This window comes from Chlamydotis macqueenii, chromosome 5 (genome assembly GCF_036417535.1).
Source record: "Chlamydotis macqueenii isolate bChlMac1 chromosome 5, bChlMac1.mat, whole genome shotgun sequence".
NCBI lineage: Eukaryota > Metazoa > Chordata > Aves > Otidiformes > Otididae > Chlamydotis > Chlamydotis macqueenii.
This window is the reverse complement of record NC_141560.1, coordinates 10,924,145-11,062,597: the sequence shown is the minus strand read 5'-3', so window position 1 is coordinate 11,062,597 and position 138,453 is coordinate 10,924,145. Positions and strand designations below refer to the sequence as shown.

The window sequence follows — 138,453 nt, the reverse complement described above, 5'->3', positions numbered from 1 at the left end:
CATTGCTGTGGCTCCCCAGCTTCCAGTGGGAAGTCATGGCAAAGTACGATCTACACCAGGACTGAAGTCCCTCCTCATTGTTTGCAATACCCTTTTCCTAATGGTTTTTAGGGCTCCTAGTGCTGGAGTTGGAACTTCTCCTTAATATCGAGCTCTTGATGCAGAGGCTGATGGATGTCCCAGGACACATCCGCTTGACAGGTCACGTACCATCTCTGCAACACAAGGATTGTTTTTCACCTTTTTTTTTTTTTACAACTGCTGATGCACAGGTAATTGTACCCCCTGATCCAGTGTCAAGTGTGCAAAGCCCTGAGGTCTCCTTATTCTACACTGATTATTAAAAGAACTGACACGTTTAACAACGAAATCGAAAATTTGAAGTAGAAAACGGAAAATTTACGCTGTTATTTACTGCTAGCTGTTGTACTACCCTATACAGACAAAGCTTGACTTGAAAAATTCTCCCGGAGAGGGAAAAAGGACATTAATTTCTATAATGTAATTTAGACAGTTAACTGCTGGAATGAACAAGATGTTAAATCAGAACAAGGAAAATGGTGAAGTGTGGTATTACAGGCTAAATTAGTGTGTAACCTCTGTCGTGCTCAGGGATTATGAACTGTCTGTTTAGATAGAGCATATGAGATAAAATTCTGGGCTTAATCAAAATTTTGTGCATACAATGGTGGCATTTTCCAATACAATGTGACTTCTTAGCTTCACACGAAGCTGTTGTCTGTATTTTAATTTCTACCACGTCTTTATTAATCTAACAACTGAATGGCAAACCCCCAATCTTTCTTGGTTGTTGTTGGTTGGGAAAACATCCCACCTCGTCTTATTTCTCTATAAATCACTTGATGTTATTTAGGCAATAATCTCAAAAGGCTTCCTATTTAGGAGGAAGCATTAGGCCATCTCTCAAGGCATTTATTACTGCAAACCAAGTTACTATCAAGCTATTATTATGCTCACATGTGACATGTAGTGGGCTGCTGTATTGACAAATGGACCAACTAAAGTAAATAAGAAGTTGCCCCATCGGTGTTTGCTATGAACATACAGAAGCTGATTTCCCAGGGTGGGACAAAATCCACTTGCACGGGATTTTTTTCTGTTCACCAGGGCCAAGAATGTGACAGGTACTTTACAGGACATGTCAAACTACACGTCTTTGCTTAAGAAACTTCCAACCTAATTTTAGGTGAGCAATAAGAGGGCTGGAGCACCTTTCCTATGAGGACAGGCTGAGAGAGTTGGGGCTGTTCAGCCTGAGGAAGAGGAGGCTCCAGGGAGACCTTATAGTGGCCTTCCAGTACCTAAAGGGGGCCTACAGGAAAGATGGGAGAAACTCTTTAGCAGGGCCTGCTGTGATAGGACAAGGGGTAATGGTTTTAAAATAGGAGGTAGATTCAGATTAGAGAGGTGGTGGATGCCCTGGAAAAACTCAAGGCCAGGCTGGATGAGTGTCTGAGCAACCTGGTCTGGTTGGAGATGTCCCTGCTCCTTGCAGGGCGGGTTGTCATGGATAACCTTTAAAGGTCCCTTCCAACCCAAACCATTTTATGATTCTATAATGTGCAAGAATAGCAAATCAGTAGGGAAATTATGAGGAAGGTAAGAACGATAAGCAGAGAACAGGTAGGCTTCATGTCCAGGCTTAGTTTGCATGCTGGATTTATTTTAAGTTTAGAATTGTCAGATAAAATATGTTGTAGTCCAGGGACCAGTACTTTGGGCTGTCTCATGCCCTTCCACAATATTACCTGTGGAATAAAGTATTGGCAGGAAGGTATTGGGACCTTTTGCCAAAGGGTTTGGGGGATATAGATGGAGAATAATGAGAGCACCTCCCAGTCATTTTTCACAACACCTTTTTTTTCCAAGTAGAACCTCCTTGAAATATAATCTTCCTCTTGTTACAGAGCATTCATGTTCTTCCATGTTCTGCCATGCAAACATCACACCCTTTTATGTCCTCCCACAAGCTTACCCTTCATCTTCTCTTCCTCCCAGGCCAGCTCTTTGTCTCATACAATCACCCCTGGCATTATGTCTCCTTTTGTGCTGCCTTCTTTGTTTGACACTATCAGCTGATTAGTATTTGCTTTCCCCTTCCAAGAAAACTCTGCCTGCCGTATGAGGTGCTGGAGCCACTACGTTACAGTGTGCTGCTCCTCCAGGTTTCAGCAGTGTTTGTGCAGAGAGCTCTCGGCATGTAGTGCGAGGAGTCCACGCTGGCGGGTAGCATAGTCCTTTTCATTGGGTTTGTGCCCCTGGCTTGCAAACACACGGGGGACATACCTGCTGCTTGCTTAACAGAGCCATTTATTGTACTGTGCTCCCTTAAAAACCAGGCACAGAACTACTATAAGTCATACATATGCAACTGAAAAGAGTAGGTTATAAATGATACCTAGTTTAACCATCAATAGAAATTAAGAACTAATTACTATTTCTTCTAACACAACAATTTTTTTTCCCGCTATACAATTTCAGAACCAATTCTATTATTTTCATGCTTCAATCACCTTCCGTACCATCACAGATTAATGAATACCTGGTTTTCCCTTGTATCGTGCTATCTGTCCACTTCTACGGTTAGGCACCTCTACTCTTCGACCTTTTAAAGCCTTCAGCCTATTCTGTGAGACTCTACCTAGCCAAGGGAAGTAGCAGGATTTAGCTTTCCTACTTTTATAATTGGGTGAGAAACAGACCTTATATAATAATTACATAAATAAATTAATGTACATTTGCCCAGTGCTCTCTAACATGTAAGTTACTTTAAAAGAACATTTTTCATACCAGTGATCTAAGGGAATGTATACATTGACTATGTGGATCCCTTTAAGCCAACGAAGTTCACCCCTTACATACCCCTTATGAAGAAGCATGAGACCTGTACTCTCTTTTATTATAGTCTTCCCTGAAAAACAAACAAACAAACAAACTTAAACCACCAACACTTATTAAAAAATACTCCAGTCCCAATGATTCATCCTGCCTAAACCCCAAACAGGGTCTTGTACCTCAGTTCCCTGTGGCTGCCGCAGGCAATTCCCCGCTCAGGGCCCAGAGTGCTTCATCAGGGGCCATCAGCCACGCGTGTGTCAGCCTGGACCAGAACAGTGATGGGATCCCTGCAGATTACAGATCTCACCAGTGCAGGAGTGGGTTCTGACTGGTTTGGCCGGAAAGGGCTTTTGCACCCAGTTAGTATGGACAGTCAGGTTATTACTTAGCTGAGTGGTAGTGTGGGGATATGGGTGTGTGTTTGTCAGGGGCAGGTGAGAGCCGGCAGTAGAGTTTGTGAGGGATTATGTAGAGACTACAGCTAGTGCGATCACGCTGTGCGTGCTGTGTACATCACTGGCAGAAGCGGGAGGCCTCGGACACTGCGTCATAAAACAAATTACTCTTCTCACAGCGTGTAAAGAGCTGCCTTGCTTCCACAGACTTCTGCTGATGCTAAGGACAGAGGTGCCCTTTAAATTAACCCACAAATAGTGCACCCTCCTCTATCCAAGGCAAGTGAATACCCTTTTGGGAGAAAGAGAAGGTCCAGAAAACCCTTACGGATTGGGCTGAATGGAAGAAGACACAAAATTTACTTCTGGGTTTGAGTCAGAGGGTAGAGCAGAAGAGCAGGAGCTGGTTTTACCAATGTGAACTGAAACACCTCCAGCCTAGATCCAGGGAGCTTCCTCAGCATGAGGTTTGCATAGGCTCCTAGAGCAACCTGTCTGCTCCCACTTCTGCTGCACGCACCGCGTTCACACGAGCTGCGCTGGAACAGCTGCGGCAGGGCCACAAGGGCTTCTCCCTCCCCTGCTGCTCTGTGACACCTGTACAGGCATCTCCTCCAGGACCAGCTTGAGTCTCCTGTGTATTTTTAAAGGGCCAAAGATCACAGGATCTGGAGCGCCAAAATTCATACACAGCACTTAGACAGTTCTTTAAACATTCAAAGCACTATATAAACATTAGTGAAGCCTCATAAGATGAGGCAGGTAAGCATTATCTCTCCCTCTCAAGGTGTGGTGAAGTGACTTGGCTGAGGCCGTAGGCTGAGTCACTGGCAGAGCAGGGTTTACCATCCACAGCTTTTTGAAATGGTGTCTCCTGGGCTGGCTGGCAACAGTGGCGTGCGGTCAGGCAACGCAGGCAGCCTGGCACCACCACCGACTGGCATCCCCGCTGCCACCGCAGGGAAGCTGCTGTTAGGCTAGCATACACCCCGTCCTGCGATGGCAGGGTGTGAAGGCCTTTCAGCTCACCCCAACAACATGGCTCCGACACCTCAGTGAATTACATTTCATTCTGTTCTCTTGATGAACAGAGTAAAATTGAGATGAATTAATTGGAGCAGCCCAAACTCAGAGACGGTTGCTCCCTGAGACCCAGCTAAGGGCATGACAATGAGCTTGATTTTTGGAAGTTCAGGGGATCTTCCCCGCTGGCCACACACCACCTCCGAAAATCAGGCCTTTCTTCATATTTCTCAGTCCTGGTTTGTTAATCCTGCCTCTCTGAAACCAAGTAGTGTGATATTCTCAAGGTCCTGGAACATCCAGCAGCAAAAAGCTCCAAAAAGGTGCAGTGCTCCCCAACGGTGACTCCTCAGATGCCTCACCCAGGGAAGCAGCAGCAGGGCTGTGAGGAGGGCAAGGGAAGGTGGCGCAAAGCCCCGCACACAGCAGGTGGTTTCTCATGCCATTTCTGAGAAAAAAAAAACCACCAAACCCAGGAGAGTAAAGCCAGCAGTGAACACTTCCAGGCCGGGGGTGGGGGGACACACACGCGCTGTGCTACCTTTCAGAGGGCAGGGCAGCAGGTGGCAAGGTCACCAATGTCGGGAGGCTTTTGCAGATTGCCTTCTGCCGGTGACCCACCCCCGCCCCACAGAGAATATTGGCCGGTGGGGAAGGAGAGAGACCCGGCTCCGAACGCGGGGGGCGGCAGGCCCGGCACCGGGCCTTCCTGCCGGCGGGCTGGGCGGGAAGCGGCCTTTCCTCGCCAGGCGCGACGCCACCGCAAGCGCGGGGCCCACGCCAAGGCAGGCGTCGACGCCGCGGCGACGAAATCCCCCAGAGAACGTGACGGGCCGGTTCAGGGCTTTTGTTTGTTGTTTTGTTGAGGTTTTTTTTTTGTGTGTGTGTTTTTTTTTTTTCCTTGGTTTTTGTTTTGTTTTGTTACGGCTGGCAGCCAGGCGAGGGGACCCGGGAGGGTGCGGAGGGCAGCTCCTGTCAGGAGGGCGCAGGGTGGAGGAGGCAGTTACTCACCTCCCGGAGCCGCCTCCAGCTTCGGCGAAACCTGTCGAGCAGTTCCCCCTCCCTCACCTCCTCCACCACCACTCCACCTACCCCGGTGACAGGGCGGGCGGGAGGAAACGCGCCGCCTTGGAACAGGTTTGTCCTTTTTCTACCTGCTGACGTTTGGCCGCCCCTAAGATGATGGCTTGGAAACAAAACCGCCCCGTCAGTGCGAAGGCAGCCTGGAAAAACTGGTCGTGTCAGGGGCGAGGGCTGCATTCCTGGCTGCCGCGGCAGGGGACGGCTCATCCACCGCGAGGTGCCCGCGCGGGTATAAAAGGGCCCCGCACGCCGAACCGCGGCAGAGGGGCGGCCGCGGCGGGGGACCGGCGGTCGTCCAGGGCTGCCTGCCGTAAGGAGAATAGCTTTTTTTTTTTTATTTTCCCAATTCTTTTTAGACTTTTTTTTTTATTATTGTTATTATTATTTTCCTTTTTTAAGAAAGCTGGTTGCCTCCGAGCTTTCAAAGCCCGCGGGACGTTCGGCGGGACGGTGGCCATGAGTAAGTGGCGGCGCTGGCTGCGGGGAGGGCGGGCGGGGGGCGGCGGGCAGGGCCGGGCCGGGCCGGGCGCTCCCCCCGGTGCCGCCCGCCAGTCCCGTGTGTTTTGTCTCGTCCCCAGGTCCGCCGTGGCGAGAGGAAGAGCCAAGCCCGGGCCGGGAGCGAGCGGGAAGCGCGTCCCCCGCTCCCCCTCCCCACCGCGGCTCCTCAGCCTCCTTGGTGCAGTGGTTCTTAACAGTTCAACAGTTCTCTAGCATAATTGTGAAATGTTTAGGACCACTTGACCAGCGAGGCCCGGGCATCGGGGCGGCAGCGGTGGACGAGCAAACCCCCTCCCTGGCGCTGCGGGCGATCTGCAGCGCCGGCGGTACCGGCCGGAGCGGGGGGGGGTGGGCAGCGGCCGGGCCGGGCAGCGGGGAGAGGGGCGGCTCCGGCGGAGGTGGAGCCGCAGGGCGGGAGCTGCCCGGGGCAGAGGGGAGGGGAGCAGAGCAGAGGGGGCGGCGGGGGGCCCGCGGCGGCGGGAGGAGCGGGTCGGGCCGCAGCAGCTTCCGCCGCCTGCCCTGGGTCCCGCTGTTGGGATGGCAGGAGTAATGTCAGTGCAAGTACTTAAAAAAAAAAAAAAAGTTTTGCATGTACAGTGGGGACTCGGGCATTTAATACCGCAGAGGGAACAGGGAGGATAAGTTCTGCTGCTACAGCTGCTGTCCGCTGGCTCTGCTGGAGCTGTCGCACTCACTGTCAACCCGGTCCTTCTCTCCTTTCTTCCCCCCTACATCCAGGCACACAGACTGAAAAAGCAGATTGCCTTTGGCTCTCCAGGCTGAATTCTGCAGAGGCTTCCCACCCTTCCACTGGTAATATATGCAGCATGTGTTCATAGAATGGTTTGGGCTGGAAGGGACCTTAAAGATCCTCTAGTCCAACCCCCTTGCCATGGGCAGGGATATTCAGCAATAGCATGTTTTTTTCTTCTTTGCCCTTTATTTAGGGCAGTGTAGCCTTTATGCTGCACTGTTTTATGCAGTATTTTCCATGTATACACTTATTGCGGGCAGATAAAGGATTATCTGGCCTTTCTGTCCTACCTTTGTCAGAATTACTTCAGTGGGTGTCTGCTTTTAAGCCTGTTGCTTTGGTGGCCTGGTTTGAAGGTCTGTGGACTTGATCAGGTTGGATGGACTTTAGCTAAAGTGCTGGATCTCTCAAAATACAGCTGAAGAATTCTGAGTTTCTGAAAAGGGGGGGGGGGGAACCTGAAAATAGCAATTCTGCCAACGACTTATTTTTCTTGTAAAAGGGTAGCTTTGTAAATTAGTTCTTCCTACCTTGTGTCCATTCTTCTCACCCTTACATCAAGTATCAAACAGAACTAGAAATGTGTTAGGTTTCTTTTTTTTTTTTTAACTTGCATCTGAATAAAACAGGCAACAGACTAATTTATAAAATGGAAATTTACTGCTTTAAGTTTGACTGAGGAAACTTAGTGAGCCTGTCTATGTGTGTATTTTAAACCTTAAAAACCAATAAGGCGTACATATGTATTCTCGCCATTGCTTCTGTGGTATTGTGTTTTGCTTCAAAAATACAGCATCTGGCATGAACACAAGGTGCACCAGTATATTTGCAGGTGATTCTGGCCTCACTGAAGTCAAGAAGAGTTCTGATGTTGCCTGCAGTCAAGCTGTGATCTTCAGAAGAAGAGCTTCCAGGAGAAGCTGGAAATATTTGAAGAGTAGGCAAGCCTGATATGTAAAAATGCTTCTCGAGGACAGCCTAGGAAAAGCATGATTTTTACCTACTGCTGTAACTCAGAACAAGTTAGGCAAGGTTAATTACAGCATAATGGGGTTTAATTTAGCTGGGAATGAGGGTATGGTGGCTGCTAGCAGTGTTTCTCAAACTGCAAGGCTGGCCTCCTTAGGCAAGCTTACACAAGCCCAAGGCAAATGGAAAAACACACTTTGTCTGGGACTTGGCAAAGGTGGAACCCCCACATCTATTAATGATGACTCCTCATTTGCCAAGGCAAAAATTGAAATGCTCTCCCAAGGAAAAGATTAATGACCTGTCCCACTTAAGGATCTGATGATTCAGTACCATTCTGTCTGGGTTCTAATATATGGCACTCATTATCACAGTCTCTGAGCACCTCCCAAATATTTAAAAAGAAATAACAGTAGTGTTCTGCACACACAGTTCTTATTAATTTCAGTGGGTTTTGTAAATGTTTAAACACAGCAGAGCAGAGCCCTGAAGAGCTGGAAATAGACTTGCAAAACACACTGTGGGTTAGATCCACAGCTGGCTTGAATCGGCACAACCCTGTTAACTTGAGTGGAGTTACACTGATCTACACCAGCTGGGATTGGACCCAGTGTTTTTCTCTCCTCCACCTTCGGTTGATAAGTCTGGTCCTCTCAGCTGGCTGTATCAAAGCTGTCTGCTGGCTTCATTGGAAATACGGACTGTACAAAGTAGGGTTTCCTGTTTCCAGGGGATCGCCTCTGCTTTTCTTAGTACAGCTCAAGATGATGTGTTGCTTTCCCCCCACCCCGTATTTGAGTGCAGCATGCCCTGAAAGTTTGAAGGAAACCTGCCTGATGCGGGTTAGAGAAGAGTTTTGTTTTCTAAGTGTAGCGTCTCATTCTGGAAGAGCAAACCTGTGGGGGAGGTTCTGCTTACGCAAAGACAAGACCTTGATGTTCTTGTACTGGGTTGTCCATGTCAAGATGAACCTCTCCTGATTACTTAGAGAAACTGATATTTCATTATAATCCATGGCAGAAATCAGGGAGCATCACAACGTTACTCGAACATCTCTTTTCTGTGTGTTGTGTTTTATTCTGTGACGTTTTAAAGGTATGGAATTAGGTTGACTTCTAACCATTGTTTTTCCTCTCTTACACTGGGTGAACTCCTGATGACAGGCTTGTAGTTTTTGTAAGCTGGCAGTAAGCTGTGTGGATGAACAAACAAACAAACAAAAATCCCCAACAAATACGCAGTGAAAACCTCTGGGCAAACAGCCCTTCCTTGTGATATTGTCTAGGCTAAGCAAAAGCCTGAGGGGATGAAGGGAGGAGGCTCTTCTGCCAAACTTAGTAAAATGTTGCCCCGCAGTTGCAGAGCATGTCTTCAGCTCTTACTATTAACATCTCAGACAATATTCCAGTTTCTTATCACTGGAATCTTGGCCTTTGGATAATAAGTTTTTTTTTTTTTTTAACTCCCTTTTAAAATGAATAGCAAACGTATTATGGCCAGACTGGAAGCGTAGGTGGCTTAAATCTGGTTCTGGACTAACCCCTGGACTAAGGAGGTGTTTCTCATTGTCTGCTCTGCCCAAGAACAGGAAGTAGCAGCACATTCCTCCCTCCCCACCCTTTTCTGTAGGCTGCTTATTGCTTTGGCAGCATCTCGTAGTTTCAGTATACACATGAATACGTTGGATGGGATGCTGATTGGTCAGAGATTTGGGTGGCAACACCTAGTAAAGCATGCATTCAAATCAAATTCACATTTGAATTAAGTAAGGTGTGTTTCAGGTTCCTCACTCTTTGTTATCTGCTGAGTAACACCCCTCTGCGTAGGAGCAGTCTAGATACTGCTCTCCTCAGCTATTGAGTAATGCTGTAATCAGGGCATCCTAGACATCGTACTTTACTTAGACATCATACTTAGGTTCTTGAACAAGATGTAGTTGCATCTTCTGAAGTCCTTATAAATAACAGTAAAAAGCTGTTTTATAAAAAGCTAATACTAAAAAAAAAAATAGTGTTTATAGACATCAGTAGTCAACATTCACAGAGGGTTTATGCTTAGCTTCTGGGATGGTACTTGCGATGTTGTTCATGCAGTAATTTCCATGCTGAGAGACCGGACATCCACCACTTTGAGCATCACAAATTCTTAGGCCTAATCTGATGATTTACTTCATTGATGTAGGGAGGAGAAGAGACTCACCCACTGCTAGCAGTTCCCAATCCCATAGACATTAATTAATGACCATACTTTCAGCCCACATAAATGGGCGTATTGTCTTCCATTTCTGTGTAGCTGTACCGGTTTACCCCAACGGAGGTGCTGGCCTTGAGATTATTTCTTCCTGGAAGTGATTTTGTGCTCAAAACTGATGACGGAGAATGCAAATAATTTTTGAAAAATACATTTTCCAAATACAGTTAGTTGTCCATATTGGCAGTAACGGCATCCCTATGAGATAAACAAGGTGATAAAGTCTATGCCTGATTACAATGAAGGCATGATTTCTTTGCTAGCTGATTTGGTTTTGGTTCACTTCTGTGACAAAAAAAAAAATTATCTGAAAACCTATTATTTTAGACTTTGCATTACTTTCCTTTTAAAGGTGTTCGTAGTATCCAGCAATTTATACTGGTAGCTGATGAGTGCTGGTGATCACCTCACGAACTAGTTTTTGTTCTATCTGTCTGACAGAGACCCGTGACTCACCTCTCCCTCTGGCTTACATGGCTTCAGGTCATCTTTTTGATGTTCTTAGACAGACCTAACTGTCAGATAATGATTTTTACTGGTATCTGGGAATGCCAGCAATGGGAATGCCCTTTGAAAGTACTAATTCCTACAAGCATGTCTGGCAAGTTTGTTACATCTACTGTTTGAGCTTGTTTCTTTCTCTCCTTTTTTAATTACAAATTTGGGTCCCGGGGGGGTGGAGGAATAGCTATATTTGAAGCTGGAGTAGTGTTCTGCCAATTTACCTTTTACTGGGCACTTAGATGGGCTTCACCTGAAAAAAAACATGAATGAAATATCTAGTTGCCTCAACTGACTTCATGGTTAGTGCAGACAAATGGCCATTTGCAGGTGTGATTCATCTCATCATCTTAAACTGGATGGCTGAAGCAAGTGAGACTTATTCTACCCTAAAAGCACTCGTTTCTCTTAGTTTGCTAGAGAGTGGGGCAGCATCACTAAATCAGCCACAAGACTTACACATTGTGGACTGTGGTGACTTGAACCCCCTTGTGAGTGTCTCTGCAGTTGTAGTCCAATACAAACCCTCAAGCTGTATATAGCGGCTCAGCTCTGTCGTCTGGGTCTGTGTGGTTCCTCAGCTGCTAGGTTTATGTGAATCACCTGTTTTCTTGCTTCCTGGAGTGCAGCAGGAAGCAATTTTTAGAACAACGGGCACTAAAATTAGAAATAATTCAGTGACACTTTTATAGTAGCTGCATGCAGGAGTACTTGTTCCGTAGTAGTTTAACCTTCACAGTATCATAAAACAGCTGTAGAGCTGGTTTTGGTGTCAAGATGAAATAAATTTATAATAATGTTTAGTTACCACATTTCATGAGTCTTACACAGAGCTATTTTTGCCAGTAGCTTTTTTCCTGACTCCGTAAGAAATCAGGACAGGGAGAACTGACCTCAAACCAAAAGCCCCAACTGTTTTTTTTTTTTGGGTGTGGGTTTTTGTTTGATTATTCTTTTTCCCCAGAAACATTGTGCATGGTTGATCTGGATTAATACCCCAAGTGTAGTGTATTGGCCCTTTTTTTTTCATTTTAAGCAGTTTTGATCTATTCTAGCAAATGTTATCTTTTCTAGGTCTTGCAGCATAGCCAAACTTACGAACCTGTTTGGTATCGATGGTTCATTAATTGCTCTGGGATTTTCATCCTGAGTCCCTTGTTATCTGGTTTTGTTCCTTGTTAGCTTGTTCTGTTAGATGGTTTTTTTTGCCCCAAAGGCTCCAACTTCAGAATTCATGTGATTTAAGGATAATTGAGACTCTTCATTTAAGACAATTCCTGGCTCTTATTGTGGCAGAAGGGTTTGAAATAGTAATGTGACGACACAGAAATGCTCAGAAACTGGTAAACAAATGGAATCAAAGCCATTTTTACTCTCGTGATTTTGGTTGATGAATGATTCATTATGTCTTCTTTATTTTCTTCATCCTCTTAATGCTTGGAATTGGCAATATTGCATTGTAATAAGCCTCTAAAGATGTTCTCTATTAATATTATGACATCCAAACAGAAAGCCAAATCTCTTCTCTTTCACATGAGCTTAAAACCAGAAAAACACCACTTATTTGTGTACACTGATGGAACAGAATAAACAAATAGAAGATACTAAAACTGCTACAATGATCTCTGCTATTTCAGATAAAACCAGTGATTCCCAATCCCAAATGCTGTCTGGCCCAACCTGTGTTTGTTGATCTTATTACCAGGTCAGAAGGCTTGTGAAGCTCGATTGGCGCATGGAAAAATTACTTTTGGTGGGTTTTTGAGAAGGGCAGTTTGAATTCTCACAGCAGCAGATCTGGAAGGAGGATGCCTTGATGCCTCCATTGTTTGGGGTGGCGGGGAGAATTATGAGCACCTGGTTGCAGGCAAGGGAGGATCTGGACCATGAAGAAGTGGCTCTTTGCAAGGTAGCCTTTCTCTTTGCAGTGTCTTCAGCTTCATCTGAATTTTTCCTCTCAGAATAAGCAGCTTCCTGTGGAGTATGCTGACTTTTGTGGATCATGTTCCTGGGTGTGTGCTGGTTTTGGCTGCTTAAACCATGACAGTTGCGCACCTTGATCTCCCCCATGGATGCACTGGGATCTAAAAGGTGATTTAGATTTAGAATGAGAAAGCCTGCCAGGATTTTTATTCCAACATGTTCCTCCCACTCTGATTGCAGCCTGTATGTAAACTTGCCTCATCAGGATGTGCTCATGTTCACACAGCTTGATGTGGACTCAGCAGAGTTGTGCAGGTTTCTTCGGGGACCACTGTTGGCTTAGTACCTCAGCAGTGCGTTGCCAAATACTAAAGGTCAAAGCGGTGGCATCCCAGGCTCCCTCTAACCAGATTCAGATGTAAAATCGTAAAAGGCAGTTTTATCCTCATGTCAAATTAAAGAATAGTGTTTTATTGTTTTCACAGACTCAGTTTATAAGGCCAGAAGAGGATGTTCACATGACACTAGTTTTAGATGGTGTGTGTGAGAGGCTTATCTTCCCAGACATCTCCAAAGGGAGGACAGAGGAGTGTAGTGAGGCTTCTGGACAGAATCCCCTTCACTATAGGGGGAGCAGAGAAGACAGGCTTAAATCAAACACATGTTGGAGGTAGTGTGAGTGCCTTCCATTGGGATAAACTAGTTCCCTCTCTTGCATAACACTGCTAATAGGATGTCCCTGGAATATTTATGGTTTGGAGTGGAACACATCTTTTACAAAGACATGTGGTCCAATTGAAAAAATAAGGCAATTTCCAGACTCTCTAAAATAAACAGGAGATTCATCACATATAATAATGTTCTTCACGTCTTCCCTCCCTATTTTTCTTTCCCTAGTAAATACAAACATATTTTTCCTGGCTCTCCTTATGCATTCCATTTTGTAATAAGGGTTTAAAGAAAAAGCAGAGTGACCGCACTACTTTAAAAACAGGCACTGGATTTTTCTGTTTGTGCAGACTGTGTATTAAACATCTAATATTCCAGAAGAGGCCGGCATCTTGCAAAGTCATGCCTTTCCAGCCCCAAAGCCTAAACTTAGCTGCAAAATCCATATTTAGACTTAATTGTAAGTGGTCTAGAAAGTCAACATGTAAGATACTGCGTCTTTCAGCCTGTCAGCATCCAGGAACACGGGCCTTGCCGGTATTCGCTTCCTGTCCAATAGCCATCACGCCTGCGCTGGCGTCAGTTTGAATCCACACAGCCGTGACTTGAGATGCTCATAGTGATACTGTAGCGCTCAGTCAATAGTGTTAATGTCACAGAAGTTTCAACCTATGGATATGGCTCTGTGAAGCTATGAATTATTATTACTTGGCATTTATTGGTCAATAAAGACAAAGAGAGAATGTGTTTGCATAAAGCCGTATTTTTTGAACAGAAGGAGAGATAGCTAATCTAGCTTCAGGTAGCTTCCTACTGAGATCAATAGTCTTCCATCTATCACTAAATTCCAGAAAAAGCATGGATTAAGATTAAAGTTGCACTTTTAATATTATGTCTCAAGAAATTTTCTGAATATAATAGTAATAATAGCAAAGTTGTTACCCATTTTTTCTTTAATAACTGATTTTTCAGCATGGCTAAGCATTGTACAAGAGGTATCCTTTTCTGCTGGTGACAACCATTTGGTTCTGGGACAGAAAATCATTTGGAGATGCGAAGCCACCTCTGGGACCTGTGTGCCTGCAACTGTTTTGTTATGTTTAGCTATACCAGCATTAATATAATTGAGGCAGTTAAGAAAAAATAGTACCGTAAACAGACATAATTGTAAAGGCAAACTAACCTCTCCTGTGCTCCCTCTTCTCATGTGTGGGTTGTGAGTTAAAATAATAATAAAAAAAAAAAAGCAAAGGGACATTTGTTTGGGGGCAGGATGTGCCATGTCACCCTGTGTATCCAAGCTGAAGAGAGTACAGAGCTGTTGAAGTCCCGGTGCCTTAGGCTCTAAGCCGGCTGGCTTAGCTCTTTCATTTGGGTGTTTTCAATCATGACCTTTCCCTGTTGGGTCACTGGTTGGTCACAAAACAGAAACTATCATTTTTGCAAAGATGAGCTCAAGCAGTACAGCTGAGAACTTTTCTACTGCTGTCACCATCCCTATATAGCTGTGAATTTGACTGCTGAGTGAGACTGGGGTGAGTACATGCAACCTTCTATAAACTGGGGTTATTCCTGACTGAATACTGGCAACTGAGCAAGATCTATTAAGGAGCTGACAATAGCAGGCTATTGTGAAGCTGGGAGCTCTTGCTGCTCATGAAGTAGAGAAATGGTGGGTTGGCGGTGGGTGGATGAGGTATCTTGCTGGAGGATCAGGGTGGTGAGGAGCAGGCCTAGGAAAACAGCCAGCCAATGCATTTATTGTGCTGTGCTGAGATCGCACTCCTGGGTGGGTTTGATAATACAGATGAGTTGAAATGAAGGCAAGCGGGAGATTGGTGGCCTGGTGGGGGAAGGAGAAGGATTAGGATGGATATGTTAGGAAAGGGGTACAAAAGAGAGTATCTTAGGTATTAATTTACTGAGGGGTCTTTTTCAATGGAGTTTTGACCCCTTATCTCTCTCCCAGTGAGGTGTTTGCCTCTGTGTGGGAATGCTACTTTTTTTTCTGGCCTTTTCTTAGCCTGCCCTTGCCCTCTCTGTTCCCTTCTTTCTTCCTTCTTGTCTTCTTTCATCTTCATGCATCTTCTTCCTGACTGCATTCCCAAAATCCTCTTTCACTCTGACCTCTTCCTCCAGTCCCACCTGCCAGAAGGGTCATCAGATTGCCTCTCCCAGTTATTGTTTTAGTCTTCTGAAGAAGATATTTCTGAATTCTTTCCTCCCTCTCTGGAAACAAACTTTTCCTTTGTTTGAATGATCAATTTGCATCTGGTATGTGATGGACTATTTTGGCTTGATGTGTTCAGCAGAGCTGGCTGAGGGCTTCTCAGCTATGCAGGCAAGGCAGCCAAAATTTAATACCTTGCCCTATAAATATGAGCATGGGCCAAGTGTCTTCTACAATTAGAAGGAAAAATAGTAGGGGAGAGATTCTGGCTTGGTGTCCCTACTGTTGTAGGGGAGATGTGAGAGTATGAGTGAGTCAAAGAGACCTTCCCTTTTTTTCCACAGCGGAGTCTGTAGCTTCCAGACAGGCTTTCCAGAGCCCTGGCAAAGGGGATAGAGGCACGGGTGCTCGTGGTCATTTTGCTATGTCTGGTTGCCTGCTGCTCTAGTCAACTGCTTACTTTGCCAGTAGCTGGAGCTGGTCCTGCTCTTCATTTCCTCCGTGTTTGTTGGATGCTGGTTTGGGATGGTCCAGAGATGCAGGAACATTGGTAACCCTGTAGAAGCCTCACGTATCAGTAAAGTATTTGTAGCTTGAAAATGCCTGGGTGCGAGTGGATGCAAAGGGAGTGCTTTTCCAGTTTAGTGACCCATTTGTAGTTTTAAGTGTCATATTATGCAAGGACCTGTCATCACTCTTTGCGTCACAGGCTCTCCAGCAATGTTTTCATTGTGCAAGACTGATGCTCTCACACCCCCTTGCTGCCCCGTTTCACAGAAAACTGCGTTCATTCTCCTTGGTCTTCTCAGGCTGTCAGCGCCCTGACACTGCTTCAGCTCTTCATCCTTTCCACCCTGGGACAGGGAACGGATGATATGCAGCCCAACTTCAGCGCCGAAGCCGAGCAACTCGACAAAGAAGAAGATTTTTCTGAAGACCAGCGGATGACTGAGTCCGGCCGCTCGGTTTTTCAAACGTCGTTTATAAAGCACCCCCGAGGCGGGGCTGAGCTCCAGCAGTTGCCATGCGGGGGCTGCCTGCTCCGCGGGACTCCGGCCCCTCCTTGGCTGCGGAAGGGGTGCGGGGCTTGGGGTGGGGGTGGGGGGTGTGGGCCGGGCCGGGCCGGGCGGTGCCTGGCGGGGCAGCGCCCCCTGCCGAGCGCGAGGAGCTGTGGGGTCTGGGGCTCCGGCTCCTTCGATGTCCTCCCCAGGGCTACCGGTGTCTCTCCATTAAAAAGTTCCCGCCTGTTGCTGCGAGTGGAATCAGCTCTGGGGAGCCACCAGGCTGCTGAAAAACAGCTCTGTTCTTCGTCTCTTGCTGAGAAAGCAGCCCTGCTTTAGCCGAGGGACACAATCTTCTCTTTCCAATCAAAAATATTTTAAAATTTAATTTAGAAAATTGAGTCTTTCTCCTTGGTGAAAGGATTAATAAAGCACTGGGCAGCAGTGCTGGGCCTGGGCAGCAAGAAAACGTGCTTAGGAGCCAATGTGGTGAAGGAAATAAAGCAGCAACTTCTCCAGTAACCAAGGCATGGGATGAGCTGAGAGGAGACACAAGAGGAGGCCACACTGAGCTCTCTGGAGCACGTCTGGTGACTTTGTCGCTTGCAATATAATCTTCATTCTGTGGGGGGACGAGGGAGGGGAGGAGGTTGTATCTCCAAGGCTGCGTTTGCTATGTTCTGAAGTCACAAAAGCTGGAAATGCTTCTGCTGTGTGTGGCCTGCAAAGCTGATTCTTTCTGCTGCAACTCCCTGGATATTTTTGTATTTGCTGTGATGCTGTTTTGCCTTTGATGAAAATATGGCTGTGCAGAACTTTATGTTTGCCCTTTAAAGGAGCTGTTTGTCAGAAAGGAGAAGGAGTGTCCCTGGAAACACCTCCATATTGTGATAGGATGAGGGGTAATGGTTTTAAAATAGACAGAGGTAGATTCAGACTGGATATAAGAAAGAAATTCTTTACAATGAGGGTGGTGGAACACTGGAACAGAGAGGTGGTGGATGCCCTATGCCTGGAAACATTCAAGACCAAGTTGGATGAGGCTCTGAGCAACCTGGTCTGGTTGGAGATGTCCCTGCTTCTTGCAGGGGGGTTGGACTGGATGGCCTTTGAAGGTCCCTTCCAACCCAAACCATTATGTGATGCTATGTGTGCTGGGGAGATAGGAACTGCCTGATGAAGGCCAGAAGCCCAGGGCTGGTTGTTTTTTTGTTTTTTTTTTTTCCATCTCTCTTTGCTCTTCCCCCGGGCACGAAGTCTCTCTTGGGTCCCGTTTGCCACCCAGGGCGCTCTCAGCCCCACAAGAGGGTTTTCCCTAGCCCCCACAAACAGCATCAGAAACAAAAAAAATCACCTGTGCCTTAAAGAAGATACCAGCCCCACTCCGTCCACCGCTGCCGCGGTCCTCGGGGAGCCACGGGCAAACCTTCACTCCGCTGAAGGGGTGCAAATTGGGGTTAACTGAGTGTTAATCTGCCCCCCCCCTTCCTTCTCGCGTTAGCGGAGCGACTCCGGATGGCGGAGAAACCCATCCCTTGAAGCCCCGTGGCATCCCCCTGCGAAAGTAGAAAGGAGACTAAACCACAGCCCCCAAGCTGCTGCCAGAAGCTCTGCTTGAAAGAAAAATAAAAAATCTGCCCCACGCGTGCCCTGAGGCGGCTCCTCCCGGACCCTGCTTCGCTGCGGCCGCGGGGCGGGGCGGCGGCGGCTCCGCGCCGGGAGCGGGGCCGGGCCGGGCCCGCTGTCCAGGGTGCTGAACCGGCCCACGCGGCCCGGCCCGCTCCGGGCCCCGGCAGCGCGGGACGGGGACCAGGCTTTGTGCCCCGCCCGCCCCGCACTGCAGAGCCCTGAGAGGGACTCCCGGGGTGCGTGTCCCCGCACCGAGGGAAAAAGTGGTTCTGACCAGGCGGGTAGAGCTCGGAAAAAGTACTCCTCACTCCCACGAGCCCCTTTAAAACCCATCCAACCAAACATTAAAAAGGAGGCAGGGATGGTTGGTTGGTTGGTTTTTTGAGTTTGTTTTCTTTTTTTTTTTTTTGTTTTTCCTCTCTTCCTACGGGCTGCCGCTGCTCAAATGCATCTGGGTCATTGAAACAGTATTAGAACCACAGATCTACAGTGCAAGCAGGACACTCATGTGTCTGAGTAGGCTGTTTCACAGAGGAGATGGTAGCTGGAGCGTAAGGAGCACCTAGGCAAGCGAGTGAGGGTTAAACTGGCATGATTAGGGTGACAAGAAATTAAACAGGAGGCCATGGACTGCACACTATCTCTCTTTATGACTTGCAAATTAGAATGGAAATTAAAAAGCTTGAACACAGAGATCCTCACGCCTCCCAGACACGGACAACTGAGCAAAAGATCGTCTGCAACTGTCTTTCATTAATTGGTGTCAGGCTTTTCTTCCCCTGACCTTCACCAGTGTTTACAGGAGTGCTTTTGATGTCCCCTTGGTGAGCGAGGTCACGAAGAGACAGGGGACTGAGCCAGAGCAGGCCCGTGATGTGCTCGGAGCTGCCAAGCCCGGGCGGTGAGAGCAGAGCCCTTACACCAGAATGTTTCACCTGGTCCCCACCTGGGGCTTGCTTAAGCCCCTGCTTCACTCCAGACTCCTGGGGTTCACCCTGTGGCCTGAATTGACCGAACTGCAGGTGGGACACGGCCTCGGCCTGGTGGGGAGCTCTGTTACTGTGGTGGAAGATGAAAGGGGTCCTGCGGGCCGGGCTGGACTCCCGCCCCCCCCCCCCCAACTCTACCAAGACCACAGAGGTGGTGGGGAAGCACGAGAAAAGTGAGCCCGGGGGGGTGGGGGGGGGGCAGAGCGAAGAGGCACCCCCAAGCGTAGAGCTGATAGGAGAGCTGCCCTCGGGGACCGGGGGAAAGCCTGCCTCGGGGTGGGGGCTGAATTTGGCCCCTCTTCTCCGTGTGTCCTTCCTGCCCCTCCCCCCCTCCCCGGCGCAGACCCATCCCGGCCGCGGAGCCGGCTCTTCCCTCCCGCAGCCCTCAGCTGGCGACCGGGAGAGGGTCGGGGGCTTCTCTGGGCGACCCTCGGACCCCGAGCGGGAAGTTCCAGAGACCACCCAGCTTCACCCGGGCACCTCCGGGGGCGCCGCGTCCCCGTCTGCGTGTGAACACGTGCGTGGCGGGGGTGGATTGGCTTTTCGCGGCGGTTTCATCGATACGATCGTTATTTTCACCGCAGTCTGCGAGGACTGAAGTTTCCCTTGATGGTCTCAACTGCCCGCCCCGCAAATCAATTAAACCCAGTGCCGGGGCCCGATCAAAATAAAGGAGAGGCCGCACAGCAAACAAACAAACAAACAGACAAACCGACCAGCCAGCAAACCCCAAATAAACAGGCGCCCCCGCGCCTCCCCCCGCCTGGGAACGCCCCGAAACCCGCAGCACCGCGCGGGGAAACCCACTCCTCTCTACCCCGCCCCAGGGAGGGGGCCCGGACCTCCCGCAACCTCCCCCCACCCGACTCCCCCCCCCGCCGGTGCGCGCCGCGCCGCGGCCCCTGAGCGGGGAGGGGAGGCGGCGTTGTCTCGGCGGGGCCCTGCCGAGCGGACACCCCGGGGCTTTCCCGTCGTCGTCCCCCACCCCCCTTCCGAGGTTTGGGCTGCGCTTGGGTCGCCGCCGGGGCCGGTTTTGAACGGGGAGATGGCCGCCTGCCCCGGCCGCGCTCCCGGCCCGCTCCGCCACCGGCCCCTTTAAAGAACCGCTCATTAGCCCGTTTCCCTAATTACGTTTTATTTATCTATTCCTGAGCTATTGGTGTTCCAGTGTCTGGCGCTGCTCCTGCTCTGCTTTCCTTTCTCTCCCTCCTCCTCTTCCCTCGCTTTGATGTCCTTTTGCATACGATACAGACGAGATCAAAAGCTGCTTTCACCACCTCCGCCCACCTCACGCAATATTTGTTAGGGGACAAAGTGTGTCTGGGGTCCAAACACGGCGATGTTTCGAGCCACTACCCAGCTGAAACCTGGAGGGGGACGACCCGACAACAAGTACATGAACTTTAAAGTGAGCCCTATTACCACGTTGTTTAAAGGTCTGATCATGTCAGGTATAACGCCGAAGAAAAATGTTATGTCGGACAAAATGCTTATATTTTCCTGCGGTATTAATGAGAAGCTTGCCCTGGGCTATTTCCCCATCTCAGAGGGCAGCAGATGCAGAAAGTCCTTGGGGAGCAGATCTTTGAAATTTCATCAGCATTCATGGGTGACCTAGCCTTTTCAAGCACAATGATAGACATGATAAATCATCTTTACAACGAATTCTAATTATCCTTTGTATGGCCGGCTTGCTTCTTGAAAAGAAGAAATCTAACGCTTTTCCATATTGCTTCCAGATTCCGGCGAGGGAGTCAAAAGTCTTGCGCTGTCCGTCCTCCCCGCTGCGGAGCACGTTGCGTGACATTAGCCCCAGAGCCGCGAGTGTGCGGGAGTCAAACTACTCTATTAAGTTACACGCTTGCCTGTATTGAACCAAATTTAATTCCTTTCCTTTCTCACCCAATGAAATTATGTGGCGTGGTGTAAGATAGGATTAGAAGTATATCATTATAGCAATTAATACTATAATGCCTCCATGATTAGTGTGCTACATTGAATTTCATGGATTTTCGCTCACTGTTACCTAGATTTCCCTTGGGTCCTCTAGCCCAAACCATTGTATTCTTAGTAAATTAAATGTGAAATCGCAGCAATATACTTAATAAATCCACTATCACCTGTATGGTGTCTTGATAGAGGAGTCCGGTGCAACCCGTACAGCATCACCTTGCAGCCTGGGATGCGCGCACTGGGAAGGCCTTTCCCCTCCCTGAGGAGACGGCAACTGCCTGCTCTGTCCCTGCTCTGTCCCTGCTCTCCCACCCAACTTTCTCTCTGCTTGCAGAGCAAGCCCAGGGGAGCGGGACTGGGGGAACCCAGCACCGCTCACCCCAGCGCAGGGCACAGGGTGGGTGGATTTTGGCTTTTGCCTCACAGAGGGAGCACCTGGCTCCGTGGTCACATCTGGAAGGGAATGCATTGCAATGCAGTAACCGCCCCACCCTGCCTGGGGACTTAGATGACATCCCTGGCCCCTCGCTGGCTCTCCCCCCACCCAGGGAGGCTCAAGCCTCCCCCACCTCCCCCTGGGGAGGGAGAGGGTCTTTAAAGAGGAGCCTGTTTGAAGTGGCCCTGATGGAAATGGGGTTATTTCAGAGGTACAGTAATGGCTGTCTGGTTATCTGCAGCCGGGGCTCTGTGGCGGGGAGATAAGATATTTATTAAGAGACCCGTTTTAATGCTCGGGATCGCTTTCAGAGGGCCCAAGAAAAATGGACTTTATCTAGTCTATTATTACGTACAGTCACCCTGTTGATGTTTTACTTTAGTTTAGACACCATGAATAAAAGCTAATAACTTTTCCTTCAGCTTGTTTATCGGCAAGGCACCTGAGGGCAGTGGGGTGGGGAGATATTTGCTTAAATAGGGGAAATTGAAGAGAGACTTTCCCGGGTCAGGGGTGAGGTTGGGGTTGTGCAGGGCCCCCCAGTGCCTGACATTCAGGGCATATTTTTGAATCAGACCTTCCTAGGGTCCTTGCCAAGAGACAGGGAAGAGGACCAAGCTGTGGTGGGGAAAGGAGACCTGGTGGGCTGGAGGTGGCCTGGGGACAGGGAAGAGCTGGGCTCTCCCTCGGGTCAGACCAGCATGATGTGCGTGCTTAAACTTGGGTTAGGCTGAAGATACTGGGGATGGGGGCAGATGCCTCAGGCTGTCTCCAGAGTGGGCAACGGGTCTCCCTGGCCTGGCTGTGTTTGTGTCTGCCCTTGGATGTTTCCAAGCCTCTTTCCCCAGTGCATGGGAAATTACATTTGATGCTTTTGATTCTGGTGATGGGTTCTGCCTCATGCTGAGCACCTGGGCTGAGGGTCTGTGTGGGACACTCTTCACCTGGACAGCTGATATCCATCCCACCATTTTGCTGTTTTTCCTTCTGCCCTCCTCTTCACCCTTTTGTTCTCACCCTCTTGGTAATGTGGCACCTTTGAAGCATGTGGATCTTCTGGGGCAAGGGAATGTCCCACCTGTGCAGGGGAGGGTGATGGAAGACTTTGTATGCAGAGTGGTTCTCAGAGAGGCAGGAGGCTGGGATGGGGTTGGTGGAGGATGAGAGGATGAGTCTGTACAAGGTGGCATAGGGGCTGGATCCCTGCAGACTCCATCCCCAGGTGAGTGCAGGGACCACCCGGCACATTGGCACATCTCTAGTCTGAGATGTCTACATCAGGAAGGAATGAATGCAATAAGGAGATAAACAAATCCTTGCCCCTTTGCTGTAAGCATCTCACCATTCCCTTCCTCTCCTCCATTCCAGCACCCCTCCTGTGCCTGCCTGTGACACCTGTATTCCACCTCAGAGTAAAGAGAAGATATGGTGTCCTTTTGTGGCCATAGAGACTTAAGACTCAACTTTTCTCCTCCTCTCCCCCTCTCCCTCTCCCTCTCTCTCTCCCTCTTCCTCTCCCTCTCCCTCTCCCTCTCCCCTCCTTTTCCTTCCTTCCTTCCCCTTCCCCTACCCCTTCCCCATCTTCTTTCCTCCTTCCCTTCAACCTCCCATCCCACCCTCCCGGCCCCCCCGCAGCACCCATGGCCACACAGCTCACCCCCGACGCGCCGGCTCGGACTGAGGGGGCAGGACTGGCCCCACCCGGCGCTCGGTTGCGGGTGGGAAGAGCGGGACCGGCCGCGCCTGTCCCCGCCAGCAGCCCCCGGTGTCTGGGCGGGGCGGGCGGCACGGAGCCCGCGGGGGATGCGCGCTGCCCCGCGGAGCCCGGCTAAGCGGATCATCCGGCTGGCTTTCACTGCGGGTGTCCTGAAGCGGGATAATGCTTTTGCCAGGGGGTGAATTATTTCTTCATCGGGAAAATACAGGGGAAGGGATCAGCGCTCTGCCCAGAGACCCTTACCCCGCGGAGACTCCCTATGCAGGAGCTCTGCCCCGGGCTGGAACACGCGTGGGGACACACGTACGTGGTGGCGGCAGTGCGGCGGGGGAGGGGGGGTGGCCGGAGCGGTAGCCTGCGGAGAGAGCCCCCATCTCCCCGGAGACCCGTTTCACGGCCCCCTCGATGGGGAGGGGCTCACCCCCTCTTGCCGTCCTCACCCACTGCAAATAAAATTAGGCGGAGGGCGGGGGAAGAGGGGGGAAGCTTTTCAGAGGAGTGAAAGGCCAGATCCCATCCGGAAAGTGCTTCAGTTCTGCTCCCTCAGGCTTTCCTTTTTTTTTTCTCTTTCCCCTTTTTTTTTCTCCCCCCCCCTTTTTTTTTTCTCCCCCCCCTTTTCTCCTTTTTCTCCCCTCCTTTTTTCTTCCCTTTTTCTGCTTCCCTCTTTCTTTTTCCTTCCCCTTTTTTCCTTCCCTCCTTTTTCCTATTCATTTTTTCTTATTTTCTTTTTTTTGTGCGTGTCTTTTTCCCCTCCTAAACTGACTTCACCCGTAGCTTTTCTCTTCTTGCGCTCACCTCGGAGGAGGAGGAGAAGGAGGAGGGAGGGAAAAAAAAAAAAGCAAGCAGCCAACCCAGCCACTAAACCCACCCAGCAGTGGATGGGGGGAGGCAGGAGGCTCGCAGTGCGGGCTCCTGGCCAGCGGGCGGTGGGAGCCCCCTCGCTCGGCGAGCTGATGGCCGGCGGCGGGGGAACTGCGCGGCCCCGGCCCCGCGCACCCAGAGCAGCCGCGGCCCCGGCTCCGGCCCCGGCTCCCGCGGGTCGCTGAGCGGGACCCGCACCCCGCGCTCGCTCGTCAGGCGAGGTGCGGTGGAGAGGGGGGGAATAAAGCGGGAGGGAGAGTGGCGGGGAGAGGCAGAGGGAGGCTGGCGGGTCTGCCCGGCTGCTGGCTACCGCACCCCGGCACCGCGCATCCTAGCAGATGAAGGAGTAACTCACTCGCGTCTGGCTTCCCCCCCCCCCCTCTTTTTTAACGAGTGGGAGGTGTTTGCTGCTTTATCCCCCCCTTTTTTTTTTCTTTTTTTTTTTTTTTCTTTTTCCCTCCTCTGTGTGTGTGTATACAAATACATCGCCTCCGCTCAGGGAGCCGGATATTTCCAACCCCAAACTATGGCTTTTCAAAAATCGCCCGATGCCTCCAACGCCACGAGGAAGAACCCCAGCCTGCTGGAGATCGGAGCCCTGTGCTTGGACTCGGAGATCATCTTCGGCTTCACCAGCCACCTCCTGCGCAGGAAAGCCAAGGTACGGCCACCCTGGGGGGCTAGGGGCCGGGAGGGGGGTCCAGCGGAGGAGATGTCCGGCTGCCTGCCGTGCCCCAGACCGGCTGAGGGGGAGGGAGGGGGTGGCAAACTTGGCGGTGCGAAGTTGGCGGCGGCCGTGCCGGGGCGGGTTTCAGCACCACGAACAGTCCTGGCGGCTCCGCGGAGAGGCGCGGAGGGGCGCGGAGGGACCGCGGGGGGAACCCCGCTGCTCGGCCCGCCCCCGGGACGCCCCCGCGGCGCCTTGTGCACCCCCGTCTTCAAATGGGGAGCAGGGGCACCGCGTCCCGCAGTTTCCAGGCGGGGTTTTTTAACAAGGAGGCAGCTCAGCCCTCGGCCCCAGCGCCGGCCAGGGGGCGCACGCCCCTTTACCACCCCCCCCGGCCCGTCCAGCCCGAGACCTGGAGCCGCAGGAAGGTTTCGCAGCCGTTCTTCGGGCACATGAAATTTCGGAGCAAGTTGCTGGAGACCTGCAGAGCCCCGAGGAGGCGAGAGAAAGGGTCCCGGGGCGCGCCCCCGGTGGCAGCCCCACCTGGCACAGGCACACGGCAGACCCCCAGGCAACGGCCTGCGCTCCCCCCACCTCCCCACCTAAACTTTTCCCGAGCTCCGGGCGGGCGGAGGGCGGTGGCCGCAGTGTCCGAGTGGCTCTGCCCGCGGTGCGGGGCCGCGTCCGCGCTGTGCCGGGGCGCACAGGGCGCCAGCCCTCCCCCGGGGCATGCGCTCTTTTTTTTTTTTTTTTTTTTTGGCGGGAGGGACGCTTCAGACCCGTCCTCGGGACAGCCAGCAAAGTTTAAGCGGCCGGAGAAGGTGCCTCTTGGGGGATTAGATTCCGCCGCCCCCCCCCCCCCCCATATTTTTTCCCCACTCTTTGTGCTCGGCGCTGCTCACATCACCGCAGACCCCACCCCACGGTCCAGTGCCACCAGCCCCCCAAGTAGCGCGGTGCCAGGGAAGGCGACAAGGACCCACGTTTGGCATCGCCGGGGAAAGCCACCCCCACCACTCTCCCCTCTCCCTCCCAATTCCCCCACCCCCCCCTCCCCGGGGTGTCGGCTCCGGCTCCGTCCCGGTTGGGAGCGGGAGGGCTCCCGCCTGCGGCCCGCGGCGACGCCGGCAGGTGGCGCTCTGGTCACAGGGACGGCGGCGGGGCTCAGCCCCGCGGGGCCCGGCCCGGCCCCTGCTCACCGCCCGTCCGCCGAGGGGACAGCGGGACCGGGCAGCCGCGGGGGGGTAATGACAGGCAGCGGGGCACAGTCCTCTCTCGGGGGTGGGGGGGGAAGGAGGCTAAGAAAAAAAATGCTAAATATACGAGCCGGAGCGGCAGCCAAGTAGACAATTAGCTGCGAACGTTAATTTCTCCATCTGTCAGGTCAATTTTCGCATGTAGGAACATCCCGTCGCGCCCGCCGAGCGGCTGGGGAGCCGGCCCAGGGGCCTGGGGGGAAGGGGGCTGTGCCCCGCGGCACCGCGCATCTGCCCGCGGAGGGGGGGGGGCATCGTACGCTCAACCCCGCCCCGGAGAGTACGGGCGGCGGGTGGCAGTGGATTCGTGCTGGTCCCCGTTTGCAGCTGGCTCGCACCCACGGATCCCGCGACAGGCGCCGACCGGGACCCCCAGCCTGGCTCTTTTTTCCCCCACTCACGAGGAACTTGGGTGTTGGAGTGTGAAGAAGGCAACAGCCAGAGCGCCCACGCGTTAGTCACATCGGTTTGGGACTGGCCCGTGGGGTCACTAGAAAAAGGCACCATCCCCCCTACCCCAACCAAAACCTAAACCGCGTCCAGCCCCAGCCGAAGCTCCCCCGCCCCGCTCACCCCACTCGCCTCCGCCCAGCCCCTCCTCCCTTGCCCTCGGAGCACTTTTCCAGCTTTTTTTTTTTTTTTTCCGCCGACGTGCTCCCGTGCTCTGGGTCCTTCCCCGTGCCGCCGGTGGGGAGCTCACTCCGCCTCCCTCTCCCAACTCCAAACTTCACTCCCCGTCTCAACATGGGAGGCAACATCACCTAGAGCGGCAGCCCGGACGGCGGGCAACCGGCGGGATCGCTCTCGCCCCCCCCCCCCGCCCCGACCCCCCGCCCGGCCATGGGTGCTGCGGGCCGCCCGCCCCGCCGGACACCGCGCTAGCGTAGCGGGGCGCGGGGCAGGGGCGCATCCCCCGGTATCATGATCGCGGCCGCCGGCAGAAAGGGTCTGGGACCTGAGCCCCGGGCACCGGGGGTAAGTTGTTGCAACACTCCTCCCCGCCTTTGGGCTTTTAAAAAAAATTTTTTTTTTTTTTTCCCCTCCCGCGAGGGAGGTGGGAGCCCCATTGTCTCCGCGCTGAGCTGTGCTCTCTCCGCAGGTGGCGGAGGGGAGCGCGGGGCGGGAGGTCTCCCCGCGGAAGAGGCCGCCGGCCGCGGAGGAGCGCTGCGCCAGCCGCCCGCCGCCCGAGGGAGCGGGGGCCGCCGCGGGGGCCGAGCCGCGGCCGCTGGAGCGGGCAGCGGCCGGGGGCTGGTGCCGGAGCTGCCAGGCCCAGCTGGCCGAGCTGAGGAGGCAGGCGGCCAGGCTGGCGGCCGGAGGCTGCCCGCCCGACGCCCCGCCGGTAAGTGCAGCGCCGAGCACCGGGGCGGGAGGAGGGGGGCGTGGGGGGAGTGCGGGGGTCAGGTGTGCATCCCCTCGGATTTGGGAGGAAAGTGGCAAAGCCGGCGATTTGCAACGCGGGAGGGTTCCTGAAAAGTTCAAGGATTTCCCGTCCCGGGCTTTTTATCAGAAAGCGAAACTGTGCGGCTGGACGCGCACCCTCCGTTACAGTCGCCGGTTGCCAGAAACAGTTAAAATGATTAATTAAAATAATGGCGAGTTTGGCAGGAGGAGCGGGAGAGCAGAGCAGAGGCTGTGCGGTGCCAGCCCGGTCCCCATCTCCCATCCCGCTCTGCGGGCGAGGGGGGCTGCTCTCCCCGGCCCCGGTGACACCGTTTTGGGGATGGTGCCGGCTCGGTGCTGCAGCCGGGCTTCGGAGAGCCTTCGCCCTTCCTACGGGGAGCTGCCCGTCGCTGCGGTTCAGCTCCTCCCTTCGGGGAGCCCATAAGGTGCAGCCGAGAAGCGGACACTCGTGTCTGTGGCACTGGAGGAAAGTTTGGGCGGAATGGTTTTGCTGGGCTTTGGCTGTCCGGGGTGCTTGAGTGTACCTCCCTGGCCGGTGGGCTCACTCCTGTCCTCAGTGTCACTCCATCAAGCCCGGGCTGTGTCATTTGCCTCCCGTGCACGCCTTGCAATGCCCCTGCGTATCTGGCAGCAAATAGAAAGAGCGTGAGGATGCCAGAGGTTTCCTGTAACATCTGTGCGGCTTTACTTGCATGTATCCTAGCTGCCTGCACAGTTTTCCTCTCCCTGTTTGTCCTCTGTATATCAGAGGTCTTTATTATTCTTGTCCCTTTTCTTTTAGTGAGGAGCAAAACTTCTAAAAGGTGATGCAGGTGAAAAATACAGGGTCTTGATACAGAGTCTTGCCTGGACACCTGAAGAGATCCTAAGGATTAGCTGATGGGGCAAAAGGCTACAGAAGACCCTGAGATTCTGTTTCAGGGCACACAAAACGTGTGTTGGGTTTTTGATAACATTTGGAAGTAATATATTGTTTTCTAAACAATGCTTATCTGGATGTTTGCAAGAATGGGGGGGAGGGTCTGAAGAGGAAGCCAAACCCTACTGACCTTCGTTTTTATTCAAAGAGTTCCTGTATGATCTACAGAATTCCCATTCAATCTAAATATAGTTTTGTTTGGAAGTGCATTGTGGAGCAGTGTCCGAATGCGCAGCGAGGTTTGTGTTTTCAGGCTGGATCCAAAGCCCTTTGAAATCAACAGGAGTCTCTCTGTTGGCCTGCTAGGTCTGGAGCGAGCTCTTATTTCTGCAGTGTAAAAGGTCGCGTGCCTTATCTCATTGGATTCAGGACTGCTGGACCTTTTGTTTTCCGTATTGCTGCGAGAGGTGGAAAGAAGTTTAATTTCCCCTGGTGAAGTGCCTGCCACAGGCTGCTTCAGGGAGGAGCAGAGAAACCCCTGTTCCCATTGCTGGGGTGGGGTGGGCCTCTGCCCTAAAGAATGGTGTCCTCTCTGGGAGCGGATCTCTGTCATGGGAAAAAAAAAAAAAGCTGCCAGTGCAGGAGAGTCGGGGGGCCATGGCCAGGTGTTCAGGTGAGGAAACCGGTGAGCAAAGGCCTGTTTGTGTGGTCCTCTCCCTGCCAGGCTCCGGGGACTGCCTTGATAAGCACTCGATGATGGGTAAATTAATCCTCCTTTTCTGCAGGGGTTCAAAGCATGCCTAGGAACGTAATAAAATAGGAGTCATCGCAGTATCAGAGCCTCAACAGACCTGATCGCCGAGTAACAGATACCTGGAGTTTACTTACTGAGTAGCACACAGTAGTGTTAGATGTTTGCAATTTAAAAAAAAAAAAAAAAGCGTTTTCTAACGCTTGTGAGCCCTCCAGCCTAATTGCAAGCTCAAACCCCCACTAATCCTGGTGTAGCGAGTGGCTCCTCAGGAAGGAAGAGGCAATAAACAGTCCTACTTACGGCCTTCTGAGTGTGAAGTAGGGTAGCGGGAGATAACAGCCAGGGGTTCGGCTGCTCAGCTGCCGCGAATTGGCCTTGCAGTGGGAATCTGATGCAATATGCTGGCAGGTTGAGCACTGTGTAATATTTGTGCCAGAAAGGCAGCTTGCTGCTTTTTTTTTTTTTTTTCCCTTCCCCTTCCTTTCTTGTTTAATTATATAACAAGACATCTGAAAAAGCAGCTCCTCTCCGTAATTCATGCCCGTACAATGAAAGTCCAAAGAGTTTCTTGCAAGCTCTTCTAATGTACTGTCAAAGCAAGCAGCTACGAGATGAGTAAACACCAGGCGGCTACCGCGTGGAGCACGCTGCTCTCAGAGGATTTACCTCCTTTGCCGTAATAATTAAGGGATCTTTCAGCGCAGATTCAGAAAGATTTCCACACCTGGCTGAAAACCCTTTGGAAAGGTGGGTGGGTGCCTCAGAGATGAAAGAAGGGCTAGTTTCCTGCTGTTGATATCTTTCCTGATGAAAGAGAGGAGGTGGATTCTCATGCGTGGGGCAGCTGACAAGGGATTGAATTCACATCAGAATAGAAAGCCAACGTACTGTTTGCAGTCTGCAGGGATAACAAATCTAATTGCTTGAGAGGGCTATGATTCATACAGTTTATGTGTTGCTATCCTTTCAATTAGATTTATTTAGAATATACAAATAATTTAAAGTTTCGGTGCTCAGATGATGTGCATTGATTGCAGAATACTGTTCGTTGTTTGTGTCTCTTTAAAGTCCCCCAGATCTCTGTGGACAGCTGATACAAAGATACGCCTCTTTGCTTGTGTTAAAACTCTTTCAGAGTTCTCCCCAGTACAAGATTTACTGCACCCCACGCTGTTTCCCTTCTTCTCGCTGCTGCTGCCTTTACAGTTTGCTGCCACAGTGAGGCCTGAATCAAAACGTGATTTTCATCAAGCAAGGATGGAAAGGAGCAAAGTTTAATCTGAAGTCATTCCAGATTAGCATTTCTGGGTCACGTACTAAACTAGTGGAGGAGGGAAAAAAAGGAAAAGGTCTTGTTTTATCCCTAATTAAAAGTTTTGTATGTGTCTTGCAGGCTGTGTCCCTGGGGAGCTGGTAACAGGATACGGGATCTCCTACCTCCAGGGTTCTGGCTGGAGCGGAGAGCAGGCTGCTGTGCCTGGAAGTTGTTGCTGTTGGCAGCTGTGGGGCAGCTCATTTCCACGGGAAATGAGTTGGTGGTGGTCTCTGTCTCACTCCCCGTTGGCAAATAGCCTCGTCAGAGAACCACCACAACAATTACCGCTAATTGGCATCACTGTTGGCAGTTTCACGGGAGAGGCTGAGGACTGAATGGGGATGTAGATTAAATTAGTAATAATAGTACTTAGCACCTAAAATCTTCACCGTGCTCCACAAATGCTAATTAATTAATTTGCGTGGTGCCCCTGTTCAGTAAACCCAAACGTGCTGTCATTTCTAAAGTGGTATTTTTACGTCAAAACAAGGCGTGTGGCTCCGAAGGGAAGGGGACAGGCAGGGACTGTCTGACACGAGGGATGTGCTCCTGCAGCTGCATCCCTGGAAACAAAACTCTGCACTCCCTCTAGCGCAGCAATAGCCTTACAGATGCACAGCTACAGCAAAATGGTTTTAGCTGATTCCAGAGGAGCAGAGGAAGAAAGCTCTCTTGGTATGAGGAATGCGCACACAGGTACAACTACATCCACAGAAGGGTTTTATGCTGGTATAAATATTTTGGTTGTAGAAAAGTAATAGTCGTACCCTGCGATAATTTTTTTTTTTTTTATCAGTAGTGAAAGGAGGCCAAGATCAGAGGAAGTTCACTTTGGAAATGATTAGCATTGAGGCTTGTGTTTTTCTGAGGGATCCCAGGGGCTCAGACACCTCATGTCACCTGTCTCCATCCACCCTCACCCCTGGCCCCCCAGTCTGAGCAGTTTGTTACACCTACTGCCAGTGCAGGGGGGGTCAGAGGCAGCATTAGGCGGGGCAGAAACAGATGTATTGTATGGTAGCTTGACTTCAGCCAAGTTCTTGCTGTCTTAATTTTTAAGAGCTTCTTTTCTTCCCTTTTTTTTTTTTTCTCCCCCCCCCCCTTGCATTATCTGCACTGCGTGTTACATGAGGCACACCACTGAACGGCTTCCCAGGAGTCTGAGGGACAAAGGAGCTGTTGGGGTGGACAGTGCTTTTTCTCTGATACCTAAAGAACCTGAGTATTCTCTGTATTCCCAGTTGACTGGGTAAGCTGTGGTTGGGTTCAAGGAGGCACGCTGCCAGCCCTGGTCTGCAGAGAGTCATGGTGACCAGGACGGGTCATGCTTTTGGTTGCTAATGAACCATGAATCATTTGAGGGAGCTCAGCAAGTCCTAGCCTGCCGTGTCCTTGGCAGGGCTCTGCATTACACCAGCTGGAGTTGGAGGAAGCCTGGCTTCTCTGGGAAAAAGGGGAGGATAGCAGTGGCTTTAGACGCACTGTTGGCACTGACGTGTCTGAACTGCGCAGATGCCATGCGGTGCTGCTGGACTGAACTCCCACCACGCCTGCTTCTGATCAAAGTGATGGTCTCTTGGGACACCTATATGTGCTGCTGATTGCATCACCTCAAGGGGAGATGAAGAACAAAGTTTTGGGAGGGGCATGCTCTTTCCTGTGGGTTTTTCCTGTATGCTAAATAACCCCCACACGTTTCCACTAAGGAAGGATGGTTTGGTTGGATGGATGCTCTGTTCACCTCCTTTGCTCTGCTCCCTCTGTGTTATTCTCAGCAGTTCCCTCTTTGTCCCTGGTGACTCGGTATGAGGCAGGACCCTCTCTGCATCTGTGGAGCTGCACACTGCTGTTGATTTGACTGTAAACTCATACTCTCTGTCCATCTGACTTCTGTCAAACAATTAACAACAAGTGGGTCCTGCCCAGCTTCTCTCACTGCCAGTTTGTGAAAGTTGTAGGAACCTGCGCTGAGCCTTTAACCTCAATGTCAGCTAATTTGACAGGTTCAAAAGCTGTTTAGGAGAGCTGGCAGCAAGGACGATGGAGAGATGGGCAATGCAGCAGTTCTCATTGCTTTGGCAGACCAGGCAAAGAGGACAGGCATGGGACTGAGGACTGTGGTTTGATGTGTGAGGGCCAGCTATGCTTTATTATTACCACTTTGGCCACTGACAGCTACTAGCAGGGCTAGTAGCAAGGAGAGCTTGCATGGTCCCTGGCTGCGGGTCCCTGTCTCCTCCCTGTTTTGGGTACTCAGGAGCCTGCGTTGCATGCAGAGGAGCCTGGAAGAGGGCTCCCCCTGGAGTGGGGACTTCTTTCAGTGTTTGAGGTGCACGTGGAACAGGTCTGAGCTTTTAGAAGCAACCCCTGACTTTTTGTGGAACTTTTCTTCTCGTGCCCGTTGTTTTCTGTTGATGTGTCAGCCCTTTCTGCTGAGTGGAAAAGTGGAATTTGAGAGTCCTGGTGATGGTTTAGAAACCCTGTGCTGCCTTGCCTAACTTTGGGGTCCTCTGTTACTGGGGGGCTGATTTTCCTTTTCATGGGAGGCCTTTCTGCAACTATTTTGATGCGGATAAGGAGAATTGAGTGGGAGAACTGTATCTTTTACAGATTCTTCTCTAGAGGAATCCAGCTTTCAGGGCTCATTACAAGCACTAAATGCACCTTAACACGTTCAGTATTTAACATTTCAGAAATGTGTAAGTGGATAAGTAATGACTTAGTTAATAAATATGAAACTACGGGGCATTTTTTTGAGATGCACATTTAGTATTTAATTTTTTGAGAGAGTCTCTTGCAGAGACTTGGCTGTGGAGTGCTTCGGGCTATGAGCTCAGATGTGGATTTCAGGTACGTGTGCAGTCTAATAACGGGGTTAGTGACAACACCGTGTCAAATGTGTTGACATGAGCCATTCCCTTGTTTCAGTCAATGCAGTAGTCTCCATGCTATATGATAGGCCGCGGAAACTAATTGTAATGAGTTTGCTTTAGACATTTAGGATTTTGAGGCATGCCCTTTTCAAATACAGGTGAGTGGGATTATCCTGCAGTTCAGATGCCGGAGGCAACAGACCTCCTCACTGGGGGATCTGAAGTGGGGGAGCGGGGATTGTGCAATTAGCTGAAGGTACTGCGGTCTCCCGGGTAGCTGAGGGTAATTAGTATCGCTCCGGCTCTTTCTGTAGCTAATTCCTTCAGCACCCTGCCCTATTAGGGAAAAAGGAGGAAACACATAAACCATTTCAAATTCCCAGGGGGTGGGAAAGAGCATCTGCTCCTAACATCTGAGGTTACTTTGAACCTGTTGAAATACGTAGTAGCTGCTTTATTGTTTTTGCCAAGAGTTTCCACCTACAGTGATCCCAGCCTCTAAGTTGTTAACAGCGAGGTTGTAGGAGGCAGTAGTCATCCTCCTCTTCCCTGGCCCACAGCAGCTGGTGGCTGCTGCTCTGGTCCTGGAACCACAGGGTAACCAAGGATGGCTGAAACCACCACGAGATTTTTCTTTCCCAAGTCCGGGATCGCTCACTGTGTACACAGTTGCTGCGTGGGTCTCCTGCTGCTCGGGTATCTCTCAATAACTGCGCTCTGTGGTCTGAATCTTTCTTCCCACACTGAGGATGCTGATGTAGAGAAGCCCCTGGGTTTTCAGCTGACTGCTGAACATTCTGTCATGAAAAGTGAGCGGAGATTTTGTTTCACAAAAGAAAGGAGGAGAATCTAGCTGGAAATGCGTGCATATGTTTTGGAAGATTTTTCTGTGATGATGCTGTTGCCACTCTCAAAACTGGATTGCCTTCAGGAACTAGATCTATTTGGATTATTGCTCACACTGAGTATGGCAGGCAGCTGTCCATTTAGGAGTATTGTATCCTAATTTTTTTTTTCTATTTACTGGAAATCTATGGAATTTCATTTGCCTGTATTTGTCTCCCTGTCCTCTGACTTCAGACCTGCAGCACTGGAATAACTAATTTGTTTTTATGAGTCCAGTATATCCCCAGATGGAAGGCATCTTCAGGAAGGTGGGAGTCTTGTATCTGTCGCTGGCTGTGCTCGTGATCAGGAACAGGGTGATTTCTTTTACAAGTGTCTACTCATTTTGTATAGTCTTTCAGATGAGTGCCTAATGCGAGAAAGCTTGGGCCTTACTTTCAGGAGAATCACACCTCCTGCTGCCTTTGTTAACAGGAGGAATTGTGTTCTGTTTAGACGCAGGGCAGGGATGCAAGACCTGAATTTAATCCGAAGATCTGTCAATGACTGTGAATTTGGACAGGCTGCTAACTATCCATGTGCTGGATTTCTCCTTTGCCCAGCAGAGATAATATGCTTCCATCTTTTGTCCATTTCCAGTAAAAACTTTTTTTTTTTTTTTTTTTTTTTTTTTTTGTGATGAGGACTCTATTTTGCTATTGGTTTGTATGGCATCGAGCATCATCGACTGCTGTTCTTAGTAGGGCTGACTACTTCTGCAGTATGCATAGTAAGGAAGACTATATACACAGGGACACAGAAAACAGCGGACTCTGTGACTTGCAACTGAACTTTCAGGCTGGGTGTCAGGGAGGGGGGTTCTGGGGCTCGGATCTCTGCAACAGCAGAAACAGCAAACAAAGCCAGGGACTTCAGATAAAGCGTGAAGATAGTAACAGGTAGTCCTGAAAATCTGCCAGTTGACCAGGAGGGGGGCGGTGAAGCTGTGGAAGGGGGCTGAGGGTGCTGTGCTGTAGGTCCAGGCAAAGTGGAGCTCGATGAAGTAGCAGGTATCAATCAGATCAGCTCAGGGAGCATGGATTAGAGCTGTGCCGATGCTATCTAAAATGGGTTTATCAACATACTCTGCTGTGCCTCCCTGTGATGAAACCAGAAAGGTGCCTTGCGGCAACTTGGTGTGGCCTTGTAAATGGGGAGTAAATGGGGCCGCTGAAGTTTATGTCAAAGTGTGTTACTTACTAGTTTTTAATTAAAAATGTTTTATTTTTAAATGGAAAAAAGGAAGATTTTGCAGAGTAACCTCCTTCAAGTGATTGTTCCAAGCAAGGGGCGTGGTGGGGATATGTCACTTTGCACTAATATATTCTTGTGTAGGATAAGTTAAAGTGAATGTGAACTCTTGGTGTGTAGCTCTTTGGACTGACTTCTTTGCTTTGAAGATGCATGAGCTTTTAAGGAGTAGCTGGCAGATGTTCATTTCACATTGGAGAAAGAATGTCTAAGTGGTATAAATATACCCACCTATTTTAGGCAGCATAATGCATGTTTGTTTATCGCTAAGAGGCTGACTGCTGCATGCATCACCCTAACATACAGTGAATCAGCGAAATCTCAGCACTTGCTCACAAAAAAAGGCTTAGGTGCACACAATTATCCTTTCTGAGTCAAGCCTTAAAATCAATCTTTGATCACTGTTCCTAGAGTTTGGCAGGCTGCTCTGAGTTTCAGCTGGGGCTGGGCTGGCATTACCATACATCAATACCTGCGCAGAATTGATTGGAACACCGGACGGCTGTGGGAAAATGATCAATTTTCATTTAGCTCTTAGCAAATCTTCCCCTAATGTCGCCGAGGGATTTTACACTGCTCAGTGAATGGGATGGGAAGCCTTCTGTACGAGGCTGAAATGTGATACTTCTGGCTAGGCTGAGCATTGACTGGCTTTCAGCGTTAACTGTGAAAGTGAAGCATTAGTCTTAGTTCTCACAGCATTCAAAAGATTATGTTTAAATGTGTTTCCTGTTTTACCACAACTTACAATTTGTTACAGCATGGTTTGTGTTGCTGTCAGTGTGTATATATTGATCAGTGCTGATTATACTGTAAATGGGCAGCATTTGGCTTTGTGTTTTAAGTCATTTGGGAAGTTAGATGTACTCAGTTTTTATTGTACTCTTTTTTTTTTTTTTATTGCCTTGTGTTTTTCTCACTGTATTATGTGTTGTAGCATGTATTTACTCCTTTTGGCATTGTTGCTGCCTTCCTGGATTTCAGAGGACAGCAGTACAGCTTTGCCTGTAGCTTTATCAAGTCAAATTTTTTTTTGCAGGGGTTGCCTGCTGCTTTTGCATCTTACATGGCTCCTGAGCAGTTCAGAGGTGGTGGCTGTGCCCAGGGTACATCACACAGCCCTCAGCAGAGCAGTAATGCTGAGGGTTTTGGAGGAGGTGAGCCTGCCGGGGTGGATGAGGTCAGTGGCAGCATGCTGGATCACATCTGATTCCCATCCCAAAACAGGGCATCGGAAGCTGTTGTCATCCCCGGGCTGTGATGTGTCTTCAGGGACTCTCTGGGATGTGGCAGTTTCAACAGCTGTCAGAAATATCATGAAAGTGGCTTGTATGATCAAGAAATCTGGCCATTCTTGTTTCAATTCTTTTACTATTTTTGAGTCATCTGTAGAAGTTCTCTGTACTGCTTGGTGTGGAGTGGTGAAAGCATTCAGCTCTTTCCTTGGTATCTGCTGAGTCCTCTTTGAGTGCCGCTGGACAACACATGCCAGTGTTGCGACAGATCATCGAATCATAGAATGGTTAGGATTGGAAGGGACCTTTAAAGGTCATCCAGTTCAACCTCCCTGCAAGGGGCAGGGACATCTCCAACCAGATCAGGTTGCTCAGAGCCCTGTCCAACCTGGCCTTGAATTTTTCCAGGGATGGGGCATCCACCACCTTTCTGGGCAACCTGTGCCAGTGTTTTACCACCCTCATAGTAAAAATTTTTTTCTAATATCTAATCTAAATCTACCTCCCTCTATTTTAAAACCATTACCCCTCATCCTATCACAACAGGTCCTGCTAAAGAATTTCTCCCCTTCTTTCTTAATGAGCCCCCCTTAGGTACTGGAAGGCCACTATAAGGCCTCCCTGGAGCCTCCTCTTCTCCAGGCTGAACAGCCCCAACTCTCTCAGCCTGTCCTCATGGGAGAGGTGCTCCAGCCCTCTTATCTTATCATCTTAGTGGCCTCCTCTGGACTCTTTCCACCTGGTCCATGTCCTTCTTATGTTGGGGGCTCCAGAGCTGGACGCTGAAGCAGAATCACCTCCCTTGACCTGCTGTCCACCCTTCTTTTGATCCTCTCTGGAACAACAAATTGTCTCGTGTGGAGTGTAAAACCAACTGCTTGTATCTACTGCCCAACTGCAGCCAGGCTCTAGCGACTGATGGCACAGCTCCCAGGAGGGTTGAGAGGCCAAGGGCCAAACCTTAAAATGTGCAGATTTTGGCAGGAAACAGTCATTAGTGATGAGATGCAAATTACATAATTTGGCCTTTGAAGGATGGAGATGAGGCACAAGTGTCTTTGCCACCGTCATTTTCAGGCAATGCTGGTACTCCTTTTCAGGTAGGTGGGCAGAAGATGGAATGGCTGGTTTGTCCTAAAGATCACTTTTAGAAGAAGTGCCTTAGCCTTAATATGCAGTACAGGTGCTGCAAAGCTTTTGTAAGCGATCTTGAAAACTATGCTGTGAGTGAAACACAGGCCAGGATTTGGCCTGTAACTATTTTGCCTGCAGCTTGTAATTAAATATAAAGTTAAGCACAGAATCTCCAGTTAAAATGTTCAGGTGTTAGCGTAGCTTGTATAACTATGAATGCAGAAGTGAGCTATTTTGCTGTCTTTCTCTGAAGATTTTGTTGCAAAGAACGGCAAGTGCATTTGACATTCCTCCAACAAGCTCTCACAAGGGTAATTTTGTGTGGATGATTGAGTGGCATGGAAACACTGTGAGATATTGTCCTTTTGTGGGTTTTGTAAAGAGAAGGTACAGTTGAAGTAATTTATAATATGCAGAGTCTCGGCAGTCTGCTGAGAGAGCTTCTTTCAGCAATTACCTATAAGAATAAAGTAAAAAGCATGTATTATTGATATTCACATTCCACATATTAAGAAATATTTCTTCTGATATTGTTAATTTTTTATTTGTAGCCTCCAAAGGAGTGTAGAGTAAGACAAATGTGGTCGAGGAAGAAAAATATATGAGTTAATGTATTAAGTTTACATATTTTTTGTCTGATGGATTTATGGTTTTTAATTACACCGTCATGTCTTCCATTGGGATCCCTGGGGGCCCTTTCTGAATTTCATGCTTATACTCTTATACATATGCGATGCTTTAACCTGCCACCTTGTGCAGTCTTACTGTTGCCTGCCTGACCTCTGGTAAAGTTACTTTTCATTTGAGTTTAAAATTTGAGACCTTCACAAAGAGTTAAATGATTAGACAAATATTTGTGTGATGTAGAGAGTTTTGCATGTTGTGCCTGTGAAACACGGGTTATGAAAGGGTTTCTCTGATGTTTGCGTGGAAGGGTGGACTTTGCGCTCAGCGTTTGCCAGTTTGATCATGAGTAGTATCACCCTGGCCTCAGCTTATGACCTTACTGGTTCCCAGTGGGGTGTCTGGCAGCGGAAACTCGTCATCTCTTTGGTAATAACCCTTTGGGGAGCCATGACTGGGTTTAGGAAAGAGCCTTTTCAGCAATGTGTCATCCTGAATCTGGCTGTTCATCTCTTTACTTCTGTCTTCAGTTATATACGGCACTGGATTTTAATTTCTAAACACTTTGCATCGTGGTTCTTTTATTGACAGTGGAATCGAAAACTTGTGTTAACAGGTGGAAAATGAAGCCTGTTGGCGCTGTGTAGCTTCAGTTGATCTACACTGGTGAAATGAAGAGGAAGCCAGGCTGCAGAACTGGGTCAATGTCTGTATTCCAAATCCGTCTCTCTGTGTAGGTATCATTACCTCTGTCTACCTTTTTTCCAGAACATCCTCTTCATTTTTCTCTTCAGTGGGAATGTAATTACCCGTGTATATGTGTGTGTGTGGAAATAGTGCCAGGCTCTGTTTGGTATAACTAAGATGTAGCTTATCCAAGAGGCAAATAACCCAGGCAGATAATATTCAGACTTTCCAAAATAAATTTGCCTTGGGACTGACAGTGAGCGTGAGTATTCAGCCACAGCTTGAGCCCCTTGTCTCAGATTTGTGCTGTATATCCTTTTATTATTCTGGTCATGGCTGCTCCTAAGCACACGCAGCTCAAGAGCAAAATAGCTTTGATTTGTGCTGTAAGAATTTAGTTGGGTTTCAGCTTCTTATTGCCAAGTCCTTTGATGACATGAAAGATATGTTATACACAGAGCTGGCTTTTCTGACCCACCCTGAGCTTTTTATTGCTGTGGGAGGGCTTGACTCGAGTAGGACTGGGTGCAATGGAAAGTGTGGAGTAGATAGTTAAAGAACTGCAATGCAGAATAAACACTTGACCCTAGGAAGTGAACACAAGTGAGAACACAAAGGCATTGTTCTCTGAGGTGATGCATTGAAAGATCTCTACTTTTCTGTGTTTTCTTTTTGTAGTTTCCATTTTAATTCCTCTTGCTAGTCCAGGTTCAATCTGATTTTTCTTTCTTCTTGCCACTGGAGCAACAGCGTCGTTTGCCAGTGTTGGAAAGTAGCCCAGGGCATCTCCCCCTTTCTGAAGGCTGTACTTCTGCTTTCTTTGGAAGGGGGGAAAGGTCTAGTACAGAAGGTCATCTCAGTAAGTATAACGGTCCAGAAGCGGTTCACCTGCATCTAAAGGAATGAGCTGAAAAATTTCTATGATTGTTCAACAAGAAAAAATGTGGATCCATTGTGTGAAAAATTGTTTTCTTTCTGTACCTCCACAGTATTCCTTAAGTCTGTGCAAGAGCAAAGAGCTAAGGTAATCACCATCTTACAGAGGAGTTAGTTAACCCAGGAGTCTGGTAGCTCAGCTGAGTACAATATGGGAGTGACATCAGTGAGAGATTAGAATAAGCTGCCTTATCTTCAAAGACTGTTTACTTAATGGTTGGGGAATCGTTGTGTTTGTAGGTAGAGGTAGGAAATGGCCTCAGGCAGGCAGCAGCTGATAGCATTAAACAGAGCAGTAGTGTTTCTCCTCAAGCATCTTTACCTTGCTTGTATGCTTCTCCCAGCCTGCTGGCTGCCTCTGCCTTTGTGTATACCACCTGTACTGAGGTCTTTAAGAGACTGCCAAGGTAATTTTGGATGCCAAACACTGAACCCAAGCAGTATCCTTATAATTTTGGGGTTATTTCTTCCGTGTCCTGTTGAGTTTGTCTCTATATAAGGTAATTATATGGATGGTCTGTAGCCTCTGGCTTGTTTTTTCATTGTTTGCCTATAATTGTCTTCCAAATTCCTGGTAATTTTCAGGGGAGATATGCTTACAGGGTAGTTTCTGGAAGCACGCCCTGAGTTAGCGTGTCTGTCGGTGGGATGGTGCGGAGGGAAGGGAGAAGGGAGCCGAGCGTGCTGCTTTCTAGTGCTAGGCTACTGCCAGTGTGTCCCATGGTGCGATGTGATGGGTACAGGGCGCGTGTCTCCGCGTGGTGGTGGCTCTGCTGGGAAGCACGTTCTGTCCAGGGGAACGCGTCCTTCTCATGAATGTCCCCATCTGACACCCAAATGGGGTAACATCCTGAGGAATCAACTTCTACGAATCCTGGGGCAGTATTGCTTATATAAGTTTTCATTAAAATACTATTTAGAGTTGAGCAGTGTTACCTACCCTTGGATATTTCAGCTGTCGCTTGTAATCACATGGAAGACAACATGTAGTTAATTTGGGTTTTTGGAGGATTCTTGTGCCGGACTTGGATCTTTTCTGCATTTTCTTTTGACAGCAGTGAAGTTACTTCTGATCACCAGTAAAAGGGACAATTGGACTTGCTGATTGCTGTGTAAAAGCTGCTATAAACATAATTTAGAGCCCACTGGGATACATGTCCCACATGCAAGTGTTTAGCTCTTCCCTTTTTCTCATGAAAACGTTCCTGTGAAAGTGGTCTTTAAATCAATTTGTGCCTCATCGGCATTTTTTTTTTTAAAAGACAAAGCGGAGCTGCAGTGTTCCAGGCAGATATATTTTTGTTCCCAGCTGTTTTGAATGCTCATTTGATGTTAAGTCTTTGTTCAATCCAGCCCTATGTCATTAATGACTCTGGAGTAAGTAGGTATGCAGAGCTGGAGGAAATCCTGTTTTATACGTTCCTATTCTAGGAGAGCCTCAGAAAGACTAACAACAGTTCCGCTTGGTGAGGTCATGGGTAAACACAGTAAGAAATAAAAATGTGCTTACTCCTTACTGAAGCAGAAAAATAGCTTATGAAGCATAACATTGTCTTTGATACGTGTAGATAATCTGACCTGCTTCAGTCTGTGGATTAAGGCATTAGCTGGGGCAGCCGAAACGGCTTCTTGTAAAGAACCTGTTCCTCAGGTTGTAAAGGAGTTGTCAGCAAATGCTAACAAGAATTAAAAAGATGTGGGAGCCCTGTCGTAAGCCAGTGAAGTCACTTGAAAGGCTTGCCTTGACTTCAGCGGTCAGTTAATTGCTGTCGTGAGGCGGAGGGTTGTGTTGCGCAGCTCAGCGTTATCACAAGCCCGATGTGGGCACCAGTTCCAGTCAAGGGGGTGGGTGGTGCACAGCAAAGCTCTGGTGAAGCCTTGGCTTTGTACCTGTCCTCTTCATGGTCCTTCCAAGACACTGTGGGAAAGAGAAAATGGGAGCATCCTCCAGCTTTTCCTTCCCTTTGCTGAATGAGTGAAGTTTTGTAGAAGTATTTGTTTTCAAGAAGAACCAGTGTTCTTGTAGGAGGTCAAATTCCTTCATCGAGTTCTTGAGGAAGTCAAGGCTGGATTTAAAGCTTTTGATCATGGACAGCAGAGGGACAGTAGGTAGAAAAACAGGATGAAATTTTGGTAGCAGTTTTGGGAAACTGTTGACTTTTTTTTTGAGGAGAAAATGTGTAATTGTGTAATTTTTCCATCAGCCAGCTTCCATAGCAGCATGTGTGAGTACAGTGAAACATCTCAACTCACACTGTCTGTGCTACAGGCTTCCCTAGGGACCTAGGATAAGTCAGTTAGCATTACATTTTGAGATATACTTACCCTCTTTAGCATATGTATTTTGCTCAGCATGCGATTACACAGCATATACACCAGAGCCCTGCTGTTGGTGTTCCTTATATATGCACCATTTTTATGTGCATTAATCTGATGCCTGTACTTCAACTGTATTTCTAATCTCTCTCTACCTTCATGTTTTTGACTGTGAAACAGCAGTGATCCCTTTTCTTTGAGTAAGTAGGCAGTCATACTGTGACATATTTTAAGACCGCTTAGAAGATATAAACTTATTTAAGTGCTTGTGATTTATCTTGTTTTGCTTTATTTGATTCCTTAAATGTCAGCCACTCTGCACAGTTCCTAGGATATTCCTCTTTTATTTGGGAAGTGTCAGCTGATGAGAAGGTAGCTGGTGTGCTGAAAGCATCATTCCCTTAAGAATTTGGTGTGTGATGTGTTTAGCTGGGGAGAAAGCCCAGTGACAGTTGCCTTTCTGTTTTTTTTTTTTTCTTTTTCCCCTAAAAGTTGCCATCTTGCCCTGTTGGTTTAATGGTGAAAGAACGCTGCAATACGTTTTGCTGTGCAGTGCCTTTCAGGTAGTGTAATTGGCTGGCACTTGGTTGACCTGAGCTGACGGGTCTATACATAGTCCTGGTTCCTGCTTGCCAAAAGAGCATCTGATGCAGACAGCTGCTGGGTGTGTGACCCCTTTTGGTACGTAGAACGTGCGTGGGTGTGTGCCTCCCTACCTGTTATGCTGAGTGTGGCTGCCTCCAATGCTTTCTGCTCTCCTTCTGTGCTTCTGGAGAGGACAGCCCCACCAGGAAACCTTGTCCTAGGGGGAGTGAGCTGTTGGACTCCCGATGGCAGGAGGGAGCTGTGGTACCACTGCTCGTCTTCTGTAGAGGAGCAGATGATCGCGGCTCCTTTATGCAAACGGTGCTGCTTGGCGAAGTATTTAGGGTAAGGGAGCGATGGGGTGAGTATGCATCGGGCATCACAAGCTTGTAACTGCCTGGTGGAAAGTGCTTGGAGCATCTCGTTCCTTCAGACCCCAGTAGCTGCGTTATTGACTCCAGGGTGTAGGATGGAGGGAAACTGTCCTTTAGCAGCTGCTTTCCAGAAACACTTGAGATCACAGTCTAATGAGTATGTATCACCTCTAGTGTATCTTGCTTGTTTCAGGTTATGTTGTGATGGCGGTCCTGATCATTATCTCCTATTAATTTTCTAGAGCATGATGTATGTGGATACACCTACTGCGCTCAGAGATTTCACTGCAAGATTAGAGACATGTTTAGGAAATTAGTAATGAGAGAAAAACGTGTAATTAAAAATGATATCAGCTTGGAAGCTCATCCATCTTCAGCCAGCTTGCTGGAAGAGAAAGGAGTCTTACACAATGCTTAGTGGTGGGAAAATGCATTTGGCTTTCTACATTTTAAACAGGAAGGAACTATTTAAATGACAGACTTACAATAGTAATCAGGGATTTACTTGGGAATGTTGGATCACATATTGTAACTGCATAATGTCGAGGTAACTCATCATATAAAGTTAAGACAGATGTTATTATATTTGTTTTCTTTTAATGATGCCTTCTGACAATTTTTTTTGGTACTTATTTGGAGCTTTTGTAAAGTAATTGGGTTATTGTATTGAAAATAGCATTCAGGTTTACATATGCTGAATATTGGCTGTAACGTTATGAGGTTTCACACTTAACAATGTATTTGTTTCCTGAGATATGCAGTTTTATGTGAAATGTCTTAAATTCAGAGTCTGCAACAGAATTTTAGCTCTTCATCCCCAATGACCATTATAAAATTGCCATATGCCTAAAAATGTGCTCAGCACAATTGCGTTTGTTCAGACTGTGAATTTCCTCTCATTTTATGATGGGATCCTTAGTTCAGAATAAAAATTATCCTTCAGCAATAGGAGAAACACCATTTGGTTGTATATGGTTCATTATAAAATACAGTAACTGGTAGGCATTTCAAACAGTACACATGCTTTATTTGAGTTTTTATGCCATTTTTCACGAACAGTTAACAGTATCTTGTTGTCATTTTTGTCATGATATGTCCATAAACTCGATTATCGTTCTCTTTGGTCCAACTTAACAAACACATAGAAAGCCTAAGCAGATGTCAGAGCAATAACCAGGTGCACATTGTAGTACTTTGCAAAGTTTTAATTGCTGCAGGGATGTTTCTTAGTTAATGGATCTGTTTATTAAGTGCTTCTATCTGTTGTGTCTTGTTTAGCAGTGTACCTCACATGTGGTATTTTCAGGCTGAGCCTGGCTATTTTATCTAGCAACAGCCTCAGAGTAACCTTCCAGAGGGATGTGCTTTTTCGGTTACAATGTCCATAGCATAGTTAGCAAATCTGCTGAATTGCTTGTTGTGTAGAGTACTGTGTAATTTGTGATTTTTGGTAAACTCATTAAGTGCTTTAGCGTTGCAAGTTTGACACAGGGGAGCCTAGACCCAGCTAGACCTGTGGTTGTGACCAGTGTGTAAATATTTACACTTTTTGCCTCTGTAAGCACTCTGGACTAAGGCCAAGTATGGGCCATGAAAAATGGTCGAAGGCCTGGAGCACTTCTATGAAGACAGGCTGAGAGAGTTGGGGCTGTTCAGCCTGGAGAAGAGAAGGCTCTGGGGAGACCTTATAGCGGCCTTCCAGTACCTAAAGGGGGCCTACAAGAAAGACAGGGAGAAACTTTTTATTAAGGCCTGAAGTGATAGGACAAGGTGTAATGGTTTTAAACTAAAGAAGGTAGATTTAGATTGGATATAAGGGAGACATTTTTTATTATGAGAGTGGTGAGGCACTGGAACAGGTTGCTCAGAGAAGCTGTGGGTGTCTCATCATTGTTAGTGTCCAAGGCCAGGTTGGATGTGGCTTTGAGCTACCTGGTCTAGTGGAAGATGTCCCTGTGCAGGGCATGGGGGGTTGGACTGCATGATCTTTTGTCGTGGTTTTGTTAGTGAGGGGGGGCCTAAGGTGGTAGCTTCTGTAGGAAACTGCTAGAAGTCGCTCCCCTTTGTTCAGGGGACTTGGCCAGGCCTAGGGCGGACCCACTGCTGGCCAAGGCCGAGCCGATTGGTAGCAGAATGTCCCGTGATAACGCCTCTGCGATAACGTATTTAAGAAGGGGAAAACAGAAAAAAAAAGAGAGAGGAGAGAAGATGTGAAGAAGCTGAGCGGGGGCAGAGACGCAGAGGGGGAGGCGCAGGCCTCATGGGCCTTCCAGGCCTCACCCTCTGGCCTCTCGCCAGGCGGCTGACTGGGCCCAACTCGGTCCAGCCCGGCTGCAAGAAGTGGAGAGGAGATGAGAAGTGAATAAGATGTAAAAAGGATCCGAGAGACATCTACCAGCCTGTTGTGAGGAACGGCTGCAGACATCAAGGTCAGTTCAGAAGTGAGGGGGAGGAGTAAAGCGGCTCCTGGCCAAGATTCCCCTGCAGCCTGTGGTGACGACCATGGTGGAGCAGGCTGTCCCCCTGCAGCCCATGGAGGTCCACGGAGGAGCAGAGATCCACCTGCAGCCCATGGAGGACCCCACGCTGGAGCAGGTGGAGGCCTGAAGGAGGCTGTGGCCCGTGGAGGGCCCGCTGGGACAGCTGTTCTGAAGGGACTGAACTCCGTGGAGGAGATGACCCACGCTGGAGCAGTTTCATGAAGGACTGTGGTGTAGGGGTGGGACCCCACGACGGAGCAAGGGAGGAATGTGAGGAGTTCTTCCCCCAACCATGAAGCAGCGGAGTGAAACGACATGTGATGAACTGACCGCAACCCCCATTCCCTCTTCCCCCATGTGCCGCTCGGGAGGGGAAGGTAGTAGAGATAATGTTAAGCTTGGGAAGAGGGAGGGGTAGAGGGAGGTTATCTTGTTCCCTGTCTCATCATCCTGCTATTTGTAGTAATAAATGAATAGTTTTCCCCAAGTCGAGTCTGTTTTGCCCCTGACGGTAACTTTAAGGATTTCTCCCTGTCCTTATCTCAAACCTCGAGCCGTTTTTCCTTATATTTTCTCTCCCTGTTCTCTCGGAGGGTGGGGGGAGTGAGAGAGAGACTGCGTAGTCTGGTCTTGATCGGGGCTGAACTACGACATCTTTAAAGGTCCCTTCCAGCCCAGACTATTCTGTGATCTCTGGGTGGCTGTGATGGTGGCTATTGGGTGTCCACCTGTGAGAGACAATGGCTGTTTTTATTTGGGAGGAGGGCAACAACTGAGAAGTGACTCACCAAAGACCAGAACTTCTCAGTGGTGCTTGGAGCAGGGAGCTGCTAGGTTGGTGGCCAAGGGATCCCTTGTGTCTGGGAGCTGGAGGTCAGCAGCTGTGATGGAGAGCACAGGCAGGTCCCTGGTGTTCCCTGTTGCACTCACCCATGGAGAACTGGCCTCCCTGGAGAAGTGCAAGCAGAGGCATAGTCTTGGCAGTCACTCTGAGGTCTGCACTGTTGTGACTGCAATGGGGAGATGTGGATGTGGTCCAAGGATGTCTCCAGTTCCCCTGTGCTTACTGCCCAGAAGGAGCTGCATAGCGGGAAAAGGAGGCCCTTGGTTCATGTCCCTGTGCCATACTGCAGATTTGTACCCAAAGCAGGCCATGGAGCCAGGACTGGGTCTTTTATGAGCAATATTATGTATTGATGGAACAAAGAGAAGATCTTTTCCGAGGAATTAAATAATTGCTTCCTCGATGAAAGGACCCAACATCTGGCTCTTGTGTTACATGCATTTTGTCATGTAGATGTAAGTGTTTGCTTTGTTCCTGGCAGTAACTTTAACTTATTAATCTATGAAGCTGTTTCCAGGTCAGTGGAAAATTGCATATAAATCTTTATTGCATGTACTTGATTGTCTTTACCTCTTTATAAGATATAATTAGCATCCAGTAATCATATTGCGGTGCTGTTGCTGTGATTACGCTGGTAGTTAGTGTGCAGTGCAATTCTGGTTTTATAGACTGGAGCTAATGTTAGCTTGATTAAAATAAAGGATAAACATTCGCCTGTGTTGTTGGCCAGTTAATTTTCTCACCTTTCTGCTGCCCGCTTTCATTGCCTCCTGCAGCCACCAAGTGACTTCTGATTAAAAAGCTGTGATTTTTAATACATGGTGCTTCAGGTTGAAGTGGAGCCACTTTTGGTAATGGTGTCTGCGATGGAAGGGAAGAAGTGGACCGCAGCAGGGTGTTCAAGGACAGTGACTTCGTGGAGCACTAGTGCCTAGAAATGTTTTGATCCTATTGTAATGAATAGCTGCTAATTCCTGTTGTTGTTTCTGTTTTGATTGAGTGCCCAGCTGGTGTGTGGTGGAGATAGGATGTTGGGGCAGGGAAAGGAAGTAGCTGTCAAAAGTGCATCTCCCTTAGGAAAGCAAGAATGTGGAGGCATGGCAGAATTGGGGTTTAAATAGCACATATTTTTCCTTGGTTTTCGTAGTGCACTTACCGTATGCAATTTTCCACATGCTGGGTAATGGAAAGTTGGCTGCAGAGGGAGTCACTTTGTTAGTCAAGTTTGGGATTATAAAATCAGTCACTGTTGGGTCACTAATTGGTGTGGAAGATAGGAATTTCCTATACAGTATGATAAGTTCATTGGTTTTCTGGCAGCGTGTGCGCAGTGAGCTGTTTAGACAACGATATTCTTTCCTGGTTCTGTTGTTAACTCAGGAAAAGCATCAGGTCGTTTACAGCTACACCCAAATCACTGGTTTGTTTCTGAGTAGTAAGGGGAGGGTGGGGAGAATTTGATGTCATGCAGAATCTGCATGTGTTTTATGAAGTTTGTTTTTGTCTCTTTGTGGTGTAATAGCGAAGCTTGGCAGGCACATGGGAATCATGAAGATTGATTGCTCTTGGTGTTAAGCATCTCACATCTCTGAGTTTATATCAACACAAGCCTTTTTCCAGCAGCAGCATCTGGCTCATTGGCAAGATCTGTGGACAGTTGTTCTGATGGCTCTGGAGATGTCTCTGGCTGTCATGTGGCTGCTGCCTTGGCCGTGCTGCTTTGTTATTCTAGCTGGTCCCATTTTCATTTATTTATTTTTTGGCTTACCTTTGGTTCTGATGAATTGCTCCTGAGATTGTGGTCTTGAATAAATCTTGCCCAGCTTCCTCATGCAGGGACTTCCATGAGATGCTGATGTTAATTTATTTCAGGGACAAGTTGCTGATTGGAGCTGGAGCAATAACATCCCAGTCCGTGCCTTCTGTGTAGGTTTTCCCTGTGAATCACAGCATCAGTCTTGTGAAGTAAAACACACATCTTTGAGCATACCCTGCATAATAGGTTTCTCTGAGACTAGAGCTGCAAGCGTAAATCAAATATTACCAGCAGACAGTCGGTGTCCGGGATGGTGCTGAGAGTCCTGGAATCAACCACTTGGATTTCTCAAGTTGACCATTGGGAGTGGAGTTTCTGGCCCAGCTGATATAAACTGGTGCAGGAGCAAAGAATGGTGTGTATCAGCTCTGGATTTACATCACCTCAAGTGCTGTCCCTGTCTGTTGATTATATGCTTTTTATTCATATACCTTGTACTTAAAAACATGATTCTTTCAGAAGTACTGTGGCTTTGGAAGAGATATGGGCTCAAATAAAAGTGAATGTGTCTTAAAACACTAAAGCATCTATTTTCACTGAATAAGCCTATCAGGGTCACTGCCTCTTCTGGTTGAAATTAGCAGGGCTGTGATGTGCAGGAGGCTGGACAAGATGGTTATCTTCACTGGCCTTTAACTCTAATGGTCTGTAGAACTGCTTTTGCACTGTCTACAATGGGAGCTGTTTGACAAGCTGTCAGATTTTATAAGGATGTTAGCGAGGCATGATTGCACACAGTTTTCTGGTTTTAAATGTGTATTTAGATCTGTAATAATAATAAGGCAACTTGGGTGGCATGTATTTTTTATTTTTTAGTAATTTACAACAAATTTGACATCTTATTTACTGCCACAAAACTGTTTTAAAATTAAGGGGGAAATTTGCACACTAAGATGCAAGTTAACTCATCAGAGCCAACGCCTACAATGGCATTGCCATTGTAGGCCCCTGGCATAAAATGGCATAAAATGTAGGCATAAAATGCCCCCTTCGTGGGGGCATTTTATGAAATGGAGAGGCAGGTTGTTGGAAGAGTTAATTGCTGATTTGAAGATAGGAACGGAGATGCTCCAACTTAGAGGGGGAAATACTGACTCTGCATTCAGTGTGAATGCTGCCATGGGTTTCTTTAGGGCTGAAATCTTACTCTGGGGCTGTAATTTCTCTTCTTAAAAGAACCCTTTCCTCCTCTATACTTGGCCTTTTCCAGCAGGTGATGAGGCAGCTTTTCCAAGGTCCCAGAACACAAATTAAAATAAAAACATCCTTTTATGTAGTACCTTCAATTGAATGGAAACATAAATGTATCCTATGATGTTAGGCATTGTCTACGTTTGTGGAATTTCTATAGAAGCTACGTTGGATGCTGTAAATGTTTAAGAGCCCTGTAAGTGTCACTGGTAGGACAAGCTAGAGCCTTTCATCTCTTAGTTGCTGGTTTTAATAGAATCTGGCTCGAAGGGTTTTGGAAGTTGTTGCCAGGTATTTGATTGCTTCTGTGTCTCAGGAGATAAGGCTTTTTTTTCCTGTGTATGAGGAACCTGAATGAGTTTACAGAGGTATTTTAGCCAGCCATCTGTGGGCATGTCTACATGTATGTGTGTTACAGGCAGATACAAGCTCACTTTGCCCATGTGTTTAATATGTTTATATTCCATGTCATAGCAGAGTTTATAAACCCTATTAACGCGGCTTTCAAGATGCTCTGAGCAGGGGCGGAGTGGGTTTTTGTCTGCCTGTGGACATAGCTGCATTGATTTATGTTTGTAGAAGAGAGACCTTAGGTAAAGGGAGTTGTTCCTCTTTGATTACACCAGCCCTTTGGATGGGGAGAGGTTGCACAGCTTGCAGGTTTTGCAGGACCACTGCAGGACTCCTCACCATAAGGATTACAGGTTGGTGTTAATCACAGGGCTGTTGTTGTCCCGCTCACAGGAGTGTGATTTGCTGGGATGACAAAGGTGATTCTGACTTGTTATTTAGGTTGTGCAGAAAATGTAGAATGCCTTTTGGTGCCCATTCAGGTATTTTAAGTGTTCAAGACTGGATACAAGCTTTATTGTTCATAATGCAACATAGTCATTGAAAGACTTGTTACAAGATCATATGATCAAAGGATAGCAACAAATCTGCAAAAAGTGGTATTCCTATGGGAAGCCAAAGGACTCTCATGCAAAGCAATTGGTTGATCAGATATAGGACTATTAGAAATAAGTTGTTTTGTAGATAAGGATTATCTAATACTCTTCAGGTATTGATTGTTAAAGACCAACAGGATCAACAAAAACAGCAACAAGAATACCTTACTACTAACAATAATCTTGTTCTTGCTATGTTTCTACATAGTGTCTTCCTATGACACTGCTACTGGTTCGTGGTCCATGATGTTGTGGTGCTAGGTGCTGAACTTCTCATTTAAAGAAACTGTTGAAATAGAAGTCTGTAAGTAAATCATAGCCATAGAACAGACTGGGCTATTTTAAGTTTTCAGAAGTTCTTTAATTAACTAGTCCTTACCGTTCTTTGTTCAGTGTATATATTTAGGTTTTTTATGTCTCTGTCCATCTGTCATTTGTGTGGGTATCTGAGGGAAACTCTAGCTTTTTTTGGTGATTATTTGTTACTTCTGAAAACCTGATAGCAATGTCTCAGGGTCAGAGGAGCAACAGGTTCACTGAGAAATTTTTTTTGAAGATGCTGTGAAATACGTTGATGGCAGAGCCTGTAGAAACATTTGAACAGATAAGCTATGGATTCATCTTTCTCATGCTATCCTGTTACAAACATTTCTGGTGTACCATCAGCAGCCTTGAGATGTCTTCCATTTATAATGTGGAATGGCTAGTTTGCATTCCTTCGCAGCTCCTTTTAGTGGGCTTTGCAGTTAGGGTTTTTTGAGCCTTTGCAAGGAGATAATCTAGTTACTGTAATGCAACTAGTACTCTCTGGTAGGTGGTGTTTTTTTATTTTTTTCAATTCTCATTTCCGAGGTTTTAATCAGTCTTGATTATTTTGTTTATTTCCAGAATGTTATGGACAGATAGAAGTGGTTGGACTTACACTATCTAATTCAGGCATCTCATTTGGGTTCCTAAAACTATCCCCTGAACCTGTAGGAAATGAAATCTAGCAATTCTGTACTTTTTATCTGTGAGGGTAGATTGAAAGTGGAATATATATGTAGTACAGTAAATGATAAAGAATGTTTTGGGTATCATGGTGATGGACTGACAGTATTTGGCAAAAGAAGAACTAATCAAGGTGGTACAGAGGGTCACAACTAGGACAAGAGGCACGGAATTAATACAGGAATGATGCAAGTTGGAAAACTTGCTGTGAGCAAGATAGCATAGGTTACTGAGTAGTCATCTAAGGAGAACAGTATTTTGAAGTCTATATTCCTTGTTTGTCTGTGGCACTTGAACCCAAGCAACAAGTCTACCTACAGATGCGTTACTCATCTTTCCAAAACTAAGATCATAAGAATGTAGGGCTGGAAAAGGATCTTCAGATCTTTAAAAAGTAGTCCTGCCTCCTCCACTGAAATGGGATCACCTATCTCTTGATCATCTCCCATGGATATTTCTCACATACTCTTCAGAACCTGTAATAAAGGAAACAGATTTCTCAACATCATTCTGTAGCACTTGCCAGTATTCACTCACCTTTGACAGTTTTTCTTAAGGCATCTTTGCTGAAAAGTAGGATAATTCCTTATTTTCCTTTCCCAGGTGTATATGGAAAGTAATTAGTCACCAGTCTTGTTTTAACTACTTTTTGTGTACTGGAGGACTCTGCTCAGTTTGCTCTCTTCTAAACTAAATAAACCACACTCCTTTGAACTTCCCACAACATTCTTGTTTCCTAAACTGCTTTTTGTCCTATAGACACACCTCAAATGGTCTGTCTCCATCTACTGTTTATATGACTGAGATCATGCTTCACCCTAATGAGATTCCATAGGAGGATCATTTAATTCTTTGGGCAATGTCCCCCACCTGTGGATGTCCCTTAGGATCTGCATATTTATCTTTTCTTTCTAATGGAAGATGGGGCCAGCAGAATGAGGTCAATTACTTCTGTGCACCAGCATCTTAAGTGAAACCAAGGTGCAACCATGGACCTTACTTCCATCCAAGTCCAGAGGTACTGGAGGCACAAGGGCTCCAGTTTTCAACAGGTAGCTGATGGCAAATTTGTGAATTTACTTGCTGAAGTTCCTCTGCTGACGAGTGGTATTATAAAAAGCCACCCAAGAATCTATTTTGAAGAGCTGCTGTGGACAGATTGGAGAGGGAAGTGGTGTCTCACACATGTGCCACTGAGTAAGCAAAGGAACTTGAGCAGACTCTTCAGGCAGCGTGTGGCCTGCTTGTGGTTGAGGAGTTAGAAATACACTTCATCATTCCTTCTCTGTTCATCCCTGCTTAGAGGTTTTTTTTCCTTCTTTTTTTCTTGATTAAGTTCAAGCAAGGAGAAAAAGGAATAACTCTAAGCCACTGCACTACAGCTTAAATTCAGATGTAAACCCAAGATTTTTCAGGCAAGACATCGGTTTTTGGTGAAGCACTTAAACTGAGGCAGTGGCACTTTAGTTAAGATGAAGAATAAGTGTAATCCACTTTGTTTCTGGAGACAGACTGCCTGGTGTGCTAACAGTGCTTTATCGGCAGCAATTTGTAGCTTCCAAGAGGAGTGCACAACGCATAGCCCTTCAGTTGTGAAAGCTAAATTGTTTCTCTACAGTCCTCAAGTATTCATTTACCAAAGAAATAATTGATAAAATGAGCAAGTGAAAGAGGCACTAAGAGGGTGTGATCCAATGCCAAGCACTGGTTTTCATAGTTGAATTTAAATCTACATTATGCTAATGATGTTCATTTGGAAAATGTGTCCACTCCCTAACTTCTGCTGCTAAGCGTTCTTTTAATTGGGTTCAGATGGTTGGACTCAAACAGTTGTCGGGTTTGTATACAGATGTCCTGAGTGCTCCAAGCACTGTTTTTCCTAGTCCGTTTTTCTAAGCCAGAGTTGCTTTCACTGCAGTTGATGTCCAGACGTTCTTGAACTCCCTCCTTAAAGGTCTGACTGATAGAACTGGGCATGGTTCTAATGGACACATGCAGTTATGATCACTAAAACATGATGAAGATCTCATCGGGAGCATTACTCTTCTCCTAGTCCACTGGGCTCTCTGGGCTGGCTTGCTGGTCTCCAGCCAGAGTTCATCGGTGAAGGAGTCCATTGCACAAGGCTTGCCATTGCCATTTGTCATTATGAAAACATGGGCTGTTGTGAAATAACTGTAATAGTGGAAACATCCTTTTGTTTCCCATGCAATGGTATTAAAAGCTGATGTTTCTCAGGCATTTTGACAAGGCAGTGTGTTTTCTGTGGAGTGGGTGCTGCTTTCTTATTTTCAGCCCTGTGCTGAAATTCAGAGCTATAGTATTATCCAAGCAGCCTGATTGAACCTGTGGAGTAGGTAGCATTCAGTGTGTTGAAGGTATCAGATAGAGAGCATTGCTTTCCAGAGTACTCCTTCTAACACTTTTTATAAGCGCTGAGTTTGCTTTTAAGAGGAAAGAGAAGTTGCAACTTTTCATGCAGTCTAATAGGCAGAGATTCTATGATTTGATTTACCATGCTCACAACCTAACCAAAATTTACTTAGTTTCAAGGAAGAAATAATTAAGGATGGAAAGCTATTTATCTTTTACATAAGTGTCTAATTTCTATCAGATTTTTTTTGTCAGAATTTCTGAAAGGCAACTTTGTCTAAGTGTCTGTTTCTGAAAGTAATAGTCAAACAAAGGCTTTTCAGACACCAAAGTATTGTGCAGTGATGAGTATGCAACTATTTCCCCAAACACCTGCTGCTGTTCAAAATGATAATACTTTGATGAAGGTTTAAAAAAAAAAAAAAAGAGAGAGAAAGAAAAAAGACACAATGGGTGTTGGAAGATGATGTTTTCATATGAGCAAAATCAGTACTGAATTTGCATGTGAAGTCACAGTAAGCCACAGACCCAAGAGGGAAAATGAAAGGATTACTTAAAACCAACAATAAACATGCAAATTAAAAGTCATCATTTTTAAATGAAGTCATACACTATTAAAAATAAGCACAAAATTACCTACTAGTTTGGATGTGTAGCTTATAGAATACACCAAATGTTAAAATTGAATGAAATTAAGAAAAACATTTTCCAAAGGCAAGTAAAATATCTGTTTAATTAGATCGTAAAGAAAGGAGATTAAAAGTAATATTTTTGTGATGCAGTAATTACTGTTTTTCAGAAGTAGTCAGGTTCCTGTGTGTTGATCTAAATTTAACTGTGACAGCAGATCTCTTTGGGGTCTTTTGTTTTGTTTGTGTCTTTAATTATTTTAAATCGCAACTGCTACCTTTATTTTGTTTTCTTTGCACTAAATGCACTGCAGGGCTGTTCGCTCCCATACTCTGCCAGCTCGTGAACACAAATCTGGGAGATCAACTCATACCCTCTGGTTCTGCGAGGTTAAAAGCCAAATCATTGCAGGGGACTACACGGCAAGATAACAGGAAAGGCGGCTGGGACCACTGGGAGGTGGGCTGAGGTGCTGATGGGAGCCTGAGATGTAAATAAACCAGATTGCTCTCATTTCCTCTTTCCACTGTATTATGCATTCCAATAGCACTATTCATCTTTATGACAGACACCTATTGCTTCAACTTTACTGCGGGCCACTGAAGTACATTAAAGTGGGCAGGAAATGGAAATAAATAGAGTTCAGTGGAGGCTGCAGAATAACTAAACACGCTGCAGTCATTTTTAGTGCGGGGTCATGCGTTCTTTAGCAGATTTATTGTGTTGCTTGACTTTTGTTAGAAAGATGGGCGCTGTTTAAGAGAGATGCGGTATACTTATGAAATAAGTAAGAAAATGTGCTTGGATGTTTTTTTCCAAACTCTTTGGGATGCCAAAGATGAAAAGAAATCGGGTTGAGTCTCAGCTGGGCAGAGTCAGTGGGATACGTCTGTGTGCAGTACCTGAGATTGTGGTTAGAAACAGAATACTGGGACTGGAGATTTGAGGAAATTCTGCTAATGGTCAGCATGGGAGCAGGAGGACCACAGTCCATTGGCTTAAATTAATACTCCACCTAAAGGCAGTGGGATGTGCAGGTAGAGAGGCCTGCTGGAATTTGGCCTTAAAAGTGCATCTATTTGTTTTTTAGTGCACGTGCATTTTCCTCACTTTGGAAATGTGGATTGCTCTCCTGCTTATTCAGAGGGCTGCTTCCAAGGACAGCAAAGTTACACTGCAAGTTGCAGGTACCCTTAACCCTCAGGAGATGAGACTTCTGGTGAATTCTGTTTTTGTGAAAGCTTTGTGTGTTTGTTTTTCCTTGATTGTTTATATTCTGATAAGATTAGGTCAGTAAATGAATGAATTCACAACGTGACTTACTTGAAGACTTACAGCTCATATTTTCACTCCCTTGAGATAGTCAGCGACTTGGAAACTTTTCTTTAAAAAAAAAAATTAACCATTAGCACTATTTTTTTCCTTAATTACATTGAGCAGTCCGTGGTTTTGCTGAGTGTACTGTTCTTTTTCTTCTCTTTTTCTGACAATGACTGGTATGTAGTTGAAAGCAAGCGTCAGCCTTCAAAGTATTTGTAATTATAGAAGATATTAGTGGATATTCCACAATGTCATGTAAGATAAAAACTAATTTGTAAGCAGTGCAGCAGAAATCTGGAAAGACAATTAAGACAAAAAAATCATTAACATTGATTCTTTTGCACTGGGAAAGTACATTCCTTTCTCCCAAAGCATCCTTTAAAAATGTTGTTTACCTAGGTCTGTATTTAAGTATATATTTCAGTGTGACATTTGGTGATTCTTCTTCTTTCTTTTTAATTATCTTTATATCAAGAGTTTAATCTAATTCAGAATACTGCTCCAGATACAGTTGTGTTGCAGAAACTAGTGCCAAGCAGAACTGCAGGTAATTACTGAGGAGGGTTGTTGGCAGTTTGACTTTTCATCATTTGTTCGTCATCGTTTGTTCGCACTCTGTGGATAGTTCCTCTCTGGAAGGATTAGGTTACAGGTGGGTGGGTATTACTTCTTAAGTGAGAATCCAGATGCTTTTCTGCGTCCTCTCCTCTTACTTAGTTTGGGAGTTACAAGTCGGTAGCTGCAGGTAAGATTTAAAGCTTGTATCTTTGTTTCTCTTTTGCAATGGAAAATCTCTCTATTACTCCTTATTAACTAAACAAATGATCTAGCTGCAAGCCTAAATGCTTGGGAAATTACAGATTGAGCTAAAATTTCAAAAGCATCTAATATTTAAGTGCAATATCACTGACAGGTTTTCAAGAGAGTTCAGCTCCAACAAGGTCACTTGGTGATGCACGCTTTTGAAAACTCGGCTATGATTTTGGTCCCTAAGCTGTAAAGGGGCTTTTCAGAGCTGTTGGCCTTTGGCCACATCCCAGGATTTTGAGGATGTCTTTAGTTTCAATGGCGATGGTCTTGGGCTGTAGTATTTTACAGTTGTGAGTTGTGGGGTTTGTTTGTGTGCCCCGTGTGCAGCGCGTCAATGTTCTCTGCGTAGCTGAAGCCCTGCTTGGTCCTCACCAGATTTCACAGGGAGGCAACGCAGCAGCTGAGGCATACATCAGAGAGGGAAGCATGAGTAAAAATCACAGAATCATAGAAAAAATTGTTTCTTTCTTTCTGTTATATGTTCCTGGATGTGATGTCAAATCTGAGCTCGTTTTCCCTATGCCTGGTTTCAGAGAGAAAGCCTGAAGGCGAACTCCAGGCTAAGTGCAGCTGGTGTTGAGCTGAACGGGTGTTTTGCCCTGTGTTCTGCTGGGAGGCACAATCCCAGTTTTCCAAGTTTACCATCCTGCCCGGTTGAGCTTGGAAGGACTTGCAGCCCACATCCGTGTGCTCTTCCTCATGTGGGCAATTTGCACTTGTGTGTTTAATTTCCCAGCAGCAGTTTGCAAGCTTGCTTGTGTAGGAGCCTCTTGCTGAAAAACAGTAGTAAATTCAGGCGTTTCAGAAAATTCTTCATCATATAAATAAATGTGATTATCTCGTGCCTTGACCTCGCTGGGAGCTGCTGGGCTCCCCAGTGCAGTTGTCCCTAGTGGGACCATTTATTTTACCCTTCTAACAGTCTGTGGTGTTTGAATATTTAAAACTTGTATGCAAAAGTTAACAAGCTGAGATTTAAGTTAGGGTTTTGGTTTCTGTAATGGGAGGGGAAGCTGTGAATGTTACAGCATCACAGCATTTTGCTTATCCTGCTTGTTCAGAAGGTAAGAACAGCATTTGGAAAGTAGGTGTGACAAAGACAGCATAGTTTATTTATGCTGTGAAGGAATAAAAGAGTCATCTTTGTAGCACAGCAGACTAAAGTGGTTTTGGAGCAGTGTTTGGAACAGAGACTTGTAAGCTGTATGTTTTAATTTTTGTGCCAATCCCCCCAGCGACTTGCACACCCTCTTTGTCTGGCTTGCCTTGTAACGAGGATGGTTTTAACTGCTTCCCCCCCCTCCCACGTGTGTGTCCAACACATTTGGTCACTCGAGTTTTATTTCTTCCCTCTGTAAAACGTGAGAGTGTAACTTCCACCCTGGCCTTGTTAGGCTGCGAGCTGCTGAATCGGGGGCTCCCCGGGACCAGGCATTGTCACTGGGTAGTAAAACCTCTTTAATGGGGCTGGCTTAACTTTTAAGTTACGGTTAATGTTTTTAACAGTAACTTGTGTTTCCTCTGCCCTTCACACCCAACCATTAGCCAGGTGTTTTTGTCGCACAGAGTGGAAAAATAGAAGTAATCTAATCGTGCAGCTGGGCCCTTGGTGAGGTGCTGGAGGAGTATGGCCGTGGATGGGGGATCCCATCCCAAACTGGGGATCACAGAGGCTGAGTGAGTGGGTGGAAAGGCTCCTTGGAAATGCTTTGCAAAATGCAAGTGCTGGAAATGAGATGTCGTCTTCTTTTTTGTTGTTGTTTTTTTTTTGTTTGTTTGTTTGTTTTTACTATAAATAAATTAGAAGGTTTAGATTTGGCATACTGTGTACTTACATGCTTGGTTTACCATTACTCTATGTAATTTTCTAAATAAATCAAATTTCTTTTTTTTTTTTTTTGTTCTCCCCTTTAATATGGTATCCACTCAGTTTCCTTGTAACTGCAAGACTGGCCTGACTCTGATCTGCTTTACACTGTAAACTGTGTTTATGGAGCTAGAATTGGGGTCATTAATTTTCTTTACATCAAAAGAAGTAGTTTCTTTTAAATGAGAAGCCTGTTTCACCTAGCAATTCGCTTTAATTGCTTATTTGGAACTTTTGACATTTGATAGCAATTTTAAACATTGCCAGATGAGGCTCACGCAGTCGGGACCTGCAGGTGCTTCCTCGTGTGCCCAACTTGGATCAAAGGCGCCAGCCCGGGGATGTGCCTGGCTGCGGACGGGGCACCCGGCACTGGAAGGTGCTGTTTTCTGGGGCTGTTTGAATAGATGCTGTGTGTCAGCTTTGGCAAGAATTTGCTCAGAAGGCTCTTCCTTGGAAAGGTTTCTGCGGAGTGCCGTGCTGTTTGTTTTTCTTGGGAGACAGACTGCATGGCCTTTGTTTTGCCTGAGGCTTAATAGTGCTCACAGCACTGAGTTTTTACATTTTAAAAGTCTAACCAATAGCACTTTCTGCTGAAGGATTAGGAAAAAGTTTCTAAAATATTAATTACTTTTTTTTTCCCTCTGACTAATATCTGTTAATTTAGTATTATCGTCTTCTGGGAGGTTTGGAGGGAAAGAACTTTCTTGCTTATGCGGGTGAGCAAATGGTGCAACTTCAAAGGCATTTTTACCAGGATCTAAACCTCAAGAAAGAGAAAAGAGACAAAAATTAAACAGTCTTTCACTTGACTTTGTATACTGGTTCACTAATATGAATGCAATGTATTGTTCAGTCAGCAGCAGGAGTAGCTGTCCTTAGCCTGAGAAGTAGCTTTTTTTGTAAGTCAGTAAATAATAATTTAGATTACTGTGGAAAAAGCAACTTCTGTTAATGGCTTTTGGCTGTGGAATGATGTGATGCTAGATATACTCACAGTGGTTTCTGTCAACACAGTACTGTGTCCTGTGAGATAGATTAAAAACTATTGCAGGAGTAGTCCAGCAGCTGAAAACGAGATAAATTTTGTGCTGCTGCTGCTGCAGAAGTTAGGCAGTGTTTTAGGCCTCTCTTAATTCAGAGCAAAGGGAAATAGCGTAGTGCAGTTGAAAGAGAATAATGAGCAAAGCCGAAGTACCAGTGCCAAGACGTCTTAAGAGTTTTATTCATATGTGTTGTAATTAAAACCAGAATTAGTTAGTTTTCTAATAGGACATCCATTTCCTAGAGAGCAATTTCAGCTTGGCATAAAGTAATAAATTTTTAGAAAGGAGTACTGATCTGGGAATACCCCCAGCATATGTTGGATGGCTGACTTACTAGCTTTGTGTGCCCTCATTATTAACAAGCAAATTAAATATTTTCCCTTAAAATAATTATACAAATAAACCTTTGGCTGCGCTGTGATTTCATTAAAACCTCAATTGTTTAGAGAGCTCAACAAGAGTGTGTGAAGTTGGGTCAGTTTTACTGCACGGCATTAGTCTTGATAGCAGATTTACAACAGGGCTGGATTTAATCTCTTGACTAATCTTTACAGTAGCAGGCTCGGGATGGGAAGGCGTTTGTGTGTTTCAGGAGATAGGTAACTTTATCTCTGAACTGGAAACACAGAGCTGAGTTTTAAAACGTCTGGGCAGCCTTAAAATAAACTGGCAAGGGGGGTGGTGGAGAAATTGCACTGTGGAAACAAAATAGGTGTTGCTTTTAAATCAGCTTCTTAGTGTGCACATTGTCACACCTTCACACATGGCTGTAGGCTCAAATCTATTTCTCATCAAAGCAACTGTAGCGTGAGGGAATATTGCGACCATCTGGGTTGCAAAGATCAGAAATAATGGTCCTTGCGAAGCAGAGGAACCAGCTGTGGGCAGCACCATGTAAACTGGTTTTTATGCCGCTTGAATAATCGTTTATGAGGGTGAGGACAACAAACCATTTACCAGGTCATGCACTAATTTTTTAAAAATACTTTAAAGTGTAATTTTCCTGGGTTTAAGGTGATGGTATGCCTTTGAAACACATTATGATATTTGTAGGTTCAGCATCTGAACTAACATTGTTCCTGAGCATGGGAAACACAGGCATGTTAGATGTCTCCAAAGGAGAGTTAATTAGGAGAATGGGTAGTTAACAAGTACACCACAGCTCCACTGTTTAATTCTGATGATAATTTTCATGCTGGGTCTCATACAAATGAATTCACTTATAGTTTATTAATCTGCTGTGACCTGGGAGTCGTCTTTAATTTGGGGGAAAAAATGCTGAGAGTTACCAGAGCAAATTTAAAGAACTTCTATGATTGGTGAGCAAATCACAGAGAACTTTCATCTTTTTCTTTCTTTCTAACTTTCTGCATTTTTTTAACTCAGTATGTTTTTTCTGCCTTTTCACCCTTCTTTAGGACCCACGATTATCAGCTTTAATTTTTGACAAGCTTCAAGTGCCTGACTATTTACAGAAAAACAGGAATGAAGGAGAGAGCAGATGTGAAACTTGTGCTACTCACTTGAATCAGCTGAAGCAGGAAGCCATTCAGGTGATGCACACCCTCAATCAAACCAGCTACGCAGAAATGCCCGACCTCCCGCCCGGCGCTGGGGCAGTGACCAGCATGGTACCCAGGATGGTCACGGTCTCTTCCCAGAGAGACCTGCCGCTCGTTGCTGGGCAGGTGGGCAGGCAGCCTGGAAAGTCACCGAATCTCTTCTCTGGGGCAGAGAGGAAGAAGGGACTTGGATGGTCTCAAGGCGCAGGCAGTTTTCCAAACTCCAGCGTTCAAGTCACGGTGGCCCCCAGCGGTCTCAGCAGCGCTCTGAGCTCGGTCACCATCCAGGCTCAGCAGTACCTCGAGGGCATGTGGAGCATCTCCAGGGTGAACAGCTTCCTGCCTCAGGCTTGTCTAGTAAGTAGTGATAATTCAGATGCTTGAGTTTTGTTTACATGTGTGTGGATATACAGAGAGATAAAGATAAAATTTGAGATGTATACATATTTATCTTAGAGAGGATCAGCTAATGGTATTCTAAACCGTGTTTCAAGAGCTGAAGAGCTGAAAAAGAGCTTTGAACAATGTTCTGTCAGATGTCACAAGGAATTTGCTTTCTTATCTCAGATGGCGAGATCCTTTCTTCAGATGTTTTTGTACCTATTTTAGCTTCATGTATGCAGGCGATGTTATTTGGCTGTCACATACCTGGCGACCCCTTTAGAAAAACATAAAAAGACCAAGTTTGTCACACATAAAACTCTGGGAGCTTCATGGGATTGTATCAAAGATGAACTTGACCCTCAAGTCTAGCACTGGACTTCTAAGGCTGCATTCAGTTCAGCAGATGCTGTTGATAGACTGTGATGGAGAGCATTAATCTTCAGGTTAGACGTGCTGCAAAACAGTTTGCTGTAAAGGAGAGTGTTCAGAAGGCTGCATCAGAGCCACATGCCTGTAAATGTCATTGCACTTGGGTTTTAAACATTGATGTTGATTTCCTGTACCCTGTGTATATTTCTAGGAACTCTTGTGGGAAATGGGAAAGCTTTGTAGAGGTGCATGTTACCTTTAAAAGCAAGTTCATTACAGATTTGTGACTATCTATGGAACAGTGCTAAGAAGAAGGATATAGTGACTGATTTTTGACTAGATTTATTCCTAAACTGTTTTCCTATGGTACTGAACAGAGGAGTGTGAGTAACAATGAAATGTGTACAAATAGAAGTCATGGTTTTCACTTAAAGACGTTGTAGCAGATCTTGCAAGACCAGGTATGCTGGCGCTAGGCAGCTTTAAATTTAACATAATGCCTTATGTGCTGTTGTGTTATAAACACTACGTAATATTGCTCTGTAGCTTCAGCTGGTTGAGGTCCAAGATCATCAGAGATAAATACTAAGAGTGCTGCTGTACAGCAGTACTCTCATGGCGTGGCTATTGTGTTTCCTTCCAGGAAAGGCTTGGAGACGTGATTTGTCCCTCCCATATTTCTCGCTTATATGAAAATTTGTGAATGACCACAGATCCCACCTCTGAGGGCTCCCCATTTAAATCCAGTGAATCTTCACTGATGTCAGATCCCTCTCTGATAGTTTTACATTGAGAAAAGGGGAAAAAAGTGGCCCATTCACCTCTTCATAGTTTATGATGAACTACTGCTATGAATGCTGTTCTCTGAAATGCTGCTCCGTGCGTTAGGGATCTGTTTGGCCAATGTAAGGTATGTGGTGTTACCTTTTAATTACCTTTTAAATTCTGTGTATATCACAGAAATGTAGAAAAAAAATTTGAAAGCTACAGGGTTAAGAAGCCCACACTCTCTGGCAGCCGAAGTATTTCCATTTCTCTGCTCATTCCTAGTCTGCTCGTATTCTTGTCTTAAATAATTCACTAACAGCCAGCTCCAGATTTCTTCCTGCTTAACCATGCTGACTGATAGATGTGGTTTTCCCTAACCACTGCATTACTCTAAGATAAAACTGAGTTGCCTCATTTAACCCCTGTGAGGGAAAACAGTGCATAATGCAACAGAGCTTAAGTGTGATCTAGAAGTGTGCAAAGAAACGCAGTAGCCTGGAAAACAGTGATCTTTAATGAAAGGACAAACACTGTTAGCCTGTGAGTGCTGGAGGCTGCTTGGATGTGATCCAGTCATCTGCAAGGACAGTTTAGATTTAGAAGCAGTTTTTGGAGAGAAGCTAGGCTTCAGTTGTTTTCTCTCTCTCTCTCTTTTTTTTTTTTTAAAATATCTTTTTTTTTTTTTTATTCATTGAAGCCTGAATGACTCTGTGCATCTCTGCCCAGATTATGCTTTCTGTGTCTGTCTGAGTTCTCCTACTGCCTTTTGTATTATTAAGAGCCTTGTGTCTGATGAAGCTATTTGCGTGGGTGAGGCAGAAAGTGCTTCCCCTATGTTTTTCCCCAGAGGAATCGCAGGTGTCAGAGGAAATAGAATTGGACAGATTTCAGGAACCGGCTAGTCTAGCTGTAGCCTAGGACAGCATCCACTGCAGGATATTCTATCCAATGCTCATCTCGCCTCATCTTACAGTTTTGCAGACTGGGATTCCCCATCTGAACTTCCTTTCCCATTAGAAAAATCTTCTTGATTTTTATTTTCTTTTTTTTTTGGCTATTCTTTCCTGAAGTTGGAGACAGGATTTAGGTTTAAGATTAACCCAGGAGAGAGCTGTGGATGTACATAGTTTTTGGAGATGTCTGTCTTTAGTAACCTTTCCCATCTTCTCATGGGGTGAAGCTGGTCTGGCTAGAGGAATTCTGGAGCAAGAACAACTGCAGTAGAAAGGACAGCATTGAATGTATTATTTATTATGTGTAACGTGACTGCATCTTGGGCTCTACAGCCCCCATCTAGGCAAGACACTACACAAATGCAGAAGATGATGGTCCCTTCCCTGAGAGTTTACACTCTCAGCAGTGATGTGAGTTATTTTGACCATTCTGTAAATGCCCTCCTTTCAGAATCTCTAATTTTGCCTTGTTTTCTTACCAAAGAGTTGTTCCTGAAACAAATGCTGAACTCCCCGGTAGGAAACTATTATCCAAGCGCTTTACATCTCAGTGACTTAACTTGGTGCTCCATCCAAAGTGAACACGATTAGTTTTCTAGATGGGAAGACAGGCTGGAGTTCGTCTCGACTATTTTTAGCTGCCAAAAAGACCTGTTTATTTTAAGCTCATAACCAAGGTTTCCTTTATAGTTGCAGGAGAGCAACAGGCACCTCCAGGCACCTCCAGGAGGTGCTTTGTCCTTCTCATCTCATGGATGTCTGTCTTGGCTTGCCATGTCTGCCAAAGATGCCTGTCACAGATTCTGGGAGGGTGGTGTGGAGCAAACCCTTGCTCGGGTGGCCAGTGCGGGATGCCATGTGCCCTGGGCCTTGCAGGGGTAGAAATACACCCCAGCGTATGGCTGCCAAACCTCCGGACACCTCGTACCTACAAACATTTCTCCAGATTCCATAGGTTTTATTTATGGTTAGTTTTAATAGTGGTGGTAGTGGAATTGTCTGCTTGATTTCTGCTCTTCTCATCTCCCTCCTCAAACTCACATGTATTGCCTTGTAATTTCACTTACGGCTGTGAAAACACTTCTGGGCTGAATGGTGGGGGTCAGAAGTGCAGGACATCATAAATTTTTAATACATGTTTGGAGTTCAAATGTGAAAATCCATTATATAGATTATAAATTTTTTGAACAGGAATGTGTCTTTGAAGCTTAGTGTGGGTGCTGCTCAAACCAAAATGATAACTGTGGGCTTCGGGAGCCGTCAAGAGGAACAGTAATTAAGGATCCAGAGGGAGGTCCAGGGAGGGGAAGACTGGGATTGCAACCAAGGTGCAAAAGGTGAAGATGTAATCAGCTGCTTTACCCAAGTGGCCTGTTGTGAAAAATTACAAAAAATAATCACCAGTAGCAGTGATAAGTAGTCTGACCAGACAGTGAGCACTGTGGAGGGGAGGGAGCTGGTGTAACTCTGGGTAAGACAGCTGATTTGTAGTGGACAACTGACAACTTTAATTAATGAATAGCTTTATTTTGACATTTTCAATTCTAGACCTGCCAAGTGAATATAGGGTTACTACTCAATTGAAAAAAAACACATTACTAGTGCTCAGCATTGCCACTCAGTTTAACACAGGGGAGCATGGGCAGTTTAGGCTTCCTTTTCTGGATATGTTGGAATCTGACTGAGAGATAGAAAATTAAAACCACTGAAAATACCTTGTACACCTATTAGAAGTATCTGCGTGTATTGTAGAAAAAAGAGGTCTTACTGTGTGCTTTCAATTGGCTGTGTTATTAGTATGCATAAAAGTGGTAAAGTAGCCACACCACGTGCTACAAAGACATCACAGTGAAACAGAGCTTGTTTTGCAAATTGCTTTTTCTTTCATCTTATGCAAAATGAAATCCTTGCCACATTATTTCTAATTCAAATATATACAAATGGTACCGGTTATAAGGCAAAATATTATGTCTCCTTGAATCTCTTCCAGTTTCTAAGTTGCTTTAAAAATACATTAAAAATGCATCATTAGGAAATTGGAAAAGTTGGAGCACTGGAAAATTGAAAGTGACTTAAGTAAAACTTTTAAAGCATGTATATATAAAATTGTAAATGTATCGATAGATCAATGTGTGTCCCTGAGAGTATTCACAAATTTGAAGTCAGGTATAAGTTTATGGCCTGATTCAGTGAGGTTCAGGGAGGGAGAGTTCACCCATAGCATGTGTAAATGGGTGCGTATACTCTAAAGTCAAAGGAGTTATGGTCATTTGTTTTATGTGAAAACTCTCTGAAAGTTATTTTTATCACAATTCAAGCTTTCCCGTAGTTCTTTGGAATAAGTCTCCTGCTTACCCTAATGTAAACCAGATGGATTCATCTGAGGGTATTTCAGCCTCTGTTGACTTTCCTTAAATCCTCTTTGTTTGTTTATAGTAAGGATGACTTACATTTTGCTTAGAAGATGCAATAAAAAGCTGACTGTGGAAAAGAGAATGGCAAGATTTACTTTCCAGCATTTACTTTTTTTACTTTGATAAATGTCATACCAAATGGATTTTTAAATTAATTTTTTAAATCCTTCTTGATAGCTTTCTCAGTGACCTTTTATTAATACAATGCATGAAATATATTTTGTAACGAAACAATTAAAATACAGTGCTTTGACCATAAATCTTGTCTGTGAGACATCTAGAGCGTTGGGACATTTCTCAGACTCAGAGAGAGAGAGAGAGAAGAGCTGTCAAGAGACATCTTGGCTCTGCTGAAGTCGATAGCAAACCCCAGACATGTGATGGGTCTGATGCTGCATGGAGGCTTTTCTGTTTTCCTTATAGCATTAGTGATCTTGGTGCTACTGCTTTTTGTAGAGGAAGTACATAAAGGAAAGGGGGTGGCAGGAAAAAAAAAGTCTTCAAAGCTAGTGTTGGTCACTCTCCGTAACAAGTCTGAACAGGAGAAGGAAACCTTTTGATCCAAGTTACTAAATGCTTTTCTCATACTCACCTAATTTATAGCCCCCACAGAAAAGACTTTTCCTGAGGCTGTTACCCCTCAGCTGGACAATATTGCCTTGCGTTGCATTTTGCTGCCTGAGCGAATGCAGAGGGAGGGCTGCGATGTGGGAGGACCAGGCTGCTCCCAGCCCCTTGCATCCAGAGTCAGCAAGACCCTGCCCCGGCGGCCAGGTCGCAGAACAGCTTAGAAAGTGTGGGTTGGAAATTCAGCCTTAAACAGGCAGATAAAACCATAGCCCTCTGTTTTGTGTATTTGCCAAGGCCTGCATGCTCTTTTTTTTTTTTTTTTTTTTTTTCTTTCTAGATTGCTCCCAGTGGAGGATGCTGAAGGTGAAAATGAGGTTACTTTTTAAAGTATCCCCAGGTATCAGAGTGACTTAGTGAAAATGTTAAGAGCTGACAGAAAGAGTATTGGCTACAAGATGGAAATTAGCATTTTCTTAGGTGAGGGTGTGGACTGCATCTCTTTATGTTGTGTATTTGACAGTCCTGCCATACTATTGGTTTTACAGTGTGGGACAGGGTAATTGTTTTCAGGATTCAAACCCTCTTGGGGCTCAAATTACCACCTGAAAGCAGTTCTTTTGATCCTCCACCCCTCCAGGCTAAGCAGCAGTTCTTACAGCTCTCGAAGGGAAACAAGTCCATGCTTGCCTTTGTTGACAATGGAAGTCAACAAGCAATAATAAAGAATGTTGGCCCAGACTTCACCTGCACTCATCTGGGGTAGATTTAAGACAAGCAGACTTTAGAGATTATGTGCAAATCATAATCTGCAGGATTTACCTTTGGCCCACAGTTCAGTCTCTCATCCAGCAAGTGTATCATAAGCAACACTAAGATAAAAAATCTTCTCCTTTTTTTTACCCAAAATGCTTAAATCTTCTACTCTTGCCTTTGAACTAATCTCTTTGGGATGGCCTTTTCTGTTCACTCAATTCACTTTTAGCTTCTGTTGCTTCCTGCTGGTCCATTTATACCCTGCATGTGCTCTGCTGTGAACTCACCAGCAAATTGATTGTTAATTGATGCATCCCATTCCACTCCAACATTAGAAATCACCCTGCAAGAAAGGCTCATACTTCTTGGCTGGAGCTCAGAAGTGTCATCCAGCCTTTGAGTAAGACTATATAGATAGCTGACGTAGAAGGGCTTTTGTGAGGCTACCGTTGCTCTGCACTGGCTACGCTGGTTGTTAAGAGTGGGCTGCAGCTGAATAACGCCCTTTGGTTCCAGAGGTGAATGCAGCAGAGAAACCAGATCAATTCAGACTGAGCTCAGACTTTAGTCATGGGCAGGCTGATGGAGAGAAAGACACTAGTGCGAATTGCCCAGTTGTCCTGCTTGTGCAAAATAGGATTGAAGACTGTAGATTTTTTGGAAAACACTTTGAATTTGACATTTGCTCCACAGGCTGTATACTGGAATGATGGCAGGTTGAGGTCATGGGCCTCCAGGTAGCCAAGCTGTGCACAGTGTGAGCATTGCCAAAAGCATCGCCCGTTGTTTTGTGGCATGAGCAGCTGACCATGTGGCAAATACTGATCCTCTTTGTTACTTTTTACTGGAATCACTGAAATGCCCTGGGTGGTAGCTTCTGAAAGGAGTTTAAAAGACATCAATAGAAAATGTATCTACTTTTCTGTTTCAGCACTTGGGAGAGAATTTATAATGTATAGATAGAGTTCATAGATGTTTCAAGCATTTCATATGTGTGTGTTTAATGGAATGGATTGCCACTTTACTGAACATAGCATCAAATCAGCTCTGTTAATTGAAAAAGATTTTTCACATTATTGCTAATGATGTGACACAGTTTTGTTAGAGATGGTGCATAAAATAGTGCTACTTGAAATGACATTAATGTATGCATTTAAATTCCTTTTTTCCCCATTTACGTGCATTATTGATTTTATTTCATTGTTGAGGAGATAATGGATTTATAATTAGAATACAGTCACCGTAATCAATGATGAGATTATTAGAATTATAAATAGAACTTTAAAACTACGATGAGGTAATTTCCCAGTGTAACAAAGGATCAATAATTAGAGGTTTGCTTTGAATCTGAAAGTAGTACTTGTAAGATTCAAGCTTGAAACATTTCTGGGCAAGTAAGTTCACACGAATTATTATACAAATTGATGTTATAGTTAGACATTTTCCAGAGTTGACCTATTACTATTATTACTACTTTTGTTTGATGCGCAAGTGCTTATGAATTAATTCCTCTGGGTTTGCATAGCTGCCGCTGTCTCAAAACTGTGCGAGTTTGTTCTTTTCTGATACCTTAGTTGAAGGAAGTGTTTGAAAGGTGCCAGGGGCAGGAGTCTATTGCTGTGTTTTTGGTGGTGTTAGGCACAGATAATGGATCTACCATTCGGAACTTCCCTCTTCTGCTTCTCAGAAGTCATGGTAGCACAGCTGGATAAGGCAATTGGCTGTTGTAGGGGCGTAGATGGCAGTGGAAGTATGAAGAAGGGGAGAGTGGCCCTTGTGATGCCTGATGTGGGAAGTGTCTGGGTTTAGTTGGTCTATGCAGAGTAGCTGTGTAGGCATCCCCTTGAGTCTCACCAGCCTCTCTTGATGACTCTGAAGTACACATGGGAGCCTATGGGAATTGCACAACCTCCTGTTACTAGTTAAGCTAAGAAAGACTCTAGTGAAAAGACTGTATGGGAATGATAAGAGCATAAGAAGTAGTCCTCCTGTGTCTGATCTAGCCCCAGCCTGTCTCCAGCAGTGGAGCTGGAAATGGTCTTTAGGGGGAGCCATGCAGCCTGGCTGCTTTCTGCAGTCTGCTCATCCTCCCCATCATGCGCGGCTGGGCAAGTCTCCGGGTCACATCCCTGTCTGTTCCCTTTAGTATCTGTTCATGGACCTACTGTCCAGGAATTTATCTAATCCCTCTCTGACCCTGCTGACACTCTGCCTCCACAACCTCCTGTGTCAGCAGTTTCCACAAGTTCACTATCCCAGTGCAAAGCAATACTCTCTTTCAGCTTAGCCACCACCTCCATGACTGTAAACCTGTCAGATCCCCATCAGCCTTCCCCTCTACAAACCAGAGTCCTAGCCTCTTTAATCTCTCCTTCTAAGGCAGCTGCTCCATCCTCTTGACCATTTACTTACTTGACTCTGTCATTTCCCTTACTCCTCTACCACTGTCTTGAGATGTAGGACTAGGAGTGCACCTGGTACTGAGTATGTGTACTCCTGCCTTTTTGCTCTCCATGCCCTGTCTAGTGATGTCCAAAATCTTTTGGGGTGTTTTTTTTTGGTGTGTTTTTTTTTCTTTTTTTCTTTTTTTTTTTTTTTTTTTTCCTGGCTGCTGCTACATCTTGAATCAATGATTTTGGAGGAACTGTCAATGATCTTTAGATCTTTTGAGTTGTAACTGCCAGTTTTGAGGTCAGCATTGTTTAGGTGTGGTTTAGATTATTTTTCTCTAAATACGTGGTCTTCTCTATGTCATATCTCACCTGACACTTCTTTGCCCACTCACATTTGGGAAGTTCTTCTGGAGTTCCTCATCACTGGTGGCATTTGGCCACCTGAAAGAGCTTAGGGACAGCTGCAGACTTGGAAATTTCACTCCGGTCAGGGTGAATCATGACTGTCTGGGTTATGTGGTTTCCATGTGCGGAGTAAACAGCAGGTCAGCAGTGAACAGTCAAAAGTTAAAAAAAGCAGCATCTGCACAGCTCCATCGTTAATTTGGAAGCTCAATGTTCTTCAACAATGATCACATAGTCAGAGCTGTCCCTGTGTTTGCGAACTCAGTGCTGCTTCATCAGCTTGCTTGTAATTGAACCTTGTTCTCTAGATTTGTGTGTACTAAAGACCCAGTTTTCTCTGCATATAATGAGGCCTTGTACCTCTTCAAGCAAGATAGTAGTCAATGGGTGCCTTGCATGTGGTAGCTGTCAGGCAAATTGGTCGCAAGGGATCTTCTCTTTCAAGTAGTTACAGCTAATATATAAGCAGTCCAAACATGATTGAAATAGAAATTAGGTATGACAGTCTCCATCCACCTTTGCCTTTATTTGCTGACATTATGTGACAATCATTATAACAATATAATGATTATAATAAAATTGTAAGACCTGTAATTCTTGGGAACATGGTTATTCCATTTTGCTGAACAGAGAGCAATCCAGGCACAGTGAAATTTTGTCTGAGTTGCCTAAAGTCATTGAGAAATTTTGTTGTGGAGTCAGGAAGGCGACACAAGTTCTCCCAATTCAAAGCTCTGTACATGTCCTGTGTTTCATGCTCTTAGAGATGCATCTGGTCTGTGGAAGTCAGTTCTAATGGAAAAGCATTTGTCTTCCTGTAGGAAACCCAATCCTAAGCTGACAGAAATTTGCATTATTATGAGCTTGTTAATGAATTCCTTCGCTTGCTCATATCAGCCTCTGACAAAAAGCAGGGATTCAACTGTATATTTGTCCACTTGAATAAACAATTCATTTTTAATTGTGACCACACTGGTAAATTAAAACACCCTGAGCAGTACACAGCTATATATATATTTTTTTTTTACTTTAGAGGCTGTAACACACGGAGGGCTCTGGGCAACGCTTTCTCATGTTTGCCTGGAGGCATTAGAAGAAACAGTTCCTCTAGTCTGGCTGTTTCACATGAAAAGTCCCAGTTTGAAAGTGTTTATGTGCAGCAGGATCTACGTCCTTCTTGATAGCCCTTTTTAATGTCCTCCTGACTTTCCCAGTGGTGGGTTTACGTGTGCAAATAGGAGAGTGAAGTGTGTGTGACTGGTGATCAAATAGCTGTGAAGCAGGAAAAAAAACTTCATTGTTTGCTGCCTCTTTTGATACCACTGTCCTGAGTGGCTGAGATGTGAAGCAATCAGTCCACTGCTGGCCGGTGGCATCTCTGTGCTACCGGAGCCCTGGCTGCAGAGACCTTCCAGCCTAGGAACGTGGGCAGGCTGAAGGAATGAGCTGGTGTTTTGTAGATGAAGGAGGCCTGCCCAAGACCTGCTCAAAACCTTAATAAATTTCTCAGGAACCAAGGAGCATGGTTTAGGAGAGATCTTGGGCCAAAATGAGAGGAGAACAAGCTGCCTCTTCTCCATCCTTGTTTTGCCAAGGACATCAGCTCTGGATGCAGCTGGGGGTGTGTGCTGGGGAGTGGAAGGATGAGGTGCATGAAGCACAAACTGCTAGTGATTTTTGGTGGTGAAGATCCAAACCTTTAACCTGTCTTAATAATCCAGATATTAATCCAAACAGCAAGGGCATTGAGTTTGTCTTTGGATCTTCTATATTACTTTCCAGTCTGTGATAGAAGATGAGCCCTCCTGTTTCTATTTAATTCTACTTCTCTGTGATTTTTCTCCTTCTGCCTCATCTTCAGAGATCAATGATAAACCAGGCATTAGCAGCTCTTGTAGCTGAAATCCTGTTTTGGAGGAAGGGATATTATGCTCTGCATTTGATTCACATTGACCACGAGATGCATATAAAAGTCTGAAACTACAAGTTGAGGCATTTTTGTTACCACATTGCAGCTGCAGGTTATAAAATGACTGCAGTAGTGTATTGTAGTTACGAAATGCCCTAGTTGTTTTATAATGAGCCCCGTCAGAAACATTGTCAAAAGTTTATCCAGAACACGTTTCACTTCAACCTGACGTATACTGCACAGGTAACTTTACATAATGCTAGGCAGTCTGAGGAGGAGACATTTCACATGGAAGACGTATGCAGGACTTATCCACGCTTATGGGAAGGAAAGGTTTGTGGTGTGAGCAGTATCCAGACAGAGATGTACGTCACATTTATTCCAGTTAGTGGCAGTAGGTCATAATAGTCTTAGCATGAATCATTTTTGGGGAAAATTACTGTTTTGTCATACACAAACAGTAGATTTAATATGTTGCATAATCATTAGATCAAGCAGTTTTTACAATTTAATTGTCTGTGACGTCCCAGTCTGAAAGGGCAACATAGTAAGTTAAAGCAAATACTCAAAATTCTGTGTGCCTGCCTGCTGGGCAGAAAGGAGTAAAAACAACTTAAAAATGAAATAAAATAACAAAAAACCAATACAGACCCAGGCTTGATCTTGCTAGAGCTTCACTGCAATTCACTGTTGAGGACCTGCTGAATGCTTTCATTATGGGACCAATTTTTTGAGATAAAACAAATTGTGTTGAGTTCTGACTCTGATTACACAGATGTGTGTCAGACTCATTGATGCTTTTGTAATTTTCTCCATTCCCTCTTCTGTGAATCTGTTCTTGATACTTATATTTAGACATCATATCTGATTACTTTCCGTTGCAGCTCTATCCAGCCTCCTGGTTTTCTTTTAGCATTGCAGTGCAATCCTGGAATTGATCTGTTTTTCTTTAGATTTTTATATTTCCATGTTTTTCTTGCCTATCACCAGGCACATATTTTGCACAAATTTCAGAGACAAAGTGGCAGCACTTAGCTTAGCTTTTTTTTGGATCTCTGGAGAGAGAATGAAAATATTCAGGAAATTGGAAACATTATGGCTTAGTTTTTGGCTTTGCACTTCAAACTTGTGAAGAGCTTGTTAGAGTTGTAATTGTCCTTTAGGTGGTAATGGCCTGACAGTGTACTCTGTACCTGGAAATTTAATCATAGACAAATACTCTACAGTGTAATTTTGGACTAGTCTGACTTGTTTAAACCTGGGCAGATGTTTCCTGCTGTCTGGTTACAAGCAGGCAACCTGTGTGCTGGGAATGGGGGACGGAGCAGGGGATGCCCCTGCCCTGTCCAGCACACCTCCACAGCCTGAGGATGTCAGGTCGCCTCTGTCTCTTCCTGCCCTCTCACCCAGCCTTTGGCCATCTTAACTGGGAACAACTCATGCTGTCATGGCTCATTGTGGCCATGCCAGCTTCAGCTGCCTGTGTGGATGCTGCCAGCCAAAACGCAGCATGTCTAGCTCTGCTCCTGTGTCCTCAGATCACGTACTGGGGCCCGGTACCAAAACCCTCCCGTCCATGATGGAGGCACTGATATGAAGCACCAAGACATGGGTCACTCCTGCATGAGCACAATGCCTGGTGTGACATTTTCAAGTGTTGTCCTTGCTGTGCTCTTACTGGTACCAGTTTTCATGTGCCTTCAGAACAAGAAGAGGGAAGGGGTCCTATAGTGCAGTTTTGGAAATCTTTCCTTTGAGTATTTGCTGATTTTCAGAGGGCTAATGGCTTTTGCTTGGCTAACATTTTCTTAGAAAATTAAAACAAACATTAATCTCTGGATGATACTTTAAATATTCAGTGCAGTCAGTAACATTTTATAGTGACACGGTTGTGATTCCTGCATTTGATCATGAGTGATTTATGAAAATTTAGTAAACGGTGAAGCACAGTTCCTTCTCAGCTGCAGACTGGAGTCCTCTCCCTGTGCAGACTTGCGTGCTTAAAAAAGCCATGCAGAGTTGCTCCTTTTCCTCTAAAGAATTAAATTTTCCACACACAATCCCCAGAAGAGCATAGCTTGAGATGAAGGAGATGCATGAAGTAATTCCTGCAGTTAGTTTAAAGCCAAAGCCCCCTTATCTTATTTGTACCCCTTCAGCAGCTGTAAGGACACAAGCTGAAACTGTGGTGTGACAAACCAGCGTGCCTGGGAGGGTTCTGTTAATTGTCCTTAGTTTTTCTTCCTCAGGGAAAGTGACTTGAAGGTGACAAATCTCCTCATACCTGAGCCCTCCTCATCAGCTGAGAGATGTAGCTGTCTCAGTTGGAGCTGAATGCGGTTGTGCTGGACAATGCTGTCACTTTGGATGGTGCAAGCAGTCCTTGAAATGAGTCCTAAACTTGGAAGAACTTGTTTTGCACTTTTTCAGCTTCTTACCATGCAGCAAAACTGCTGTTACCTCTATGTTTAATAATACTAATTGGGTAATTGGAGACTTAATGAAAAAGATACAGGTTGTCTTCTGCACTTGTCTTCTGATATTTTATCTTGCATGTCTTACTTCACTTTTTCCCCCTTTACAAGAATCAATGCCTCCTCCTTGGCTTCTTCTCATCCTCCTTTCATGCATGCACAGACTGAGAATAAAACTTCCAAATTTACCCAGAAATTACGGTTTATGTTTTCAAAAGTGTCTGATATGGGAATGGCAATTTACAGACATCCATCTGAGATACGTTGGTTTGGAAAGTGTATTAACCAGCTGGTATCTGAAATACCAGGGTAGATTTGGATAGTTCAAGTTAGAAACCTGATATGTCTGCAATCATTCATCTCTTAGAAATGTAGGCTTCTAAGTTCTCATAGAAATAAAAAAGTGGTGAAAAAGGAATGTATGTTACACATTCTTCATATTTTTGTTACGTGTGAAGTTTACAAGAACTGATCTGTTAACAGATTCCAGTCAGTTCTTACAAATCTGTTACACTTTGCTGTAAGAATCACTGAAGTTTCATGCTAACTCTGCAGATATAATATTTAGCTTTCGATTAGAGTTTAGGTTAGAGAGTTGTGGTGAACGGAGTTAAATCCAGTTGGCAGCCGGGCACAAGCAATGTTCCCCAGGACTCAGTTTTGGGTCAGTCTTGTTTAATATCTTTATCAATGATCTGGATGAGGGAATTGAGTGCAACCTCAGTATGTTTGCAGATGACAGCAAGTTGAGTGGGACTGTTGATCTGCTTGAGGGTAGGAAGGTTCTACAGAGGGATCTGGACAGGCTGGATTGATAGGCTGAGGCCAATTGTATGAGGATCAGCAAGGTGAAGTGCTGGGTCCTGCTCTTGGGTCATAACAACCCCATGCAACGCTACAGGCTTGGGGAAGAGTGGCTGGAAGCTGCCCGGTGAAAAGGGACCTGGGGGTGTTGGTAGATAGCCAGCTGAACATGAGCCAGCAGTGTGCCAAAGTGGCCAAGAAGGCCAACAGCATGCTGGCTTGTATCGGGAACAGTGTGGCCAGCAGGAGTAGGGAGGTGATTTTGCCCCTGTACTCAGCACCGGTGAGGACGCAGCTCAAATACTGTGTTCAGTTTTGGGCCCTTCAGTACAAGAAGGATGTTGAGTTGCTGGAGCGTGTCCAGAGAAGGGCAACGAAGCTGGTGAGGGGTCTGGAGCACAAGTCTTACGAGGAGTGGCTGAGGGAACTGGGGTTGTTTAGCTTGGAGAAAAGGTGGCTGAGGGAAGACCTCATTGCTCTCTACAACTACCTGAAAGGAGGTTGTAGTGAAGTGGATGTTGGTCTCTTCCCCCAAGTAACTAGTGATAGGACAAGAGGATATGGCCTCAAGCTGTGTCAGGGGAAGTTTAGATTGCATATTAGGAAAAATTTCTTTACTGAAAGAGAGGTCAGGCATTGGTGTTGCGTTGATGGTTGGACTTAATGATCTTAGAGGTCTTTTCCAACAGTAATGATTTTATGATTCTGTGATTATGCCATCATTTAGATGATGCACTAGTTAAAGGATGATAGGTTAGAAAAACAATGCTGCTTCTGCCTTCTTTTTTTCAATATTTTACTTAAACATGTGATTTTTATTTCAAAGTCCTGTTGTCTAATATAGCCCCTGTTGAAAGTGAATGGAAAAATTGTCTTGGGAAGTCATCTTGGCTGTAATTTTTAGTCTGAGTCAACAGCACATGTAATAGAGTCATGTAATATGATTGTCTTCCTGGCAGAACATATAGGAGTACTGAAGCACTAATGTAGCCTGCCAGTGGCTGCTGGTAGGGTTTCTTTCTCTTCCTGGCCATCATGACACCAGCCGCTGTGCATGGCAGCCCCTCGGTGTGCCAATTTGTGACCCCTACAGACTGACTTCATAGTTTCTGGTGTAGATTTCTTGGTCTGTAAATTGCTAAGTCTGTAATTAACTCTGTTTATTATTAGCACTTTGCATCAGTTCATGTAACTCAGAAGTTCATATGTCACATTTGCATCTTTTCCAGTCTGCATTGTTTTCCCTGTGCCGTAGACTTTCCATGGCTGGTATAGGTCAAGACCACACATTTGTCGCTTCAATTTGTTAATGCTTAAGTACTTGCTCATATTGCTGGCGTAGCATTTTTGTGCCTGTCTTGACCTCTAGCTTGGTCACTGCCTTTTTGCCTGCATCACTAAGTCTCCTGAGACTTCTGTGTGGCAAAGTGAAGGGTTTTGCAGAGGGTTATTCAAAGGTTCCAGTTAGGCTTCTAGCGTGAGTAGCTTCACTAGGGTTAAGTTAAACTGTGAATATTGTTCTGTGTCTCAGCCTCAGAAAAGTACTTTTTGTGTAGCAGTCTATGGTAAAGCAGTAGTCAGCCACTCCATAGTACTGATAATAGTATTAATCTTTAAAGAGCACACGTTCAAAAGAGCTGGGTGCACTTTCTTCTTGTTGACATTACTGGGAACTGGAAATTCATCACTCAACCTGTGGAAATGAATCCAGATGAAATTCCAGACGGTGTTTCATGCACCAGTTGAGCACTGCTTGGTTGGCAGTTTTCTTTTACTTAATACCTAATAACAAGGTTGCCTCAATTCTCATGAGAAAAACTCTGTTTGGGTTGTCAGTGTGTGAGAAAATTGAGGGTGTGTATGTAACTAGGAAGGCCCTATTACCATGTCTGCATATCTGTAGTTGTAAAACATGATCTATGGCAGCACAAAATTTAAAATTTGGTGGCATCCCAGGAAGTACTTAATTGCATTTGTGCTTCATTACAAGGCTGTCTCCTTTTCTGAAATTTATTTTAGCTAATTAGTTGAAAATGTCAAAGTAGTATTTCAGATGACAGAAAGATCATATATTATCATACATGAAGCAATTAACTCTTTTGACAAATATTTATTGTGGTGTCATCTTTAATTAAATCTTCAGTACTCCTAGACATAGAGCAGGTTCTTCCTAAAAGGAGGCCTTCCCAGCACTGTCAATGAGCATTTGACTGATGGGACTTAACTGAACTTGGTTCTGACAGAGTTGGTGGCCTAAGCGTGAAGATACTGACATGACACGATTTCACAATACAGATGTCTGATATTTTGGCAAAATCCCAAAAGAGTCATCCTGCTGCCCAAACTCTGTTTCAGATACCACAGATACATTGTGCTGGAGAAGATGCATCTCCAGTCACTCCTGCTCTTCCACTGGAACGGTTTGCTGGAGGCAAAAATGCCATGTACTTCTGCTGCTAAGATAGATCATGCTGAAAAGCAGGGCTGTATGTATGTTTTTAAAAAATCAATTTTTTAAAAATTTAGTTTTTGAGGTTATTCATGTGGAAACATATTACAAATGGGACTGGTTAGTTCCTCTTTAACAGATAGGTCTTGCAGATGATGTGCCACTGAGAAACGATTCCTGACAGTTGTAACTGAACCAGATAAACAGTTCTGCCAGCTCCCAAATAACATGGTAAAACAAAAGGGTTCTGCTTATCGTTTTCCATTTGTTCATGCCTGTCAAACTATTTAACTGTGCATTACCCATCACAAAGGGTCTCTGTGTTATTCTTCTTGTCTCCTGAGGTCGTGGTTTTTACCTTCTCTGTTGCAGGATCTACTGTGGTGCTCTTGTCCTGCTATATCATTCCTCAGCCACTGTTGTCTTCACCTTTGCATTTGCTGCATGAGATGTGGTATGAAGTGACCCTGTCATGGCCATTCAACAAGTGTATTAACCTGTATGTATGTGTTTTCTTTTTTTTTTTGCAGGCAGAAACAGCACCAGAAAGTGGCCGAGATGGTTCCAATGTTCAGATCAGCTCAGGGCAGAACAACTCCGACCCCGCGGGAGCATGTGGCCCGGCAGCCTCCCAGAGCCTGGTTGCTCCAGCTGGGGTTTCGGCAGGTGCCTCAGCTGCAGCTTCGTTCTTCATAAGGTAGCTTTTCACCTTTCTGGTTTCTTTAACTGCTCATGGGTCTTCAAATGTTTGTGAAATGGTGTTGAGTCTCCTTGCCATAGGTAGAATGTGTAGCATGTGGTGCTGGTTGCTGAGAAGTGGAGTTGATCACCTGGTTGTGACTGTGGCTTCCCACTGCCACGGAGGAGCGGAGATGTGATTGTGATGCCCCATGTCTCTCTCTGGAGACCTGAGCAGGAACCTCTGTTGACCAAAACTCAAGAAAATATGTGTTGGTCTTTGTCTAGTCATTAATAGACATTTACACCTTTAGCAAGTTTGGTATTCTGTAGGTTTCCTTGAAGCAGAAGCTGGACTAACAAGGTTTTTTCACTCAGATCTAAATAAAGAAAAAGTTAGACTTTTATTCAGTAGCATGGCCTTTGTGTGCAAATAAAAGTTTTTCTGATTTTTCCATAGTTGGTGACAACAGTTAAAACAGTTTAAGGCATTCTCTTTTTAACAGTAGCCTAGAACAGTCTTCCCCCCCTTCTTGGGTTTTATCATGAAAATGATATGTTAGTTTTGTTTGTGAAATGTTTGTTGTAATTAGCAATGTTGATTAAATGCAGTATGCTGTCAAGCAGATGGTATTTAAAACAACAAAATTCAGGGCTTTGTACTTGCATTCCAAACTCCTTTTTTAATTCGGAAATGAACATGTTTTGAGACAATATTGAAAAACGTATGTCTGTGAATGGCGTTAAAGTCAGATTTATGCACAGAGTGAGGATTCTTATCATGTAATCATGATGCTAATTGTGTTGTTTCCTTTTCCTTGGTCTTTAAACTGTTTTGCACCATTAAAAAAATGATGTTTACTCTAAGTTACAATCTGACCTCAGAAGGAACTCAATTTCCCAAGTGCTGTTTTTTAGAAGAACATAGTACAGTGAGTCTTAAGCATTATATGCCTACATATCACAGTCTGTCTGTACACAAGAGCTTGTGAAATGACTGTCCCAAGAGTGGTGTGTGTAAATTAGTGCTTTGTCTCGGTGCTAAGTGCTGCAGGTTTGAAGTCAACGCAGATAAATGGTTGCCTATAGAGGATGAGTTGTTTCATTTTAAGATAGGTGTCTGAAATAGGTGGAAATGGAGAGGAGAGGTAAGAGGAAAAGCTCAGACATCTCTTTTCTTGTTTAGTTACCTAAATAAGGACAGATGAATCCTCTCCAAAGTGCCTTGACTGGACAGCAGCACAGCTTTTACTACTGTATTTCAGATTTTGGGTATGAACAGTGTGATTTAGATTAATTTACTTTGGATTTATTTCAGTGTGGATCTGTATGTCATAAGCAAATGTAAAGACTGTAACTTTCACTGGGGAATCCAGAAAAATAAAATACCTTCCTTGGAGCTAAGAGACAGAAATCAGTGCCTAATAATTTGAAATAAGACCTGAAATCTTTTCTCCCAGTGATGCTTCTGTCAGCAAAACTTAGTTCTGGTTTTATTGTAAAGGAACAGATCCTTAATAATGTCATTGACTTTGCTCAAAGATTCTTGATGTCATCAGCAAGACTGCAAATGACATCATTGTATGTTGGATCAAGCCGCAGTTGCTTCTCATGCATCTGTCTTTGCCTTGAGTGAATCAGAGTTTTACAGCTTTAGGAGCTGTGTGCTAGCTAAAACATTTTAAAACCCATTAGTACATTGCTCATTTCCCTAGCCATTTTTCCTCTGTTTAAAATGGATTCTCTTCAATTTTTTAACCAAAGAACAGGGCTGGTTGATTTTTTTTTTTTTTTTTCCCACAAAGCACTTCTGTCTCTTTTTTTTTTTTTTTTGTGGTTGTTGTTGGAGAGGTAGACATAAGTGAGAAATTAATTTTTCCTTTAACAGTTATCAGTTACCTGTATTAGTTTTGTAGCATTTTCATCATCTTTCATCACACTGCTGATTCATGTATTTCAGTATTCATTTCTCAGTATTCCAGAGCTTAAGAATCTCAGGTTCCCTAAAAGCAAGCATTCAAGAAACAAGTTCAGTTATGAATGTGATTAAAACCACAAATTGAAACACAGAGAATCTCACAGAGGCTGGGGGAGAGAGATCCGTTATTGATCCCTGGCAGTGATAAATATGTTGGGCAGGTCCTCAGGTGGGTTGCGTTGCATAGTCCTGGCCAGGCTGCTCCATCACCATTGGCATTAACCTCAGCAGAGGCTTCCTCTCTCACTGCTCCTTCTTCTTTTCTGTCTTCTCCTGAGAGGAGAGGTTTCAATGCTGAGTTTGCCTCCTGTCCTCAGCAGCATGGGAGAGGAAGAGGAGGAAATCTTCAAGGATGAATGAGACACAGATGCTGGCAGAAGCTGGGCTGGAAGTAGCATATCCGGGGACCCCAAGTATTGGGATATCAACAGTTTTGATGAGTTTTGTTCAGTACTGGTGGGATATCAGGCTTTTTTTTTCTCCAGCCTTTCCAATCTTGTCTTCTCTTCGCTTTGCACCATCCAGCCTTGAGCCTCTTGGTGAAGAAGGTCATCCCTGCCTTGAATCCTTTGCAGCAGCATCCACTTCTCTGTCCTTCATCTCTCTGTTCAGCTAATCCTCTCTCAGCAAGCACCTAGAGATGAAAGAGGAGTCATGGCATTAGTGTTACACTGTGGTCCCTATTCATGGTATTTGCTGATTCTTTCCTTGCTATGCTTCTCTCCTCAGCCACTTAAATTCTGAACTTCCTAGCAGGGCCAGTGTGTTACTCGCGTTATGCAGAGCCTGGCACATTTTGTTCCTTGTTCTCTACTGGAATAAATGCAATTAATATACTGATAATCACACACACACACACATTTTTTTTTTTTCAAGTCATTGCCCTCTCTTTGACCCAATCTACTGAGTACCTCCATCTTTTTACAAGACCCTTTTGTAAAAGGAGCTGTGATTGGGACTTTAGCTTGGGAAAAGGGCTGTTTTGTCATAGAAATAAAGTAGCTAGGCAAAAATATGCGTGTATGTTAACATTCAGTGTACTCGGGTGCAGGGTTAGTTACTCTGGAAGACAAAGCATTTATAGGGTGCTTGCGGAAACTGCACCTGTGATTTCCTTAGCAGGAACAACACTAGATACAGATTTTTTTTTTCACATGAGTAGAATCATAGAATCATGGAATGGTTAGGGTTGGAAGGGACCTTAAAAGGTCATCTAGTCCAGCCCCCCTGGAAGGAGCAGGGACATCCCCGACTAGATCAGGGGAAGAAGTGACTTCTGACTAGATCAGAAGATTCCAGTCTTGTTCTTCATGAGACAGCATTAACAGTGTTTGTGCAGGTCCTAGCACAATTAGCTTTTGGGCCGTGGCGTGGTTTCCTGGCAGCAAATAAATGTTTTTTTTTTCACATTAATACTAGAGTCTCTCTTGAGTGGAATAACACGCTCTGACTCTTGCTTGTGGACTGCCTTGTGCCTGGGAAGGGAGGAGGTCTGTGCAGGTTTTTTTTTGGTTGGTTTGTTTTTTGCTCCAGTTCGTTCCTCAGTGGGAATCATAGCTTTGTGTTTGTAAGGTCACGAACTCAAAAGACTGTACAGCGAGTTCATGTCCTCACCTGGAAAATAATAACTAAGACATGCCGCAAAATGTTTACTTGGTGATAAGAGGTACCCATGGTTAAAATGAGTATCTTTAAGATAGTCTTTGCAGTAAATGCATTGATTTTCTTAAGCATATGTGCAGCCTAAGTCTACATATTCATCCAAAGCTCTTTCTCATTTGAATGTCATATTTAATTTCTTCAAACTTAATTATGTTTTGCTTTTGAAAAAAAAAAAAAGACATTTTATTCATTACCTAGAAATGCAGAGTGTCTAGCATGGAAGTGTTAAGTATTCAAAATCAAAGCCAAATATTAGAGCCAGCAGACAGAAGCGTATTAAGAAATTAAATCAGTTTTAAGCTTTTTCCCTCACTCTGATCTGTCATAGAAGGAGGAAAGCTTTGATTAACATGTGACTGTGTCACACAAGCAAATTGCTAGACATTACTCAATGGTCACGTTGCCAAAGGACCAGAGGATTTAACAGAAAATGCAGCTGCTTGGGAGGACGCTGACAGAATAAGAAACCCAGAGGAAAAACCACAACTCATGGGCATGGATGGCTGTGAAGAGGCTCCCAGTTTACCCTTACGATGAAGGAGGAGAAGTTTGATCTTGCATTCTTCAGATTTAAGAAGAATGCAACTGGGCTTTGTTCCTTGGTGTGGCATGAGCCATGCCTTGCTTAGTGCTCCACACTTTATACCTGTTTCCAGGTTTTTTTTTTTTTTTTTTTTTTTTTTTTTGTATAAGAAACCAAAACAAACTTTATATTACTAAGTGAAAATATGTGAGATAGTTGCAGGAACCTTCTGTGGGCTATGCTTGCAACTAGGCAAATACTGGCATATTTTGGTATAAAGCTGAAATAAGCTGTTGGGTTTTTTGTTACGTGGATGTGTGGGGAAGAGTGGAAATGGTGTTTCTGTGACAAGCAGGAGAAGGGCAACGAGGAGGAGAATGAGCATGCCCTTGGGAAGAGGTTAATGGGCTATCTGCCAGAAAAGAAAATACCACTCCCTTGGGAGGAGAATCAAGGCCCCTGAGAAATCGAAGTCATCACCATTGACGTACCATTTCCGCCTGTTGGTGGCTGGTGACAATGGTGACAACACTGGGCGGGGGTACGGTGTTTTGGTGATGGCAGAGGTGTTTGGCCTCAGTGCACGAGGGTGAGCTGGAAGGAAGTTGTGAGCAGTGACAGGGCAGCTAGGAGGAATCAAAGCTATTCATAAGAAAATAGATATAAAAGCAAGCAACCCTGAGCAATGTTGAGCAGAAGACAAACTGTATTAAGTACTCCTTCTTAAATTTCAGTCTTGCTTGATGTTGGGTTATTTTCACCTCTTTTCAAACTGGTTTGGTTACAGGGTTGCACTTGGTGCTGTGGGACTGTGAAGCAGGGCAGCTACTTACCCTTGCATCTGCCTGCTTTTGTTTGAGGAATTAGTCTTCCACTCACTAGTTTTCAGGTTTCTAAATTATTTGCAGTGTTGCTGGGCTTTGCTAGGTTAAAACCATTTAAGTTCATAAATCTGAAGAATTACAGTGGTGAATCACACCCATTATCTTTCCACTCTTGACATATTCCTGCATGTTTGGGAAAGCTGTGTCAATTTAGACGTGATATAAAACATTACACATGATATGCTCTTTATAAGCAGCTTTTCTTAACAAGATATAACGTACAACCTCAGAGTAATGTAATTGAACATCTTAAGAGTTAAAATAAGCATAGTTGTCTTTTTCTAGATCCAGGATGTTCCATCATATTTTAATGCCTGTGAGTTGTGGATTACAGAATCTAATTATTCACTAATGAGCAGTAATGGTACATATAAACTAAGGGTCACTATCCTATTACAGGCACCTGATGGTTCACTGATAAGCATTTGGTCATTAGATTGACCATAAAATATAGTCAATAATTGAGGTTACTCATAGAGCAGACACCTTATCAGCTTTAGGCATGGTGGGACAGCTTGTCAGTACTCTGTGTACTGATTGTGCTGTGACTGAGCATATGATTAGGGTATTGAAGCAGTCTGTATCTAATGAAACTGCAGGAAAGGCATAGCAATATTAGCACAACCACTAAATGACTAATGTGTTTTTGTTCCAAGCCTCAGACACTTCAATTAGTTCCAATAAACTCTGATCTAGTGTAGCGGTAGGCAGAGAATTCAGATGTTTTGTGTACAAGCTTTCATTACACTAGTCAAAATTTGTAACATTTCAGGGACAGATGAAATCTGTGTGGCTTTGAATGAAAAATGATGGAAATAATAAAGGCTGTCATTACCATTTTTACTTCTTTTTTTTTCAGTTTTATTTTTGCATTTTTAAAACGTAGAATACTTTCTGAAATAATGCCTAGTGCCTGATTTAAAAGATGAAGCTGACAGCAGAAAATTAGATGTCTACGTTTTCTGCTTTAAGGTCCATTCATGCAGTTCATGTAGGCTTGTGCATATAGATCTAAACTTAGAATGTGTTCCTTAGCATTTTGTACCATATGGAACACTAGTCAAATAGTCTAGTTCTTGAAGGCTTTTGTAGTGATATTGATTTTACTGTGCTTCAAACTGTTGCTGAGAAAATAACCTCAGAACCTGTTCTTTTATTTTATTTTTTTTTCCATGAGAATGCCTTAACTTTCATAAATTATTTAATATGATGAAGGATGCAAAATGCCTTTTGTCTTTCTGAGCTGCTGTTCAGGCTTCTGTGATGCGACCTTGGAAAGTAACCATAGAAACATGTTAAAAGCATCAACTGAAAATGAGTAGTTCGATTTGACAGTGATGCAAATTCTGTGAAAGAAGATTATGATGTATTAGGAACACTTGAGGCATATATTACTGCTAACCTGTTAAACCTGATTATTCCATGACTGTCAGTACTTTCAGAGTTTAATGCAGGGGAAAAAAGCACAAAAAAAAAGACACTTTTTTTTTTTTTAAGTTGCCATGTTTAAGATGTTTCTAGCTAAATCACTTCAGCCTGTCATTCTCTGTCCTGTTAAAAGCAAGAATTGTATTTCTCCTAAGCTCATAATGTAGTTCATCAGTTCCCTGTATTTAATAGCTGTAGACTTTTGCCTGGTACCCTGCTGGGATGCACTGGTATCCTGGCTTTGTGCAGAGCTGGCACAATTTAAATCTCTTTGACAGATAAAGTGGATAACTGGGTTATGAATAAGTAGTAGTTCACTGAAAGGTGAAGAAAATGTGTGACTCATTGGATCCTGAGTTAGACATTTTTGTGCTGACCTGTGGTAGTTAAGCTACTCTGTGAGGTTGAAGTAGAAGGGCTTGCTATAGCTACAGGTAACCGTAATAAATTCTTGGGGAATGACGGGTCAAGGGAAGAAGTGGAGTCACTTGTTAATGCTTCCTCATTAAGCATAACCCACGCCCAAGAGATCTTGTGTTGAGGTGATGTGAGAAAATTAAATTTGAATTAATTACCTAGGAAAGTGGTGTACCAGCTCTTCCCAATTAAGACTGCCTTGCTGGCAGATATATCCAAAACCCACACGTAGTTTGTCCATACTTTGCAGTGTTGTAGCAGTATCACAGGAGCTGCGGGACTCTTCAGGGATGTGATGGCTTGCTGGCATTAATGCAGCTCAACAGCCACTTGGTGCACCAACCCTTCTTTGTTAAATGGCCTGCAATCCCCCACTTTCTCTTGCTACTGTTTGGTCACCATTGGAAGCTGGTCAGGAAGGGTGGCTAAGCAATCTGTGGCTTGGGGAAGACCTACAGATGTGCAGATGAAGTGGAGCATCCAGCTGTTTCAGGGGGAGCCAGATATATAATAAGCCTTTTCCTCTTAATGAATCCTTCCTCTGAAACTAGTGGGCTGGAGCAGCCCTGGTTCCTGCAACATCCTCCCCACTGCATGGTGATGGAGAGGGGGATGCCTTTCCGGTCCCCTTTTCCTCTCTGCATGGAGCTGGGGAGGGCAAGAAAGCCCCCATGCAGATGTGCAAATGGAGATGGAGCGGGTACCACTGAAGGGCTTGCCTTGTCTTGCCGGTGCCATGCCGTGGCTGATGGAATGTGGTTGCTAACTGTCCCGGAGAGTAAACACGACGGGCGCATAGTACGGTGCTACGTGTGGACAGGAGACAGGGCAGGGTGTGCAGCATTGTGCAGGATCTTGTATCATCTTAGGGCAGCTTGAGCTTTCCTAGTTGCTGTGGCAGCATAATACTGCCTATAATTAAGGACAAACAGAACAGTGTATGCTTTAGGTGTATCCCATTTCGCATTAGCCCGTAAGGAGGATAAATCAGAAGATAAGTCTGAGTTTAGCAGGCTTTGTGGAGTCAGAAATGACTCTCAGGACAGCGTGTTTAAGAGCAGAACATCATTACTGCTATCATTGCTAGTACTGCATCGTACATTTACGGAGTGCTTTATCAGCACAGGGTAAGCCAGGCTCCCTGCCATGAAGAGCTCAGCTGTGAAGGCTGTGAGACCGAGGGGGCAAACAGAGATGAGACACAGAGTTGTAGTTCAGCAGAGGGCTTGGGCTTCTTCCCTTCTTTCTGCCCTTCCTAGCTTGTCAAGAGGAGCACTTCTCCCACCTCCCCCCAGCCCCAGCCCTCCCAGTCTGCCTACTTTTTTGGTTCCTGGACTCCTGAACACCAGTGCTTGCTCTGACCCCGTTATTTGGGGCTCCTCAGCTCGGCAGCCGCGGCAGCTGCGCTGGTGGTTTTGCTGTAGTGGGAATGGAGCATTCCGTAGGTAAAATGATAATGGTGACTTTCCTGTGGGGATGTAATTTGACAATTTGCACCTGTTTTGCAACTTTATTAGTGACTTTAAGACTCTTCCAATAACATATTTAACTATTTTAGTACTTTGTTAAGACAGGCAGACTTAGCAGGCGAAATGGTAAAATCAGACTGATAGTTAATTGAATATTTAGTTCTCATAGCTGACTTGCAGTCACTCTAATGCTCAGTTTACTGTGTGCAGGATGTGGTTTGCAGGGCTGATGGACTTTCAGGTGATGCTGTCTCTATTCTGAGCTAGACTGCTTTGCTTTCTCGTGCTCATGGCAAAATAAGGCATCTCATTATCATTTATAACAAAAATTAAATGTCAAGCCAAAATAATGCACCAGCACTGTAGCTGCAGTGCTTGATCAGCTGCAGGATTACTCTGAAGGTACTTTTAAATTCTCTGTGAAATAGCAGTGAATTTTGGCTTTCTAAAACTTCCCTCATCTTTCCTGCTGGAGGAAAGAAGATGTTTCTTTTGGCAGAACCTTTCCAAGAGCTTAGCCAGAACAGTTAGTGCTGCTTTGCCAGTCATCACAGAGTGACGCTCTTGGGTTGCTTTCCGCTTTGTTGGGCTTTTCGTGTCTTCAGTGGTGGAGCTCATTTATTAAGAAGCACTGCCTGATGGAGTTTTTACTGGGAGGAAATGACTCAGTGGAAGTTAATCAGCATAAAATGAATCTAATATGAAAGTTATTAGTGAAGCTAGTTGGAGTACAGGGCAAGCTTCATAATGTTCTTTGATAATGTGTCTTGAGCAGGTCTTCAGGAGTTGCTTATTTCTGCTGAAATTTGAAGTTATCATCTTTGTGTCAGAAATAGTCAACTCCCTCTGTCTGCAGTGATGGAAGAATGTGCATCTCACACTTTCCTGCTAAGTGCTATTTTAAATGGTGCTGCAGTTTCAGCCTATTATACCTCTGAGAAGTATCATTTCAGAACTGATGTCAGTTAAATCACGGGAACTCTGGGCTTTAAGAAGCCCATGTGCCCCTCTGCAGTTTAAAAATACTCATTGTGTGGGCATACGACTTCTGTACTTGGGCGATTTCCACTGCATCATTTAATGCTGTCAGTGACCATTTAACTCGCTAACAGTAGGAATAAGTAAATGCCCCCTTGAGAAGTTATTTGCTTGGCAGTATAGGTGTCAAGCTTTTGACTGAGCATCTGAAATAAAACCCAGCTGGAGTGGGAATGGATCCTCTATGGATTTTTTTAGATGTGCACTAAAATGTGGAACTGAGGGAGCTGGAGATGGTGAGAAAGGTGTGTCTGCGGGGATGGTGTGCTGGGCCAAAGGAAGGTAACCTGAAAACATAACCCACCCCAGAGCTTCTGTGGTAAGGGAGGCTTTACAGTCACAGATGCTAACTTGTATTCGAACTGCTACATGTGATCAGGAATGTGAAAATAATTAATTTCTCCCTCGTTCTGTCCCTCTCTTCCCTGTCTGATATTTACCTGAATCTAGTATTTCAGATGAACCCCTTGTTAGCCATGTCCTGCATTTTCTCTCTCATCCATTCCGCTTGCAAATGTGCCTGTTTCTTTCCTTGAGAAGCCTGAATGAGCAGAATGCTTTTGCTTCTCATACCAGATTGTTTTTGATGAATGGTGTGGAGTGTAATATCCTTTGTAACAAAAATAATGTATTGCCTGGTAAGTAATTTTGATACTGGCTTCTTCCTGTATACTGACAGCTGATATTGCAGGGCAAAATTTTAGGTGATCTATTTAAGTAAATACTTCAATAATGAAGGGCCAGTTAGCACCATTGTTTCTGTTTCATTACTTTGTATTTTTAAAAATGTCTTTATTGCTTTTTCTTGATAGAATACAAATGAGACTAGAATTTTTATTTTCCTCAATCTGACTGTTTCATGAGTCTATATCTTGCTGGCAAATACATCCAACTTTTTGCCTAAGGAGTGTGCTTAGATTGATGTAGTTCTGCCTGCTTTAGCTCAGTTAGTTCGTGAAACAGAGCGAAGAAATATTGCTGGCATTCAGGTAGCTGTATTTTCAATACATAGCTGTGCAGCGCACAGCCCGCGAACTGACATATTTCTATACTAGGTGTTGACAGTCTTGCTTACATAAAGATTAACCTACACAGGTTTTCAGCAGTTTGTCATATGGTACAGTTGTAAACAGCAACTATGGAAGTACAGCAATATGTTAATCTACTCTTTGTTTAACATCATTACTGAACAGAGCTGGAAATGGTATGTGGCAGGCTGCGGTGACTAGCTGCTATTCTGATATATATAAAATATATGTATATGTAAAAAAGTCAGTTCCTGAACCCTGGTCCTGGCTGCTGAAGCAATGTTCTTTGGTCAGAAAAGTGTCTTAAATCTGCAGGCTGAGGAGAATATGGAGCTGACATCACTCGTGACAATTTTGTAGCAGCAGCCTCAGAAACCACTGGTTTGGGAGAGTGGAAAAAATGATTGGAGTGTAAGTCAGTGCTTGTGAAGATCTGCTCTTTGGTGTTTCTTAAACCTGGGGAAAAATTACAGAGAAGAGCTGTGAAAATTCCTCCTTGGATTCCTGTGTGCAGATAGCTTGAATGCTCGAAAATAGGCTTGTTTGATTGCTTCTGTTTGAATAATAATGTATAGCTGAGAGGAGGGATCAGCTCTTGGGTCTGTACAGCATGAGGAAGCTCTTCTGATGCCAGCGGTAGCCTGCGGGTTTGTTTTAACTTGTCATATTCCAGAGCTCTATCTGAGTTTATCCCAAATGGCTTTGACTGGTCTTTCTGTGTGGTGCTTGAATTTGGGTGAGTGTCCACTATTGCTCACCAATGCATTAAGCCTGAATTCTGTATTTTATGAAGATCTGAATAGAGTAGAGGGAGAGCAACAAGAATGGTCAGAAATCAAGGAAACTTGACCTGTGAGGAAAGGTTGGAAGAATCAGAACTTTTTCATTTGTGAAAGAGGAGACTGAGGTGTGGTAGTGATCTTCATACAGATAACAGCTACTGCAGCAGAAGGGAGTAAGATCCTCTGCATGTCTACTGAGGAGGTGGGGAAAAATAAGGAACATAAATTCCAGCAAGGCAGACTTACGAGAGACATGAGATGTGGATTTTCTAACAGTAAGAATAGTTAAAAACTGGAATTGATTCCCTTAAGAGGCTGTAGACTTGCAGTCACTGGAGGTTTCTAATAGCAATTTGGACAAATATATATTGGCAGTGTATTAAGTAAAGTTCATCCTACCACGGAGCATTGGGAAAATGTAGATAACCTCTTAAAATCCCTTCTGGACCCATCTTCTCTGATCTGCTGTGAGCAGATGATGTTCCTAGTATGTCAACATAGCTGATTTTTATTTCTGCCTTGCTGATTTTAATAAGAGATAGTAAGAGAAAATTAAGCGGTCACTCAAAGTGAGAGGCTGAAATTCAAGCCTCAATTGCAAGATTATGCTGTGTGCAAGTGGCAAGACATGAATTTAATCTCATATTGGAGATACTTTTTCTCATAATGTTGGCTTGGTGATATCCCCACAACATTAGATGTGGTTTGACATTTTGGAATGTTTCAGAATAATGGTTCTCTATTGAAACTTTATTGCCATCACTCATTATAAAAATGCCATTGTTTGAGGCTGTGCATTGTGATCCACATGAACTAATTATTTATTGAGGAAGTTGAACCACTGAAATAAGGAACATTAATTGTTTGTTCTTCCTGGCAGCGCTTCTCAGCAGCATTGCTGGGACAGCTAAGCAAACAAAGGTTTCGTGCTGTACTTGTGTAATGGTACTAACGTGAGAAAAGCCAGTATATCCTCCTGAAGCTATATACACATCACAGTAACCTAGTAAGCTTGGTCTAGGGGAAGAACCATAACCTCAAAATTTAAGGTATACTTTATAAGTGACTCTTCAGACAAAATTTACTGTAGGAATACAAATAGTGCCTGTCCTTTCCAAATCTTCATAATAGATTTAGACATTCCCAGTTTTCTGTTTAAAAATGGCTCTTTCTGAGCCAGAGTTTATGTTCCAAATCAAATGTGTTAGTGGAAACAGATACCTTGTTTATTTTTAAGTTTGCTTGGGGTTTTGGGTAGCAACTGCACTGTTTCATTGTGCTACCTTTCTAATTTTAGAATCACAAATCAAACAGTAATAGGGATAATAAAAGTAATAATGCCAACCAAGTTTATTCTGTGAGTTGCGGAAGGCTCGGGACAGAGTGCTGGAGGCTGTATTGTAGGACATCCGTTTATTTGTTGTCTGCATTGACAAGTAATTAAGGAAACAATAACTGGAACTGCAGATACAATGACAGACTGCGATTTTCCCACTGCTTCCTCTGGAGCTGGTTTGCAGTGGGAAAGACTTGGAATATTGGCTGTGTGGTGAAGTGATGCCTTGTTGGGCTGGGAACTGGGAAAGTTTGGAAGAGTAGACTGATGCCCAGCATAAACCTGCATCCAGAATTTTGCAAGCTTTGCAGTTCAGAATGAGGATAAAAATTGCTCCTGTGATGGCTGTCAAGCTCAAACCAAAACTCTTGAGTAAGTGTAATCTTGTGTAAACGCCAAAGTTCAGGATATTTAAGGCTTGGACTGTACACTTCTTTGGCCTTGACTCTCTCAGTGAAGCCCTCAAGCATTCTCACAGTATGAATAATGGCAGCGATCTCTGAAAGATAAGGCTGGCTAATAGCACTAACACTGTTAATATGTAATGAGTCATGCTGAAATGAACGTGCAGAAGTTTTCTTTTATTACTTTTGTCAGTGGAGGTTAATAATGGGAAGCAGGGCTCCCAGTTCTACTTCTGACTTGTGGCAGTTTGTCCGTAAACCCACTGTGTCAGTTAAATCCTCTGTATCTTTCTCAGTTGGCCCGTTTCTAGTATGTGTCCCAGGGTATATTTCACATCACTCTTATTTCTGAAGCTTAATAAATTCCACAAAGTGTTAAGCAAAAATTTTATAATTGTGCATAGTTATAAAAGTTTCAAATCTACTTTTCTTTTTCATGGAGAAATTATGCCCAGAAGGAACACTGTTCTTTAGGGATTTAAATTGTGCTGTTTACTTTCACAGCTATAATGTGCAGAATGTGTGCAGTGAGTGTAAGCTAGAAGCAGCTTGCAGTACATCAGAATATCTGAAATGTCGTGTTAACCACACAGGCAGAATTTAAAATAAAAAATGGTATGGTTCTTTTAATAGGCAGGCTTTTTAGCTGCTCTTTTTGCAGTGTCTTATTCCCTAGGTGCTGAGCATTATGTCATTGATCTGGCTGTGCTTTTCCTCACTGATCTCATCCATGCATGGCAGAAAACCTAGTAATCTGTAAATTGTGTGGTGGAAAGAGCAGGTTAGAGACTGTCCCTTGTCATTTGCTATTTGAGTGCCCCTGCATGTGCCATATATTAGCTTTATTTTCTACTGTGACACTTAGCTATGAGAAAAGAACTCTCTAGAGCATCTTAAAAGACATCTTCTCTTAAAGATGGGAAGACTTAAGCAAAATGCAGACAGTAGATCTCACAGCCAGAGGTAAAAATAATACACATGGATGTGTTTCATGCTTTAATTGGAGAAGAAGCATAAGAATGTGGAGCTTAGTTTCCCTTGCAAGAATGTTTTGTAGAAGGGTGCTTGGCGGAGGTTGAATGGGGAAAATGAAGGTAGGTGGAACATGTACATCTGTGTCAAAGCTGTGACAAAGTGCTTGGAAAATGCCCAGCAATACAAATGACTATAACACTTAAGTTTTGCAGAGTATTCCCTGCAGGTTATAATTTTCCCTGTGAGGAAACAGAAGTTGATATTGGAGAAGGTCAGACAGCCCACTGTGGTGCTGAAGATGAATGTGAGTGCCTCCTGTTCAAGATTAAATTTGAGAAAAAGAAGCAAATCAGAAAAGAGGCATGGCACCTAATTAGGCTCCTGCAGAAAGTGATCTGGTATGAGCCCGATTTTTGTCTTTCTGGTGTTAGGCAAAAAGGGCCCAGTTTACGAGAACTTAGCCTTCCCTGTCTTCATGGGACAAAGTCCCCCTGAAAAAAGGAATACTGGGGAAAAAAAAGATTGGAAACTTAGGTGTAAATTCAGTAGTGGCGTGTTGGATAAGGACTGCAGAAAATCCAGCACTCTGGAGCGTTTCAGAAGTGGCTTCATGTAAATACATTCTCACATGAATTTTATTGAAGTAAGGAGTTTTGTGAAGTTGGATTTTGTTTAATTTAGTTGGCCCCATGTCCACATTAGCTTGGCCTAAATTTTAGCCTAATGAGTACTTGGCTGGGACACCATCAAGCATATTGCTGGTGCTGCAAAAGTGTGTAAGGCTTGATGAGTCCTTATGTGGTGATCTTTGCCTAGACTGGTTTAGGAGCCCAAACGAAACATATGAAGGCTGCTGCCCAGCTGCTTTTTGTAGTAGTTAAAAGAACTGACTGTGCTTTTTGTAGGAGCTGAGGATGACAATTACCTAAATTCATATTCAGAGTCTACAGTTTGATAGTGATGTTTCATTTTGCCTAAATTGCCCTGTTCTTTCTATTAGATCCTTAACTTTTCCCTTAAAAAAAAACCACTAAAAACCAAGCCAACAAAACCCAATAAACTCAACAAGCTGTTTGATACTGCTGGTACAAGATGTCTGTGATGTTCCATCTCCAAAAACAAACTCATTTTAATGTAGGGCAAAGTAATTCTTGCATTCAAACACAGAGAGGTTGTAATTAAGCTTTGTGCACTGCTACCTGAAAAGAGACGTGTTTTAAACGTGAACCACACACATCATTATTAGTGCAGCTGGCCCCTTGCCCATCAAAGCACCGATTATTTTCTACAACAGCTACTCCAGTTCCTCTGCTTTTTCAGTTTCCTGTTATCTTGCATGGACATCAGCAGTCCCTTTGCCAAATTTCTTAGTAAAATCATGGCACTCCAGACTCATAGGAAGGGGATTTATCAGCACTACAGCAGTTAATCGCTTTAGCTAGCGTATGGCACTGTCCTTTGAACAGTGGAGATGCAGAAAGTGTGTGAAAATTGTTGGAAGTGAATCACTCTGAAAGTTGTTCTGCCTTGGTGGGGAAGTTAAGACAAGTAGTAATGGATTTTATATCTTCGATCTGCTTTTTGAAATGGTCCAAAACTGTGACTGAGCTATTTTGAGAGATGCTGTACTTTAAAAAAGCTAACTTTTCTGTTTGTTTATTTATATATTTTGCTTAGCTTGGCCCTTTGGGATACATTTGAGTTGTTAGTGCTTAGTTAGGTGCTTGAACACACAATTCCTGAGTAAATTTGTCCTTTGTATCTCATTCTCTTTCACATATGTTTCCCAGAGGAGCTCCTTCAGCCAGATCTATTGAAGGAATAATTATTTCATCAGGATTTAATGTATATTTTGATTGCACTTTGAAGACATTCTCTTGAGAAGTTTTTATCATTTCAACAAGGGATCATAGCATGTAAACAAGGAAATAAACATCTTTCATATTAATCAACAAGATGATTAAATAATAACCACAATTGTTAATTGGTACTTGGAGATAGAGGGTAATGACTGTCTTGAGTTCAACAATGAGAGTACCAACAGGTAGAGACTCTTTTCTGCACAATAAAGCTGCATATAATTTAGGAGATATTACGTTTTTAATGTGCAGCTGCAACCATAAGGAAGTTGTTCAGCTCTTTGCCTGGTGTCCTATTTCAGGCATATGTTTTCATACTGAATGAGGTATTAGTAAGGAGATTTGAGATTTAGGCAGTTAAATCAGTTCTAATTGCCACCAAAAACCCAGGATTCTGTATAAACCCATGTTTGCAGTGTTTTGTTTCACTGTGGGATGAAGTTCCTGCTGGTTTCAGGGTGCAGCAGGAGTCAAAAGCTGCTTCTTTCCTCAGAGGCAAAAGTCCAACTTGTCCTTCACAAGACAGTGGTTTCTGGCTCCCTCTGAGTTTGGAAGTAGATCCTCATTTTTCCATCACACAAGTCTTTGTCTTTTTCTAAATACTGGAATGTTTATAGAGGGAGAAGGAAGCATGTAGGGGGTCTGCATCTCCAGAAGTCGATGAAGTAAAAAGGTCCAGGAGTTTTAACACACAAGTTTGGGAATATACAGCATATGTCTGGGAATTTTGGCAATCTGTGTTGAGAGACCTGTCCCTCATACTAACTAGCTGTCTAATCTTGACCCAAGTGAGTAATTTTGCTCCTCAGACACAACCAGTTCTTTGTACCGTAACTCATTTGAAGCCAGTAGTGCTGCAGGAAGAAACTGTGCATCCCTCCTGCTCTCGGTGTTCATTTTTGCTTCTAACCTACCATAAATAGAAGCAAAGGAAGAGTTTCCTTCTCTGATTAGCTTACTAAGCTGACTCAGCCTGAGGCTGCCTGGTGACTAGATTGTTGCAAGGTCTAGATTTACCCTGAATTAGGTATGACAGCAAAGCACTGCCTTAGTTTCTCCATATGTCTGTTGCTTATAATACTTCACAGATGCTAGTGCTAGTTTGATCTCACTGAAAAGTACTTGGAGATCCTGGGCTGAAAGGCATGATGAAAATACAAAGTAGCTGTTGTATAAAGAGACTTTTTGTCGTCACATATTTATAAACTAATTTGTCCAAAGTGGCAAACCTTTATATTGCAAGCATGGATCAGAATAGTGTTTTGTCCCCAGAAGACCTGTTGGCATCAGTAACATGGTCTCAGGTTGCTCACAGATGCTGGCAGTGTAACACTTTGCATTTTTGCTGGCTTAACAGTCGTTCAAAGTAATGTTAAAAGGTAGCATGTTGAATGCTTTTATGATATGTTTCTGAGGGTGGGCTGTCTACTGAGAGTCTCAGGGTCAGATCACGCATGTCTTATTCAGGTGGCAAAGCTCTTCTTGGCTTTGACAGAGAGATTTCACCCTCACTGCCACCCCCAGTTGCCCAATGCATGCTCACTAACACATATATTTGTTCTACGTAACTCTGCAGGGTGATTTTTTTTTTTATCCCATGTGAGTTTTGATGTAGACTCAAGTTTCTGTTTTTGTTTCTTCTTGTACTGTTTGGTGTTGCTGATGGGGAATAGCAGAAAAACTGATAATGTTCCTATTCTTATTCACAAGGAAGAATGTTACAATTTTTAATTGTATGTTTTAATTTTTCCTTCTTCTTAATCTTTTATGTTTTGAAATTCTGCATTTCAAAAGCAGGATCATTATCATTCAGAACATTAAAGCATGTCTTTTTAATAGCTTTCCCTTTTAATGTGAAAGAATGGAATTGAGGAGGAAAAACCAATCTGTCTTGAAGGAAATTCTGTGTTATCTAAGGATTTTCAGCGCAGCCAACAAGAGCAGATCTTGAGCTCAGCTGACTTGGAGGGTTATGCTCTGCCTTGAGTAACTTGTAGAGTACAAAGAGCCACTTTCATAATGTTATCACCAGCAAAGTCCATCTGTTTCTGCCAGTGACAAGGGGATTATTCTAGCTTTTTATTACGTCAGTGAGACTTTAGCATTTTAGGGTTCAGCTGTCAAGCTGTTGGGGGAAAGAGGGGAAAGTTAGAAAACTCTATTGGGGGAGAAATTAACCAAATGTTTTGCCAGTAATTTTTCTACCCATATTTCCTTCTATTAGTCTCTTGATGGTTTGTCCTTAGGAAATCAGATTAGAATGCAATGACTTGATTTGTTAAGCAGGCAGTGATGACAATGAGCATCTGTTTTTCTGGTCTGGAGTCACATTAACACGTAGTAACATTGTCCTTTCTTGCTATTACTTTTATACAGAGCAGCACAGAAGCTTAACCTGTCTTCGAAGAGAAAGAAATACCATCCGCCCCTGCCACGCACACACGACTTCTCTATTTATGCTACTAACTTTAGTGGCATCCTGCAGCTCTGTCCTCCCCCAGCACCACCATGCCTTCTGAGAGCTGTGTCCAAAATCAAGGACAACCCTGGCATTGGAAAGGTAACTTTGGATTTCAATTTTTAAAAATCATTTTCTAGATGAATTGTAACAGGGCTGGAAGCTTTCAGCCTAGAACAGAGTTGGATAGGCTCAAGGGAAGGGTCTTGGTGCAGAGAGATAGCCACAACCGTTTAAATGTGCCAGGGAGCTGTTATCACCTGTTGACTTTGGAAAGAGTTGGCAGCCTCAGAGCAGATTCAGTGCTTGAGTGTTGGCTTCCTTGAAGCCAGTTAACATGACTGACAACAACATTGGCAAAAGTTCTTTTGTCTTTCCCACTATGAAAGCAAGAGACAAATTTTCCTTTGGCGTCATTGGTCCAAAACCAGTGCACATACAGCTTCAGCTTTGGCACAGGTAATCTCTGCACTGCCAGCAAGGCTCAGTCACTGGTGCTGTCTGTCTGCTGTAGGTTAAGGAGATACATTCAGGGGGCTTTATTTCCCTCTGCTTCACATGTCATTATAAATCAGGAGTATGGAAATGAAGTAGCAGGAGAGAAATAGATGTCTCTCCAACTTAGGAAATACAGCACCTTTCAAATTGTAAAATGTGTGCTAATTTTATTAAAAATAATTAAAATACAACCCAATTATTTAGAGCTTTATTCATATTTATAGCTGTTTAATCACCCACACAGCAGAGTTTGAATAGTTGTTTACATAGGTTACAAGAGATTGATGTTTGAAGATAGAATTGAAGTATGTAATGTGCACAGGAGAGCTAAAATGTGCATCTTGAGTAACTGTACAAATCAGCATTAATGTAAGGAGATTGACAGCCTAAATACCTATACCTGACACTGTTGCTCACTGAGAATACTCTGTATTTCTTAAGTCAGTGAGTTTGTGCTAAATGGAAAACAAGGGAGTAATCTGGGCTATTTTAAGCAGATGGAAACTCACAGATGAAAATTTGGTTTTTTCTCCTGCTTTTTCAGTGTGTTAGAAAAGATGATGTGGTATTAAATGGTGGAATATAGCAAACCCGGCATGGTAATTTAGAGATTCCCAGGTGGAGGAGGGTTTGCTGAGGAACATCCTTTCTAAGTGTGTGTTTTAGCTGAGCCCATCTGTTGTGCCTGCCTCTTCTGCATGAGGCTTAGCACTTGGCTGTGACACCAGGAGTAACAGGGAGCATGGCATTTCTAAGGCTCTTTCCTTTAGGAAGACCTTTAAAGCATGCTTGTTTCTCCTTCTGTCTGCAGCTCAATAAAACTGTCTTTGCCCCTCACTGCACTTCTGTGCCTGCAGCTATGTGTAACCAAGAAACTTCAGCCTTCTTCCTACACTTTGATGGTGGCTAGTGGAGCTTCCCAGCATGGCTTGTGCCTCGTGGAAAGCTCTGGTTTATGTGGTCTCTTCAAACAGATCAACAAAGTCTAATAAAGATCAAGTGCATGTTCCTGGATGTGGTCTACCAACCTTCTTCGTTAGTTAGCACAGCAGAAGGCTTTCAAAGGAAAGAGCTCTACCAGAACGCCAAGGGACATGGCAGGACCTTGAGCAGCTATGCTGCTCAGCTGTGTGAGCTTCTCCTCCAACATGGGATATATATGTAGCATGCTGGCAATGTGGGTGGTATTTCTCTCCTGCCTGGCACACTACACCAAGACTTTCCAGACTTTATGGGTCAGCACGCTGCTGTTGGCTCTCAGGTGTCTCTGTTGTTTAGCTCTCAGCTCTCAGACATTATTGAAGATACTGTTTGTTTGGGCCCAGGGTTCCAGCTGTGTCCTCACCATGTATTTGTTGACCACAATTTGGGAGAATCCTGTGATGTCCTTGAGAGGATAAGGAGTTCTCTTCTAATTGAATCAGCCCTTAGTTCTTGAGTTAGGATCTAGACCATCCAAATGGTGATGGGCTGTGCTAGATACTAGTTTTAATGCTCCTCAAAAAATAAAGTAACTGGGCGTCTTCTCTGATCCACAGTTTAAAATATGCAATATCTATTAAACATGTCTCTTAACTCATTCCTCTTTTGCAACTTTTTATAAATTACAGTGTTTGTCCATAGGAAAAAACCTCCAGCAAAATAGCTTTTTGTAAAAATTATGAGTCAGCACAAATGAAATCTTATATATCCTAATCCTTAGAACTTGTGGTCAAAAGAAAAGTGTCAGTCCTATACAGGTGTTCTTCTAGTACTAAACACTGATAGTTTCACCTTCTCTGAGCAATGCGAAGAAGCTTTTGGTAGTGTTTAGCCCACTGTGCAGTAACATTCGCCATTATAATTTCCTCCTTACTAGCTTCTGCTGATCAAGTTTTAGTCAGCTCATTATCTTGTTATGAGGATGATGGGAATAAAGTAATTACCTTTCTTCCTCACTGCTTTGAGTATCATAGCAATTGAGAGAAAAGTCAGCAAATGCTGGCAGATGTGCTGTGGTCCTCTGTTAACTTCAGTCTCTCTTCTAAGAGCTTTTTACTTTACACTTGTCATAGTTTAGCTTACTCGGGACCAAGCTACGCAGTCTCTCACTCACTCCCCCCACCCTCCGAGGGAATGGGGGAGAGATAATATAACAAAAAGGCTCGAGGTTTGAGATAAGGACAGGGAGAGATCATTGAAGTTGCTGTTACGGGCAAACCAGACTCGACTTGGGGAAAACTATTCATTTATTACTAAAACCAAAGCAGGATAATGAGGAAGAAAACAAAAACAACTTCCCCCCAACCCTCCCTCTTCCAAGGCTTAACTTCAATTATCTCTGCCTCCTGCCCCACCTCACCCTGGGCAGCACAGGGGGAAACAGGGAATGGGAGTTGAGGTCAGTTCATCACTTGTTGCTTTCCACTGCTCCTTCCTCCTCAGGGGAAGAACTCCTCATGTTCCTCTTCTGCTCCAGCATGGGGTCCCTTCCACGGGCTGCAGTCCTTCATGAACTGCTCCAGTGTGGGTCATTTTTTCACGGGGTGCAGTCCCTCAGGAGCGGCTGCCCCAGTGGGCCCTCCACGGGCCACAGCCTCCTTCAGGCTGTGGAGGACCTCCATGGGCTGCAGGGGGATCTCTGCTCCTCCATGGACCTCCATGGGCTGCAGGGGGACAACCTGCCTCACTGTGGGCTGCACGACAGGATGCAGGGGAATCTTGGCCAGGAGCAGCATCACTGCTCCCCCTCCTTCTTCACTGACCTTGCTGTCTGCAGCCGTTCCTCTCACAATAAATTATTCACAATTGGCTCAGGCAGACACCTCTCAGGTTCTCCTCACATCTTCTCTCTCCACTTCTTGCTGCTGGGTTGAGCCTCCTCCTCTCTGCCCCCACTTCTGCTTCTTCACTTCTTTTTTTTTTTTTTTTTTTTTTTTTTTAATTTCTTCCCTTCTTAAATATGTTACCACAGAGGTAGCATCACTGAACATTCTGCTGCCAGTTGGGTGGGTTGCCAGGGGTGGGTCTGCCCTAGACCTGGCCGAGTCCAGAGGACAAAGGGGAAACTTCTAGCAGCTTCTTGCAGAAGCTGCCACAGTAGCCCCCCCCACCACTAAACGTAACCAACACATTGCTGCTCCTGGTTGTCTTTTTCCATGGCTTTTTTTTGCAGCCTGTCCAATAATAAGTACAAGATATGCGTAGGGAACAGAATCAGTGATGGATTCTGGAGTCACTTTTTCCTACCGCAGCATCTGTGGCTGTGGCTGGTGCTCTGCTTGGTTTGTGTGATCGTTCCCAGGTCAGTGCTGTCCCTTGCCCTATTATTACTGTGTGGTTACAGTGGGTTAAGCAGCTGCTGGGACAGTCGTCTTCTTCCTCGCCTCCTGACTTGCTGCTGTTATGTCTTTTATGGTTACTTACGATGCGGAGGACTGGTTCCTTGCTGGTTTCTGCTGTACGGGTAAGAATGTAGCAGTGCTGATGGGCTGCCTAATTCCCACTTCACTTTACTAAGCTGAGAATGACTCATTGAGGACCAGCCCTTATTCTCCTCAAGGAGGTGATTTCTCTGAGCACAGATAGCTTGACAAGTTTTAATTCCCTTCTTGTCAAATGGTTTCTTTCGGAGCAGGACATGATTCTGTAGAGAAATGTGTCTTTTCTTACTGTGAAGGGGCTGAAGAGATAAAATTTAAGAAGAGTATAGGTTGTGTAAGAATGAAAAATAGAGTGACAAACTGGAAACCCATGAAGTGTCCAAGATACTTCAATGGGAGCAATGTGGCTCCCTTTATGAAAAGCTGGAGAGGTGAATGATATGTCAACTGTGTGGAAATACAGTTTATTGTAAGTGAGTACACTACAACGGCTGATTATTATCAGTAATGACATACTCTAGGTGGTCCCATTTCTTTTATAAATCTACTGAAAGCTTAGAGCAAAGTACATGTTGAAACATTTACAATGACCAATATGACTGGCTTTCTGTATTGCCCCTGTGATGGTAATTCTCAATGTTTTTTCCCCCTGCTGATGCTCAAGGTTGTCTTTTAGCTGGTATTCAATACAATATAAGAGACACAGGATCAGAATGTGGAAAATGGGATGTCACTTCGGGGACAAAAGGGAAAGCAGGGCTCCAGAGGGAATCTAGAAGTATAGCGTCGTAAGGCTGACTTTCAGACCAGGCAACCAGACAAAGTGGTTGAAATAATAATAAAGATAGAAATTAGCAGTCAAGGATTAATGTAATATAGTGGGGATCAGTTGATGGACCTTTTACAAGTGGAACACGTTAGCATTCTGTGGAAGAGTCAGTGAGCATTTGAACAGGGTTGATCTGGTTGATAGAGTGTATTTGGATTTTGAAAAAGCTTTTGACAAGTGCCCTGACCTAGGTTTCTTAAAAAAAAACGTAAGCTGTCATGTATTCTCTGGTGTTTTAATAATTGGTAGGAAACAAAAGGGCAGCTTTCACACTGGAGCAAAGTTAGCAGTGGTGTCACATGGCGGTCCATGCTGTTCGGTGTCTTCCTAAATGGTTTGGATGAGGTGGTGAAGCTGTGGATTCAGAGCAGCCAAAGCTAAAACTGACTGTGAAGACTTGGAAAAAGATGTCATGAGACTGAAATTACTGAGTGGATAAAGAGGCAGATGAACTTCCATATTGATTAACACAAGTAATGTGCATAAGAAAAGGAGCTCTAACTGTGCATGCACAAACGATAAGCTGTAAGGAAATCAGGCATGACCGTAACCCATTTTACCAGCCATTGTGAAAGCTACAGCATTAGGTTTGTTTTCATGAATCTGAGCTTCTTAAGAAATGCTTCATTGACTGTTCAGGTGACAAGAAGATTAAGTATCTTTAGTTTTAAGGGGTCTCTAAGAGTACGTGATATAAATACATGTTCCTCTTCAGGCTCATAATGCTTAAGTAACAGTCACTCGTTTTTTTTTCTTTACTGGACTTCTTCCTTGAGGAAATATCTTTAAAGAAGTTTTGTAGAGGATGGTAGCAACTGAAGAAATGTGAAGATTTCCCCTCCTTTCCCATGTATTTATCTCTAAATTAGCTTCTCAGAGAGGAGCTATTGCTGTGGCTGAGCGAGGGAAGGGCTGGATCCTAAGACCCCAGCATGCAGAAGCAGCAGCAGTATCTGTTTTGCTGCTGGCACAGACCTGGACCCCAGTAAGCCTAAACCTTTGGGAAAAACACCTCACCAAACAAATTAACAGCTGGACCTGGAATTTTATCTTCCTTATTTGAGATACACTTTCAGAGCTGCCCTATGATGACTATTGGCTTATCTGACCAAAGAAACTCGCTTTGGCCAAAGCACCAATTCAGTGGAGAGCTTCCCTATACATTAAGTCCTTTTCATTGGTTTCAAAGTTAAACACATGGATAAGCATTTTTCTCAACTAGGTGAAGGGACAGTTGAATCTAAGGAACTGACTGAGTTGAGCATAGGCAGCATCAGGACTTATCTTGGGTGTTTCTGTGGTGTTGAGAATTGGACGGTCTGTCACTGGATGTGAGACCATGTCTCAAACCTGTAAGCTAGACAGACATTCGGGGAAGGGAAGAGGCTTGAATTTTTGCTTTTCATAAGCTGTATGACTATAGCAAAGGCAGTAACTGTGCATTGTAAGAACTTCTGGAGTAGGCAGGCATGTGAAAATATTGTGATGGTCAGTTCTTGCGATTGAACTCAGTAGTTGATTATTTGAGCCCAAGATCTAAACTTGTTCTTAATCTCACATCATCATCTCCATGCATATCTGCTGTGGTGAAGTTGCTATATGGCTTTTATGGTTGAATGTATTTGTACTCATATGTACATACTTAGCACAGCAGAGAGCCTTTATGTATCTTTTGCAATTTCTGTTTATAATTTCTCATTGTTTCAAGTACTGTCTTGGAAGGTGGGTGATAAATGTCTTATTAATTTCTTTACATTTCACAAATAACAATTTTTCCCCTTATAATAATTTCAGCAGAAGTGTGTAGACTCGTCCTGTGATACAAATCTTAATTAAGCCTTTTGCTTAATTTTCTTTACTAAGTGCAAAGGTGCTTGCAGGGTTTGTCAATATTTAGGAATAGCAAGCAGGGAAAAGTTTGGAAAAAAAATTAGAACTGTAGGTCTGTCTGGGACCAGTGTTTCATATAATCAACAATAATTAAACTCTCATGCGCAAAGGAAAATCCCACTACCAGTGCAAACTGGATACTGAAATGAATTTTGCCCACTACTGATAAATGTTACGTAGTGAATTTCATATCTTTCTCTTGAATGTGCCAGAAACATCAGAGTCCAAATAATTTAGCTGAATCCTACTTAAAAGGCAATGATCCAGTACAGTATGATTCTTGTAACTGAATCATTTTTGTGGTCTCTCTGGGTGTTATTAAATTTAATGTCAGAATAGTAGGAAAGACGTCTGAAAGCCATTTAATATTGTCACTGGAAAGAAGTTAGATTATGCTCAATTTCTGACATTAATGTGCTACTTAAGATAATTTATCATATTGTGGTATTAAAAAAGACATCCTTTTTGCAGTGGCTGCTGTGTGGCATTCTAATTTGCTATTTTTCTTTAGCATGGTAGGAAGCCTTTTTCATGCAAAATATTTTTTCTCGGATTCTATTCAGCTCACTCTTTATAATACTGCATCACTTACAACAGCAACTTTAAGTGCTTGTCTCTTCCAAGGATCCTGTCAATTTTTTATGTTAGAATGACAGAATCCTCCTATGTGAGACAATTGAAATGGAGCATTTAAAGAGAACTTGAATTGTCAGACATCTTTCTTGGACAGGTATATAGATACTGGTCTCCATTTATGTGTTTTAGACATTTACTTTCATTTATGCTTTACCAAGCCATAGCTAAGGTTCTGCTAATATGATTTACTGATCATTCAGGGCTTTCTTAAGTGTGCTGTATGTCCCATTCACTGGTTCTTACGATGGTTTGATGACGGATAACAAATAGATACTTAATTTTGTCATCTTTATTGCTGCTTGTTTCCTAATGACTAGAGTGTTATTTCTGGTATAAATCATGTATCATACTAAATACTCTTCTATTGATGTGTGTAGTCCTGTATCACCCAAGGTACATATATCCCTGCCGAATGCCTTGAACTGCTTTAACAAAAATGTGGAAAAATTAGATAAAAATCCATAAACTCTTCCACTTCATTTTCACCTTTAAAAATGAAATAGTTTTCTTCATGTCTTCTGGGAGTAGAGAATCAATTCTTCTTTAATAGAGTACAATACAGAAGTGATTTTTTTTTTTTTTTTTTTTTGGTTGTCCCAGGGGAGCTAGATGGTCTATGCTAGCATGGCAGTTTTGCATATAAATTTGCCATCCACTGGTAGTGGCAGTATATGAAAGGCTTGTAAGAACTACCCACAGTAAACCAATTTAGCAAGGGTTATATATCTGTCAGTTACAATTAAATCCATGAAAAATATTGGCTCTGAACTAGGACTTCTGTAATTTGATTTACACTGTAGTTGAAAAATAAGTGATTTCATTGGAAAATGGTCTTTATTCAACTGAATGTGAATTCTTTGTAACTTCTTGCTGAGAAATCTTAATTCAGAATGGTGGATGTCTAAACAGTTATTTAATTAACCTGCTGTTATATGCCATTTTGTGAACATTGGACAAAATTAACTTCCTGGCTGCACGATGCCTGTCAAGGATGTGTGTTTCCAGGGAATATTTAGTGTCCGTTCAAATTTTATATAATGACATTTATTGCTAAAGACCAAATTGCTTGTTCATTTAGGGATTATGATACTGCTGTAATGCAGAATATGACCAGCATTTTTAGAATGGATTCCAGTATAGTGCCAGCACTTTCCCAAAATACAGACAGACAAAGTCAGAGTTTATTTTAGTAAAAAAGGCTTGAGTACATGTATTTTTAATTTTTTTTACGTGCTTTTAAATTCATTCCTGCTATTTTTTCCTTCTCATTCTGTGTAATTTGAAACTTGACAACTATATAAGCATCAAATGCTAACAAAGCATCTTTATAAACACAAGAACACTACGCATCCATTGATTTCAAAGGAGATGCCATATGTTACAGTTATGCCTGTGCTAACATATTTGGCTGGGTCAGGCTCTTAATTTCCTCAGCATTCAAAACGCCACGGAGTCTACTCATTACTTTGTGAATTAGTGAGTCTTTTCTGTCTACATGTCTGCCCTAAATTAAACCGCATAGAGTATTTGGCACCCTTCACTCCACTGAAAGACAAATGACCAACTTTCTGAGAGATATACATAGTGGGTTTTTTTTGTATTTGTTGTCTAAAACATGTAGTAGAGATCTGTGATAGTCTTAGGAGCAGAATTCAAATCACCTGGTTCTGTAAGTGTGAGACAGTCCTTCCCCTTTTGCTGGTCTCAGAGTTGATAGCCCTTCCATCTCTTTTGATTATGGGGTAATAATCAATGTGAACCTGACTGTTTCAGACTCCTGTCTGTTTCTGTCTAAAATTATGTAGGATTGTGACATTCTCTCTCTTACCACTAGCTCTTTTCTCTACAAATTCAGCCTTGGACGTGATTTCTTCTGGGATGACAGAAGAATGCCTCACTGGTCTTGGGAGAGTTTTGTGTTCATTGATGTGTGGCTTTGCGGTAGCTCTATTCATTTCAGCGTATCCCAAATATGTGGGCTGTATTAGACAAAACTGCTAGCTTGCCTCTGGCCATCAGTCTCACATTCATGTCTTGCTGTCAGCAAGTTGCTTTGAAATTTGGGTTTCACAGCTTTTTGATCTGTCTCTTACTTCTTCCAAACCTGCTTTCTGGCACTGACATATGCTTGATGTTCTGCATTATCTCGACCAGTCCTGAAGCCAGCCCAGTATTTTTGATGCTGTGCCTCCCCTGTCCTGTTCTCCTCAACTCCAGCTCATTCACTATGCGGAGGGAGTCTGGAAATCATGAGTCCGCACAAAGAGGGCATGTGAGGCTGGCACTACTGGAGAAGGTCACAGTGTGGGAACAGTGACTGCCATGCGGCAATGGCTTAGAAGGTCTCTCCTTGTCACCCTTAGATGTGATGTCTACTGTGTAGACAGTACCAATGGAGAAGGAGGGCTGCTAGGGTAGGAAGGGATGGTACCACTCAGGATGGACATCCCTCATTTTCTGAGATATTTCGGTGTTTAGGTCAGAATCGATAATATGCATATAGAGCTGACTTTCATAAGGGTTAAAGATATCAAGGTCTAGAGTTTTGGCTCAGGGCTCCAGCAAATTATTGATATTTGAGTGTGCTGTATGGATCTGCAGTTCTCTAGTGGTCTCATCAGATGCTTCTAAAACTCTACGGGGTTCAGCCCCAGAGTCCTCCACGTAGTCATTATCCTCCACACAGGGGACTCCCCTCCCCCTTCCTGTCATTTTTTTCAGAAATCTGCCCTTTGCCAGTTTGTCTCCCTTAAAATTCTTTGTGTGCATAAAACTGTGGTATGATTTTTTTTTTTTTTTTTATGCTTCAGCATCCATCCATTGTGTTTGCCCTTACATAGCTGGAGCAAATGAATTCTAGCTTCCAAATGTTTGCTTTTGTAGCCTTTCTTTTCCCTGGCTTCCAGTGTAGACTGACAGACAGAGAAACTAAAAAAAAAAAAAAGCAAAGAAAAAAAAAAGCCTTGATTTGCTATGAATCTCTCTCCTAGCCTTGCTGGTGAAGGTTAAAATTACACTCATTGTACTGGGTGGGTGGGCTTCCGACCTTATGCTATTGATTTCTAGGGCTTTTCCAAGTTATGTGCTTATTTATTTAGTTTGAAAATTCTTTATCTTTGGCATATTCAGGATGTATTTGCCATCTTCTTTTAAAAAACACTTTTGTTTTTAATAGGGTTTCCTTCAGCAATTCTGCTGACCTCCTGGTTCCTGCAAAACATGAATTTGGAAAGTTCAGCAGTGGACTGTTAAACCTCAGTGTACAAAACCCACTAGACCAGAGTCAGTTAGTTAATGAGATACTTTAGTGGTTTGCATGATTTAGAGTGTCTTCAGGCTCTGAGAAAAATCTTAATAGTGTGCAAGTATTGTGATGTTTGTGTTTCTTTTATTTGCAGAAATTGAACTCAAATACAAGTCTAGCCTCTTTTCCTATCAACATATTCATTAAAATGGAGCCTCTATCCAATATTGAATGCCTATATGAATGTCTGTGTACAAATCCTTGTATCCTTGATAATGATAAACTTTGACTTGCAATTCTTTTTCTTACTCTACATCTTTCTGTGACATTGAAGAAGAAATAGATAAAAGGGAGGGGGGGAAAAAATGGAGTTACGAAGAATCCCCAGTTCTAGCAGGAAGGGTCACCCCTGTTGCAGGATAGATGTGCCATCTTAGCTCTCCTTAAGGAGTCTAAAAGTGGTCAGGGCAGAGATGCCCTGGGAGTGAGATGATTTTTCTGGAATCACCATATTTGTATTGTCTTCCCTTTTTTATGTTTTCTCTCTCTTTTCCCCTGCCCCTGCCATGCCATTCCTTTTAGTTCTCTCCCTCCTGACCCCTCTGCCTACAGAGGCTCTGATCCTGAGTGGGCCTGAAATGAATGTTATTGCACTTAATTCTAGTCATTAATTTTAATAAGCAAATAAAAGCATTAGAGTGCAGTGCAGGTATTGTGTCTTTGCTCCCTAGTTACGGGCCAAAGTCACTTTAAGATTTATAGGTTGCTGTGTTTTCTTGAATCCTCCCCTCACTGCAAGCCCTTGTATCTGGATGATTTCCTGCACTGCACGTTGCTGTCTCTACAGGTGAGCTTGCCTTTTGCATGAGAAGTAGATAAAGAGACCCAGGAGAAGATGCAGTTAAGTTGATCCTTAAGGCAGGAACCATGCTGGCTCTATAGTATGCTGCTTTTTCTGCAGTACTTATCCCAGAAGAGTACTGGGAAGAACTATCAGAGCTGAAAATTTAAATCTGTCACTTAAGATTGGTCCTGAAACACAGGAGGGCAAGAAGTGTAAGAAGAATAAATATTATAATACCAAACCTTCTTTTTATGTACTTCGTTTTTGCTGTTGCAAAGGGATCTGAGTGATCTTTGGGCTCGTTGGTACTTTTCATGAGCTTTTCTGCTTCATTTCTGAGTGAAGTGAGAGTCTGGCTCAGCATTGTAAAAGAGTGTGACACATTCTAACCCAACAATTTTTGGCAGGCATCACTTATAGATAGATTTAGTGAGCAGAGAAACTAAATTTGAAATCAGTGCTTTTCTACTCTGCAAATCAGCTTTTATATACAAAACACTAGAAGAGGAACTCCCTCAAGCTGCTTTTCTCTTCCCCCTCCCCAAGCTTACTTCCGCTGTAAAAATGAAGATGACTCTTCAGGCCCGTTAAGTTTGGGATCTGATCCATTATGGGAAGCTAGTTTAGTATCTTTCTACTTCAGAGAGGTGGTCTCAAAAAGCTAATTTGACACACAGGGTTTTTCGGGGGCTGAAGCCACCTTTGTGTTAGGGGGAGCAACACTGATGGAGGTAACTTGCTGTTTAGGTCAGGAGCAAACCAATTTTCCTCTTATCCAAGCTCTGGCTGCTATAATCTAATAATAGGTGGAAGAGAGAACAGAAAGGACTGTTTAGATAAGTGCTTTGAAAACAGCCTATATTTTAAAATTCATTTTAATCAAGTGACTCTGAAGTGGGCATTTGTGCTTATATATATATTTAGATGTTTGTTTCTTTTTTTTTTTTTTTTTTTCCAAGGGAGGTTATTTTTCTGAGCAGCTTGGTAGAATGTCAAGGTTGAGCTAGGAGGCTAATACACAAAGCTGGCTTCATGGAGCTTTTATGGGGAAACAGCCTTGAATGTGTCACCTCTGATGCAGTTTGCTTTTGAAGCAGCTGTTTCATTTATTCTAAGGTTTGCTTATTTTCTGGGACTGTATTTTCATATGTATATAACTATGAAAGGCGAAAGAAAATAAAGTGTTGAAGCTGGGGGCACTGCTTGAGTCAATAGGTGTAAGAATTTGCTACTGCCTTGGGTGGAGCCTCCTGCAGTGTTTACTGAAGGGGTTGGTTGTTTCTTAACCTCTTTGTTTGGAAAAAAAACGTTGGGGAAAAGCTTTCATAGCTGCTTTATGGAAAACGTTTTCTGTGAGGATGCTTGAGTAATTGTGCAGGGATGTCTGTGTGCGGCTTAGCCCCCATAGAAAGGAGGAGCTGGAAAAAGGAAACAGTTGAGGACCTAAATGAAATCTGCAAATTATCCACCCTCTCTAGCTGATAAAGGCAGGGACAGTTCAGCATGGTGCTTACTGCTGCACCCACCTGATCCACCATGATATGGATCATCCTGACTTGGGCACTACATTTTGCTATACCCACAGGGTGCAGGTGTGGATGCCATCACCTTTTCATCTTGTCTGGTATGAAGGGCAGTCCTAAAGGGTGGCCCAGCCTGGTCTGGTATCTGTTCATTGCCTGCATTTCCCATGTTTTGCTTTGCTGAAGTAATTGTTCAGCTTTGGTTCTTCCTTTGCCATTATTTCTCTGGATACAGGATACAGGAGTGACAGGGAAGTGCTGACTACAAAGCATTTTTTTTTTTTTTTTTAAAAAGACACAACGAATGTGTCAGTGTAATAAGTGCACACCATTTTAATGGTATAATGTTCTTGGAACATAGTAAGTAGGAGTCAAATTGTTCTGGCAGATATAAGGTTAAATTTAGCCACAAAGTTACTGAAAAGGAGAATCATTCTTTATCAGAGATGCATGCTTTCTGACCAAGCTTCCCCATGCAACATCCAGCTCAGGGCTAGTGGTGGACCTGAGTCATAGAACCATAGAATCATTGAATTATTTAGGTTGGAATGGAGCTTTAAGACCATCAAATCCAACCATTAACCTAGCACTGCCAACTCCACCACTAAACCATGTCCCTAAGCACTAAATCTAAATACCTCCAGAGATGGTGACTCCGTCACTTCCCTGGGCAACCTGTTCTGATGCTTGACAACCCTTTAATTGAATAAATTTTTCCTGATATCCAATCTAAACCTCCCCTGGTGCAACTTCGTTAGTTACCTGGGAGAAGAGACCAACACCCACGTCACTAACACCTCCTTTCAGGTAACTGTAGAGAGCAATGAGGTCTCCCTTCAACCTCCTTTTCTTCAGGCTAAACAATCCCAGTTCCCAGCTGCTCCTCATGAGACTTGCGCTCCAGACCCCTCACTAGCTTCATTGCCCTTCTCTGGACGTCCTGCAGCAACTCAATGTCCTTTTTGTACTGAAGGGCCCAAAACTGCACACAGTTTTGGAGGCGCAGCCTCACCGGTGCTGTGTGCCAAGGGCGGATCATTAGCAAGCACCTGCATGCACTGTGTTTGGAGGGTTCACCCATTAGATTGGCAGCAGAGGGGTTGCTATCCGTCACTCCCCTTCCAAATCAGGTGCAAGTGCTGTAAAAGGAGTGGGTGTTTTTGGGGGTCAGTAGTTACATTGGACAAGATGAAGCTCCTGATGTGTGCTCTGAAGAGTATGAGGGTAAATTGTTCCAGCTGTGCTGGCTGTGGTGTATTACAGCCATGGAGGCTCTTCACCCAGTGAAACTAGATGGTTAACACCGGTGCTGTGAAAGTTATCTGGTAGTTGGATAAGGAGATAATACTGTTGTTCAGGTTGTTATGGAAACATTTCATGCTGGCTGTGGAAAGTCATTCTGGCCAAGTGTTGCTTTTCTCTTCAGTTTGATCTGCTGGGCAGCGCAGAGTTGAAGTTGTGCCTGTAATAGTAATTTACTTCAGTGCAAGGTGTATAAAACACACTGGTTCTGACCTGGGAGCATTTCGTAAGGATAAATGGTCGTAAGTGGGTGTAAGGCAGTATTTCACAGTTTTTCAAAGTATGAGTATGATTTCCAGGAAGTTTAAAAGAAGCAGGTGTGCAGCCTTTGCTGAACTTCCGTGAGACCCAGTCACTTGGCTCCCATAAACTGCTTTGGAAATCACAGCCAACATGTCTGAGCTCTCTAAAAATGCTGTCTTAAAGTGCCATGTGTAGCAAATCAGCATTTGCAATGCTGCAATAGAAATGTACTTTGTGAGTGGTTTCTTTTCCAACTTTTCAACCTTTCAGTGATTTTTTTTTTTTTCTTCCCTTCTTTCCCATTAAATCTACAACTAACCACCAAAGAGCTTAGCAATGACAACATAAAGGCATCTGCCTGGGAAAGCTATAAGAGAAGCACCTTTTTATTAGAAGAATGTGAACAAGGAATTGAAGTTTTCTAAATTTAGTTCAGTTTGAATGCACTAGCTGTCAGAGCCTTGCATTATTCAGAGTGATTTTCAGAGTGGGTTAGTTTGTGCTTTTGTTGAGTGCTTGAAAGGTAGGAGACCAGAGTTTCCTTTTCTTTAGGCATAGTGTAACATCTACCGTGGATTATACCTGCAGATCAGACATTTATAAATTGAAATTGTAAAACTGGAACACAGTCAACTGAAGTGCACCTTTAAAAGATAGTTCAGTGAAGACCCCAGGGTGGAAACCCGGCTGGAAAATCTGGCTCTGGTTTTGTCCCACAGTTGTTCAGACACACCTAAATATTACAAATGAACATGTCAGGGAAGAGGAGTGGGTTTGGGAGGAATGCTTTGCATGTGTTTATCTGTAGCTGGGAACTCAAGTTGACACTTTCTTCTGAATTCTTGCAGGTGAAAGTGATGGTAAGGATTTGTCCCTCTCAAGGAGCACATGAAACATCCGAATCTATGTCCTTCCTAAAGGTAGACCCACGAAAAAAGCAAATCACGTTTTATGATCCAGCGACAAGTGGGCCTTCCAATGCAGGTCACAGAAGAGGCGTTGTTGCTGTCCCAAAGATGTTTGCCTTTGATGCAGTTTTCCCCCAGGATACTTCACAGGTACTGGAGTCACTTGCATAAACCTCTAGAGTCTTCTCATGGCCACAGCATTTGATTGCCTGAAGAGTTCTTTTCTGTTTCTGGGGAATTTTATTTGAATGAGTTGCCTTAATGCCTGGAAAAAACATGGTAATTAATAGACAAGTGGGTAAATTCTTACATTTTCAGTTTAGTTGAGATGTAAAATTAAGGAATAGTAGCCAGGGAGATGGATTTGTCAACTAAATTACCTTCCTGAATTTTCTCTTGTTATAGAAAGACATGCAGCCGATTTGAAATTCACTTTTCCATCTGGTTAGGTTTTAACCCATTTGATGTCACTGCATAAAGTCCTTCCCCACTGCTGTCGGTGGGAAATGAACATTAAACTTAATGTTAAACTAAATGCTGCTCTTAGGAGAAGAGAGGTAGCTAACCCTGTGCGATTGCTGTACCGAAACAGTTAGGGGACTTTTATGTTTTCCTCACCTTTTCCAGTTTGTTTATACTATGTTCTTGATTATTTTTTTTTATCTTGATGGTTGTACTGGTGATGGAGCATGGCTTTCTTTCGGCCTGCAAAAGGATGTATTTCTACAGTAGCAGCCCCAGACCTGAAGTCTGAAACACAGACAGAATGGCTGGTAATTGAGAAGACTGTACACTGCAGCATATTCAGTGAGATTGTACTCATGGACACCTGAAATTTCCTTCTGGGAAAAATCTTTGGTTCAGAAAAAGAAATTCTAGAACAGCTTTGTGAAGAAGAACAAATTCAGCAGCACATGAAGCGTATTCCAAGTTTGAACTGATGAAAAAAATTAGGGTGAAAAATACACCACAAAACATCCAAATGTTATGTTAATGTTGAGAAAACATGGCAAGATCTAGTTCAGAATCCCACCCTCAGACCTTCTTCTAGGATTTTGTTTAATTTTTTGGAGTTCCACACTAGAGATATGAAAATATTCATTAGGTCCAAGTTCTAGCCAAGCACTAAAGACGGAGAATAACCCCCCAAACGCATCAGTGGCTAAAGCAATGGTAGTGACATCAGCAGACTGTTTTTAAGATCCTGCATAACCTCAAACAATGTCTTTGTGCAGACATAGTGACCTCAACCTTAATTCAGAACTGGAAGTGGCTTTTTCTTACTTGTGTTGCCAGCCCTGCTGCAAGGTGGCTGGTCACAGCCTGCTTCTCTGCTGGTTTTGGCACAAGTCCCTCAGGTTGTTGAGCCCTGGTTTGGGGTAGGCTCTTTCAGGTCCTTGCGGTGGGCTTGTTTGGTGGCCTGTTTGTGGTGTTTCTAGGTGGTGTTGGCCAGTGCAGCCACTTCTGTGCAGGCGCCATTGCTTGAGGCAAGCTTGCTGCCGTGCACCTGCAAACAGAGCCTTATCGTTTCACTGTAGTTACATATTTACACCAACCCTCTCCCCTGACCCCAGTTGCCATACTTAATAGATCATCTTACTGTATATTTGAAATCTTCACTGACGTGGACAAACTGGTTTTAGTACACTCAAGTATTTTAGCAAGTTCTCTTTATTGATGATGATGTTTCCCCTGGTAGAGGAAAATGTGATACTATGAAATCTTGTTCAGGGATCTTAATGCATGTTCTCCAGTAAAAATGTCTTTTTAATTCCTGTGAGCACTCTTGAGTAGCTTAATTTCAGTGGAGTTGCTACTATTGCTGAATAGCCTTGGCTAAGCTATTATACCAGCAGGAAGCCTGGCTGGATAGCACTCCGTTTGCTACATTAGTCATAGAATCAATATTCTGAGAGAATTGGTTTAATAGAATTGAGAACTATTTTAGGCTGTAGTAGCATATTTTATTATTTTTAAGATAGCATAGTTACTAAAATAATAGGACTGATGCCATAATAAAGGAGAGAAGATTGTGTCTCAGAAATATTGAGTCATTAATTTCATTACAGAAGAATAGTAAAAACCATAGCAGTATATGCTCTTTTACTTATTTGTCTCCAATCTTTCTTTCAGGCTGAGGTATGCTCTGGAACAGTAGCAGAAGTAATCCAGTCTGTTGTGAACGGTGCAGATGGTTGCATATTTTGCTTTGGTCATGTCAAGCTTGGTGAGCTCCCAAATTCGTTACAGTTAATTACTATGTCAGTCTGGTAATTACATGCTGTCAGCTCCTGGAACAATAAACCTGGAGTATATGAATAGATTAGAATTTCTTTTTAATTAGCTTTGCAAACTTATCATGGTTTATTTCTATACTGGGATTGTAAGTTTTAATTTGAAAAGGTAAAACGTAACATCAGATTACCTTATTGAAGAGCAAGTTTATATAGGTGCATTGTGATGAAAATCAAAAGATCAGAGATGTTTTCATTGTTAATTTGCTGTGGGTCTGAGTTAAAAAAATTGCAAACCTAATTGAATAAATAGTAATGGATTAATAATTAAATACTTTGCATTTTTGCATCTGATTCTATGATTCTATGATCTATTCTTTCCCATTTTCTGTGCAGTACATGGCATTGCATGCAGTTTACAGCGGTGATATGAAGAGACACTGTCTTGTACAAAAAAGGTCAATTAAGTTCATGTTTCTTTTTTCATTCTAGGAAAATCTTTTACCATGATTGGAAAAGATAACTCCACGCAAAGTCTTGGTATCATCCCCTGTGCAATTTCTTGGCTCTTCAAATTAATCAATGAACGCAAAGAAAAAACTGGGACTCGTTTCTCTATTAGAGTATCTGCTGTGGAGATCAGTGGCAAAGATGAAAACCTTAAGGATTTGTTAGCTGAAGTAGCCACTGGCAGTCTTCAGGATGGTCAGTCTCCCGGGGTTTATCTGAGGGAAGATCCAATATGTGGAACTCAGGTATAATGGATATCACAACATAGATTTTTCTGAGCCTGACTTTCTTCTGCTTTTTATTTCCTTTTATCTGACAGCAATTACGACAACTTTTAAGACCAGTAAAAAAAAATTCATTGCTTTTAATTTATAAGCCCTTCTCCCATGGTGTACATGTTTGTTTCTTTTAGTGCCCTAGAGATTTAGCCAATTCCGTGAAAAATAATAAAAAAATGCCCCTGTGCTAATGACTCATTTTTTTGTTTATATTCAAGCTTCAAAACCAAAGTGAGCTAAGGGCCCCAACAGCAGAGAAAGCTGCCTTTTTCCTTGATGCTGCAATTGCTGCCAGAAGTACTAGCAAACCTGAATGCGAGGAAGAAGACAGGAGGAATTCACATATGCTCTTTACTCTTCACATATACCAGTATCGCATGGAGAAGAGTGGCAAAGGAGGAAGTATGAATCTTCTTTCCCTATTGTTTATTTTTCAATTATGTGGTTTTTTGGTTAGTTTAAACAATAATTTGCAATAAAATTAAAAAGAAAAAGTGAAGTAAATCCTCAAGCGGGTTGAGTAACCTTTAACTTTGGTAGCTGTGGCTAATATCTGGTTTCCTTACTATTAATATTTAATTTAATCATTATCCCATGCTATATTCATTATTTTCCTCATTTGAATACATTTTGAATAACAAGTTTGGCTTGAGTCCATGCAAGAGTGTGATGTACAACTGGTTTTCCCCTTTTTGTTTCAGTGTCTGGTGGACGCAGCCGTTTGCATCTCATTGATCTAGGGAGCTGTGAAAAAGTGCTGAGCAAGAGCCGAGATGGAGGAGGCTCTCTGTGTCTGTCTCTCTCTGCCCTGGGCAATGTAATTTTGGCCTTAATTAATGGTGCTAAGCATGTGCCATATAAGTAAGTGAATTATTGTCTGCATTATTTAAAAACTTGTGGCTAGTGTTACCTTAGCAATGAATTGCATCAACAATTTACTCTTTACCTACGATGAAGTTAAAAGAAGTTCTGTCAGAGATGGTTCTGTCTTCTTTTAAGGTCATTTCTATATTACAGATACATTTATCTGTATATCTTTATTTATCTACCTGTCTATGCATATATATACATGCATACAACTTTTTAAATGTCACATAGTAACATGAGATTCTTAATTATATGGCCAAAAACCTCTATGCACATTGGTATATACTTAAGTTGGGTGAAATGTTGGGGAGGGTCTCATTGTTGAAAAAAGCAGGGAAAAATGGCCAAAATGTTTTCTTTCCTTCTATCTCCTCTTTGTTTCCTGGGTTTGGAATTTGGACTGATTTCAGCCAGCTGGGCATTAGTGAACAATTTCATCAAAACTGCTTAGGATTTTCTCTCTGTTTTCCAAATTTAAAAATTGTATTGAAATTTCAGAAAATACTAGTTCATCAAGTATTGGTCAGCAAAGGTGGTTATTTCTGTACGCCTTTTTGAATGATACATCTTTTCAATTAAAAAAAAAGACGACCACCATGTTTACATTTGTTTAGCAGAGAGGAACATTTAGGTATGTTCCTCTGTGGAGTGTACTTGACAATAATATTATGTCAAACGCACCTGTGGGGAGCCCAGCTTAAAGACAACAGCCACATTGTAAGCACTCCTACCAGAAGTTGGTCTTCAGTCCTTAAATTTAATTACTGCTTGTCTTCATGCGTTGTAACTTTGTGCCATTGTTATCAGTCATGTCATTTCACATATTTATCTAGTGCTGCATCTCAAACAGGTGTTCTTTCTTTCTATATTAGGTAGAAAGATAATTTCCTCAGGCTAGCTGCTAGGTTTGTGGATGGAGTAGAGGACGGATGAGTTAGAATAGGGAAGGGCAGATCTTCAACTTTGTCACCTACCATGGTTTAGTGAGCAGACATGATGGTAGTTCCCACATTTTGGGCCAGCTCAGGGGGCTGATAGGAAGCAGTCTCCAGGGAACCCTAGGGAGAGATGTCTTGGAGACTAGTGGAGGACAAAATGTCACCTGTCTTGTCAGCTTTGCTGTCCGTGGTGGAAGAGTCACATCACCAGGAAAGCCTTCAGAAACAAATTCTGCTTCCTATTTGCTATATCAAAGCACAGCAGGTGGAATGGAAACCAGATTAGTTGGAGTGACACTGATAATATATTTCTGATATATAACATTGTTACATTTGTTTAGAGATTTCTTACAATTTCTGTTGATCTGGTTTTTTTTTCTTGTTATCAGAATTGTTTGCATAGAGCTCACAGAGCTTAGCTATGCAGATGAGATGGTAAGTCTGCTTAGCTAAAAATACAGCACACATGAGCTTTTTGGGTAATATGAGCTAAACTTGAGATAACTAAGCTAATTATCAATTAATTGTTTTATGATTGTCTAAATAACAAATAAAATTACTTATACTGCAAATACACAAGCAGATAAATAATTAAAATATTGGTATATGTACGTTTAGACACATTTTAAGTGTGGTCAAATAATAGGAGCATATTTCTTATCTACATGTACCATACATGCACCTATCCTATGAGAGTGAAAGCACAGCTTGTGGTGTAAAAATCTGCAAAAAAGAGATTATGATTTCTTTAAACCATCCTAGTATTCTCATTTGTTACACAGGGACAACAAGTTGACAATGTTGTTGAGGGAATCACTAGGGAACATCAACTGCAGAACTACTATGATTGCGCATATTTCTGACTCCCCAGCCAATTATGCAGAAACTCTCACCACCATTCAGCTTGCATCACGAATTCACCGAATGAGAAAGAAGAAATCCAAGGTTGGTTCACAAACAAGCTGCAATTAATTCATTTGAAAATGAGTTTTCCTAACCTCTCAGTGGGAGAATGTGGGATTTCTCGGTGGTAGAAGTAATACAAAATGAATAAAAGCTCAGGAGAGGAACTGACAAATAACTTGGCACTGAGCCATCATCCCACCCCTGATCCTTAATCCTGAAATTCCCTCCTTTTTGTTCCAAACAGATATTCTTTCTTTGCTTATATGTGGAACTATCTCAAAAGCTTCTATTTGTATTATTGAAAAACCAGTAAGGAAGGAATAGAAAAGTCTTGAAGAGAAAGACTGTGTAATATTTAATGGAAATTGTATGAAAAGATGTGATTGTTATACTAGTCCTAAATATATATATATATATATAGCATGAAAGAGGTAACATAACTCCCATTTTTAAAAGGCAGGGATGAACTACAGGCTGGTCAGTCTCACCTCTGTGCTTGGCAAGGTCATGGAGCAGACTCTCCTGGAAACCATGCTAAGGCACATGGAATGCAAAGAGGTGACTGGTGACAGCCAACATGGCTTCAGTAAGGGCAAATCACACCTGACCAATCTGGTGGCTTCTATGATGGGGTTACAGCAAATGGTGGACAAGGGATGAGCAACTGATGTCACCTACCTGGACTTGTGCAAGTCATTTGACACTGTCCTGCACGACATCCTTCTCTGTAAACTGGACAGACATGGGTTTGATGGACGGACCACTCAGTGGATAAGGAATTGGCTGGATGGCTGCACTCGGAGTGATGGTCAACGGCTCAATGTCCAGGTGGAGACTGGTGATGAGTCTGGAGAAGAGAAGGCTCCAGGGGATCTTATAGCGGCCTTCCAGTACCTAAAGGGGGCTTATAAGAAAGACAGGGAGAAACTCTTCAGCAGGGACTGTTGTGATAGGACTAGGGGTAATAGTTTTAAAATAGAGGGAGGCAGATTCAGATGAGACGTTAGGAAAAATTTTTTTTACAATAAGGGTGGTGAAACACTGGAACAGGTTGCCCAGAGAGCTGGTGGATGCCCCATCCCTGGAAACATTCAAGGCCAGGCTGGACGAGGCTCTGAGCAACCAGATCTGGTTGGAGATGTCCCTGCTCCTTGCAGTGGGTTTGGACTAGATGACCTTTAAAGGTCCCTTCCAGCCCAGACTATTCTATGATTCTATGACCATGTTATTTTAGTTCACACTAACATATTTCTACACCTACTAGATGTAGTTGTGCCAGTATACACAAAGCACAGAGTATATAGCAAACTTGACCATTAATCAATTGCATGTACATATATATAAAGACTTATATATTGACTAATAATAATAACAACTTTTCCCTTATTGGTCATTTGCAGTATGCATCCAGCTCATCTGGAGGAGAGAGTTCATGTGAAGAAGGACATGTCCGAAGACCACCCCATTTGCGACCATTCCACCCACGAACTGTTGCCCTTGACCCTGACCTTCCTGTCCTGAGTATATCTAGTGATCCTGATTATTCTTCCAGCAGTGAACAGTCTTGTGATACTGTCATCTATGTTGGTCCCAATGGTGCAGCTTTATCTGACAGGGAATTGACAGATAATGAAGGTCCTCCAGAGTTTGTTCCCATAATCCCATCCCTGAACAAGAAAAGAAGTAAAGACAATTCTGCTGTTGGTAGGAGTTCTGACAAGGACCATTTTAAATGCAACACTTTTGCTGAACTACAAGAAAGGTTAGAGTGCATTGATGGAAGTGAGGAACCCATCAAATTTGCTTGTGGAGAAATCTCTGCTGTGTCCAATTGTAGTTCAGTCCTTGGAGGTACAGAAAATGCACAGTCTAAGCTGATAAAGGAAAAAATATCTTCTCCTTCTGGAGGATTTAAGAAACCAGTTCCACAAGAAACTCTATCTCCCAAAAAAGGACAAAACCTTATTTTCCAGGCTGCTGCATCAAGGGGTGGCAATGGTAATTCCCATGAAAAGAGCACACCTCACTTGAAAACAGAGCTTTCCAAGCCACAGAGCAGAGCTGACAATAAAATAATAGACTCGATACTGGAGGCAGAAAGAGAGACAATCATGGATTCCCTGCAGTCCTCAAAGTGTAGCCCTTCAAGGAATCTGGAGCAGAATAAGGCCACAGCTGAATGTATCACGAAGGAAAAGTCCTTTTACATGAAGAGACCCTTGCCAAGCCCAGCACCTCCACCTCCACAGCAGAAAGAGCAAGTGCCGAGCTCCGCAGCTGAGAATTTGGAGCTGGACAATAGCAATGCAGTTCGAACTCCTCCTGTGGGAATGAGCAAGCAGATGGGAAAAAAACCTGAACAAAATTCCATAGGAAGCACATTCCTGGTTGGTAGCAATGCCCAGAATCAGTCAGGTGCGATAGAGGTACACAGCTTCAGGTCAGCGTTCAGAGGGAAATGTTTTGATCGGGATATACTAACCACCACGGTGACTTTGCAGCAGCCTGTTGAGCTTAATGGAGAGGATGAGCTTGTTTTCACTGTGGTGGAAGAGCTATCCATTAGTGGGATTATGGATAATGGAAGACCTTCCAGTATCATTAGCTTTAATAGCGACTGCTCCCTTCAGGCCCTTGCATCAGGTTCGAGGCCGGTCAGTATTATCAGCAGCATAAATGATGAGTTTGATGCTTATACCTCACAGGAGACTTCTACTGGTGTAAATATTGATATTGTTGTACCCTTTGCCAAGGACCCTTTTACAAGCAGCAGACGTTCCTCCATCAGTTCGTGGCTTAGTGAAGTCAGCATCTGTACAATAGAAAGTGATGGAGCCCAGTCTAGTGACAGTTTTGTCGCCCAGTCATCTTACAACTGTAATAAGTCCGAGGAACTCTTCAACTTGGATTCATCCCATTTATCTGTCCCTCTGAAAAGTGCTCTGAATGACAGTGGATTTTGCTTCTCTGAACTGGAGAGTGAGAGCTTGAGTTCCAGCAAGCTGTCCTCAGGCATCAGCAAAAGCCCTCAAACCTCTGAAACTACCAAAGCATGTCAGATGAAAAGTGCTTTTTGTGTCACTGATCAGCCCGTAAAAATAAAATTTAGTAATTCTCACAATACACCTGTGATAGAAACAATACATTCTAGTCTTCCTAGGAAAACAAAAACTACCTCGTCTGCAATCCACAATAATACTGCCCTCACCTATAAAGAGCTGCAGAATCCACATGGTATATTTGAAGATCCCTGGCTGTTGCGCACTGATTATCAGTTGGAAGCAAAACCTGCAGACTCACTGCTGTCTCCAAAATCTCATGCATTTGGTACTGAGAAGCAGCCAGAAAAAGCTTCCCAGTATTTTTGTGCGGCATCCAGGCCAACGAAGTCACAGACTATGCTTGCCTGTTCGCAGAGGGTTGTGGATGGTTGTGAAATGGTCTGCAAATCTTCCAGTGGAACTGCAAAGAAGTCAGAAGTTGTGATGAAGATGCCACAGCTGAAGAGAGGAGCCACCACACTGGGAGTGATGCCAGTGTCACATGTTAACAGTACTTTATCGGAGGCTGTGACTCGAGGGAATTCGGATGCTCCCTTGGCCACTGGCAGCTTGAAATCATCACTGGGAAAGAAAAGCACACCACAGAAGTCGACCATGTTGCCCAGGCCAGGTGGGCCAACACCTCCAACACCTCCTGTACGCAAATCGAGCCTGGAGCAGAAACCTGTTGGTCTGGGTAATGGTGGGGGAAAAGCCTCTGGCCTGGACTTTGCCAGAGCTGCCATGCCAAAGGCTGAAGACGAAGCAGATTTCCGGTTAAAAGCTGGGTCTTACTTCAGCGAAAGTGCCAGCAGTAAAATGAACCTGAAGGGTGACCATTCTTTGCCCAAGATGACGTCCAGCTTAAAGGCAAAGGCGTCAAAGAGCGAAGCCATGCACCGTTATGGGAGCCACATGTCCCTGGAGAGGTGTGACAGCCTGACATCTGTTGGATCCAAAGCAAGTGTGGTGAGGGAGAGTGGGAGCGCCAGCAACAGCCGGGCAGGGCGCTCCGTCCCCAGGCTGGGGGCCCCCACTGTTGCCTCTGGTGCGGGTTTACCGTCACCCTTCACCGCCCCTGTGCCTGGTAAAAACAGCCAGGCAAAACCCACAGCTAACCAGAAGGTGCAAGTGAATGGGAATAAAAACCGGGGCCTGTCTGCCAGCGGGTCGAAGTCTCTCAGTTCCTCTGTGAAGTCCCTGGCGCAGCCCGCAGGGAAGGGCTCTGGTGTGGCCCCTGGTGGGAAGGCGGCCCCCCGCTCCGTGCAGCCTGTCAGCAGCAAACCTGGCCGAGGAACCATCATGGGGACCAAGCAGGCCATGAGGGCGGCCAACAGCCGTGTGAACGAGTTGGCGTCGGGTGGCTCTGCCAAGGTGGGCCACTTCCGAGGCTCCACTGACTCCGACAGTGGCAATGACAGCGGCATTAACCTCAGTGATGAAAAGTCACAAATCCCGGTGTTGCCATCTCCATACAGCAAGATAACGGCACCCCGGCGGCCTCAGCGGTACAGCAGTGGGCATGGCAGCGACAACAGCAGCGTCCTAAGTGGGGAGCTACCACCGGCCATGGGGAGGACGGCTCTGTTTTACCACAGCGGGGGCAGCAGCGGCTATGAGAGCATGATTCGGGACAGCGAGGCCACCGGCAGCGCCTCCTCGGCACACGACTCCATGAGCGAAAGTGGGATGTCATCTCCAGGCCGGATGAGGAGCCTCAAGTCCCCTAAGAAACGATCAACAGGTAAGAAATGGAGGGGAAGGTGGCCAGGGGTCCGCTGGCGCTCCACTGCGTCCCTGGAGATGGGGCGTTTTCATGGCTCTGACAGAGAGGGAGAGATCTGGGGGAAACTCAAAGCAGGGAGGTGGACTCCATGCATGTGGTTGCGTGTGCACGTGTATTGCTGTAACAGCACCTACTTGTCATTTATTTCACTTCAAAGCTGCAGGTGTGACACAGGTGCTGTGGCGGAGAGGACAGGAGAGGCGCCGGGTGCCCCGGGGCTCCGGCAACCTCCCTGCGAGGGAGGAGGCGGCAGGTGGCTGCTGGCAGGTGAGGCTGCGTTCCTGCCTCCCTTAGCAGGGTCGACAGCGAGCACAGCACCAGTGCGGTGGAGGGTGTTACGGGTGGGTTGGGACAGTGAGGGTGCTGAGTGGGTGCTGATCAGTTTTTGTGAGGATCGAGTGAGTGTCAGGGAAGATTGGTGAGACAAGGGCAGTGAGGAGAGGAGGAACTCTGCTGCCAGATCCCTGTGAGGGAATTTCAGTGAGATGGGCTGGGACTGTAGTTTGGAAACAAGGGAATAGGCCTGGAGGGGAGAATAGTATTTATGAATTAATGAGAATTGCTGAATGTGTGTTAGATTACCTAAAGCTAAGGCTTAGGGGCAGAACAGAGGTGCGTACATGAGATGCAATGACTTAGGTTACTGCTACCAGCTAACTGCAAAATTATTGTATTGCACTGTAGTAGTGTTTTTATAAAGAAATCTTAGTGTGTATGTGTGGATCCTACAAACAACAGGAAAACAGCTGGGGAGTCGCTCAGAAGAGGCAGCTCTGGCTCGTGTGCTGTGCCAAGGCAGACAGGTCTGATCACGCCATGCAAAGGTGGGCACATGAGAGCCAGGTCCCCTTTCCTGCTCTCTGGTGCCTTACCTTATTGCTTTCACAGGTGGTGCTTGTGTACGTGCTGCTGGTTGTAGACAGCTTCAAAATCAGGCTTATAGGACTGCTGTTACAGTGTTCATATTCTCTGATCTAGGTCTTGTAGTATCGTAAAGAATCGGTGGCAATTGGTGCCGAGTAGCTAATGACCAGCAGCCTCATTCAGCAACCTAAGCACACTGGCTGTTGGAAATATAGTAGGAATTAATATCAGCAATATGCTGAATCTGAGCTTTGAGTTGGAAAGCGGTAGTTATTGCAATCCCTGTAGATACCCGTGATGCTCGATTCTGGCAGTAAAACCAAATGAGTTAAACTGATGTAGATTTCATGGTGCTTTCTGGTCAAGCAACTGAGTTCCTTCAGCTGGTGATAAATAATTTTAGAAACTTAGTGCAACATTTGCTGCACTTCTCTTTCTACAGCATATCAACCTCTTAAACCTTTCCTACAAATCAATATTAACAGCTGTATAAGTTCCCCACATATTGAGAAGGCATTACCCACTGATGGATTTGTATTTGTTTTTGCTGCAGGAAATGCTTATAAGGTCTTTAAAAATGATGAATTATTTCTTCTTCCAATTGAAATTGCTCTAAATCAGTATATTATGTATTACTTTTTGGAGTGCTGTAGACTTTGAGACAATAATGTGTTTTATACATGGAATGAGGTTTCTTAGGAAGTTCATTAAATATTTCTTACAAGAAATGTTTGGTGGAGACCCATTTTTGGCCTAAAATATATTGTAATATTTGCAAAGCAGTAGAGATTCTTGGAGTAGCTTACGTTGCTCCAAACTGTGTTGGAGTCATGCAGTCTCTGGATTTAAGGACAGGTCCTACTCCCATATACGTCACTGGAAACCTTATTCCCTTATCTTTTAACTTCATCCTTTGAGGAATGGTGGTGACCCTGGCTGGTATAGTGGAAGGATGTGAAGTTTGTCTGCTTAGTGTATGTGTTTGTATCTGTTTGGTGTCCTCTTCAGAGGGATGCTGCTCTCACCAAAGTGGTTCTAGGATCAGAGTTACAGCAGGCAAGACTATAGTGATGATTCAGGCTAAATTAATTGGGGTTGTGAGAATGATGAACAGGTGTTGTAAAAGTAGAATCAAGTCTTCCTCTTTGCAAAACATTCCCATTACGACTGTTCTTGTTACTTAGAAATTAATAAGGATGCAATTAAGAATTAGGGATGTTTTTCTTAAAAATATGCAAAGCAGGTAACTCTTCAGGTATCTGTGGCAGTGTGTTGCTCTTGGACGTACCTGCTGGGATTTTATCTCCATTTCACGTTGAAGTTTGTGACAGGGTTTTTCTGAGAGCCTTAACTTGCTCTCAACTTTCCTGTAGAGGTCTCAGCCCAGAAGTTACTTTGGCAGCACTGTCTTATGAGCAGCACTGTCTTGTTTGTTTGCTATGCTCCTTTTTGTAAGAAGACCAGAAGAAATAAGACTCATTGCCTCTGAGTTGGTTTTCAATAAAAGAAGGAAATTAGGCACTAAATTTATTGTCACCAGTCACCCAAAAGCTGCTTATACTTACTGCTATTGTGTGACATTTCAGCTTGTTTCTGGTGGCCTTCAGCTCTCCTATATACCTAGGGGTTGGACCACAGCCTTTTTAACATTGCCTGACCAGCTTTATGCATGTAATCATCCTTGACACATGTGGTGTAAAGGTTAGGCTTTTAGGGAACGAAGAGGGTCTTATAATCACAAATAGTGCTGGACACCAGGGTGTCAACTCTTGCGTACAAAAGTACCAGCATTTTTGAAGGACATAAGTAAATCTCTGCTTCATGAAACTTGAGCCCTAGCAGATGCATCAAGGTGGGAGTATGCTGTTTGTTGGTAAATCTGGGAACCCTCCTCTTCAGGAACTGGTGAGGTTTGTCATGCTCTGAGCTTCTGAGTGTTGGTGCAAATGGGTGGTGGTAGGTCTCCACATCAGAGGTGGCTCAAGTTGCATCTTGGTTGTTTGCTGCCTTCTGAATGCCTCCTAATCCCACAAAGTCATTGAAAACTGCTGGTATTTGGCACCTTAAAGCATTGGTAACAGTTCTGCAGGGAACTGTTTGCTCTTTGTGAAGAGGTAATACAATGAGAGGAATCTTAGATAGCCTTGCTTGGCTTTAACTGGAGGAGCAGGAGATTTCCAGACCCTGCCATTATCAGTATTGGCTAGAAATGACTCGCTATCTCATTGCCATTGCAAGGTAACAAATACCTTTGTAGCCTACCCAAAAAAAAAAAAATCCAGGCAAAATATTTTTGCAAGGAGAGAATAAAGAACTGATGCTCAGACATCTGCTTTGGGAGAGGAACTGATTTTATTCCCATCCGTGAACCAAGTGAACATACTTTGTAAAACAGTAACTCAATTAGCAGCCTGAGGGTATTCTACTAAAAGAAAAAGATCAAGAAAAGCATTTCTTCCTAAGTTTCGTGAGCACCTAGATCTCTTTACTTCATTCACTGCAGTACGTTCTGAAGTCTGATAGTCTTTAGAGTCTGAGGAATGCTTGTCTTTTGTATTGTAGGTCTCCAGCGTCGTAGACTGATTCCTGCTCCGTTGCCAGATGCTGCCTCCCTAGGAAGAAAACCCAGCGTCACTGGCCAATGGGTTGATCTACCACCTTTGCCCGGCACTTTAAAAGAGCCATTTGAAATTAAAGTTTATGAGATAGATGATGTGGAACGATTACAGCGACACAGACAAGAGGAAACTGAGGTCAGCATATGTTTTACAACAACTGTAGACAACTTAAATTGGTGTATACAGGCAGAATCCTTGCTTGAATGCTGGAATGGTGTTCAGGAAATTGATTACAATTAAAGCACTATAATTATTAATTTTACAATTCATATGTTGGGGTACCCTTAACACAGAAAATGAAAATGATTACTGTCTAAAATTAATTGTGTTTAACATGACTGACGGTGTAAATGGAAGTTACCAATGAATACATTATGAGAAGACTTTATAACCTTAGCCTGGCTGATGAAACCTTACAGCCTCCCTCAACTATAGGGTCATTAACTCTTTATGTAAATGACAGGATTCTATTAAATCAGGGATGCACTGAGTTTAATTTAATTGTAATTGGAAAACACTTCAGCTAATTCTATTTTGGAGACCAAAATTCTATATTCTTCTGATGCCTTTTTCCCATTTCTTTCATAATAGCCTTTCCAGGATGTTGAGAAGGTAGGAATGCTTTTAAGAAAATAAGAATTCCTATGTTTTAGGATTAAATATAACTCTCACATTATTATTAGGCTGTGTTTACAATTTGCACTGCTGGAAAAAAAAATCCTCTACAAACAGTAGTAATTTCAGAATTTATTAAGAGATGTTTGCTAATTCAGAGAAGTGCAATAAATGCTTCAGTGATATAGCATGCTGTTCCTCTAGATTAGAATCCATTAATGTAAACATCAAATAAAAAGACCTCAAAAAACAGAAAACCCACCAACCTCACAACCAGACAAAACAACTCACCTGCTAACTCTTACCAGTAATGAGCTGGGAGGAATTTCTGTCAAACTGTTGGAGGTCAGCTCATAACAGGCACATTCATGAAATGGCCTTTCTGTGTCTTAAAAGGGTCTGATGTATTTCCATACCAAGCTGAAGATACTAGAAAGGCGCCAGCAGCGAATCAGAGAAGTAAAGGCAAAGCATGAATTTTTGAAGGAAGAGTTGGAAGAGACAAAGTGCAGGTTGATGATGGATCCGAATAAATGGAAAGAAGACTGTAAGTACTTCGCAAAAGCAGCGGTACCATCAGCATGTAACACCTTTTCAGCATGTGAGCAGTCCCACTGAAAAAGTTCAGCACTTGCTAAGATATTTTGCTGAATTGAGCTCTAAAATACTCTCTAACTCCATTCATATTTCTATGACAGCAGATTTGTTTGGTGCTGAGTAGTACCAGAAATAAACAACAAAAAAAAAACCCCTCCAAACCAACCAGAAGAGAATGTAAATACAATGCAGAGAGTTGCTGTGATGCGCGTTAATATTAAATATTTATATAACCTTTTATTATCCTTCTTTCCAAAGAAGAACAAAAATGTTTCCATATCCATGTTATAGCTGGGAAACTGAGGCATGAGATTTGTTAGCAAACTGAGGGCTGTGTTTAGCTGGAGTCTCAAGGTAGTTTTGCATCTGCTAAAGTGAAAAAAAAAATCTTAGTTCAAGAGAAATAAAATTTTCCTCTGTTATTGGCTCCCTTGTGACAGAATAATATTTTGCTGTAAGCTGTTTCTCTTACTCACTAATTTTTTTGTCTGACAGTTGAAGTGGATCCTGATCTCGATAAGGAGTCACAGGAGTACCTGGAGGCACTGGAACAAGTGACAGAGGAACTGGAGCAGTGTGTTAATCTGTGCAAGTCACATATCATGATAGTGACGTGTTTTGATATTGGAGTAACGGATGCACAAGATGGAGTAAGGGAAGTGGAGGTTTGAAGAGAGGTTTTTCAAAGGACTGAAGGAAGTGAAACTGGATCGTCCAACATGAAGAAGTGAAGAGATTAAGTAGCTGGGAAGTGAAGGAGGAAAGGTGAAGCCTAAAAAGCAACAATGAATGTTGTAAGAGAAGGAAACAGCTGAGGGGAGGGAATGTTCATAAATCATTTGGTGCCTCAACGTGACCTGAACTGTACAAAGATAAAAGTAGGATCAAGTATTGCTTCTACCAGAGGGAAACGAAGAAATTTAGTACAAACCAAGATGTTAACAAACAAACAAACAAACATACAATGGAAGTGCCTTTAAAGTTAATTTGATTTCATTTTTGTATTTGGTGCTAGAAATAAAGCCAGCAAACCTAAGCAGACCACAAAATGTATTCCTACGAAATATTTTATACTGTATAGTGTATTTATGACTATATGTAAAAAACAAACAACATTGTAGCAAAAGCAATAAGTAAATTATGTTTTCATACCTGAACTTGCCTTCTTGTTTCATAGAAAAGCTGTTTTATGTAGCAGAATTAAAATTGTATTATAATTGTTTTCTTGGTTAGGGTTCAAGATATTTTTATGAACATTTATCTATTGAAAAGGTGTATTATGGCATTTTGAGATGATTGTTTTACCTTCAGGTTTTGTATTATTACTTTTTCAGATCAAAATAAATGTTTGTTTTCCATTTTATATATACATATATAGATATATATTAACTGCTTACCTTGGTTACTAACCTCACTTATCACAGACCTGGTCTTTTTGGAGTCGTAAACTTAATGTAAGGAAGTCCACAAAGGGCACTGTGGTTTGTTTTGGTTTTCTTTTTTCCTCTCTGACTGCAGGAACTGAGAGTTATGTTTATTACCAAAACCATAAAACAAACAAAAAAAAGGAACAAAAATTTTTTGTAAATGTTAAGTTAGGTCCATATTTTTATATAGTTTTGACTATAAATATAGCATTTGCATTTTGAACTTTTAAGACAAATAGTATATCTTTTTACAGTTTTTCTAAGGAAGGCAAACCCTCAGGATCAAGTTTATACATGCTGCATGAGATTTGTGCTTTTTTGAAGGAGGCCACTTAAGTGTGGAAACTATTGATAAATTGTTGCCAAACAAATACTTTTGAAAAGGTTTAATAGTGTATGTAATACCACATTTCATAATGAATCATATTTTCTAATCATCTTCCTTTTTATGGTTTTTTCAAATCCTTTGTACAAATATGTATTATAACAGCTTGCTTCAGTTTTTATCTGTGAATAAAAGATACATCTATTGTTACGATTGCTTCTTGCTATGTGCATGATTATAACGTTCGAAAGAGAGAGGATGGCCTGTGGTACACTATATTAAATGTCATATTATATTATCTCATTGCCCAAGAGAGATAACTGGGAACAGAGTTTTGACATTAGTCATCATAAACCAATTGGGAAAGAGAGACAAAACACTAAAGGGTAAAATAAATAGCAATGATAATACTTATATTCTCTTAGCACTTTATAGTTTACAGAACAAAGACCTGCGGCTCACTTGCTTGTTTTCCCTGATGAGACAAAGCAATTAAAAATGGGTCTGAAAACACAAGAAATCTTTAGGAACTGGCATCAAGCCCTGGGCTTTATAAGTCCATCATAGCAAACGGCTGCATTTGTTTCTCTCTCGACACTGCTGCGTTTGCTCTGATTCGACAGTAGCTGTGCCTGGTCCTCATCTCCCACTGATGCTGGCTGGAGTAACTCCAGGTAAACTGAATGTAGAGCGAGTGCTTCTAAGGACATCATCTTGAGTATTTTTCAGCTATTTGGCCAAAAGGACTGTAACGTGTGAAATTTTCCCCTTTCTGTATCTCTCCTTATATAGCTCTAACAGCATGGCATCCAAGCAGCAAGTTCTCTTGCCCTCACAAGAGGACTGTGAGGAGGAAATGCTTTCCTCCTCATTCTGCAGCTGGAGAAGTGGGAGAGTTAGAGCAAGAGTCTGATGCTTAAATATCTTGGTGACTTTGCATATGTTACAAAGGATGCCCTGCTCTTATCTGCCTCTGGGCGATTTATCCCTGGAAAAGTGTGCATCATGTTTGCTTATTGACATTTGGCACTGCCTTGGATTGTATACAGGGGAATGTGCTATCTGGAATTTCTGGAGGATCTCCTTGTTGAACTCCTTGAATGCCAGATATATTTATGAAATTGTAGATTCCTGCTATATTTAACTTCTGTGTGTGTGCAGAAAGCCAGTTCTTCCAAAGATGGAAGCAAAACCATATAGTGATTCAATACATTGTGGTTTTTTTTTTCAGAGCAAGGATCAGATAAATAAATACAGTCAAAATAGAAAAGGCAGCACTATGCAGGGAGACAAATATTTCTTAGCAAAATGGAAAACCTCTAAACAAGAGGGCTGAAGGAGAATACATTCATGGGGAGCTCTGCACTGGGGTGTTAGGTATTGTGCTGGTGCCACTACACTGTCCTCTGGAGATGCACATCTTAATGGTGCTGCTGCAAGGTGGGTTGACTCGTGGTGGCCTCTGAGACCTGGGCTCAGCAGGGCTGGGCTGACAGGCTTGTCAGGGTAGCCTGTAACCCCCTCTTCAATGGACACGAAAGTTTTTGTTTCTTTTATTTGCTGTCCACTTCATCTTCTCAGAAATCTTCATTGTTCCCCCTTGACTCTGGCAATATTATAATCCTCTGAAATAAAAATCAAGCCACTGATCATCCATCCCAATTTTTATAAACCTGATAATTTGTTTAAATGTTCCACTATATAGTGTTTGCTGATCAGTCCTGCACCCTTTGATATTTTCTCCTTAATTTCTAACTATGGTTGTGTTTTCCACAAAGTACTGAAAGAGACATTTCAGGGCTGCTTAGTTACATGTCAACATGGCAATAGCATGCATATTAAATGCATTTAGCCTCTGGCTTGGTGACACAAAACAAGCCTGAGATGCAAAATAAGGTGAGGCACTGATGGATGAAACAGCAGACTTTTCCCTATGGAAATTCTATTCTTCATTGGTAGTTGTGGATAGTAAATTATCTTTCCTATATCAAGACCTCAGAGCCTGTTACATTCCTTTCTTTTTGGTTACTTTTGCAGTTCTGTCCAGTTAAAATTTATACAAATATATGCATAGTTTATGATTCAAGCCTACATTGCAAAAGGGTTAATTGTATAAAGTTACAAATGATAATTGTAGAATGAAACTGAATGCTTTATTTCATTAATTTTCTATTGAGATTTAATAATTTAAGAGTGCTATTCAATTGCACACTTGAAGAAGAGATCTTATTGGATTTGTTGCTGTATCAAATAAAACATTAGAAACCCACTGGTGTTGGAGAACTGCCCGAGTTACTTTTGGCAGGGCTAATTCACACCAGAATTCTTTCTCCCTTGGTTGCAGATCTTCTCGTGAAATCCCTCACCTCCTCTTTGCTGGGGCAACCCTTTCTAGGTGTCTTGAATGCCCAGTCTACCAAGCAGCTCACATCATGCTTATTTCATGGCAGCAGGAAAAAAATGTATTGACAGCTGCTGTTTTTCTTAAACTAATGCAATCATAACTCTAAATAAAGCCTAAAGATTAAAGTTCAGGAAGTGGGACATAAGTTCTCTTTTCCTCCAACCACACCTCTCACCGGGTTTCGCTAACCAAGAGGCTAGAGGTGAGTATGCCTGCATGTAAGGGGCAGGGAGAGGAGTGGTCCCCACCGCCTCAGTCACAAGGTCAGGCACCTTTCAGGAGGAGATGAAGTATGGACTGGACCAGAAATCAAGTGAGAAAGCAAGACTCTTACCTGGTGACCAGGGACTCGGGAAAGTGAGGAGAACCTTGCATTCTGGACATGGCCTTCAGGCTTTTGCATTTTCCCATCCAATAGTCATGGTCCAATACATAAAACTACTCTTGAGAGGCTGGAGTTCAACTCACTTGTCAGAATTTGCAGGTTGGATGGATGAGTTGGAGGAGGCAGCAGCCACTCCGGTAAACTGTGCTGTTGCTCACCATGGACTAAGCAGTGTACAGCTATGGGGACATTGCTGCATTGCTAGAACTCTTTGTTGTAAACATGGATTACCTATAGAAAGATCAGATGGTGTGTAGGCAAAACCTCATTTAATGTATCTGTAAAACTTTTTTCCTTACAGTGCTTCTGGTCTAACCAGTTCCAGCTATGGCATATCTAGGACACTCTAACTGCAGTATTGAAACATCAGTACTAAAAGTGAATGCAATATAAATAGGATATTTTTATTATTTTCTCAGCATGCAGAAAGTGTTTCATTTATTTCTATTTCAAGATACCCATGTATTCTGTTTCTAGTTATAAACCCACGTTTTCCAGTCACTTGCATTTTATTTTTAAAGAAGTTATGTGTGGAATATAACTCCACAGGCAGCTGTTCTTTATGGTGGCTATAGGCAGGGTTTAAGGTAAAAATGTTAGCTATAAGATGACCTCTGTATCAGATGTCCAAGCTGGCAGAAGTGGACACAAATAAAAAATGGTGCCGTATTTGGGCCCCAATTCACTAGAGCACTTAGGCACCTGTTTAAGCAAACAAGTAAATCTGGTTTGTATCCAGCAAAACACTCCAGTTTTGGCTTACATCCCATTGACTGGGATTTTTTTTCGCTCGAGGGCTTCAGATGGTGTAAATTGCTTTAGCAATGCTTCAGTGGAGCTACGCTGACTTTCACCAGATGAAGATCCTGCTGAAAATACTTTACTTATCAGTGGTATTTGGGAGAAAGGAAAGAATAATTCTGTCAATATGTGCAATGATATCATGAGTACAAATTAGAAAGCAGAAACTACCTTACAGGCTCCTCCTGTCTGTAGCATCTCATGGCTTCATGCAGAATTTGACTCGCAGAAATCTGTTTGTGGCATACATAGTGTGAGACATAACTCTTGACATTGTAGATGTTTGGAGAGATTTACTATGAGACCCGCAGGGGAACTACTTGATGACGAGGTGTGTTTGGCAGGACAGCAACCTTATGACAGCTTCTGTAGGGACCTATGACTTCGCTCATCGTTTCCCTTCCCAAGACTCCCCCCACAAGCTGGGGTGGGGAGCAGGAGCATGGTGGCAAAAGGAGGGGAATCTTTCAGAGCAACCCATCCAAGGACTCCAGGTGATGCAGACTTCCTCAGTGGCCTGGTTTTACCTTTAATATGTCTCTTGCTTCCAACTGCAGCATTCAGCTTGAGACATGTTATTCCTGGGCATATTTCCGTGGCTCCTGGATGAGAAGGAAGGGCAGCTGACACTTGGCTATATCTTACTGAAGGGTGGACAGTAAAAAGATGCTCATACAGCAACTGCAAGTAATGTTTCCGCCTTCTACGCATTGCGTTAACCGTCAGTAGCATAATTCACTTGTTGTACTTTTATATTAAGACATTGTCTAGAGATTAGGGCCTTATTCAAATCTCGGTGATAAGGAGGTCTCTCTAAGGCAGCTCTTGTCTGGTTAATTTGTCTTTCAAGTGGACGACCCAGGTCCTGGTGTGAGCCAGTATAGCTTCATTCTGCAAAGGTTTTGCTTCATTTATTTCTTTAATGTAAAGATTTCCATGGGAACTTCCTGGGATGGCGGAAAGAGCTCATCCTGACTTTTGAAAGCACAGCCCTGTCTTTTACTGAGCCTAAATGGATCTTTGCTGTTGACTTCAGTAGGGGAAACAGCAGGCGATTAGTTAACTCCTGGCATCAGCAATATTACGTGGCCAGAAGGAGCCAAGCCTTCAGTCCCAGGATAGCAGAAAAGCAGGCTCATGGCTCCGTGTTATATGTCTCTCCTGCCCGAGGTCAGTGGATTGCCGTGGATTCTGCCCTTCAGAGTGTCAGGGACCTAATCAGGCCTTTGGAGCTCTTGACACAGCTCACATGACTGTATTTAAAGCAGGTTTTAATTGATCTGACCTTGCGTGGGAAATACCTTTAGAGTCCTAATGTGCAGCTCTCTGGGAGGCAGGCGCAGTGCTCCAGGGCACAGGCAGTGGAGAAATCAGCAGACATTTCAGAGTTTGGCCTTTGACTGGAAAAACTGACTTTTAAATATTGGCTCACCAAGGCCTTTCCCCATGTCTGTAACAATGACACTCAATTTGTCACCACCTGGCACAGATATACTTACAAATGCCCCTTGTTTTGAAGGGTGCCACTCGTTTTGTTGTACATTACCATTTAAATGAGTTACATTTGTACCTAAAGGCTTCAGTCCCATGGGGCTAAGTGCTGTACAAACACAAATTTTTAGCCTAAATAGACAGAGTATGAGAGGGAAGGACCAAGTGGACTCCTGTGTTTTCTTCCAAATTGAGCATGTAACAGTTCTTAAAAATATGTCTCTCTCTCTCTCAATATCCTTTGCTGAATATGGAGCAAAACCCTCAGACGTGGCATTTGAAACACTGCAGACAGACTCCGATGGGATGGCATTTTCAAATTGCTCAGTGTTCACAGTGAAGACTTTTATGACAGGAAATGAGAGAAAGAAGAGCTTTCCCTTCAGCTTTTGGGGAGAGAAACAGAAGGCAGAAAATGCAATCATGTGTACAAATGCATCCATAAAGAAAGAAAATGCCAGCACCCGGACCGTGCATGTCTTTGCAAAACCTATGCATTCTGGGCAGGCACAAAGAGGTGGTGAAGACTGAGGGCAACCATGTGCTGCACCTTCCATCCTCCCCCGTTTATATCCTTGGTCACATCTCTGCTCAGCCTCCTCCCAACCAAATAATTTCCAAAACTTCTATGTATAGCCTTGATGTAGCAATTTTGCAAATGCAGTTTCCCCATTTTCTCCTTTTCCCAGTTCTTAGGGTTCTGTAGGACACTGTCTATTCTGTTGCCCTTTGGATGCCTCACTCTATCTCTGATTTGCTCTTTGATATCTAAAGTATCTCTGCCTTTTCCCCCAGCTCTTCTTTGCCAATATTCCAGTTGCAAATGCAGCTTGCCATTAGGTGTTGTGCAATGTGAGCTGGCCCCTGCTGGGAGACAACACCGCATAAGAAGACGGGGTTGTTAAAACCAAAGCTGTCTGGTAGAAAAACCAGGAATGGACACCTCTAGGACTCAAACTCTCAGCTGTGTTGGGGCCAGTGCGGTTGTGTTTAGAATTGTACTAGCAGTGCTGATATGCACAGCTGAGACATTTCTTAGTCATCTTCATATAGGACAGGTAAAAATTTATTCTGCCTGAACTTCACTGAGCTATTCTTGTACTTAAACTGCATTTGAGAACCGCTCAATTCTGTGTCATACTTTCATCACACTGTTTGGTATAGACAATAAGCCATAATAATTACTAAATCTAAGTTCAGACAATATAATTTCACACTGCTGGGATTTTTTGAGATTATTTTTTAGGCAACTACTGAAATAATGCATATGCACCACATATCCATACTCCAAAGAGCTCCAGCTTCTAATTTGCATGGGATTTCTCTATAAGATATTCAGTAGGCTGCTGAGGGAAATGTTGAATGTGGAAACCAACTATTTTTCTTGATTTATATGTTCAGAGCTTATTATGTTGCCTTATTAATTTACTTTTGGAAAAAACAAGATGCAGTGGATTAGCAAACTAAGGTCTGGTACATTCTTGGGGTGCCCTGGAACCTTCAACAGTCCTGTGACTTTGGACAAATTTATCCAGTCTGGATGTTGGAGTTACTTGATGGGGTTGTCCTTGATAGACAGCAAACCCAACGTAAGCTAAGCTCTGAAATAGCATGGAAGCATTAAAGCCACATCTCATTTACATTATCTTTAAAATCAGAAACCAGGGAAGCTATTCTGATTAACTTTGTCAGGAGGGACTTCCAGATGTACCGACAACACACTGAGTGGTTTGCCATAGGGATTAAAATGGCTTTTCAGGGATGTAAATTGTAACGCAAGTTTGAAGGTTTAATAAAATTTACCCCTCCATGGTGCTCATGGCATGGATGTGATATTTGAGTCATTGATGTTATAAGAGCAGTTACCATAATAGGTAGGTCTGTATACACTGGGAATATGGCCAGGAATTTCAGCTCCGTATGCACCAGGCATGCAGCTGTGCAGTCCTTGCCCTCCAAGGCCTTTCCCCGTTAGCAGTGTTAATAATCAGGTTGGAAACGAGCGCAGCAGTCTGACAGCACCATGTTCAAACTAACTGGGAACCTTTGGAAGTGCTAGCGCCCCACCTTCCCTCCTCTGGCAAGTCTCTCTCTGCCCCTTGTATATATGCAGCGAGTTAATAATTTTCCAGCTGATGGCAATGAGGAAGATGTAGGGCTGCTCCTGGCACTCCAGGACCCATACAAGTTGTTGCGTGCATTTCAAGTGGCTTCCACTGTGTTGCTATTTACACAGAGCTCCAGATACTTTGCGAGGGGTGATTTAACTGTAATCTCCCACAGCAACAAGCTGCACAGGCAGTATTTCTGCTATTTGTACATAAGTTTAAAATGTGGCAATGCTTCAACAAAGCCAGCATAGCTTTGTGTTTACAAACGTGTTGCATCAGCCTTGCCTTTGTTGTGCTATCATCTTATCAGAGTCAATGACTGATGGGCTTTGCCAGCCTGCAGCATGTTGGCACGTACTCTTCCAAGGGACCTGTTGCTGTTTTTAATTTCTGAAGTGTGCACGTGTAGGCTGGGGAGAGGGTCAGTGCGGGACTGAGAGACTCTGCTGGTTGACCGAAGTATCTGTGGCAACCAGTCCGTGATTCAAGTTCTTCTGCTAGCTCCAAGTCTTTGAAAAGTCCCGGGTCTAGTTTTAAGGATGTCACATATGGCAGGGCCAGCGTGGCAGGGCCTGGAAGGGGCCAGCGTAGTTCCACCTGGAACCTGCCCATTTTTTGCCCTTGTTGTGCTGCATTCGCTGCTTCTTGTACCTTAAGTTTTAAACCACTTAATGTCAAGATGGGGGTTCTGTTAGTACTCACATGCGTCAGATTACGAGCACTCCCATTGCCCAGAGAGATGTGGGACTGATGCAGAAATAACAGATTTCACTGTGCGCTTGGAACAAGGAGTGCCAAGGCTGTAGTCTTTTTCTGCAGCTCTTCTGCACACAGAGAGGGAGCGGTGACCGTGTGGAAGGACTCAGCTTTGTATTGCAGCCAGCTTAGGTGACGACTTGACAGCCCTGGCAGAGTGCTAGTGACTCATCACATCCAGCAATCCAACAAGAGCTAGAGATTTGCTCTGTATAAAGAGAAATGGTTGGTTTTATTTGCCTTATGTTGATTTTTGCCTTTTCTAAGATAGATGATGAACCAAGGATGGTGGTAAGATGTTTCATACCTTAGCAAACAGGTTTTTTTCTTCCCTCATTTTGTCCAAACTTGAACTTGTCCAGAGGCCTTTGAATAGAAGCAGTCTGCTTTTTATATTGGGTGTTTCAGACATGTTCGGACTGCATCATAAAACAACATTAGGAAAAGGGCAGAACAACTGTAACAGAAGAGAACCTGCAGCTGTGAGTAACTATAGCTGAGTTTATTGTTCTCCCCTAGACCAACCAGCACTGTTCCCACACACACCAGTAACTGCAGACAGTAACGCAAGAGAGCTTTGCCCCACGGTTCGCGCTTCAGGCTGCATATGGTATCTGGCAGGGGAAGCAGTGAAGCCTGATTTCTTACGGACTTATAAACACCTCCCCTCCATCCATTCCCACTGAAGTCTCCTTCCTGACACGTTCCCAATGACAACCCCAGCAGACAAAAGGCAGTGTGCGCTGCGGCCAGCACAGAGCAATCCACGTGCCGGCTGCCTGGCCAGTTGCTGCCACAGGGACTACACGATGCCTGACTTGCATCCACCCTTCACTTGGTGGAGGAGTTAATTTCCTCTTCTATCTCACTGCCAGTGTTCATACAACCCCGTGGGAATGTAATTATTACTGAGATTTCTGCCCTCGGTCAGATTTGTTTGATGTGGGCCAACCCTCCTCCCAGTTAGTGGGGATAAGGAGAGTGGTGAGATGTACAGTGCTATTGAATAAATATGGCTCAGCAGTTCGAGGAGTTCCTATGTGCGGTATGAATCTAAATAATTTGCTTTCGAAGCCGAGCATGGTATTAGAACAGAAAAATACGCAATGAAGCTACATACTCCTGAGTGATTCAGTAACTTCTAGTCCTAAACCTGAGGTCATCTCCTGTAATGAGATACATCTGAAATAGGATTTTGCTTCTCTCAGTAAATAACAGCTATCTCTGCTTCTGGGAATGAATTGTAAGTAGCTGAGAAGAGAGGATATTGGTGCAGCCGGTCGATCTGTGTTCAGGGGGGTTAGAAAAGCTGAAAATAACTCTGTCTTGGAATTTGCTTACGAGGATTTCTTACAACTCCAGATCCCAGTTAGAGATTACATCAGCGCAGCTTTACCTGAGAGTACAGTCAGGTAAATTTAGTTTGTGTGTGCTCACGTCAGTACTGATGAAAAGAGGATTTGGTCCTTAGGCCTTCATTCAGGAAGACACCTATGTTTAGAAAGGATGCTCGTGCACTGCCTTAACTCACTGCCATGCTTCGGAAAACACTCTTCTAATTTACGGGCTTCGTGTGCATTATTGAATGGCAGCAAATTAACTGGAGGTGAAAACAATTCTAGCACATTTCTTCAGCTGCTGGCAATACATGTAACTCCATTGTCTTTAATAACGAGTGCTAATTTTACACCTGTTAAGGACTTGATAAAAAGCGGTGTTGGCAGGGCTGTGCCTTCTGGGGTAGATAATGAGCCATTTTGTGTTTCTGAGTCCTGGCTTTCTGGCTTGCTTGTGCTGGCTGGAACATTATGAGGGTGAGATGTGGATTTTATTTGCTGCCGAGTCTCCTATATTATAATTATTTTGCCTCTTCCATGCTGCTAGTAGCTATATGGGTGACTCTTCTGGGACCATACAGGCACTGTATTTTGACTTGCACCCCTGTGTA

The 138,453-nt window shown here is 43.9% G+C and overlaps 1 protein-coding gene across 2 annotated transcripts; it reads left to right on the top strand.

Moving 5' to 3' along the window:
* Positions 1-26,303: 26,303 nt before the first annotated feature.
* On the top strand, positions 26,304-128,767 carry KIF26A (kinesin family member 26A). Of its 2 annotated transcripts, XM_086749577.1 has the most exons (15): positions 26,304-26,578; positions 26,703-26,942; positions 60,565-61,065; positions 77,884-78,050; positions 96,191-96,374; positions 111,492-111,701; positions 113,685-113,778; positions 114,278-114,540; positions 114,792-114,975; positions 115,275-115,434; positions 117,161-117,323; positions 118,685-122,069; positions 125,538-125,728; positions 126,605-126,755; positions 127,301-128,767. In XM_086749577.1, exons 1-15 carry the CDS (start codon positions 26,525-26,527, stop codon positions 127,474-127,476), a joined length of 6,123 nt encoding a protein of 2,040 aa, XP_086605703.1. In that variant the 5' UTR covers positions 26,304-26,524; the 3' UTR covers positions 127,477-128,767. The 2 variants fall into 2 exon arrangements, with proteins under 2 accessions (XP_086605703.1, XP_086605704.1); XM_086749578.1 differs by lacking the exon at positions 60,565-61,065.
* Positions 128,768-138,453: the final 9,686 nt, after the last annotated feature.

Excerpts from the sequence above, each read along its gene's own strand:
- KIF26A (XM_086749577.1), top strand. The coding sequence starts at position 26,525 with ATGATCGCGGCCGCCGGCAGAAAGGGTCTGGGACCTGAGCCCCGGGCA. Across the intron at positions 78,051-96,190 it reads GCAGCTTCGTTCTTCATAAG|AGCAGCACAGAAGCTTAACC; the intron begins GTAGCTTTTCAC and ends ACTTTTATACAG. Across the intron at positions 114,976-115,274 it reads GAAGAGTGGCAAAGGAGGAA|TGTCTGGTGGACGCAGCCGT; the intron begins GTATGAATCTTC and ends TTTTTGTTTCAG.